Below are 125,033 nucleotides of genomic sequence, written 5' to 3' on the forward strand. Positions count from 1 at the left end.
TGGAAATAAAAACCCCAACAAATAGCTCAGGGGATGCTTACTATTTTAGGGATAAAAGCTAGCCTGTTACATGCTATTTTTAAAAGTCACTTAAAACCTGACTTCTTTTATTCTGAGGTCTTCTCTTGATCACTTGCATGAATCATCTTTTGTATGAGAGACTTATATCTTGTTTTAGCACAGGCTTTCAACTAAGATTCCATTTACTGTGGTTCAACATTCAGCACAAGGATGAGTTCCTAAGAATCACCAGCTATGGTGGTGGTCTTGAGCTAGGACAGTCTGCTGCTTCACACCTTCTCTCTGTCTCTAACAGGGCAAAGCGTGGTTTGGTGGCAGGAAGGGGGAAGAGAGGAAATACAAGTTTGCAAAAGCCACATCCTCTTTGCAGACACCTCAACGAGGGCTGGCAGCTGTGAGGGGCAGAGAGTGCTGGCAGCTGCATCAGACAAGGCCAGGTGTTCCTGCATGTGGCAGGCTCTAGCACATTTGTTGTTTCTTATTTCTGCTGGCTGAGCTAAATCCCTGTAGGAAATGCTCTGGTGGGTCTGCACAAATGATCTCCTATTGTATTCTCTGGAAGGTTGATCATATTCCCTCTTCCTTCATGTTTTTTCTTCCTGTCTCACACCACATCTCTCTTCTTGGTCAGGCGTGCCCCTAGGTTAAGTGGAAAAACAACTTGCCTTTCTACTGTGCTCTCAAATGCTGAAGGTACTGAGCAGGAAAATCAGCTCTGTGGGGAGATTCCTTCTGCCTGAAATTGAGTGTCCCCTCGCTCAGGATGTGTAAAACTAAAGCTCTCCATATACTCCCTCAGGAAAAGCCACGTTTCTCCTTCAACATTTCCTTACCTGTCCCCTGGCTGTTCTAGCGGGATGTGTTTTCTGTGGGGATATGCCAAGTTACGAAGGATGTTTTTAAACTTCTTTAGCATACTTGTTTTCTCTTTTCCTCTGCTTTCAGAAATGTCACCAGCTCTGCAGTGCTGTCAGCAAAATTATTTAGTTTGAATCCTACTGAGTCTCAACACCTCCAGGCAAAGGTGGCACAAAGTTATCTTCTTTCCATCACAGGTCGAAAGGGCTTGGCTTGTCTTCATTCTGACACTTCATTACCTAAATCTGTAGTTCAGATTATTTCCTGACTCATGCTGAAGTTATACAGGGTGTAAATTATAGCAGAAAGTACTCAGAAGACTTCAGGCTAGAACCAGTGATATTCTCTTTATGCTTTGCAATTACTTACTCTGCTTAACAGAGGCTGCTTTCAGCTTTTATGGCTAGTGTAGCATCGTTGTAGCTGGCCAAGAGGACTGGGACATCTAGAGAGCCCTCTCCTCTGTAACTGGGGTGCCTACAGCAGAACTGGTGTCTTTTCTGTAGTCTAACAGAGCGAGCTTGTCATCTTTAGAGTAAGCTTTGGCTAAGAAGCCTGGCTCCCTAATGCTGCCCTGCTATATTTAGACCCTCTTCTGGTGTGCCCACCCAGTGCTGTTCCCCTTGTTTGTTTCCTACCAAACAATGAGACCTGAAAGAATTGCTTGGAAAGGGGCCAATGCTCTTGCAAACAAAACTGTCAGGCAGCCAAGTTTTCCAATGGGCCCCTTGTAACATACTGTACTGGGAAATGGGAAGCAATTGTGACTCTTCACTTCAACCTCCACCATGGACTTTTTCCCCTTGCTAAGAGCTCTGTGGTGTGACCCTGCCCCAGGGACTGCTTTTGAGGAGGTGTCAGAAGACACGGGGGGAATGCCAAGAGACAACAAATCGGAATGGCAAGGAGCAAGCAGTGTAAGATCTGCTCTGCGTTCTCCCTCACCCCTAATCCTGTATCCCTGCCAGAGCGCATTTTAGCAGCAGGTTGTTCCTGGAAAGCTTTTGCTATCTCTGCCCTGACTGTAGTAGAAGCTGCTCATGTACATATAGGGTTACAGGTGTGGTCAGATGCCCTTCTCCCTCACCCCTCAAATTGTTCTTTTCTGTGCTCTTGTGGTGTTTGGCCACCATTCTCTGCCACAGCAGCACTGTTAGGGGAGAAAAGAAGCAGCCCCAGCCCTACTGGTGTGCAGTGCAAGAACAAGATTACTTCTGCTTGTTTTAAACAAATAGAGCCAAAGTAAAAAAAGAGAGGGGAGAAAACAAACAAACAAGCCATACAGGGAGAAGAGAGAATGAAAGTTTCTTTTAAGACTGAAAGGTCTGCCTGATCCACAGCAGCCTAAATGATGAGAGCCTGGAAATCACAGATTTGCATCCAAAATGGATTTGTTCCCTTACCTTAAGTTCCAACTTTGCTGCTTCTTTTGGCCCTCTGAGCCAAAATATTTCTAGCCAGAAAAGGACATGTGTATCCCTGAGGGAGATTCCAGGAACAGCCTTCAGCTGGATCAGGTTTGGGTTTTCCTTTAGACCCATAAGCAGTAGAGAGGTTTTCTCAATTAGAAGAAAAAAAAAAAAATGCCAACATTTCCAGCTGGGTAAGAAAGGTGCTGAGTACCAGAATGATAGCAAAATTTAGGGAAAGAGAAAGACTAGCTAGAAAAGAATCTGCCTAAACCACACAGCCATCTGGTAGTCCAGCCTGAGAAGAGGGGTATAAATCTCTTGTGAGGAGGAGGGCAGGCATGCATGCGACCCCAGTGCCAGTGACATACTCTGACTCCACTGATCCCCCCATACACACAGTTCTCTGGCAAATTTAAGAGATGCTGGGACAAATCCAATGATTTGAGTTATGGTTATATAGCATCTTTTTGTAACAATACCAAGTGTTTCCAACTTGAAAATGGAACCAACTTTTAAGAACAGCTTAGGAGAATGCATGCTGTCAGGAAAAATGGAGCTGGGGCAAAAACAAGTAAATAATAATATTTTGACACCATGGGGACACAACACTGATTCATGGGCTTTGTAGGACAGCAGTCTCAGGGACAAACTGTAGATGAATGGAGGGTACAGGGAACTGCTCAAGCACTGCAATTCATATTGTACAGGTAAATCAGGAAAAGGGAGAAATTAATGCAGCAAGGAGAGGCTGTATTTCAGACTGACCCCTATCAGACAGGGTCTATGGGACACGGCATGCAAGACTCTACAGTGTTGCACTTCAACATATCACAGAAGACAATTTGAGTAATTCAAAGCCCCCTAGTAAAACTGAGTCAATTGGGAATTGCCTTTGTCATAGGAGATAAGGGAGGTATTAGAAAACCCAGTATGTGTTGAGCTTTCTGGGCTGTAATATTGTCACACAGCAGTTGCCTTAAAGTCCCAGTTCCTGGTATCAAGGGGTTTCTTGGAGGACTCTCAGATTTCAGGATAAAGCCCTACCAAAAAGCTACAGCAATCATTAGTGTATAGAGAAATTTTAAAGATGCAAACCCTAAAAACTTGGAAAATTTTGGATGTCAAGCTGACAACCAAAGGCATGTCTCTGTAGTAGCTCCTGATTTAGTGCACACAGGCTGGACAAGAAATCTGTGGTCTTGGTTTGTGTTGCAATAGAGAAGGAGGTTATTTCATACTTGCTGTTTATTGCAGAACACAGATCCACTGTGCTCAGTGACTAAAGATCATTTATGGAGCCCTAACAGTCAACAGGAAATTATATTCGCATTTTGCCAAATCACTTCATCCTGATGCCATTTTGAAAAGACTGTTCATCTGTTTCAGTGGTTGCTTAGGAGATGTGAGAGGGATTGGTCTGCAGCCACATGCTTTACTGACTCTCCAAGATAGTGCTGCAGCCCCTTACCTAAAAGAAAGCTACTGGGCAACTGCTTGAATGGCCAGGGGGATTTTGTGCTTGGGGTCCTTTTGTGACCTATTGTGGCAGCACAGTCAGCTGGAGGAAGTCCTGGGCTCCAGCTGAATGTGAAACCGAAAAAGTTGCCAGCAGGGAGAATCGGGAGGAGAAGGTGGATTAATGACATCCTGAGAAGCTGAGGGATGGCAATGAAATGGCTGCTGAGGTGGTGCTAGTTGTTTGAGGAACATGCAACAAAAACTTGCGTTTGGTGATCACAGAATGGGTCCTGTTCTGGGAGGAGCCTCTTGCGGAAACTTCTGTTTAGATGTGAAATTTGTAGGAGCAATGGGAGGACTGCTAGGGGTGCAATCATATCTGGTTTGGGGTTTTTAAATTATGTTTTTAGCTTTTAAATTAAATGGACCTTCCTTTTAGAAAATGAAGCTGTTAGAGAAATCAATGGGAAATTCTGTGTACTAAAAGCTTAATCTCACACCAGCAATGTGAGGTAAGTCACCTGTAAAAAAAGTAGAAAAATCTGCTGAAGTCCAAGAGCTCCTTTCTCTACAATTTGCAGCCTTTTCTGGAAGTTCTGGGAGGTTTTCTTAAATTTATTCAGTATTCATTATTATTTTGATTCAACAACTACTGCTTTTATCAGCACTATAAAGTTCATAGCAAGTTAGAAAACCAAGGAAAACTAGATTTTCTTCTTTGGTCTCACTGTGAGTGAGGCTGGAAAGGCTGAGATCTATTAGCTTTAAAACCTTGTCAGACATATGAACCAAAAAGAAACAATTAAATTTACAGCTACAAATACTATTTCCTTTCCTTGCTAAATCAGTTTGATCAGCTTCTCTGTCCTGCACAACTACAGGATAGCTCCATTATCAAATAAAAAGTAGAATTTAAATGCTGTCTTTCTGCATCTTAATTGAATTTCAATTCTTATCTAAAAATAGCTTGACGCAAATCAAAGTAAAAAAAATAATTATCACATAAATAAGCAAAGCCATTCGCTATTTTCTAACATAAGTAAATGCAAATTATGGATTTGAATAAAAGTGAGCAATTAGATTGTTCTATTTACATGTGCAGAGAGCCCAGTCTAGCAAAAAATTACCAAATTTAGAGGAAGGACTATATTTAGTTTCAAATCAGGATGTTTTAATTACCAGCTAACAGGAAGCAACCTTTTTAGTTCAGTTTAGTTTTGTTTTCTGGTAATTTTTATGAAGTTTTAGAAAGAACTACAAATATGAAGCATAATTAAAATAGATTACACCAATCATGTTTTTTTTTTTTTTTTTTTTTTTTTTGCTATCTGATATTTTTAAAGCACACCATCTCAAACAGAAATAATCATATATCAGTCATGTGGAAACTACAAATTCTTTTCTAAGATACCCCAATTTGTGCCAACCCACAGTTGTCTCCCTTTTAAACTATCTAGGCTACCCACAAATGAGTCTGAGCAAGATCATCTCTTTTCAGGTTAACCTTCGCAATAAGTAACACAATTTATCATGTGTTTTCTGGCTTTGCTCAGCCTAAAAAAGCCAGAGAAGGAGTATAAAGCAGTGGAGATCCCCACCACTCAGTATGTGCTTAGTAGCCTCCAAACGAAAGAAAAATATTACAAAACATCGCTTTTTCTGTTCACTCTAGGCTAACACTAGCTCCTGCTTATTACAGGCATGTGAAACCACAGCCACTCAATACCTGAGGGTTATAAACACGTTTTGAACTCACAGTGAAATGCCACAGCACCTGAGCACAGCTCTTGCATCAGGGACAGTCAGGCGCCGCATTTCCAGAAGACCTTGGAGTCTCTGTCACCCCTATTAGTCCTGCTCTGCCCTTTCCGGGTACAGTGTTTCCCATACTTCAGCTTTTCGTGCTGTCCTTGGGTTCCCAGAGCCCGTTTGGAGACTGCAGAACAATAGCAATCGCTGAACATATGAAATGAGAGAAAAGAAAACATCTTGGTAAAACACTCACACACTAGGAGTAGGATATAAAAATAAGATGTGACAGCTCAGCTCTGGGGCCCCAGGATCTATAGGTTGTGGATAAAAATGGCTTCTATTTTCCTTCTAGAGTCATACCTCTTGTTGTGCTTCTGAAAAATGCCAATAAGGAGACAGATCCTCTTTGTCATCTCTCCTAGGAAGTACATTCCTCCTGTGCCAATACCATCAATACCTTCTATTACCATAAAACATTCTGGATCCTTCTCCCTCCTTTTATTTGCCTTCTAAACTCAGTGAATAATTTTGCCATGAATCGTTTATTCAGCAAATCTCACTGCTTTTTCTACTTTTGGAGTATCCCAGAGCAGAGTGAAATTTCCTCATGTTCTTTATCATCTTAGGCTATCTGGCAAGTTTTCTGCAGTTTCTTCCTCTCCTCCATGGATTATCTGCGAACTTTGACTAGTTGTGGTTTCAGGCATTTGGGCCAGCTATGACGAATGCGACCACATGGCCTGAGAAAAATCAAGAGCACAGTCTCATGCCAATGTTTAATCGTAAAAAGATCATCATTATTACTTTCAGGTGCTGTTAACTTTCATACCTGTATCTTTCACTTAAGGAGGATGCTGAAGGGAGAAAAATTCAAGTGTAAACCTGCATGCCATCAAAGGAGAATAACTTTCTCATTATATTCAGAACAGGATAGAGCCTCAGATATAAAATTCAGAGAGAGCAATGATGACTGAGAAATTATAAAATTGTCAAGCTGCCAAAAGCCACTTCATTTCATTGCTATCCTGGGGCACTCTTGTGTTCTCCATGTCCCCATCCCTGCCCCTGATAATTTGTTGTTTGGTTGCTGGAGGCAACTCTTAAGGCAAGCGGAGCAGGTAGTGACACAGGGATAACCCCAAACTGATCCTTCTTTTAAATACTGTGTGGGTGTGGGTTGCCACTGTAAGGAAATCCCATGAAAGGTGTCCCAGTGTTGGTGTAGTAGGAAGGAGGGCCCTTTGAAGGGAAGTGCTTGTCTTGGCTGGCCTCTGCTGTGGTGTGCTGGCCACACCTTGCTCTAATGAGAGCTTTGGTGCAAAGCTCAGGCTTGCTGCTCTCTCCTGTCATCCCTGAGCTCCTTCGTTCACCTTCCGAGTGAGGGAAGGAGAGGCAGGGGGTGGAGAGGAAAAGTGACATGGTTTCTTTGAACAGTCACTGTCCAAGAGCCAGAGCACTTTGTGGAAAAAGAAGAAAACAAGGAAGCTCCACCCTTTTACCACAGAAACGTCTCAACCACATCCCAAACCTCGGCTAGCTAGAGACTCCTTCCTCGCATTGAGAAACAGAAAGGGAGCCAGGAGAAGTGGGATGTACAGGGACCCAGAGATATTTTTAAACATGCTGGAGGTCTGATTGCATAGTTTTGGCCTGGTTTTGTTGGCACAAGGCCCTTTCTTTACTGGTTTGGATAGAGCACACTTGCTGAGGAGGCCCTCCCCATGTGTCAAGATGAAATTTTCTGGCTACAGAGACAGCTTTGGGGACCAGAAACCAGACCCAGCAGCTTTCTTAACTGTGCTTGTTCTGCAGCCTGTTTTGTCCAGGAGACCCTGCTCTCAGACCTGCTGCTCCATGTACTAAAGTAAGGCTGCCAAAGAGGACCTGCTGTGGGCCTTGACACAATGTCTTCAGATGGGGACTTGAGGCCCAGGCAGCCGTTCCTTCCCACACTTTGGCTGTCCCACAGCCAGAGCTTCCATTCCCTGTGCGGGAGGCAGACAGCCACCATGCCATGTTGGACCAGACCCTCTGTCCTTACAGAGCTGTGCCTCAGGGCCTCTTACCAACTTGCCAGCCACAAAAGAGGACCACAGGAGGAGGGAATTCAGGAGGAGCCAATTAGGGACATGAGCCATGACTAAACTTTGCATGCTGAGTTTATGTGGGAAATGGACAGGGAAAGAACGGAGGTTCTGCTCAGGGGGGGAGCTTGGGTGCTTCACACCTTTCAGAGGTGTAAGACACCGCTGCTAAATGAGAAGGTCAAAGCCAGATGATAAAATCTGTGGAGGGAGGCTCTGCACCCAGTGTACTTGATCACTCGTGATCCACTGGGAGATGATGACAAGGAACTGGTAGCAGGAGAGGCCCAGACACTTCCCCACACACGGCTGATCTCAGCCCATGTCACACTGTGGTGATGCGGTGTGTTGTGGTGATGTGGGACATCCTATGACATAACTTCTGACAAAGCCAAGTAAGTTTAAAAGTGGTAAAGAAGAAAAGCTTCACTGTGTTTATTTTTGGTAGAAACAGGAAGGATGCTGGTGAGGCTAAAACGAGCCCAAGCCATGTCCTTTCAGAAGCCTACACCTAACAAACTCTATTTTCCAACGCATGCTAAAAGCAAGATCCCATCCTTTACATAGCAGCTTCACGGAGAAAGCATTCCATTAGATGGAAATTTCTTCACCTCCTGCTGAGAAACAACCCTATCTGGGTGGTAAAAGAGCTGTCGTTTAAACCTGAAGGTAACAAAAAGAAGCACACATCTGAGAAATCAAACTCATGGTAGGTAGTAGTTCAACCCTGTCCAGAGTAACAGTGCCATAGGCCTCTCCTGAGGAGGAAACACAGGACTTGTAGTTAACACCCTTCATTAGCGTGCAGCTCATCTGCAAGGGAGCACCTCCATCGCTTCCAGATTAAGATACTTGAAGGAATAAGCTGCTCTTGTGGGTTTTGTTGCATGCAGGGGAATGCTTGATCCCAATGCTGATCATGATGTTTGTGCTTTGTGCACGCATGCTGCTAGAGCTGCAGTCCTAAGCTAAGGACTCCTCAGTTCTTCTTACTGATTTTGGTTTTAAAGCAACTAGAACTTGCCAAGAGGGTGCAAAGGAATTATATAGCCTCACTTGCTGGTAGGTTGACTTCTTCCCCTATCGACCTATATTATTTTTTTCTTTCATTATCAGTAGATTTAATTTTTGGACAAAAACATAGTAGCTATTAGTAACACCTGATCCTGCCTCTCTGGGCAAAGTACTCCTTTAGAAATCCCTGTGTCTGCCCCTTAATTCAATCATTTGTCCACCATTTTCCTCTGAAATTAAATTAAAATCTGTTCTGACGCGGTTGCTGCAGCAGGAGCAGCCCGTAGGGCCTTCCATCATTTGACACTGGAGGCATTTGTGGGATTTGGGACACAGTTTGACATCTAGTGGTAACGCGTGGTATGATCCCAGAGCTCATACAGGGAGTGCAAGGGTCACAATCCTGCATCAGGAAAGCTGAGGTATATGTTTGTGCTGCATGTACAGCCAAACATCAGTGTTATGTGTGTTCTTATCCTGCACTCACCTTTGACTAAGGCAGAAAAACAGCTAAGAGTAGACTCAGGTCACATTTCATGCAGAAAAAAACCATCTTTTAAAATTTGTGTTTTGATCACTTTGCTTCTGATCCCTTAGTTCATTCTGCAATAGCAGGAAGGTCTTAACACCAGTAAAACAACAGATGTGCAAATAGTTAATTCTGAAGTCTGTCAGGAGACTGAGTTTAAATAAATTTGGGGTATTTCAGCTTCAGATTTGATTGGTACCATTAATGATTGCAACCAGATGAGTCTTCTTAGCTGCCAGGAACTGAATAATGATGCACTGATAGAAGCATCTTTATTAAAAGAAAATGCAGGGAAGAGCAAAATTATTCAGGTGATTTGAGCAGCAGCCCAAAGTAACACTCCTAGAGGGTTACAAAAAATTGAAATGTGCTTTATTTTTTTTACTTCTCCACATTTCCTACAATCAGAATGAGAAAGTATCTTAATTCCTTCAGAAACATGATTTTAGCCCAACCTATACTCAAAATCTCATAGGGAAATTGCATGCTGTCAAAAGTTTTGCCAGTTTCTCAGCTTGGACTGCAAAGGTGAGCAGCTCCTTTGCAAGATCTGCATCTTCCCACTGAAAGAAACCTGTGCAGATAGAGAGTGGCCAGGCAGTCTCTCTGTCTGCCTGGAAACATTAGATTAATATGTGTACTGGGATTAGTAACAATTCACCAGGGATTAATTTGACCCGCTGTGTATAGCTGCTGAAACAAAAAGAATAAATGTTAATTAGAAAATACATATGTGTATGTATATATATATATATATATATATATATATATATATATATACACACACACATAAGACTTCTGAAACATTTTCTTTTCTCTTCTTGTAACTGCTGTCAAGAGCTCTTCAGGGCTGGAATTCTCTCTGTCTGCCAGGAGGGTGCCACAAACATTTGTGGCACAAGACAAACAAGATAGTGTTTATTCTAGAAACCAGGTACAACCACAGAAAGAGGAGAAAATCTAGCAGTAACAGGAGCTTGGCCAGTGGCATCTCTAGTGTTTTCTAGTTGGTGGTGATGGTGAAAGAAAATTTCATGGTTGATAAGCTTATGCATGTGTAAAGTGATAGAGGTTTAAAGGAGGACTATCAAACAAGAACAGTGAAAGATTATTCATAATCAAGATACTAGTGTCAACGTGAAAGTATATAGAGTTGTTTTGAAGGGAGGGAGTGAAAAACAGAAGAAATACGTCCGTTACTTCATAAAAGACCTTGTAGCCTTTTCCTGCATATCCCATCTTTGACGTCAGCCTGTGTAGCTGCATGTCCATCTCCAAGCCTGGGAACAGCCGGTGAAATCCTCATTGAGAACTACTGCACAGGAATACAAACACAGAAAAAATCTAATATTTTAAATATTCTTTAGAAAATGGATAAATCTATGTTAACCCATTATGAGTACTCTTAACAAGTTTCCATTAATTTTTTTTTTTTAAATAACACATGAATATTTTGGAAAGTGTGACTCAGATGGAAACAGAAAAGCCTATATAGGAGAAAGTTGAAAAGATAATGGCCATGTCTTTGGTCTCCCAATACATAACAACTGAATCTTCCTATCTTGTTAGGATAACCTTGATAATGATAATGATAACCAGTGCTGCTCTTGCTTTGTATGGTATTGTTCTCTTAAAAATTTGTTGCATTTTGCTGTGACTTTACATTATGTTAAAACAAAATGACAGAGAAAGTCTTTAGTGAAATTTATAAAATACTGGTGGGGATGTATGCTGCTGTCCCCAAGGTAAGAACTGTTCTGGTCTTGGTCTTCAAAAAAGGAGGAAGAAATAGGATTTTTGTCCCTGTGTATGGGAGTTCTTCCTTCCCTTTTCTCCTCCCATTGTGTTTCCTTTAGCAGTTCTGCAGTCCTGTCAACTGGGAAGGTGAAATTCCGAATACTCAGGTGAGTGCTGGTTTCTGCTGTGCAGAGGGGGGATCCTGGTGCTGGTATTTTACACCACAAATCTCTCAGCCCTAAGGGCATGTTTCCCCTGCACAATAGCAGCTTTCTGTTCTCTTGTTCCTCAGCACCTTGCTCTCTATGCCCCCCGTTCCTGCACATTTAAACAAACACCAGTTCCTTTGCTGTGGAGAAATGGCTGAAAGAAGTCACAGATCTCAATGTATCAGCAGCTCTGATGCCCTTCTGCAGACACAACAGAGAAAGGATTTCTGCAATCTGTTTCTGGGTACTGTTCCTATTTATCAGGAATGACCCTTCAGCTTAAACCTTCCTGTTACTGCCTCAGTCCCTCTGAGCCCACAGAAGCCATGCAAGGCACACAGCCAGGGTGGCAGGGTACACAGCAGCCAGTGACCACGACCCACGGTGCTTACAGCCACCAGCAGGAGCCCCAGCATCGCCACAACTTAAACACAAACCAAACAGCCAGGATAGACATGCCCACGTATTCCCAGGCAACAGTTTCCTTCACACCCCGGCTCTCAGACACTTATTCTTTGCAGTAGTGCAGCTCAGAGGCAGAGCCCACGCAGCGGCACTGGAGGAGCAGAGCTTTCCCTGCCCTCTGGCAGGTGCCCTCCTTACGCAGTGCCTTTGCAGAGCAAGTGCCATTCTTGTGCCAGCTGGGACCTGTGCCTACCACGTGCCTGGCCATCCTTCCCCTGAGGTACCATCCTGCATCCTCTTTAAAGAACTAAACTGCAGCAGCTCCAGGGCTGGAGCTCAAAATATTTTTCCTGACAGATTCTCAAAGGAGATGTCAGGGGAGGATTCTTCTCTCCCAGCTGTGTAGTGCCTACGTCAGACCTTGACATCTACAATATCTCTTTTTATGATCAGCCACAACTAAGGGGCACTTGAAGGGCATGGTTCATTTCTTTTTGCTGACTATAAAGGAGGTCCACAGCAATGAGCCTAGATGCAAACATCTGCATTCAATCAAGGGAGGGAGATGAATTCCATCCCAGTGCCCAAAATTTTTGGAAGCTCTAAACATTTAACCCCATTGCTTAACATTCAGAAATTATTTCACATTTTTTAGGTTGGAAGCATTTCTCTCTTTTTTCTGGCAAGCTCAGTCTTTCTCTTCTTGCACGCTTTTAAAAAAAGGAAAATCTTGGCATCATCTCAGACTAAAATGGTGGATGCTAGTTAATTGTCTAACAAAATTGATTGATTAATTTTTTATCTATCTATTTATAAAACTCTCTTAACGCTATGAAGTGCTATAGAAATGCCATGTTCTTGTCAATAATTAATGAAGTAACATCTGGTGGGCACAAAGATGGATCACTGTCCCACAAATAAGGGTACACTGTGTTAACTTGAACACTATTTTTAGGTAAGTGCAGCTTATTACAAGCCTTCACAGAACAGTTTTGCCTAAAGAACGATCCTTACCTCAGAGCTTTTATTGTTGTTCTTGCTGCAGCTCAAATAAAATAGTATCCCAACACTTTGCTTTCATCAGGATTATTATAAATATTCTTCCCTCTTTCTCCATTCTGCTCAATTTCTGGAGCCACCCCAGCAACTGGGATACCTGGTCTCCTGCCAATGCTCCATCGAGCAGCTGTCCTGTGAGCCTCTCCAGTACCGTACCCTCCCCAAGAGGTAACTTCTGTGAGTGTGTGTTTGTGTGATGCTAATGAGATGCATGTGGCTTCATTTGATAAGTTCAGAGAAATGTGTTGTGCATTTGGGTTCCAACCGATCCCTCCTTTTCAAGGCTGCAGGAAGTAAATCAGTCATGTTTTAAATGATCCCACGCTCCAGCTGCTGCAGATTTGGAAATTGTTAATGAATGCTGCTCACAGCGTTATCTGCTTGTGGCCATATGGCTCTGTGGGGAGGAACTTCCATCCCAAAGTATTCTGTGCACCTTTCTGCCATTCTGGCAGCGCCGCTGGAAGGCGACCGTCACCAGGCTGGAGGGTGACAAACAAATCTTCTCCGGTAGCCAGTGCATTGCAACTGGGCATGAGGGAGAATTAAATTTTTATGGCTTTTGCACAGGCCACTGGGGCAAATTTTGTTTTCTGTGCCAGTGTAGAGCAGATCTTATAAGCCTTAACTCCTAATGATGTGAGGACAGCATCCTGCTTGGCATTCTAATGCATGAAATTAATCCTTTTTCATGCTGTTTTCTGACTTGGAAACTCTCTGATTCTCTTCTCAAGGCTCAGCAACCTTTGGAACAAATGTCCATTCCTTATCCTTGCATTCCAGTGCCAGAATTCTATCCCCCCGTGTGTGACTAGTGGGAGGCTTTATCATAGTGAATGTAGACTAGTAAAAAAATATGGGTTAACAGGAACCTCAAACATTCATTTTATCCATCTTCTGCCCAAGAGAGAATTACCTATATCTGGGCCATTCCTGCCAGATATTTATCTAATGTTACCATGATGGAAACTCACCCATCCAAGACAATCTTCTTCAGTGCATCTGTAGCCTTAAATTCCTCTTGCTGCAGTTCATTACATTTCCTTTCCCCAGCAAAAATATGAAGAAAAAAATAATCCTATACTTTTTGCAGTGGCCTTTTATGTGTTGAAGACTGCACCACATCCTCCTCCTCAAACAATGTCATTTTCTCTAGCTTAGGCAGTACTCTCTGTCTTTTCTCGCACATCTTGTTTTCTCTACCACTGACCTTTGTTGGCACCCTCCTCCCAGACTGTCCAGTTGATGCACAAACATTTTGAAGTGTGATGTCAGTTGTCTAAATGAGATCATCCCAATCCCCGGTGCTGAAGGATTACTACCCGGGCTCTTCACAGGAGTCTAGCCATACATCTTAGTATGGTCTTACACATTTTCACAACAGTGTGACATTGATGATTCACAGTCTTATTTTGATCTGGTGGAAACCCTTCCCACCCACCCTTTTCTCAAACCCCTCTGTACAGGACTGTTACATAGATAGCAACAAACAGTTGCTGTTCAGTATCTAAGGGACTTCCTTCTCTTTGAATGTTGCTGATTTTCCCCTGGGAGAGATAAAAAAATCCGCTGTAGCTCCCAGATATACCTTAGAGGACCAATCTCCAAGTCATTAAAATGATTACACCGATTTGCAAAGCTAATTAAAAATAGACTTCTCTCCATGTGAGGTCCTTTTAACCCCTACATGAAGCTTTCAGCCTATTTTGCTTGGCACCGGCTGAGCCTTGGCCCTCCCTGGCAGCAGGATGGAGCACGCTCCAGCAATGGGAAGGTCGGGAAGGGCTTGGCTTGAACTGCAGCACCCCATGAGTAGGAGAGTTTTGTCACCTCTCCTGTGTAAAGGAATACTCTTATAGTTTAGAGGGAGGACACTTAGAAGAGCCCCTTGTTAGAAAACCAAGGGCAGGGTTAGCATATTATCTTTTGTTGCTTCCTCATGCAGTGGTGAGCTGCAACAGTCCTTTTGACATTTCATTGCAAGGAAATTGCAAGGAAAGGCCCCCTTAACTGTTGTTCCAAAGGCTTCAGAGGAGGTCAACAATAACAGATGGGTGATTAAACTACAGACCAGCAGAGGTGAGTTTGACATAACTGCTGATGTTTGGGTCAGTCAGTGCCTGTTTTCTGTCCAGAGGATTTTCCTTTTGAACAGAGGAGGGTCCAGTCACACAGCTTGCTAGGCTGAAACAGGGAGACTGAGGTCAGAGAGGAACTCCTCACTGGACCAGGGGGAGGCAGATAACTTCCTAAGGGGCTGCCTCACCATTTTCATGCTGTTAGCATGCATATGTGGCTGAAGGTGAATGCTGAGGGGAAGGTCCATAGCAAAAGCTGGCTTGTTCCTATGTGAGGATGACAGGACAACGCTTTGCACGAAGCAACAGGTGGGTTATTCCTCACAGTACCGTGACCCCACCAAAAGCTTCCTACCTGCTTGTGGCCCCTTTCCTCTCCTCCTGCTGCCTAGTCAAGTTCTCTGACCTCCATATTCCCTGCCCAGTGGAGAAGGGAACAGCCCTGCAGCAAAGACGAGGACAAGGCACAATTGTCAGCCTCTGCCGCGTCAGGGTCAGGCCAGCTGACAGACAAGGAGCCATTTGAGCTCAAGGCTTTGGCAAGAGAAATGAGCAGTGCTGGGATTGATCACACACACAGGCCTGTGGATATTCATCATGGGTTAGAGGTGCTGTCCCCAGGGGATGTTGCTTCACACAGGAGGCATCCCTATCTCAGCCTCTGTAAGAGCTGGAGCTGGGGAGAAGATATGAGCTATATGGATATGCCCTACTATGTTAACAAAAAAAAAAAAACCCAACCTTTTTTCTCAGCAGAAAAATCTCTAACTCTTTTAAAATGAAGCTAGTTGCCGATCTAATTCCAAATGCTCTCTGCTTGACTTGAAAGTGATTTCAGCAATGCTTTGATCTACACCCAAAAGCCACTGGGAATAGTACCAACTGCTCAAATAGGCCAAAGCTAAGAAAGGAAAGGATCCCTACACTTAAAAAAAAAAAAAAAAAAAAAAAAAAAAAAAAAAAGAAGAGCATCCTGTTCTTAGGCCTCCACCAGATCCACCCTGTACCCAGGCAAGCTCACAGGCTCTTAGGAATGCTTCTGTTCAAAAACAGTAATACCCTCTGGAAGGTCATGTGCTGTTGGGAATGATTTCCTTCTCTTTATAGATCACTCTATCCAGCCTTCTAATTACAGCTGGCTACATTATTTTTACAAATAAATTATCGCACTAATTCAAGCCTTTATCCAGCTCATGAATCATTAGCAAACAGACCTTGCTTTTTGTTGCTCTTGGTAATTATTTCATGAGTGGTTCATGCAAATAGACTTCATTCAGTGGGGGGTGTCTGCAGTTTGCTCCCTTCTCCCATTCAGGCCGTGTAAGTGGCTCCCTCACTGATGTGCTGCTCTTTACAGCTCTTGAACTACATGTCAGAATGCTTTTAATTACAAGATTTCTGCTTCCTAGTGCAGAAACCCCCCCCCCCCCCATCACAGCTGTGTCCCAAACGTACATGTCAGACAGAACCCCACTCAGACCCGTCCTCATGAATAAGAAACAAAAGACAGTGGGGGAGGAGTGGAGATGAGCAGCTGTGCAGAATCTGAATAAATATTCACTGATTCCCTTTTCTGCAGCATCTGCTGTCTAAGTCTCCTCCTCGTGTGCAAATAACACATGAAGTGTTGCAGGGAGAGCTCAGAGACAGTGGAATGCCACATTTTTCTACGGACTGGCCCAAAGAAGTTAACAAGTTCTAACCATGTCTCCAGATAGAAATAAAGATCCTTCTGATCATTATAATCCCCATTGCTGCCTCATCTTCACACTTTGTGCTTCAGGCTTCCACAGCCCATCTCCCGGGGACATGCAGCTTGGCATATCCAAAGGGGCCAGAGAAATAGCAGAAGTTTTCATGCTAGAGCAGCTCTGTTCATCATAGAACACTCTCCTGAAAAATGATCCGACAGATGTGTCCAAAGATGTAGTAAAATAGCTGATGACACATCTCATGTTTTCATGTGTATTTTGGAAGGAAACGCCTTCCTGATTGTGATCCATTTAGATCTTGACACACAACAATTGGCAGTGGTGGTTGTTTTCACCTACTGGGTTGTTGTGCAAATTCTGTTGTTTTGCCCAGGCTAAACTATTCCTTTCCCCTGCCCTTGATTTCTCCCTAATATCCCTTGCTGTACTGTACTGAATCCACAGCTGTTCTGCTGAGTGATGTGTATCCTTTGTGTCTGTGTATTACTGCCTGTATCCGAATGCAAAAAGAAAATACTTTCCACCCTTTACCCAAAAAAAAACCAACCCCACAAAAAAAACCCAAAAAACAAAACAAAACAAAACAAAACAAAACAAAAAAAAAAAAAAAAAAAAAAAAAAAAAAAAAAACCCTTGGAATAATCAGTTCACACACAGCCCTAAGGCAATTGTTCACAAGATGCTATGAGCCAGCTCCCCGTGGTTCAGTGTTCACATTTTCTGTTTAATGGTGCTCCCCTTTATTTACAACCTTTTATCTGCCATGCCTTAAGGGCACTAACAGACCTGAACTGCCCTGGCTGGCTTAGCTCTGCCCATTAGACCAGATCGGAGCTTCAATAAATCTCCTGTGTTATGCAGCCTGTGTACCTGTGCTCAGTGCTGTCCTGATTTAATTTATTCTTTTTCTGGAGATATACTGGGTCCACCTTGCAGATGGCCTGGTCTTGTTCCCTGGTGGGACCCTGGACTTTACTCATCACCTTGCCTTGCCTGGGGCTGTCAGTGGACTCTGCCTCAATCAGCACCCTGCCTGGTGCTGTGGGACTGTGCCTGGCAATGAGGGCACCACCTGGGCTGTGATCACCTCTGTGACAGTGATCCCTCCTGGTTGCTTTATCCCGTGAACATCATACTCCAGGGAGTTGTCGTTTATTCATGGTATTACACCAGGAGCTCACAGAGTGGCAAAGATGCATATACATCAAAATGCATACACATAAAAATGTGTGAAGCTTCTAACTTTGAAATAATATGACTACCTCAAATGTCCTCCTCTCTAAAGTAACCATAAGTGGCTACCAGTGGCCACCAGTGGCTGCCTCTTGTGGACAATCCTCTCCTGCTTCTCTTGAGGAATCGTCAAAGTTAAAGCTACCGCCACAGTTGTCCCCCTTATACCCAAACTCATCAGAAGGGATGAAAAGTTGCTGGAGCCTGTCATACATCTGGAGTACTTCCCATTCTCCTCTAAAATCTGGAGGATTTCAGCCTGAGCAGTTGTCAGGGTGACACCTTTCAGCAACGATAAACTTGATAAAGAGAGTGAAGGGCACTATTATAGACAATTAACCTGATTTCAGACTATATATAGCCCCTATATGCACTGCAGACATTCACAGAGAGATTCCTGCCATGGTGTAGGGATTTCTATAGCACAGTAGCCTTAAGCTAGAGGTGGAAAAGTGTCTTGAGGAAGCAAGGTAGGAGCATGCTGTGCCAAGTTCATCAGTCCATAAAAAGCTATCACAGGCAGTTATGTGTTTTAAGAGGCTATTGGGCTGTTTCTGCTTTGAGAGCATTTCATTTATTATCCTAGTTAGAATGAACTGTTAATACATTCATCAAAGGCTTGCTTTTCTTTTTCTTTTTTTTTTCTGAACAAAAAATGAGTTTTCAAAGGAACAAATGCTCATGAGAAATGCTTGTTCCCTTAGAGATTTTAATTCTTCAGAATAAAAGAATCACTTGATTCTTCTCTAATTTTTTGTTTGTTTAGGCTGAGGAAGGGGTATTAAAACAAACAAATATTTTTGTATTAGAAATTAAATAAGATGAAATTGCTTAATATGACTGATGAGAGATGGCCCACGTGAAATGAAACAGAAATTATGATTCAGTGATCATATCTAAATGAAACAAAGTTGGGGGTGGGGGAAACTTTGAAAAAAATTGAAAGCTATATATTTGCAAGGAGATATCATGAGTGGAAAACAGGCAGAATATTTTGCTATTCCTAATGAAATGTAAATGTTTGGGGAAAGTTGATGGTAGTTTATAGTTACTGTTCATCAATTTTAGCCAGAGCTCTGCCTGTGAATTTCACAGCCACAGATTCCCTGTTGATATTCTTTTTCCAGACCTTTGGCTTCATTGAATGCAGAATGTTTTCAAAGTGTTCATTGCAAGAAGTGTAACTAATAGCAAGATTGGAGTCAGCTAAGAAAGCATGACAGACTGAAGAAGCTTTGGCATCAGAGCACTGATTTGGGACCCTGGCAACAGGGTCACAGAGTAATTTAATTCAGAGTGAAAGGGAGGACTTCAGGATATCATCTAGTCTGATCCCCCACTCTAAGCAGGGCCAGCTATGAGATGAGATTGAGTTGCTCAGGGCTTTGTCTATTCTGGTCTTGGAAACATACAAGGATGGGGACTGCACTTGACCCATCAAACTAATGGTTAGTGACCTGAACCTTCTCATCCTGAACGATTTAATCTATTTTATGCATCTGTTTATCTCCTCATGTTCCCACCGCAGCAGTATCTCTGGTCGTGGCAGTAGAGTGTGATGCTAAAAGAGCTGTTTAGATTAGAGGTGTCTCTAGCCCTGCTGCCTTACTCTGGGATTTGGGTGCATTCACTGTTAAATATTCTGATTCTTTGGTGATAAACTTGAGCAAGATCAAATAACGGACTGAGAAGTTCTCCACTTTGCTTTGAAATGTGTCATGTCTAGCAAACTCTTAAACCAGAGGTATTTGAATGGAGCCCTAACTTCCTTAGACATTATTTTTCACATCCCTGTCTGTTAAGCACCTGTGCTGCCTGCTGATAGGTAGGCTGACGTCAAACACTTGTTGGCTAAAATTCAGAGGCACAACTGTTCTTAATCCCCGAGATACACTCAGAGTTAAAGATTCATACTTGGTACTTGCAAGTCCATACTACTACTTCAGTGTTTGTTATAAGCACCCAGAAAAGATCTTTATGTATAGGAGACCTGTTAACAAAAGTAATGTCATGACCAAATAATAAAGTTCTGCAAATTTCTCATGTTCATTCCTGTAGTCATGGCTATAATGGAAACTGAGGTTGGTCTCCAGGACTGAATTAGTTCTACACCAATAATGATAACTTCAGCTGACTTTCAATGCCAAAAATAGAGTAAATTACTTGTCATTACTCACACAGCTGCCTGTTTTTATTAGGACTAACTCCTGAACCAGTTAGTGGACCATGCAGTGTGGCTGTGCATTGATGAACTTCACTATTGGACTCGGGAGAAGACAATAGACAGAAAGGTGGATGCAAAGTCATCTTACTGCCTGTTTCATTACTCATTCTGTGAGACAGGTCCCCTGGTCAGTGAGGGTGTCTAGAAGACACTTGATGATAATGACAGCTGTTATACTTTTCATTTATTTCTTGTCAATTGGCTCAGCACGTAGCCATTCCCTCTTTTATCTGCACTGGCATATGCCAAGATAGATAGAGTCGAAGTGCCTGTATGTCTGCAATCTTCATCCTTAAGTCCTTACAGGAGCAAAAAAACCTTGGAGTCAGCAAGAAGGCTGTCAGCATTCAGTCCACAGCTGCCTGTGAGTGTATCCACACTGCTGCTTTAGGGACACAAGGAAAATGCTCCTTCTACTCTTAAAGTCCAACTGCACCTCTTAGGGCTCCATGGGATGGCTGAGAAGAGCATGCCAGAGGTGGCCAGAAAGAGTCAGTGACTGTTGACTTCCTAAAAGTTCTTGATATTTATTTTCCACAGGATATAGTGTAAAAGAGGGTCTCCTTTTAAAATTATTTTTTTAGGCATGACAAACTTTGCTAATGTGTTGCATTCCAGGGGATGGTATGTCCATAGGGGAAATTTCAGAACAAAGGCCCTAAAGAAAAAGAGGTATTTGTTACCTAGTCTGAGGGCATGTGTACATATGCTGAATTTCAGGAATTCAGCTTAGCCATATTTTTTTATGCTATCATATTTAAAACTGTTATGGATGACCCATATATTTTATATGAAAAAAGAATACTTTGTTAAAACAGTTACAGATGCCTACAGCTAAAATTCACTCACAGAAATGGTTACTGGCAAAGAAAAATCTTTTAGCATTCCCTTCTTTAACATATTTCAGCCCAACAAAAGCTATTCACATTTTCAGCTAACTGAATCCCAGTTCTCAGGTACTCTGCAAATGGGCAGTAACACAATAAATACCAACTTTCTTATAAGTCACACTAAAAGTCAAAAGTTCACCTCTCTGAAAATCCAAGATGGATATGCACTTTCTGCAACAAAGAGGGTGTCAGATGTGTTACTTTTCCAGGGAGAGGAAGAGATTATCCTTGAGATTTTCCATTTTAGTGCGTTTGAGAGACATTTTTTTATCCATTTTCTCCTCTAGCATCAGTAACAAGAAAGTGTGCATGAAAGAGATTACTGAAAATATAAAGCTGTTCAATAAATCAATAGTGTGCTTTCACGTGGAATATTATGTTCATTCCTAGTCACCAGCCATCAAATGGTAGCAGTAGAAATGCAAGTAGCTCTGAGATGGGTGACATTAATAATTGTCTGCTTAGGACACTCCTGTTTAGGAAAGACTAAGAAGGATGTGATCTCTTAGTTTAAAGAAGATACACATGAGAAGAATAAGGTTAGGGAAATATTTAACAGCCCATGGAAGACCAAAAGTAGGGTTAGCATTTCTTGGGGCTCTTCCTAATAACGCAAACACTGTGAAAATTCCTGGCCTGTAGCATTTTTGCATGTGTATTTTATTATATTAACTAGTGTTTAATACAGCATCTTTTAAAACTGTGAGCTTTATAGACAGACTTAAAGACACAAAGCACCCACATAGCATTCAGCCTCACCATCCTGTGGAACAGCTGTAACCACTCTCAGTCAGCACAAGCCACCACAGAATGAAAATTCTACATTTACAAACATAAGTTTCAATAAATATTTCTACCAACATGTATAGGAGTGCTGTACTGTTCTTCCTTTTCCTCTGTCTGTTTGGTTTGGATTAACATTGGAATGAAGCACAAGTTTTCAATAACCTGATTGTTAGAGACAGCTAATTTGGTTTCTGTAACATTTAGGGCTCAGTGAGATGATTCCCTCGAATGTAACAATGTTCTGCAGCTGAACATTCTCTGCCACTATGGCAAGTATCTTCTCTTTGCTTATATGCTTCAAAGTCTTTCATAGCCCTTGGTCTTATGTGGGGTCCAAGGGAGAGGGGTCAAGCCACATGGGGCTACTGGGAACTTGATCAGTTTATAAGAAGCCTTGTGGCACAGTTGCTTTTGTTGGCTGGGACTGGACTGTATCACCTTGGAAAACTCTTGCATTCAGATGTTCCCAAATCACTGCACATTGTAGCAGCAGGATAGTAGTGTGTCCATTATGAAAGCCTGCAGGAGTTTTGTCCATTGCAAGCTAAACTTCTGGTCATACTCCTGGTTCTTCCCACTGCAGGCAGAATATATGACCCATAGGACAGCATGCACACATAAGTGTTATCTGCTATTTCTTTTATTTACCATTAATATCTTGTTCCTGCTCTGCTATTTCTTTTATTTACCATGAATATCTTGTTCCTGCTGGAAGAAAGAGAGCCGTTAGAGATGGAACGAAGTAGAGCTACATGCTGGGAGAATTGGTGGAATTTGTGAGATCTAGTTGAAGATGCAAATTTGTCATATTATCTCAGACTCTGGTAGAATAAATCCTGACACTTCATGACTTGAAGGCATGGAGCACATTTGCACAAGAAGGCTTGGGGTGTAAATCATGCTTTGCTCAGAGCTTAGGCAGTAGGAATTGTGGTGCCCATGTCTTAAGCTGGCTTCCTCCAAGAGCACTCTTTAAGCACCATCAAGGCATGTTGCAATGCAGTGCTGCAATAATTTTGTCTGAAGTCTTCACTGGGATGTCAGAGTGCCAGGAAAGGTAAGAGCCACCTGACACCCCTCATCGTCCCAGGGTTTCAATCCAGAACCCCCTGCCAGCACAGAGGAGCCCTAAGCTGTTGTGATAAATATGCTTCTCTTCACCCACACTACTGCTAAACCTTTTCGCCTGTAGCACTGCTGACAATCCAGCCACGATTAATACTGTTCAGATGGAGCTGAGCTCCTCTCCCATTTTGTCACTCAGACACAGATGAAAGGCTGAGGAAACAGCTGATTTTCCCTCTTCCTGTGATGTATTCTCTTTTAAATGCTTGACTCAGCAAAGAGGGGACCAAGCATCTCCTGAATGATTTGCATTGCAGCAGGCACCTGGGCTTTTCCTTAGCCCAGAGTGACACAAGTGCCGGCACTTGGTGACTTGACACTTAAAATGTATTGAATGTGGCAGGGGAAGAGATGAAGGCAGGCAGAGAAAATGTTTGCTGTCTGGAGCAAAGGAATGATACCCATCCTAACCCATGTCCAATGACAATGGAAACTATGCCTTGCAGAAAGCTGGACAACAATATCCCACGTGTTTTTGCACAGAAACTGTGTTGTGAACATACAGCGGAAGCAGATTTCAGAGTAATTGCCATTTTGCATACTGCTTTTCCCAGATAAACCTCCCATTACCCTCATGGGTGTTTACTGTTTTGTTTATGCTGAACAAGAACAAGCTGAGGCATATGAGCAAATAACATCTCTGTCTGGTGTTGCACTTAGTGATAAAACATTGTGGCTGAGAGTCTAATGATAAGCATGGACCACAAGCAAATCTCTGATAAAGGTATGTGTTTTGCTAGGGAGAGTTGCTTTTCCTTGCTTGGGTTGGTTCCCTGTTAGTCATTATTGGAGTGTAACCAAAGAGTTTTTCCCCTGGAGAAGAGGTGAGGATGCTGGCTGGGTACATGCTTATCTTGCTCCAGGGAGAACCAGTGCTGACTCCCTCCCTCTGGCCTGCTTCTGGAGACCCCAACAAGCCTGCTATATGGACTGGGACACCATTTGTCAATTGGTCAACTTTTCTGTCCTGGTGATCCCAAGGATTTGAAACTGATGAATGAGATCACAACACCTGTGGGATTTGCCATTTATTTAAAAAAGGAATTTTTTCAAGGGATTATAATGAAATTTTAATCTTTATGTGTATGACTATCAGTACTTCCAGATCTCCAGTCTCACACTTATTATTGATGTTTGATATCCTCTGCTGCAAAGACATTCTCTCATCTGTCTGTCCCCTGCTCAGTGAACAGTCCCTGTAACCCAGGCCCCAGGGAGGCTGCAGATGAGGCATCCTGTTTTGATGGACAGTGGCTCATCTGCCTCAGAAGCTCCTGCCTGCACGACTTAAAAGACTGCCCTCTGAAAACCCTTGGGAAGACGGAGAGATGCCACTGATTCCCAGTCTATTGCCAAACAACTGAGCATGTGACATGGCCAGCACCACTGGCCCCATTTCAACATATCCTGTGATAATTAGCTAGAGGGAAAGCAATTAGACAAGAAAAACATTTAGCTGAAAAGCAGTTAGGGAAATATTCTGTCTGGCCTTATGGCTACTATCTAAGGGACTTCCTCCCTCCAGAAGTGTTGCACAGAGATCCAGCTGTGAACTGGACTCTATCTCATCATCTTTGGACCAAAGCACAAGAAGTACCTTTTCCACAAACTCCCACAAAACTCTGCTGCTGTAAATGTGACAAACACAGACATCTTTGCCTTCCTTTATTTAGTATGTCTTGGCATTAAATATCTTATCGTGAGCTTACTGAAGACAGACAGACTTGACAGGTGCCAAGTTCCAATGCAGTAATTTTTATGGTTCTTATAGGCAAAAGAGCAAGCCATCTTAAAAGTTAGCCTCTAGCACAGTTAAGAAACATGGATGTTGATACAATTCTGACACCAGATCACACACTCCACACCCTGTGAGACAAGCCACGAGTGCAGGAGTGAAAGACTGACATTGAACTCAGCTCATCACAGACAAACTGCACTGAGATGGCAGCATATAGGGAAAGAAATTTTTCAGCTGCTCATGTTGCAGTGCAAAGAGACTCTGTAACGAGCAAAAGAATTAGAAATTCTCATTGATATAATTGGCATTGCTGAAACCTGGTGGGACAATTCACACAGCTGGAATGTTAAAATCCATGGGTTTAATCGGTTTAGGAATAAGTGAGCAGAAAAAAGAAGTGGAGGTGGCAGTCTACATTAAAGATGTCATTACTTGATTTAGAGTTATTGATAATCCAGAACCAAAGAATGTTGAATGTATATGTTACCTAATAAAACTCAGGAGGCAAGCAAGTACAGGGATGTTCCAGAGTGCCAAATCAAAGCAGAAAATAAGGTGAGTTATTCTCTAAGCACCTGTCTCTTCTTCATACCTAATGCAGAAGGGGGGGAAAAAAATGAAAGCACTGTTTTAATGAGCTTTGATTATAAGGCTATAAGCTGGGGCTGACAGAGTTTAAAGGTTTCTAAAATTACAGATGATAATGACTGTGAGATGATTGCATTAAATGTGGGCAAACAGAGGGCAGTTGCAAAGAGCTAATTTCTCAACAGCAGAAGAAAAATACAAGTGAAATTGATGGGGAAAAATTAGGCATGAAAGATGAATTAAAATTGGCAGGTCTTACAGAAAAGTTTGCTAGAAAAAAAGTACATCTTTTCAATCAACCAAAGGGATGCTTTGCCTTGAGAGCTCATCATCCTTATTCAGCTGCAAAGTCAAAGCAGCAATCAGAAACTGGGAAGACATGTACGATAAATGAGTTATACTGTATCAGAAAACAGATGACAGTCAATATAAATTAGAAGTAATGAATATAGAAAACTGATAAAGGAAACTAAACATAAGTTGAAAACAAGTACGTGGTAAGATTAAGGACAATAAAAAGTTTAAGTGTCTAAGGAACAAAATAAATTCTATCAAGGTTCATGACTATGGAGATAATATTTTATTATATATTGGAAAAAAGAAGATTGATTATTATATATTGGAAAAAAGAAGAAGAAGAAGAAATACATCTTCTGGTCTGTATTTAAAAAACACAGCAATATTTTAGGAGGATGAAGAAGTGCTTTCCAGTCCATTAGTGTCTTCAGTTATTAAACATCACCTGCTAAGGTTAGATATTTTAATGTTTCCAGATCTGAATGATTTTTACCCAAGAGTCCAAAGGAATTCACAGTGACACCTATTGATTTGAGTCAGTAATCTACAGTAAACAAATCTTGGCACGGAGGCAAAATCTCAGAAGACCGAGAGAACTCTAATGCTATGTTAATGTAGCAAAAAAATGCAAGCAGCTTGTTCAGTGGTGGTCAGATGTCCAGGTAGCCATTGCTGACAAAGTAATGAGCAGAAATATCATTAATGACAATCAACATGTCAAACCTGTTGTGATTTTCTTGGACTTGCAAGTTTTGCTGAAGAAGTTAACCACACAGATTTCTCTTCACTTAGTAGTGCATGATATTCTGATAAAAACCAGACCTGTGATGATTTTACAACATCCATAAAGCACATCATAAGTGGGTTAAGAATAAACAGCTGTAAGGCCTTTAAAAAGAGTTGTTGGGAAAACAACTCTTCAAATTGGGATGGTGTCTCACACAGCTCAACAATCAGAAATGGGCCTGATGCCTAATGATCTGGAAGTAAATAAAAAATCACAGTCGGTAAAGTTTATAGAGAGATAAAGTTTGGCAGAGTAGTAAATATAAGAAAAAAAGCCGTCATAGACCCTGAAGTGCATTCAACAGCAAGTGGATGCTTACAGACAAAACATATTTTGACATGGTTCAATGAAAAACTAAGAAGAAAGAGCACAAGATATTCCTACCACAAGTGTCTTGCAACACGTCAGTTCTGAAGAGGATCTAGTGGCAAAGCCAGAGAAGCAATAATCATCCTGTACCACCATTTGACAAAGAGAGATAATAAGATCTTTCAATGCAGAAGAAAAAACATTTCTTACTTCTCTGTTGTAGAAGGGTTATTTTATGTTTCATGGCAGTATTACACAATCACGGGATGTGCTGAGATGGAAGGGTCCCACAAGGATCATGGAGTCCAACTCCTGGCCTTGTGCAGGACCATCCCCAAGGGTCACACCTTGTGCCTGACAGCATTGTCCAAATGCTTCTTGAACTCTGTCAGGCTGAGTGCTGTGACCACTACCCTGAGGAGCCTGTTCCAGTGCCCAACCATCCTCTGGGTGAAGAACTTTTTTCTAGTATCCAAACTAAACCTCCCCTTACACAACTTCAGGCCGCTGCCTCAGGTCCTGATTGCCAGTGAGAAGAGTTTAGTGTCTGCCCCTCCACTTCCCCTCACTCAGAAGCTGTATACTGCAATGGGGTCTTTCCTCATTAATCAGACTAAGTCAAGAATACTGCATTCAGCTCTGGTGGCCATCCTCTAAAGGATGCTGAAAAATAAAAGAGAAAAGCAAATAGCAACTAAAATCTTTAGAGATCTGGAGAAAGTGCCTTTCTATGAGAATTTCAGGGTTGAGTTTGTTTAGTTTATCGAAACCAGGACAGAGAAGTGATTTGATTGCAACTCACAAGTACCTTCATGGGGAGAAAATGCCAGCTACTAAAGGGTTCTCTCTAATCTAGCAGAAAAGAAATAGTGCAGGAGTCACTGACTGAAAGCTGGACAAATTTTGGCTGGAGGCAAAGCATGAATTTCAACAAAGAGGATGGTCAGCCAGGAAACAGCACTGACATAAAATGTGGACGTCACATCCCCTGCTCTTCTTGAATCAAGACTAAATGCTCATCTGAAAAAAAGATGCTTTCATGAAACACAAGTTTTTCCTGCCATTATAGTGGCAATGGAATAAGAATATGAAAGACCCACAGTGCACAGAAGGTCAGACCGTTTGATCAAACTGTGATTCCTTTTAGCCTGAAACGTGGCAGGCCCAGGAATTGCATTTGCATTCAATTGGTCAAATAAGCCACACTTTAAAAATCTAATCTCCAGAAAAATAAAAAGAGGGTCTTTTTCTGCCACCTGCAAATGTGTTATTCCCCTCTACTGACCATCCACTAATGGAAGCAGATGGGAACTTTAAAGAATGAAACCTAACACTGTGCTACTCCTTCATCTGTCTTCTTTATTGTTGCCTTTACAGGTTTGGGTAGCAATCCCTAAAAATCAGCAAAACATAAGCATGAGATCACTTGTGGCGTAGCGTTGTGGAGAGAACTGAACTCGCTTCTCTCATTTGAAAGTCTGTCTTTTGCTAAAACCCTCTGGCATTATTTGCTAGTATTGCATTGTGCTGTAGTGTAGCAGGGAAAGAATTTGTACAGAGCAGGACCAACTAAAGGCTGCAGAGCCAGGAAAGATCTTTAATCCACAGGACAAAACAGCACTGATAATACTTCTAGAGCAGTTGGGGGCTGGTTTAGTCGTCAAGCCAGACCATAGAAGGGTAGGAATTGCCCAGATTTATGAGGTAACCCCACCAGTGATACACCACGTGCTAGTGCCCGCTTGCCAGAGGCCACCACAGCACCTCACCTCCTGTTTGAGGTATGAATGCCTGGGTATCATTTCTCTGCTGCCAGCCCAGGGGCTGGCTCCTGAAGATCGATCTGGTGAAGTTCTCCTTGCAGTCTGAGTAAAGGCAAAAGAATGGAAAAAGCCAAAAGGAAAAAAATTCAATTCCATCTTGCAGCCAATTATTAATCATATGCGGTTTCCCAGAATTTCCGGAGTAGTTCCTTGATCCCCTCAGGACCATGCGTTAGCCTTGTGAATCAGAAACAAGCTTTTCTCTTTCTTCTGCAACATAACTGACACTTTTTTTTTTTCCATTCTTTTGCCACTTTTCTCCTCCCCATCATCAGTACACCTTAATTCCTTTCTTTGATCCTTCTTTCCCCAGCTGCTACTTTCCAGTTTCTGCTCCCTGTATCTCTTCTTCCATCATCTCTTTTGTTCCATACTGTTTTCTCTCATATTCCCTCTCTCATAGCTCTGCCACAGCAGTACCCTGACACAGGAAAAGTGATCTGTTCCTATAAGAACAATACAGCTGCAGCCTCAGCCTATTTAATGAAAGCCTTGAGTTTATGGCACGAACAGCTTCTGAGTCCCTGAGGTAGAGGCAATATTTTGTATTAATATTTGATATCTTATTTAGGATGTTAAATCAGATGCATGAAATCTCCCAGGAAGAATTGAAGGCAGCGTTCTGTTTAAATGATATAGTGCTAAGCCAAGCTGATGGACCACCCCTTCTTGTCATCCTGCCAGACCTCTCTGAGCTGCCCTGGTTTTAGATGAAGCACAACCTGCTGTCAGTGGGAGAACCATAGGAACAGTATTTATGAAACCCCTATACAGCTTACGTTAAGATTCCCTGCAACTGTGCCATCTTCCAACTTTTGTCTTGAGTCACTTCTCTCTCTGGTGGAGTGCCTAGCCCCACATGCTGAGTCAGACGCCTTCCCACATACCTTAGACCAGGCAAAGAAGGTGACTGTGCAGTTTTTTACTCCCTCTTTCTCAGAGACACACACACATATGCAGAGGGAAATTTCCCCCACTGTCCGCATCCACATATGTGGCTGGGGGAATTAAAAAAGACCTTACACTCATTGTTTCAAGATGCAAAAAGCCAAAGTGATTTTGGACCCTGTTGAAGATTATTTCCCAGCTTTCCCCTTTAAGCTTCATTCAGCTGATGCTTGTACTTTCTTTCATGTTACCCCCAGAACATGTGTATCCACCCTTGTCTTTTCTGCAGGTATTTTGGAGACCCTCATCTTCTGAGCAACCTCGTTCTAGATCTGCTCCTGCAGCTCCTGGCTGAGCTCTTCTCTCTCCTTTCTGAAACTCTGCATCTCAAGGTGGCATTAGCAGCAGCCTATTTCCCTTCCCAAGCCTAAAGGGGCTTGGTAAAGATAACTCAGGGCACGATTTGCTCTCATTGCATTTTCTGTGCTTGAAGGTGGTGGTGGGAGGGTAGGAGGTGGGAGGAAAGGTAGATGCATTCTCTATTTGTCTCTCATCATCCTCCTGAGCGAAGATGATGTGATACAAGGAAGTAAGAAAAGAGGGGCAGAGGAAGAATATGCCTCTTTTAAGCCTTCACTGCCTTTTCTGCTCCAGGAGGCAGGTGAGACTGGGAAAGATCAGTCCTTCATGCCACAGGCATGGCTTGTGTTCAGACAGGCATCAATGCTGCAGGACCTGTAGTCAGACACAAATCATAAGCCTCGGAAAAAACGATTTCTCTGGCCTGTAGTTTTGGTCTGAAGAGGTCAGAGCTATAAAAAGCTGTGATCTTTGTGGACCACTTCTTGAAGATAACATTTCCATCTACTCTGCCCCAGGGAAGCCCTGGCACAATGGCTCCTCACTGCATGTCTGCTACCCTTCACAGAGGCCCTTTTCAAAGAGCTATACCTGACCGGCTTCCTTTTTCCAGAATGCAGTGTCTCAGCATGAGAGACACCTCAGCGAATGGGTCAGTGGGAGAAGGCAGGTTACCTGCCCCACAAGCACCCAGAATGGGCAGGCACAGGACTAGGGAGGAGAAAAAGCAAAGCAGCTTTTTTCCTCCCTTCTGGGCTTGGGCAGACTGACAGGCACAATAAAATGTGTGGGTGTCACTTGGCAGGTGTGAATCGTTCAGACAAGCTACAGTACACATCTCTAGTTGTTTTAAACTGTCTTCATGCATCAGACCTCACCACTCCTTACACAGATTTATTGCCACAATCTTTCATTGGAAGGATTAATGTCACCAAGACCTGGCCGCTTTGGACATTTGCATCAAGGCTGCCAGCCTGGTAGTCAACATTTCCTCAATGGCTGTTTCTTTCCCAAGTCATTTAGGAGAAGATCAATGCAGGGAAAGGGAAATTCTGGCATCCTTCAGGTGAAGCAGTGTCCTGTCAGCAAAATGACTAACCCTGTGCAGCTCCTCTCTGCTAATGCACAGTGCATTGCCCCACTGAGCAGAGAAATCCCACCCAGGGCCTGGTGGCAGGTTTGGGGAGGAAGTACAGCCAGAGGTCTGGGCAAGCATCTGGAAAGTCACACTTTCTCTGGTTGAACTCTGAGGCTGGCTCACTGCCTGACCCCCCGGCAAACCACTCCCTTTGCTGAGCCTGTTTTCCTGTGTGAGTTAGGGCTGATGGCAGGGACATAGCCCAGGGAAAGATGGGGGGGTCTAAACTTGCTACTGTGAGAAAAAAAAATCATTGTTGGTGTTGAGCAATTAAGTGTGTGTTTGTGTGTAGTGTTTGGCAGATTCTGGCGTTAAATCTGGTTTCACGCAATCAGAGGATTATTTTTTCCTGACGAACGGTGATCAGCTTCATCTCAATAATAAATCAGAATAGCTTTTCAGTTTTTTTAATTTCATCATGAAAGCAACACAGACAATTTCCCACCCCAGAGCTAGCACTTGCTCCTCTCCCTTGCTCACTGCTGGCTACACAGGAGCCTGTGAGCAATTAGATTTCTTTTATCAGGCTGCCTGCCAGCACAATTAACCCACCAGCTCCTCGGCAGAACCATCACACTTTGGGGGAAGCAAAAGCCCATTGCCACTAAGGACAGACAGTCCTGCCTCCCTTGCCCTACACAGAGCACACCCACAGTTGCTCCCATATGTATGGATTACATCCTCCCGAGGATTAACCATTTTTTAATGGCTTTTTAGGGCTTTCTCCACCTCAGAACAGTGAAAGTGAATGGCACCTTGCCCTGTGTGTATCTGTGTCTCTCTGTGTACTTAAGCAAGCCTGAGGATGCTGGCCTCTCACTGCAACAAGCACAAACCTGAAAGCTCTGCAGAACTGCCTTGGTGCCAGGCAGCCTCTCTACAGTGCTGTACCATGGCTCTCAAGGGCAAATTTTCTTCCTTATATAAAATACACAGTTCTTCATGTCCTTCTTTTGGCTACCGCGACCAGTCCTATTTTGGTCGTATACATTTGTGCTATAAATGGTATCCTGAAGTCAGAGCTTATCAACATTGGCTCTGGTCTCAGGGCTTCTTTTATTGCATCAAAGGTGCATTGACATTCGTCCATCTAATTTATTTCTCTTCTTTTTGGCTTCTTTTTTTTTTTTTTTCAGCAAATTGGTCAGGGAACATGGTAATAAGCAAAAATTCAAAAATAGACATCTGATAATGATCTTCTACCCCTAAAATTGTCTTGCTTTTTGAAGCTAGTAATTCAGCACTTCCCCTACAACTCCATCTTTAGAAACTACTTCGTTTTGATTTTCCCGGTGTCCTTAAGATACTTTAAGTATCGACTCTCTGAACCAGTCAGTGTATGTTTAGCAGGGAAGGTAGAAAAGAAAGCTGCTGATAGTTATCCCCACTTCAACTGTTTAGTTTTCAGACTAATTTCACTGAGGTTGAACATTGCTGCAGTCAGTTCTGTAAGAGATCATGTCCTTTAGGCTGCTGTATCCTCCACTCGGAGCTGAAGAAATAAATCCATGAGATGCTGGAAGGCCACCTGTGGCCCCAGGAGTCCATCAGTGTAATCTTGCAGAGGTGGAAAAGCAGATTTCCATTTGCATCCCAACTCCAGGGCAATCAGCCATACACACTGGCAAGGTCTCATATGGCCATGTACCTGCTTCTGTTTGGCACATCAAGCAGACCACCACAGTGAAGCAGAGAGAAGCTGGTGCTTCAAAGGGAAGCACCAGGGAAGCACTGAGTGCTCTGAAGAGACAGCTAAGGCAGTGATTCTGTTCACTGCAGACACCAAGAGTTGTGATGCTTCCTTCCTTTACCCCACACTTGGAGGACTGTTTTGTGGGAAGAAGAATGTCTTTTTGATAGCATGCATTGCCCTGCATTGCTGCCTTTGCCTATGTACAAATGTGTTGACAAACTTCCTGCTAGCTGCCCCTTTGGCTATATATCCCCTGTTCCCTCCACACTGTGTGTTTCTACCTAGAAAAAAAATGTAAAAAGAAGGGTCTCTTTTTTTCCACATCTGAAGTGCAGTTCAGAGCTTCCTGGGATTTCATTCAGGCCAGAGACATAGTAAATCAACTTCAAAGATTCTCCTCAGACTGCTCCATCCCATAATCTTTACCACCTCCTTCCCTGCTTAGCCCAAACATTTTGCCTGTAGTTTATCTTCACTTGCAGGTAGTAACAATAAAGCTCTTCCTCATTGCCAGCCTGATTAGTTTTATCAGCCAGCCTGCCTTGCTTTTTTTTTTTTTTTGGTCTAGGATTTTTCCTTACGCTTCTCTCTCTTATCTCTAAACTGTGATGGAAGTGTTTGGGGTTTAGCTTTGGACTGAAGTCCAAAAGGCTTTAGGCTGTCTGCCATTCAATACATCAAACAGAGAAGGTCCTGCTGAATCATGTGCAACCTCCCACTGGGTGCACAAAATGTAGGACAAAAATCACCTGAGCTCCATTCACCTGCTTACATTTCTTCTTAGAGCCTCCTAACCTTCTGGTTCCTCCTCTTGACTAATTTTTCCATCCAGTGATGATCAAAAGACCTTCAAATGGCTTTACTTGCGGGGAGGAAAGACTAGAAGTAGTCCTCTACTCCATCAGAGTTTCTCAGCCTACACCGAAATGTTTAACCAAGCCTTGCACAGCTCTTTCCTTGCACAGCTGTAGTGCTGTGTAGTGGAGCTCCCTCTGGCCATCAGGTCATATTATCAGAGATAATCAGAGCATATCAGTTTCACACAAAGCTCAGCCAGACAAGCAAGACAAGACAGTCTCCAATGTGCCATGAATGTCTCATTCCCATCACATATCATTTTGCTTTTAACGAGACCTCCCTGTCACAGCATATGATGTACAGCCCCCATCTCCTTGAAGGGCAGCAGTGAAAAACAGGTTATAGCTGTAAAATATTTTATTCTTAAGGCCTATTTATTATTTCTATCCTCATTCAGAATCTGAACATCTCAGTATCTATCTTTCTGTGTTTGTTTTAGGTTTGTTTCGCTGTCAAGCCTCAGAAAACACTTCGTTCTGCTCAGTAACATCAGGCAACAGAGTTTTCCAGACTGCAGCAGGGGAGGAACCAGTTTGCCACAGTACTGATGACCACAAGGTAAGGGAACAGGGCTGAGAACCAACATGGTGAAAGAGGTTTATTACCCAAAGAGAAGCCATATAAAGGGACCGCATGTGCCTTCATCCAGCTTCCTCTCCATCTTCCAGGTTGCAGTGAGCAAAGAAGGATCCTGTGGGATCACAGAGACAGGATGTTACTCATAACTGGAGGTCATGGATGTTCTTTAGGAAGGACAGGCAGGGGCAAAGAAAGAAACATGAAGAGGTTGCACTGAGGTTCCATCCCAAACCCCTTGACCAAGAGGAGGAAGCAAATGAGACTTTTTAAAGACAGTTAACCGAAATCTGCTTAGTGCAGGTCCTGATCCTCACAGGGAATATCAACCACCCAGACATCAGCTGGGAGGGCAACAAGTAAGGGATTTCCTAGGAACCTCAAAACACTGCAGGGATAAAGCAATGCTCTTCCTGCAGAAAAGCAGGGGTAATAGTGGTGAATGATGTCACAGAAAGTAGTTTGGACCACAGCGACCATACAATCACTGAGTTTAAGATCTAGAGAATGTTTGGGAAAGTAAACAGCCATTAATACTCTGGATTTTCCCAGAGTAAAGTTTGATTTTTTTTTTAGAGACTTTCTAGGCAGAATCATATGAAAAAGAAGCTGCTGTGAGGGGCTAAGATACCGAGGGGGGGATGACTGATTCTTAAAACAAAATTATCGAGAGCTTAGGAATAAACAATCTTGTTCATCAGGAAGACTGGGTATTTCAGCATAGGGGCCATTTGGATAAGCAAGGAATTTCTCAACGAATTAAAATGCAAAAGGAAAGTATACAGGCAGTGAGACAAGGATAGACATCAAAGGAGGACTATAGAAACCTTTTGTGGTTCCTTGGGGATGAAATAATGAAGACCAAAGCAAACCAGGAACAGAGCAAGAGAGATTGGAAACCTCAGCAAGAAACATCCAGATGGAATTCATTTTAAAAAGTCAAGGCTAAAATATTGCTAGCACATACTCAGCAAATAGAAGATACGGGAAATGTTTCTGGTAACAGCATAGGTCCTAGGGAGAGGAAACACCAACTAAACAGAAAGCTTTAATATAAAAATGTGCTGGAAATGGTCCTTGTTGCTTTGGGCACCTAAGAAAGAGGGGGGGAAATCTGACTGGCAAGAGTTTACATCAGCTGTGTGCTTGTGGCACTTCTGGCAATTTCTGGAACTGGAGATCAGAGAAAAATGATGAGACCAGTCAGAGAGCTAGAAGGTCAAATTTACAGCAAGTATTACAGAAGTTAAATCTATATTTGTGGGATAATAGATGACCAAAAGCAAACACAGCTATTCATCAAGAGCTAAAGGGCAAGGTTGCTAGGGAGGCAAGAGAGAAGCTAGGAGCAAAAGAGGATATTTCCAACTCAGTATCAGGTAAGTTTTATGGCCAAAGTTGCACTGGGTTGTGGAAAAGTTTCCTGATGGCAGAGATGGAAGCTCTCTACTTCATTTCACTTGTATAGAGGCCTCTGTGCTGGGTAGCACAGAGTGATCTGTGCCAGCAGTGAGTGGGAGGTTCTGGAGTCAGAATGTGAGAGGGACAAAGAGAAAATGGTGTCAAGTCCTAAGAAGGGAATGGCATTACTATGTTTGATTGCCCTGGGTGTCTGCCTGCCATATGCTCTTCCACCTTCACCAGAACCAAAACACCCACGAGGGATTGCTGCAGAAAATCTGGATTGGGCTCAGAATACAAAACTGATTTCTTGTAACCCTTATTTTTTGGTCCCACTGCAACAGACTTATCCCCACCTAGAATGACATAGCAAGAGCTTCAAGCATCTCCCATAGACCCATTCCCTCTCTCTACACAAAACTGATGGCGAAGTCTCCCAGTTCCTTTGCAGTAAAGTCCAATTCAGTCAGACAAAAGGGACACAAACAGGATTTGGATTAAGAAGGTGTTGGAAAGGAGTGGGTAAGAGTGCTGGATATATAGGAGAAATTAGTTCTTCCTTACTGCGGCCATTTGGGGAGGACAAATCAGAGACCTTATAGACATAGACCCCAGAGGCTGAGACCTGCTCCCAGCTGAACTGAGGGCTGTGTAGGGTAGGGAGAGGCTGCATCATGATTTCCCTGTCCTGCCTGCTCTCCGCACCACATACACACTGACCACGAACTTTTTGCATCCTGTTTCTTGGCTTTTCCACACTGGGCATGCAACTCCGGATTTAACTCTCAACACACACTTCAGAGAGAAATGGCAGTTTTGGGCAATTGCAGTCTGTTTAACTGGAAAGCTGTTCTGTCCATGCAGATGGCAAAAGAGAGGCGATTCCCCCTCTTCCCCGGACCAGCTCACACCTTGCAGTGCCTCGATCAAGTGCTGAGCTGCCAAGAGAGGAATCCCTCACTCTCCCCTGACAGCTGCTGAGCCGCTGGAGGGAAGAGCACTCGGTAATGATATGTATGCTTTGCTCTGTCAACACGAAGATTTGTCCCCCCGCCACCCTCCCCAGCCTCACCCTGCAGCTGGATTCCAGCCAGTGGAAGCCCTTTAGAAAATGGAAATGGATGCGTCTTTCACAGTCATTAGTGTGGATTGTGCTAATGGGATGTCATGATAAATACTGACAGTTAGCTGAGGGCAGCAGCGTTCACTGAGACTCCAAATGAGAGGGCAGCAGATGCTACAACAAGCTCCAAGTGCACCCGTGGAGGGGAGGATGCGCTGGGAAGGCAAAGGCAAGCTGGTGGGCAGGCAGGCTGGTGAGGAGGTAACAGAGCTTGCTGCTTCAAGGTCACCAGCCCGAGAGCACTCCTGGGTGCTGGCAGTGCTGCAAAGGCAGAGCATGGGGGTAAGGAATGCTGTGGCTGAGGATTTTGCTTGTTTGGAAGGTGAGGAAGCCACAGGGGAATCCCAGCTGTTAACATATGTGTAGGGAGCCCGGGAAGGGCAGCCCAGGGGGCTGCATGGCAGGATCAGGTAAGTGCTGCTGGGCACCACTAGCAAGGGTAGTTTCAGGGAAGAAATGAGATGCCTGTGTTCAAGGGAGAGGATTACTCGACTTGCATTATCATTTGAGCTTGCACGCACACGAAGAAATGAGCTTAGAGCTTCAGTACCTCAGGGAACTGACCAGCATAACTATAGTTAGATAATTATACCATTAAATCTATGCTAATACTACTAAGGCTGGTCATGAATTTTTTAACAAACCAGTGTTTCCTTGGAAAATACCAGCTGATTTTATCAAAGGTGAAATTTTCTCAAGGACAAGGACACTTCAAATTAAAATTTTCAAAAATGAAGAAGACAATAAGAGTCAGAACACGCACTTATTAAAGTGATGTGTTTTCAGGACATTTCTTTCTAAGCAGGATTTCCAAGTAGATGTCCATCCATGAATCAGAGAGTCAAGGGACCTCAAACTGTGGATCGTCCACCCACAGCAGATACTGATCAGTAGGCTGCTCAGGAGCTGTTCCTGATCTCACTGATTTATTTTCACTGATAAAAATCTCAAAATAATCTTATTCTGCTGCATATCAGAAAACAATTTTTGCATCCTAAAGTCTGGTAAGGCAGGAAAAACTAGTTCACACTCTGCTCTCAGTACAATTCACCCTCAGGGAAATGCTGTTCCAGAATAAAAGCATTTTCTTACTTTGGAGTAATTACTCTTATTCCAGAACAGATTATGCACATGAGGGAGCTAAAATAACATAGCTGGAGCAATAACTGCTATTCTATTGCCATGCGACTCAATTTCCCAGAATATTCAAGCCTGAAAGGATACAAAAGTACACATGTAGTCTTTTTCTCATTGAGAGTATTAGCTCTTCTTAGGGCAATGTTTCATATAGATGTCCTGTTGACAAAATAAGTCTTGTCTGACAAAATTAGACCTTCAAGACAGGTGACAGACTCGAGGAGACATCATTGACTTTATTCCTTGTGCAGCGCAGGTACAAACAGACATGCATGCACACATACATGGAGCATGTGCACATTTGTATTCATTTCATATCCCTGACCTGATCCTTTGCTGCTTCTGAGATGGAAAGCAAAGAAATAGCAAGGAGGCCTTTCATCACAAATGAAACTGAAATAAAGAGTGGGGTACAAGGTGCATGTGGTATCAGCACATTACATTACATCCACCCATCACTTTTCTCCCAATATTTCTCACTGGAAGTAGCTCTGAAGACATCACAATAATGACTATTGGCAGGGTTTGTGTGGGCGAGGTGCTGAGAGCCGAGCAAGCCCAAAGTCTGAATTAACGTTTGAATCTCCCACGCAGAGTGTCCTCTGCAGTGCTGAGATGAGGTCAACAGATGGAGGAGGATGGAGAGGAAGGCTCTTCCATATCAGTGCTCATGAGCTCATCCCATTTCTTTGCTCACAGAGTCTTTACACCTGTTTCAGGTTAGGTAGCACTGCCTCCTGTTCTTAAAGACAGTCCATCAGCAGGAGTATAATCCACTGTCCAGAGGTCTGAAAGCTTCCTGAGCCCTCTTATGTCATTGTCATGTCACACTGGTGTAGCACATTTTGCAGTACTCTATTTCAGGACTGAAATAGAGTTTCATGTTACAAAAATGATTAACTGGCCAAGCATTGCAAGCACTCAAAACTGACAGCTCTTAGAGGTTGAGATGCCTTTAACAAAGAGCCCAGCACAGTGGCCTTTCTATTTGCTGGTGTAGCACAATGCAGCAATCACCAAGAGTCCTTAGTTCTTCTACAGACATATTTGCAGCCTCTTGTCCTGTTCACGTCCTGGTTTTGCCCAAGGACACAGACTTCTTCATTGCTGATTGACACAGAAACAGCCTGTCTTGGCATTTGGCTCAGGCTTGGGCTGTTTTTGCTGTTCCACTCAGCACAGCTGTAATCACCTTGGCCTGAACAGTGCTCAAGAGATTTCCAGAAAGCAAAGAATGTTAAATGCACTGAATCTGTAATGTCCAAACTATCTCCCAAGCAGAAACCTAAGCAGGATTACACTGGAGTAGTGGATACTGTTCTTGTTGAGGCAGAGCTTGCAGGCTTAGGGAAAAGACATTGCAAAGAAAACTGGACACCATGTCTTTCTCTGCCTCGACAAATTCTGCTTTCTCATCAACACATTCAGCCCTCCTAAGAAGGAAGGCTCTGCCCAGACTTGGCTACCCAGCCTCAGAAGGCTGGCGTCCGTAGCTGACGTAGTCAAAGGGCGTCATACGCACTAGAAGGCCGGATGAACAAACATCTAAGTGTTCACCAGCAAAGACCAGCATGCATCTTTCTGTGATGCATAACCTACAGTAGGAGGCAGATTCTGTTCTAGCACACAGTGATCAAAAGCTTCTGTCGTATTTATGAGATGACTTTGCGTGCTTGTGTTGGAGGAGGCATGTGGCTGACTCGGAGAATCCATAGGGATTTGTGGCTGCCTCTCATTTAAAGACCAAAAATCACAACTAGAGCTGTTACCCAGACCAGAACACCACCACATCATGAGAAATTTCCTATCTGACCTCCACATGTAGGTATTTCATACAGGACTTCACAGCTGTGACTACATGGAACTGCTGGCATGCTCAGACTTGCATTCAAGAACTAACCCAGCAAGTGCAGGACACCAAGTGCAGAAAAGCCCTCCCCAGCCACTAGATGTTGCATGGATGCAGCACTGGATGTTGCAGAGGGCAATACTGCCCTGACATTCGCCTCCTTCTGTGGCTGGATGGATGCATGGACTCTGCCCCCCTGTGTCCAGTGCCAGGAGGGAAGGCCAGCCTTGAGGGCACTTACAACTGACAGCAATTGTGTGTCGCCAGGACAAGCCCATACTGTGTGAGGCAGCTCCCAGCCTGGGCAGGCGGTGCTATTTGACCCTTGCACGGACCATTCATTCCCCTTGTACAAAAGAAAGTCTTGTTCAATTCGATGTCGATGAAAGATGTGGAGCAGAGAGAGGCTGGGAAACAGAAGCCACTTTCTCATATAGCCGAGGAGCTGGGTGACAACTGCCCTCTGTTCTCCACCCCCAGCCTCTCTCTGCCTCCCAGAAGAAACAGACAAAGGACATGTCACGATCGGCTTTTGGGAAAAGGATTTGACATCACTGTCAGTAGAGCGGCTATGGAAAGCGGGGCCATTCACATCCTTCTGGATGCAGGTTTATTACTGGCTGTTAGGGATGGCAGTCCAGAGAGATCTGCTGCGGTCAGGGTGTGTTGAGTGGCAACATCTCCTTGTCGAGGCTGGGGTCTCTATGACAGTGCTTTCAAAACTACTCGTGCATCGATTCACTGTAATGGGATGGTGGATCCATCCATGCTTTCAGCAGATAGCTCACTTAAGATTTAGTTTCTTACAAAAGCAGTTACTTACCTTTAAGGAAAAGCCTTATGGAATTTAATGGAGACAAGACTGACAGAATGGCATAGAAATAATTCTTAAAGCTGACAGTTTAACAGAGAGCATCTCCCTTTTTTAAACCATTCTATAGAGATCAACCCTCAAGATAAAGCTCTCTGCTTGACACTAAAGGATGGGTCATAAATCAATCAAAAGATAAATCATATTCTCCCTTTGCAAAACTTTTCCAGAGGGGCAGAATGCTGAAGTGCCATCTTTGGGGTACACACGGAGCCCCTGTCCAAACAGCTCAATGGTTCAGGGATTCTTTAAACTTGTCCATCAGTACAACACTCCTTCTCATCTCCCTGCTCCTGTACTGTTCTCTCCCTATCACATAGGAGCATTCTCTCCTGCAGGGATGAGACCAAAGCCTGAGACTTTCTTTAGTTATGCATTTCTTTAGCTGGTGGGCAGGAAGATCTGAGGAAAGGCAGTCAGTCAGCCTTTCATGGACAGACTCCATTCCTAGGGTGCAAGGTACATGCAGAAACAGGCCATTTCTCTCCCCACACAGAAAGTATGTGAGGGCTCTGGCCTGCATGCAGCTACCTTTACACATGCTCTGTGACTGGAAGCTGATTCCTGGGGGGTTGCAAGCTCTAAGCCTCTCTGCAGTAACACTCCCTTGCAGGTGGCCAAGGAAGGAGAAGAGAGCACTGGAAGCACCAATCCAAAGCACTGTTGGAGGCTGTGAGCCCTCACAGCGGCTCCTGCCTGCACCTTAGAGTGGTGCTGCCGAAAGAGCTGCCTCCCAGTTGCAGAATAGCAGATGTGTTTACCACACATCAATCTGTCTCTGTCTGGGTCCTTACCCGGCCCCCATCATCATCCTATTCAAGAGTCTGCAAAGTATTTAAAAATAGCATTAACACTAACAATCTCTCTTTCTTTCCTCCCAAGCTTGTAGCAGAAATAACTTGATTAGTGTACAGCTCTGGTGCTTCAAGGGGGAGAGAAATGAAACTGCAGAGCTTTGCAGAGTGGCTTTTCAGCCTTCTTCAGGCAGCAACTGCTGGCTGCTTCGCTGAAGCACAGGTTCTTCAAAGGATGGCAGATTTTAGATCAAGGACTGCTTGTTCTGCCACCCATATTCTCAGGCAGATTTACAGTGAGGAGAGAGAGAGGCTGCAGCTTTGGACCTTGGAAGGGATGCACCTGACACCCCTCCTCATCCCTTGCCATTACTCTTTAACCACATCCAGAAGGTTGGGAAGGAAAGGAGTTGGATAAGGGGTCTGTCCTGGGGCAGAGGTGTGGGCTAGGCAGAAGATAGCTCAGTGAGCTCTCTGAAAATACCCTCGGGCTGTATGTAGCCTGACCAGGGAGGAGGTCAGCAGGCAAGACATCTGGTGTCTCATTGCAACCCTCAGACAGGGATTTCAGGGGTGACTTTGAGGGAATAACTTATGTTCTAAAGGGCTTATCCTCCCTCTCAGCAGAAAGGGTGCCACTTCCCAATTCACAGGGAAGGCTTTACTCACTTTAGTATGCATGTGCAGTGTTTTGAGATTTGTCTTTACAGAGACTGTGACGCCACTACCTAGCAATGCTTCACAGGCCATGCCAGGTGCGGGCATGACTCTTGACTGACCTTTTCAGGAGGTTTCCTTCCCAGTCCACATCCCTGTGTGCCTTTCTCCAGGGCTGCTGCCAGCTCTTCCTCACCTTTTATTTGTGAAATACACCATGCTAGCCGGGAATCAGCAAGGAGTCTCTTTGCTTCTCGCTTGCCTTGAGGGCACTGAAGAGGCAAGTTCTCTGCAGAGCTGTGAACAGGCGGTCCCAACAGCACAGCAGAGCACACCAGCAAGGTCCCTGCTGTCCTGTAGCCAAATCCCCTATCAAAAGGAAGGGTGGGAGGTGTGAACAACTCGCTCCCCCAATCCTATAAGGTGCCTCAGACACACACTGTACCATGCATTGCTTCTAAGAGCTGCAACAGGAGGGGTGAGTCAGGAGAGTGGGGAGCAGCTGCAGCCACTCAGCCCAGATGGAGTAAGACCTCGGGAGGCTCACAACGCTGCGGCACAGCTTCTTTCCTTTGCAGCACGAGTCAGTGAACATTTTCCACAGCGTTTCCTCTCCTGTGACTTACTGCTATAAGATTCAAGGGATGTGGTCTGTGGGTCTGCCTCAAGGCTGACACAGCATCAGGACCCTTAGGGCATGGCAGTGAAAAAGCAAGAAAAGCAAATTGCAGGAATAAATTGCACACAGATTGCAACTGTAAGCTACCCTCTCCAACAGCATCTCTCCCAGGATCTCGAAGAACTTATCGCTTGGGAAAGAGCTTAGCTTAGTGGCAGCCTCAGGATGGAGGTTTCATGGAGTTTCACATCATGTTGTACTTTTAGTGGAGGAAGCGTGGGCAGAGAGAGGGGAAGATGGCCTAGGAAAGTATAGCATGCCAGGAGCTGCCACCCAGAGCACTGCAGTGTGAATTGCTGCATATCTCTGTGCTGGACAGAGCTGTGGCGGCAGTGGAAAGAGCAAGGTCTTACCAGGGCAATAGCTTCACTGCCATGTGGCTAGGACATACACTGCCCCAGCCACTGCCTTCAGGAGGGATACAGAAAACTGCAGCACACTGGATACTCCACTGTGTCCTCCAATAAATCTACTGTGGATGCTCTATCCAAGAAAAGTATCTCTGCACAGATCCACTTTCCCCAGAACTGAGTCTCATTGCAGAATTGTGCAGCTTTTGCCAGGAGCCAGATCTGATTGTGGCATGAGGGGAAGCATCTTCCTGCACTGCAAACTCTCAGCACCTCCAGTCCAACCACAGGACAGACTGACTAAACTGTGGTTCTGTGTGTAGCAGTGAAACAGCCATGTCAAATGTTGTAGATATAAAAAAGGAGAGCTTGGAGCATGAGTAAGAAAAGCCTCAGTGGTTTGGACTTCCAGAGTTTCCAGCAGCCTTGGAACTGATCTCTTCCTCATGCTTTTCCACTCCAGAGAGAACCCCCAGAAGTCAAAGTCCTTAACCAACCTCTCCTAGAGAGGTCCCAGGGTTGGGTGTTTGCCCAAAAATTGCCTGCAGCTCACTAACCACCCAAGATGCCCATGGTTAATAATCAGTCAATTAACTCCTCCCCAAGTTCTTTCTCCAGCCACAGGAGGAGAAAGTCTCTGCCTTATCCCAGGGAATTCTGAAAGATCCAATGCCTTGCAGGCACAGGCAGTCAATTTCTTAGGTGTGGATTTTCCTAAAATCAAGGTGCCACAGAGCTGGAACAACCCATCTAACTCGTTCTTGGAGCAGGGTAATGCATCTGCCAGTAGTGCAAGAGGAATCCAGGCTTCTGCTGAGCCATCTGTAGGGAAGCATCTCACCATTTCCTGACACCCACACGCTGGCTTTCATCCACAAGCACACAGAACCCTTCTGGGCTGACCATGCAACCTGGGGACTTCATGCCTCCAAGACTGAGGATGGATGGATGGATGGATGGATGGATGGATGGATGGATGGATGGATGGATGGATGGATAGCTTCCTACCATTAAGGGCAGCCTAGGATGCCAGGGCAGAATAAGAGCAGCCCTCAACACTTGGTGAAGAGCAGCGCTTCGTGCCCTGCTCAAGCTGCGGGAGAGGTGCAGAAGGACACAGCCAGTGGGTCTGTACAACCATAAGCACAGTAGGGGTTAGCCTGGCCATAGTCCTTCTGGGCACTGACCACAACAGCTTGGAATGTCCCCTTGGCAAAGGGAGAAGCAGGTGAGAAAAGGCACTGGCACCGGCCTGCTGCTTTGCCTGTGTTGGGTTCGCCTCTATGTTCCACTTTGTAAATGTCATTTGGGCTGTAAAATGTCACTTGATGTCTTTCTTTCCAAGGTGTTTTCAGCAATGCCTGCTCCAGAAAGAAACATGGCCAAGACCTGCCAGCTATCCTGAGAAGACAGAATTCTCTTGTTCTCCAAGAGCACTTGACAGCCAAGGATCTCAAAATATTTTGCCCTGTTTACTGCATCCTGTGGCAGGGGCGTTGTTACCTGAAGCCAAATGCAATCAACAAATCCCCACCTGAGCCTGGGACTGTGCTGCCTTCTGTGCCTCATGGTTTGCTGAGAGCTGTTACACTGAAACCTCTTCAGGAAAAACTCCTGGAATATGGCTGTCACAACCCTCAGAAGGGTAAGGGAGGGATAGATGTGAGCCTCCTACAGCAGGGCTGAGGTGTGACAGCCCTCACGTCTGCCCTCTGTGCATCCAGCCCCAGCTGGGAGGCTGAAGTAAGAGCTGCTTGTCACACCCCCTTTCAAGCAGCATGGTGACTTTATTATGGCCGAGAGACAGCTCCTAAGAGAGGCGGGAAGGGGAAAACTGAAGCAGGCCGGTCTTCTGCTCCCACTTAACCCGCTCCGAGGCAGAGGCCGCCAAAGCATGGGCTGTGGCTTTTCATGTGGCCAGGGCAAGGAATGGCCCAGCGGCTGCTGCAGTGGGAAGTGGTTGCACCAACATCCCCATCATCCCACCTCAGGGAAACTGAGGCACACAGTGGCGATGCGCGCATCAAGCAGCAACTGGGGGGACCAAATCCCAGAAGCACTGTGGCCGCTGGCTTCGGGCTGTGACTCCCGGGTTGCCTTATAGACAGCCAACCCGCACGGGCTGTAGCTATGGCAGGTTGCTCTTTCTTGAAGCAGCGGGAGCGGTAAACCACCTCGACACCGGTGAGCGGCAAAGAGAGACCCTCGGCGCTGGCAAAAAAAAATCCCGCCCCTCGCCTTCGGCGGGAAGAGCAGCGGCCGGCTCGGGGCAGGGAACCCACCCCCTTCGAGGGTGCCCGGCCCCGCTGCGGGCGGAGGGGGCAGCGCTGCGGCCGTGCCTGGCTCCGCTCGCCTTTCCCCCTTTTCCCGGCTCGGGTCGCCTCCTCGCCGCTCCTTCCCCCCCTCGCTGGCTCCGCGCTCGCCCCTTCCCCGCTTAAGGTGGCCCCGCGGGATGCGCGGCGCGCAGGAGCCGCTGCGGGCGGCCCTCGGCGCTCCCCCCACCCCCGGCACGGGGTGGCCTTAAATCGGCTCCGCGCCGCGCGTAGCCGCATCCCCGGCGCCGTCTGAAGGCGGGCGCCGCCATCCGCCGGCAGCGCCGACGGGCCGGTCCCGGTGCCGGTCCCGGTGCCGTTCCCGAGGCGCAGGGAGGACACGCCTCCGCCCGGCGGCGGGCGATGCTCCCCCGGCAGCCCCCGGCGCGGTGCCGCCCCGCGCCCGGAGCCCCGGCGTCTCTGCCGTGACCGGCCCATCTCGCCAGGTAAGCGGGAGACCCCGCGCTCGGGCACCGGGGCTTTGGGGGTGGGAGCGGCGCCGGGAATACAGCGGTGACCTTGCGGTCCCCCGGCGCTTGGCGCTGGAGGGGTGCCCTGCCCCGCGACCGGCAGCTGCATCCCCGAACTTCATCCCTGCTCAGCGCCCGAACCGATTCCGCGCTTGACGGGGAGTCCCTGTCCTTGCATCCCCCCACAGCTTGGTCCGGACACCTTCCAGGGGAGCGACATCCCACCTCCAGGCTGGAATTTTCCAGCTGTGGGGAGATGCCCCCATTGCTGGTGTGCGTCCGCCCGGGAATCTTGCCGCCGGGATCTCCGAGCGAGGGTACCCAAACACGGGTCCCGGGCGCGCCGCTGCTCCCGGTGAGGTTTTATTGCGCCTCTTGGTGACAAATACCGGAGAAGCCAAACTACACAAAGGCGACAAGGGGGGTTGTGTGCAGACACAGGTAGCGTCGCTAGGAACCGACCCCGAGCGGGCGTCCCAGTGAGGGGCTCTGGAGAGGTGGATTGGGAAAGGGCAAGAGTAGGAGGTGTGGGGAAGGGTTCTGCCCGCTTCTACCCCTGCATCGCACACGGGCGTCTACCGAGCGATGCACTTGCTAGTTTTCTGGAGCAGTTTGGGGTGGAAGTTGCTAGGTGAGTTGGAAAGTACTTCTTTTCGGCCTCCCGCTCCAGCCACTCACCCATCCAGCCTCGGGCCAGGGGAGAAGAGGGGGAGGCTCAGTAGCTAATGCGTGACAGAGAGAAACCCCTCAAGGTGCTACAAATCTGGAGAGAAGTAGCCAGTTCCTCCTTTCCTTAGAGAAACCTGCCAAGGGGCAATTTCAGTGCAGCTGGAGAGAAGGGGTGGTGGAATCAGCAGGGCAGCACCAAGCATCGCCATAGCAGAGCAATAATGACACACTATAAATACCTGTCCGATAACTTGAAGTCCAGCAAGTGAGCGGGGGAGAGTGAGCAATGCAGCCCCTGCAGGTGCTGTCAGCTCGTATTTTGGACCCAGAGGAGACTTCCTTGTCCAAAGCACATATGCAGAGAGTCTAGCAAGGTACAGCAGTTTACACATGAGTCCGATCACCCACTTCTGCTGGGGCTTAAATCTCATCAGGTGCAAAAAGGGAAAAATGGATGGGGAGGTTCACGCCTTGTACCAATGGACAGCCAGCAGAATTGCGAGGCACTGGCCTCACTAGCCTCAGACAGGACTAGGAACAGGGGCCATATAGCACTTCCACAAGCTGGGAGACAGGTGCACAGAGACAGCAGGATAGGAACCTCACAGAAGGGAGGCCATCATTATTCCAATATGTGATTCCTCAGTAGGCGATTACAGGGACCTCAGTCTCAGGCAATAGAGAGGGTTACAGGGCAGGAGGAGAGGCCACTAGCAGAGCTGTGTGTGACAGCCTGTGTCACATCTGTTTGCAGCCGTGCATGTTGCCAATCTCCTTTTCTCCATGCCCCGGAGCAGGATGTGGGGGCTCCATCGGCTTTGGTTGGTGCGTGCTCCATGGTTTCCTGGAATCTATCTGTTGGCAGGCACACCTGGGATACAGACCAAGTGTGAGTGCCAGCAGCTGAGCACACGCTGTGCCTGCCCAGTGTGAGACCAGGAGCTCTGTCACCGTGATTCCTGCCCTCCTTCCCCCTGTCCTTCCCAGGAGTGACTTTGGTGTTGCTTTCAGGGCACTTCAGCCTGCATCGAATTAAGGCTCCGCAGAGCAGCTAATATACAGAGGTAGATGTGCAGCTAACACATCGTATCGGGTGTTTCAGGAATCTGGTGAGACCAAGTTAAAGCTCTTCTTTGGCATTTTCAGTGAAGTAACAATAATAGTAGTAATAATTATAATACTAATAATACTATAATGATAATAATAATAATAATAGCAAAGTCATCTAGGCAACCTTGCAATCTCAAAGCAATTCAACTAGCTGACATAGAGCACAGCTGAGATTCAGCCAGTTTTACAACAAAGGGCTTCAGCCTGGCTTGCAAGACACTTTACCAGCCACGAGATAGAGAGAGAAGCAGTTGGGCTGAGGAGACTTGCTCCCACGACAAGGGTTTTAATGAGGGAAGCTCCCGCACCTTTGGGCTTTGTTACAGTGTCATCGGGGAAGACTGTTGCCTAGGGAGCTGTACAGAGCTATACAGCAGCTAAGTGTACGCAAGAGAGAAAACACTTCCACAATGTACAGCCCTTAAATTCATATTCTCTCCACGGTTTGGGAATATTTTGGTGCCTAGTGCCTGTATTCTCTAATGACATCCTCCCTGCAGAGTGTCCGAGGTGGTACTGGACAGCTCAAGGCTGTGTCTCCTGTGTACCCAGCATCCTTTCTTCTTGCCTATGAAGCACTGGTAAAGGTGCTTTTTGGCAGGGAACTTTCCTCTGCTTCAGCAGCAGGCCAGGAGATGTCCTTAGTGTCCGAGATCAAAGTCGTACCTAGCAGGCAGCTTGCTGGCAGGAGCCTGAATTGGATTGACTCCAGCTGTACCCCTGGATGGCTTTCCTCCCCTCTTCACCGAGGTAATCACCTGCCAGTGACAGTGCTCTACACATCCCTGTGTTTCTCAGTGCCTTCATAACTCCAGCCTCGGCTGCCCCTTTCTCCCAGGGTGCTGATGCTGCAGGCACAGTCACCTCCTGCTTTCCTCTAATCCCTCAAGAGGCAATGTTCCTGTTCCAATCATAAGAAGCCACCCTGCAACTCCATCCACCTTCTGGAACTTCTTCCAAGGCCTCTTCTTCCCCTCCTTGAGCACTTTCGATGGTCTTTCCTGTTCACAATACTTGGGAGCAATAAGGACGTGTGCTGCAAGCCTTCATATGTATGCCTACAAGGGATGAGATATTTGATAGGCTTCAAAGATGCCCTTTACTGAGCATGCAAAATTGCTCTGAGAAAGCTCTGCAATTATTCTGCAGGATGTACACAGGAAAGACGATATCTGTCCCCTTCCTCCTTGTATCTAATTGTTCCTAATAAAAGAAGAAGCCTAAAAAGGAGGTAATAAGCCAGACTAGAATCTGGGTCCCACACACCTCCAGGGCCCTGGAGGAGTATAAAATCACTCTGCCCTTTTTGCTCCTGGCCTTTCTGCCTAATAATAAGCATTATGCTTTTCTGCACCACTTCCCATCCCGAGATCTCCAAGTACTCGGCATGTGTGATTAAGAGCACTCCCTGCCCACATACAGAACTGTTTGTCAGGATGACTACCCCCTCTTTACAAGGGAGACACGGCAGCTCATCGCGTCACAGCTGAGACAGCCTCAGATCATCTGTCTCACAGGCAAGAGGCCCCTGCCTCTCTGGGAAGCACTTGCTGGGAAGCAGCTCAGCCTAACAGGACTGCGATTTAAAACCTATCCGCACCACAAAGGACTAATGAATACAGGACATGGATGAGACCTGTGGCTGTCAGCACCCTCATCTTGGGTGCACACATGACTGCCCAAGGCCAGTTCTTCAGAACAGACACTGGTCAGACCCCACTGATTCCCCCAGGCTGGGGTACTTCTCCAAATGGCACTTCAACCCGTGGTCAGCACACTTAAGAAAATTTGGTCCTTTAATCTTTCATGCTGTTTTAGGCTGTGCAGGCTCATAATTAAGAGCTTGAAGCCTCTTCTAGCTCCCTCTCATGTGACATTAGTGCTCCCGAAGGCCTTTCCTTAAAACTCAAATTTATCTACTTTGCCAGTGTTCCCAAGTGTTCAATCAACTGCCTCGTTGGCTTCTTCCACCACACAGTGTGGGGGGCTGTCTGACATCTTTCTGCCTGGGATGAAAACATTGCACTATGCAAATTCCTGAGATTTATAAAACATGATCTAAGTCTCCTCATGAGACCCAGCTTCCCAGGTCTGAGACACAGAACTGGGATCCACAGCTCCAGCACAGGGACCTTCAGATTTTGTTTGCTGTTCATCCCTACTCTGATCAGGTAATCCCGGTAATGCCTGGTGCACATAGAGAGATTCCTTAAGATGGGGTTAGCTAGCTCAGGAAGACACATGAGGAGGGACATTGGGGTGAAAAACAAAGCAATTAACACAGAAGAGGGAGAATGAATGCTTCTCTACAGGTCTTTTCTCAGTAGAGGAACTGGACTGCATTCAGGAAAACATGAAAGGTAGCAATTTGATGATAAAACTATTTTCCCATGCTGTGCATTGTGACATAGGAGTTCTGTTCTACAAGATGCTGAATGCTGAATGTAGGATTCAGGAAGAGGAGAAATTGTGATGGATGGTAGGTTGTTCATCACTGGACAGGGCAGTCCACTTGAAATATATCTAAATCTTCAGGGTTGAACCTCTCACATCCTCTAGCACAGGACTTTTTATACCTTCCAAAACCCACAACACAGATCAATGTAAGACAAAGGACAAAAGGACACAAACATGTCCAAGTGAAGATCACTCAGGCATATTTTAATTTCCAGGCAGAAGCAAAAAAACCTTATTTTCCAGCCTGTGTGCTGACACTTAGCTCTTGTAGGTTTGGGTTTTGTCAGCTGGAGCGGGTTCAGGTTAACTTCTGCTGAGATTTGAACTGGTCCAGTGGTGCTTACGCTGCCACTTCCCCTGCCCATGTTGTGGATTTTAGCAGACTGCCAGCGTCCTGGCAACTTTATGTGGTGCTGGTCTGTGAATAATGCTGCATTGCAAAAGGAAATGGTTTTCTTTGGATGCTACCCCTTGTCAATGAGAGCAAGGGCATTTATTCCCAGTACAGCCAACCTCTAGCCAAGCAAAGTGCTGGGATTACTTGGAGCTGAACAGGGTTAGCAGTCGGGCAATCTCAGCTCTGGATAAAAGATTTTAGAGCAGCAGTGTTGCCTCATTCTATAAGTTCACAGTGGGTCTGTGTGTGGGAGTACAGGGCACATGGGAACTGTAATTTGCTAAGCAAAGCAGGATTGCTCCTCGGCAATCCTTGTGTGGGAGAACTTGGAGGAAAAGCCAAGGGCCAGGCAGGCAGCAGTAACTTGCAGACCCTGCCTCCCCTGAGGTGATGCTCCCCTGGGGCGTTGCAGGGCAGCCTGGCTTCTAAAGACACTGTCCTTAAGGGCAGAGTTTTAGCAAGGTCCTCTGCTCCCAACAAAAGTCTCCCAGCACCTCTTGATAGAAACAGCACAGTTGATCCTTGCCTGGCAGGAGTAGAGGTTGCTGGCTCCTTTCCCCCTTCATGCCCCTGTTGTTAAAGTAGGATAGTTAACATTCATCTTGCCCTGACCCTCCCTCATTCTGAAAGCTAAAAACAGCTGTAAAGAGATGTTTTTCCTATGATTGGCAGATTTAATTTATTTTTATGGTTATGTCCATAGCTATGGGTTAGGCAACAGCGCTAGGCCTCATGAAAGCCCTGACTGTGACCACAGCAACGGGACTGACATTAATTTGGGGTAATACTGCACAAAGTGCCAAAGTGCTGGGTGAGGCTGGGTGGCAGCAAAGGATCTTGTCCTCTCTGCCATGATGGGGTGTCTTCCTCACTGGTCTAACCATTGTGTTCATTGTGTCTCCCCTCCACTTTATCCAGCACAAATGCCAGGGTGATCTTAACTTTCTCTGTGCTGATACCTCATCCCCTGGATCCTTCTCTCCCAAGGCCCTTCCCCCAGCCCAGATCCATACAAAGGTGAAAAGGAAGGAGGAGATGATGACTTTCCTGTATCTGCCAGCTTCTCTCTCCACCTCTGACGTGAATGAGGCCCTTCATGGTTTTCTCTTGAGCAAACACAGATGCTTTTGTTTTATGGGCTTGTGGGACGGGATGGAATTAATAAATCAGAGCGCCAGTGCTGTGCCGCCACATTCCTGCAATTTTAAGGCAAGATCACACACAAAAAAAAAGGCAGAAAAAATAGGCAATCTCTTCAGAGAGCACTCAGATGATTTGACTGTGCCTCCTGCCTGCTGTCCCACTTGGTCTCCTGCTCCCTCACCCTTGTTCATTCCTCCTCCTCCTTTCTCTGACTTCCACATTCCCATTAACCTCATTTCTTCTGTTCCCTTTCCCTTCCTCAGGAATCACTTTCAGTCACACCTTAGTTTCTCACCTACACCTATTTTTCTTCCCTTGTCTTGATTTCATTTATGTTTCCCTTACCCTTACCCCACACTAAGGTGTGACCAAGGCTTGTGCATCCAGGTATGAAGTTCAATGTCCTGCATGTAAGCTGAAGAATCAGGAATGCTTCAGCTTTTTCACCGTAGACTGAAATGTCTGCTCTTACACCTGCTTCCCCCACCTCTCTTCTGTTTTTCCTCCTAAGAATGTAGCTGCCTGAGAGATTCAGTGAATGACTCTGGGAATAAAACAGAAAGTATTACTGTTCTCCTCTCAGATGTGGTATTTAACACTGTTCCTTCGACCAAAATTAGATCCTGCCCCAGAACCGGCAGACCCTTTCCTTTCTTGAAGGATAACCAGAAATGTTTAGCCTAAAATTAATTCTTTTGAGTCAAATGACAAGTTTTAATATCTGTGCTTGGCTACCACCAGGTGGTAAGGAGCCAGGAGATCTTTTTTCTCCCCTGTAATTAGCTAACTGTATGAGGGGCTTCAGGAGGACAAAGTGAACTGTGTGGTTAGTACAAGCTACCAGCGAGAGGCTGAGACAGTTTTATTCACTACACTGGTTGTTTTTTTCTCTAATGAGCTTAGGCACTTGAAAGTCATTTCCCCAGAGTGCTTATACATTGTTGTGCTTATCTTACCTGTGGGGGAACTGAGGCACTGAAGCAGGTGAAATGATTTGCCCAGATCCACATACTGACGCATAGCTGAAGCCAGAAAAAGAACCAAGAAATCTTGTTTCACAGTTGACTGCTTTATCCTCTGGCCTCAGAGGAGGCCAGCAAAGACCTTTATCTTGTTTAGATGAGTGGATAGTCATTCCGAGAGGGCGCTGGGGCAAGGATATCTTTCTGTACTAATATGTGACTTGATGAGTCCTGTTGCTAAGCGGCTTCAATGATAGATCATGCATCTTCTTCACTAAGCATTGAAATAATTTTTTAATCATTAAAGCTAATACAGAATCCTCAGAAACATCCAAATCTCACAGCAGGGGCTGAAATTAGCTAGCAAACAGAAACCAAATCCTGATTATCCCTGTGCACCTCTACAAAGCCTGCAAGCAGTGTCTGCTGAAGTCAAACACGAGCCCAGCTGAGCTGTATCTCAGGGCTGGGCTGGGCAGTCAGAGGCAAGCTGGCAAATCCTGCTGCTCCACAGTCCACAGCAAGTTTTCTTCTTCCCTCAGACACGCGTGCCAGCTCCTCATCTCTGTGGAGCAATAGGAAAGGAGGTAGGAGTGTTAATCACTGACCCCAGTTAGCTGAGGCGTCCCCCGGCATATCTTTAGGAAGGAGAAATTATTTGCATTTTGTCAAGTGTTATTAAGTGGCAGATCTCAGCCTAGCCAACATTGTTCCCCCAGCCTATTTTTGTTTTCTTTTTGCCCTTGGAACCACCTCCTCCATCCTACTCCTACCAACCTCTTACATTTTCTGTTTTGTGAACAATTAGTTATTTCAGGTGTTCTCTCCGGTGCAGTCCCCTGGTCTGCCTTAACTTATATGTCTGCCCTCCAGCATGGGATCCCAGCACCTCTTGAAATGTAGCAGCCCACAGGCTTCTCCATAACTCCTCCAGTAATCCCAGTGTGTTTCCCATTCTGGTTAGCAACTCTCATACTGTTCCCTATTTTTTCTCAAATCTACAGGGCTCAGCAGCATGTCATCCAATTATAACAGGAGGTTTTTTTACAGCCAAAGTGAGGGTTTCTAACTTCTGTGTTAGAATAGGACTCTTGGAGCATTAAGGAAAGCACAGTAAATCTCTTATTACTCGATATGCATCAGCAGCTCCATTACAAGGGAAGTCACAGGACACCGATAAGTATTTTGCTAAGATCATCACTGCTGACCTCTGTGCTGATTTTAGGGGTGAATATAGTCTACCCCAAAGGATTCTTTGAGAAAGGATAATTTAAAATTGCTCTTACCACCTCAAAGACCCTCTGTTTTCACCCTCTTGAGAATAAATCCAAGACTGTTCCTCTACCATGACCAGTTTCCCCACTTGTGCTCCTAGTCATGTCAGCCTGCTAGACAAACTCTGCATACTTCTTCCCACCTAGCAGCCTCTTCTGGAGGTGCTGCAGAGGATGCTTGTGGCTCTTTTGTCAACACCAGCTCCTGTTTAGTGGTGGATAAGCTGCCATCTCAGCAAGTTTTATTCATAGTCCATCAAGCCATGCCAAGCCAAGCCACACTTGGACCGTAGCTCTCTTGAAGTCAAACCAAGTCCTGGAACTGTTAAACACTGGTGCAAAACAGTCACTAGGCAAGATTTCTGCTCTTGTATACTCCCTTCTGCATTGCACTTACCAGACTGATAAAATCTGATACCAAGTATTTCTTTCCTAACCCAAACATGGGTCCTAACTTGAGCACCAGAACAAACACAAATGGCCTAGAAATTAGTCACAGTGGCAGAAGCAAAAATCCAGTTTCTTCCTTCTTCCTTCCCAAGCAGTTTTTGGATGTTTCCTCTGCCCAGAAGCTGTTGCTGGCCTTTCAGGGTTATTTTTTGTGGAGCTGGTAATGGATGGAGGTAGTTCACGCGTGCATGGGTGAAGCTCGAAATACCAAACCTGGCTTGTTGACCTCCACAAACGTCCTCGTAACCAGAGAGAACTTCCCTTCCCTGAGCACAAGGAGAGAGCCAGATTCATCCCCAAAATCAGAAGAGATTCAAATCCACCTCTCAGATTTATGGCAGCAGCCCATTTCTGGCTTAAACAAGAAACCACTCTTTGTCTGCCCTGACCTTCCAGGCCAACTTGGTCTCCCATTGAAGCTCCAAGGGCTCTCAAACTGCAGAGAAGGGTTCAAAAAAAAGCCTAGTTCATCTTCCCTCTCCAGCCAGAAGTATCTGTTTATCAGTTATTCTGTCCAAGGCCAACTGGCAGCCCATGAATGTGGAAGTAAGGTAGGAAGGAGGGCACTGCCCAGCACACCCTGAGTGCAGAGGTGTAAGAGCTGGGGAGACACATCTCCCAGGGTTATCGTGGTTGTATTTGTGCAAAGAGGATACTCCAGTCTCAGGAAACTGCTCAAGCAGGCAACTCACCAGCCTGGGGGTGATGGTGTCAGCCCCCTTTGGCATCCAGGCCTAGGGCAGCCTGAAGCACATCATTTCACAGATAAGCCCATGAGTACAATACAGCACAGGCTGACCTCCCTCCCAAGGGAAGGTTTATAAACACTACATCCCTGCCTTCCCACCAGACTCTTCCATTTTAACTGTGCAAGACACAGAAAAACAGAAACCAAAACCCACATCTTTCTTTCCTGGTAGGCTTGAATTGTTGTTAGAAAGGGGCATTTGACTTTTGCTACTCCTCAGCTCCATCTGTTCACCCAAATGCATCCACTGCTTACTTTTTCTACAAAATAAAACTTATTCTGGTCATGATGCAGGGATATATACTAGCTGCTGCTGCCAGTGCCCAAGTTGCTCCCCTGACATTCCCAGGAGGGGGGAATTGCATATGAGTCTCTTGATTTCAAACACCTTGGCAGGTAATTTGAATGTGACCTGCCTGTAGTCCAGAGTCAACAGCTTCCCTGTTAGGACATGGAAGGACAGCAGGACAGTCCTAGCAGGACACTGACCATCAACTTCCTGCCCCTTCTTTCTTTTGCTCTCTTCTTTCCTTTCTATTTCACATGCAGAAGGCAGAAAAATAAACACTGTCTGCTGACTCTAATTTTCATTTTAGTGTTTCTTTTAATCAAGCCCAAGCTACACAGATCAGCAGTGGCATTTAAGGTATAAATCAAGCAGTGGACCATAACGTATATCTAATGCAAAAGACAATTCTCTAGGTGCCAATTTATCCATTCTACATTTGTTTCTAAAAGTGTCTGCATGACACTTGAATGCTGCACAGCAAGTGGCAAATATAATGAGTGCTGATGATTTATTTGGGGGAAGAAATCAGAATTAGCATTTAGGACCATCTCAGCCAGTTACAAAGCAAGCGTATTTCACACAGCTCAGGGAGCTGCAACAGCAAAAATGTCCATCAAAGACACCAAAGTGGTGTTTTTCCTCTCTCTAATCTCACACAACTAACACCTGCATGATGTGGCATCAGTGCTGTCCAGTGTCCTCTCTGTCTTAATCTATATGGAGCAGCCACCCACAAGAACATTCCGCACAAAGTTGCTGTTTGCACAATACTTTTATTGATCACATAATTCAGCCAGCATCCCCAAATGAAAACTCAGGGGGATTCTTGCCTTTACACTGCACTCATTCTCTGCCCACATTTCTTTCCATACAATAACAGATCAGGGCTCTGGTTCTTCAGGGGACCAGCACACACATGTAACCATTAAAATGCCAGTATTTCCACAGATTTTGGGAAGACAGTAGACATATTTGGCTACACTGGTGTTTAAAATGGCATAACTGTTGCCCCACTCATTTGCACTGTGATTTCAGCCAGAGCAGTTTCTCCTTTGCTTTCTTTTGCCCTCCCTAGGAGTAATGGGGAAGTCCAGCAGGGACGAGCATTTCAACATTGCCTTTGAAAGCAGGAGGAAAACAAGCTGTCTAAATCAATCAAGAGTGTGCATTAGTGATAGCATGTTCCTCTGGAGGTCTGCATTTGATGTCATATTGACACATAGCTGAGATCAAAGCCGGCCTCTGTATCCTGGCTGCTACCAGAGGTATAGCATTGGCCTTTGGGCCCCATATCTTTACAAGGAGCTCGTGATCAAATGTGATTTCTTCCCCCCATAACAAGCACCTGTGAAATGTAATTATCCATCAAATAATGCCTAATGCCTTTTTCTCTGAAAAATAAATTCCTCTCCATCTTTGAAAATGTTCTGGGAGGAAATACTATGGGTTTTTCCTTTCTGCTTTTGTAAAAAAGCTGTAAAATGACAGCTCCCACTCTTGCTGAACAGGCATCAGCTGTTAACTCAGTAGGGAAAGCTCTGAATGAGACATACAGAAACTTTGGAACAAGCCACTATTGTTTTTTGCTTCCTTAGAATTATTTTGCCTCCTTGGAAAAAAAAATAGCTTTTTTTTTGTTGTTGTTGTTGTTGTTTTGTTGGCTAATGCAGATATTGGGCTGATTCATGCTGATACGTTTGGAATTATTATTCTGTAATAGTCATCAGCATCAAAAAAGGACCTCAGTTCTGCCAGAGCTATGCAGCAGGGAAGAGAAGCTGACGTCTGAATAGGCCCCTGAGTTCCTTTTCAAGAGAGGATAACTCCAGGCTTAGAGGTCTTTCAGGAGAGAGCTAGCTTTCTCAGGAGACATCTGGTACCCCCTGCTTCTCTTCGGGCCTGAGCTGTTAATCTTTCTCTGGGTATTTCTGGCACCCCTGGATTATGGTTCTGCAGTGCAGGGAAACTGTGATGGGGCAGAGGGCTGTGTCCCTCTGACTCACAGCCCACCCCCACCTATGTTCAGGGGGCAGGAATGAGGTGACAGGTTATATGGATCAATTGTGAAGGACATTTGGGTCTGGGCTGATTAAAAATAGCCTGGCTTAGACCTCCTTTTTCATGCTCCGGACGGCTCTCTGCAATGACGGGCTTTGCAGCCAAGTTCAAGGTCTAGTCTGTATTCAAACTGGGTTATCTCCATTCCTGCTGATAGCCCAGATAGTGCCTGGATACCCTTGATCTACCTGGGGATAGCAGGCTGAGCCACATGCTGTCTCTAAAGTATTGGCTCCCTTGGGACCTAGCCAGCAGATTTAATTAGCTCTGTCAACGTTTCTTTTTTTTTTTTTTTTCCTGTTCATTTGGAGTTGTTTTGTTTTTATTTGGAAGAAACCCCTGTATAAAGCATCACCCTCTGCCAGGCCATGCTCCCACACACAAGCCACATGTCTAGGACAAGGATGCTCTTCAGAAAGGTTCTGTGTCAAGCTGTTTACGGACCAAGCTTTGAGGAACGCTCAACTTGGCATCATGTGGGCAGTCGAGGCATGGAGGTTGTGCATGGTGTATTCCCACGGGACAAGCCTGGTTTCTGGGCTGAAGTAACTGTGCTCCCATATGGTGAAGGGATCAGGGCCGGCAGGAGAGGATGAAGCCTTACTTTGCATCTGACAGGCGCAGGGGCTTGGGAAGGGCAGCTGTTTCATTGGGAGTGACTCACTTCCCGGGGAAGTTGTCCCCACAGGAGCCTGTGCACCAAGGGACAGAGTATTGATGGGGCTGAGCCTTGAAACTACACAGCTGCTGGTAGTTCTGCTCTTCCTGCTGTGGGGAAGGACCTGGCCATCCTTCCCTGTATTGTTTTATTATTTGTAGTTCCCTGGGTTTTGTCTCTTCAGGGGACTCGGTTAATTTTCCTTTGCCCTCTCTCCCCATGAGCAGATGGGGAGTGTTCACCTCATTCAGATTTCAGGGGTCACTTGCCTGCAGCTCTTCACCAGGTCTGCAGCAGAGGGACGATTAAAACCCCCAGCAGAAGAGCACTCTTACACCCTGGGACAGAACCGCAGTCTCCTACTGTTGCCTGGGCTACTGGGAGGTCAAGATCCCGCTTGTGGGATCTGAGCCTTTCTCTTCTCTGTTCTACCCACCTCTCCTATGAAGACAGGCTGAAAGAGTTGGGCCTGTTCAGCCTGGAGAAGAGAAGGCTCTGAGGAGGCCTCAGAGCACCTTCAAATACCTAAAAGGGGCTACAAGAGAGTTGGAGAGGGACTCTTTACAAAGGCATGTAGTGAAAGGATAAGGGGGAATGGATTCAAACTGAAAGAGCGTAGGCTTAGGTTAAATATGAGGAAGACATTCTTCACTTCAAGGGTGGAGAGGCACTGGCCCAGGTTGCCCAGAGTTATTGTGAATAGCCCATCCCTGGAAGTGCTCAAGGCCAGGTTGGGGCTTTGAAACCTGGTCAAGTGGAAGGTGTCCCTGCCCACAGCAGAGGGGCTGGAACTAGATGATCATTAAGGTCCCTTCCAATCCAAAACAGTCCATGATTGTATGATTAACATTTCCCTTCCTAGAAAAACTGCTTCTTTTTTTATTTCCCCTTTGCTTTTAAGTTACCCAGTTCCAGCAGAGTTTAGGGGAGAAATTGCTACTTTCTGAGCAGAAAACCAAATCTGCCTTTTCCCTTCTTTTTCCCACCCCCACAAGAAATCCAGCTGGATGTGAACCCTCAGGCACTGTCCTTTAGATCTAGCCTATCCTTTCTGTCCTACAACGATGCCATTCCTGAAGACCCATCTGGGGGTCTTGCTACTGAGAAATGCCCTGTTTTGGCTGTGTGTGTTTGCACAGTAACTACCCTTGCTTATCCCAGAACAATAACCCATTCCACCCACTTCTCTGGTTCCTTGAATCCATCCTCCCACTTTATCGTGCACATCTCAAACAGGCAGGCAGCTGCCTGGTGAGGGGAAGCGCTGCAGCATCTTGGCCTGTCTCAATTTTTAGCACTATTGTAGTTTCAGCTGAAGGCTCTGATGGGCCCAAGGGAATGGGGAGAGAGGGGACAGCGGCTTCCTGTGCATTTCAGCAAGGCAGAGGCTGAACCGGTGCTGCTCACCACAAATACCGGCGCTGCCATGAATTATGCATTCCTTGTTTAAAGAGAGGTCGCTCTCATCAATAATTGAAAGCTCCCTGCTCTGCCTTCAGCATCACATCTCCCACACCGGGAGTTAGGGAACTCATGAAATCTGCATGGATTTCCTCAAGGTGGCTAGGGTCTGGTGGAGAGAGGCATCAAAATGCAGGCAAAACAAACCAAAAACTCTGCTGACAGCTTTGGTGTGTGAAATAAGTCATCTGCAGCTACCTGCAGGTCTGCTCCAGCCCTGTTCCTCACACCCCTGTCTCCTCCCCTCTCCACACCTGTCTCCTCCCAGGGTACACACAGAACAGTAGGCTTGCAAACGTGCCTCAAACCAAGATTAAGGAGCGTTTCTTGAAACTTTTGGCTCCATTACCTGAGAGCAGTGTGCTTCAGGTGTTTGCCTAGAAAACCGTTACACTGGATGGCGGGATGTTCCCAAGGGACAGTTTGAACTGTGAAATGTGTCCCTCTGGGAAGGTAAGGATCTTTAAAGCCTGTGTATCCAACTAGAGCTGTACAGTCCTGCGGCTGGGATTGGTCCAGCATTCAAAGTCTTGTAAGCCTGGCTCAGACAGGCCAGCTGCCCTGAACCACAGGCTGGAAAATCACCTTTCTTGCAGAGCAAACTTTTTGAAAGGTGTGGTTCTCATTCTGGATCAGGCAGGCAGAGGGCAGAACCAAAACCTCAGAGGAGAACTACCAAAGCCCATCTGATCCTAAGCCTTCCTGAGTTATCCTAAAGGATGTAAATTGAGCAGCTTCTCAACGGGGCTGTAGGAAAATCAGAGACACTGGAATGTGTCAGCCTTCTAATCCCCAGTCAGCTGCATCCCTCCCTAACTTTCACCTTTCTCCCATACACTCAGCATGTCCTTTCAAACACCCCGCAGCTCAGGGAGAAAGTCACTGCCTGGGTCATTTTGCAGCCTGGAATCCTTATCCCTCACTCAACATCTGAGTTCTCTTGCCTGTAACAAATTGTACCCAGTTGGTAAATAGTCAACAACAGATGAAGGGATTGGTCACATGTGATGGTCTGAGCCTCAGCCAGATCTTTCTTCTGCTCAGCATCATTCTGGGGAATCCAGCTCTTCCCCCTGTGTGCATCTCTCATTGTCTTCTCCTGAATCCTGTCAGAATAATGCCTCCTGCACCAGCACAGAAGCTTTAATGGAGACTGAATGGTGTTGCATTCCAGGAGCTGAGAAGTCTGACAAAGCAGCGTGAAGCCAGAGTAGTACAAGAAACTTTTTGTCCCCATCATGCTCAGCTTTGTACTCTGTGTGTTTGTTTATTTTTTAATGGAGAACAGAAGATTGATGGATGAAATTAAGAAGAGGGATATGTAATTGGAAAACAGCTCAAGAAGGCTACATTCAGCATATTGAAGGCATCCATCAAACATTCAGCTAATGTTGTTAAGGGTGTGTAACAAAACAAGGGCTGCAGGAGACACTAGGGAAAAAAAAAAAAGAAAAGGAAAGAGAATGGGGAATAGGCTGGACAGGAGAAATAGCAAGAGAGGAGAAGAGCCAGCAAGAGAATACAATCAATAATATTTGTATTGCAATCACATCCAAAGGCTCCCGTTGGGATCAGTGCTGGACTGTACAAGCACATTAAGAGATGGTCCCTGCCCTCTACAGCTTAAACCCAGGAATTACCAGATGAAGGCAGGAGATGGTTTTAGATGATCACAAAATTTTCTTCTGATCTTGAATCTCATTTAATAGGATCTACTCTGAGAGGGCAGAAGAAAGGTAGCTGTTTGTGCCAAGAATATACACTGTAATGTTTGCCAGCAGGCACGCAATTAATCCGAGCCACTTAGGAGACTTTGGTTTTAATTATAAAAAGTAGGTAAAAATTTGTGCAGTAAACCTCTGCAAGCCCCAGTGGGGCCATCAGCAAGCTACCCAAAGGCATCGATATGTGACTGGATTTTGATGCTGTGTTTTCAAAAGGATGGACTGATGCTTTAATGGACCTCTTTGTGGGAAATAGTCCACGAGGGGTGGACATTAGGAGAATGCAAAGGGCCTTTGTGTGGGTAAGGACAGAAGACAAAGGCTAAAATTATTAGTAAGCCAGAGGATTCCTGTAGTCCTGGAAACAGGAAAGAAAAGATACTCTGAAGGACTGAGAAAAAGCAGGTGAAAGACATAAAGCAACAGAGAAGAGCACGCATGATGGATGCAGGGGGAGACAGTGGGGAAGACAAGGTAACATTTTAAAGAGAAAATAATGTATTCCAATAGAGATTTTTTGCAATGGGGTTGCAGTCAGCTCCTCTGTGTGGTTCACAAGTTACCTGGGGCTTTATGCAGGTTTTAACTTCTTCAGCCTTGCTTGCTTGCTTTGGAAAAGCAATACAGAGAAGGTACATGCAGAAATAAATGAGCTCGGAGCACCAGGGGAGTTACACACACAGACAGCATCTCCACTTGTTTGCAGTGTTTGGGAAGATGAACAGGGCTGCCTGGAAGAGGGAGGAGGAGAAAGAACTAGAAAGGGAATTTGTTAAAAATCCTTCTAACTCTGATCCACTCTCCTCTGTGCTCTATTGGTAACACAGCTGCCAGAGCTGCCTCCTCCTCTCTTTCCCTCCAGAAACCTGAGTTTGCAGCAGTAGCAAGTCTGCTGCATAGAAACTGTGTCTGTATAATTAAGGCTTTTTATTAAAGGGAAGAAGCACTGGCTACCTGACTCTGGTGCAGGAACATTTGTAATTGCAAGCATACTAGGAGAAGCAAGGAGCTATGATGACCCTGAGCCAGGGCCTGGGTGGGCCTAGGTATCTGCAGCTGTTAATAGCAATCCTTGGATTTCTTTTGTGGCTCTGACTGTCGTCACAGTGAGTCATGTGATGATGGGAAGCTTTACTCTGCGCTGCTACACTGGTAAGAGAAAATATTTCCTGTAGGGAAAGCAGTCCCTGGTGTGGGTAACATCATCCTGCCCTGTGTCTGGCCTGGATCTGTAGCTTACCAAATACCTATGCCTTTGGCACTAAAGCTTGAAGGACACTCTTGTACCTGCCCCAGACACAGTCACCAGAAACCAGTGAAGTTAAGCAGAGCCAGCATGTTTGCTGCGCAAGGCCCCTGCTCACATCATCAAAACACTCCTGTTGTGCCCCTGGCCACACAGCTTCCTTGGTCCACTTCTTCATCAGTTTTTTGTAGCTTGAAAGTAGTGAAATGGGCACCATGGTGTTTCCTGAGTGAGGGGGTAAGAAACATTAGATATTAACACCATTAATGGCTGGCTTGGGGAGCAGTCAGTGGGAATATGCTTATTCCCCTAAGGGAACTGCTCCAGCATTGGTACCACTGGTGTCTAACAAGGAATGAGCTTGTGTTGCAGTAATTTCCTTAACAGGGCTTATGAACACCCACTTGCCCACCAGAGAGCTTGCTGAGACTTGCTAGTGTTCTGTCAGATGTGGCTGAAATAGGATTGACAGCTATTGGTGGTAGGGCACTGATGAGCCCTGCAGTTGCATAATCCTTGTTTTTTTTCAGGACACCGAGGTAAAATGTCAGAGAAACAATTAAAGACAGATTCTAAGAGGTCCCAGAGGATGAATTTAGAATAGCATCTCCTAATATCTTTCAGGAGTACCTTGTGGCTGCTATCACTGCAGAGCCCTTTTAGACCAGTTGTCATACTTCTTCTCACACAACTCTCTAAGGATGAAGCAAGCCAATCCTTCCCCTCTGGACAGATGACGTGCTGCTGGACCCTAATCCTGGGCAAGGAGTTGCTTTTGAACAAAATGTGCCTGTGTCTTTTTGAGGACCTTGGTTTTAGCTGACTGGCCTTCAGTACACTTAAAAATCCCTGGCAGAGCAGGAATTTAGAGCCAACCAATTTGAACCTCCTTTCAATCTTTTGCATTAGCATGATGCCATCACACTCTTCCCTCAGAATGCCTTCAGCCTAGGAGTGCAGGAGGACCTGGTAGGGCCTGGTGGGTACTCCAAAGTGTGTGATTTTAACTAAATGTTGCAATGGCCAAACACTGCAAAAGGGAAGTAGAAAGGGATGTGGGATAATTAAATATGCAGCAGGCATCACCAGCACTGTGGAATGACCAAGGCAGGGATTTCATGGAACACTTAGTAGGTGATAGCATGCATGCCTGATTGCCTCAATGCATCTGCCTAAGGAGGATGAATTAACACTGCAAAACTGTTAAGAGGTACTGGCTATCTAGAGGATGCCTGACATCTGACTCTTTTGTCCAGTTGCATATTCAGGCACAGAAATCTTGCACACAGTTCTAAAAAGTTGTACAAAGGAAGCAAATTAAATGGTCATGACAAAGCTCAGGAATGAACACAAGTCTCAAAGAGGGGGCAAGTAGCAGTCCTCTCCAGCTTCAGAATCAGCAACATGAACAACCCTAACTCAAGGACAATCGTTTCATCATGGGATAGTGGGAGGTTCTTTAAAGCAACAGAAATAGCTAAAAGCTTATATTCAATAGCACCAGAGTTGGCCAAGTTGGATAATGGTTTGGACCTGAAACGTTAATGGAGTTTCTTGTAAACTTAGACAACACTTTGCTGGATTAGGGCCAAACATTTGTCATGCCTCCCTGCATTTTTGGTGACTGGTTTTTGGAAGCCTTACTCTTTTCTCTTTTCTGAAAGGTAGAGAGATGCCTGGGCATTGGAAGCTCCCTGCAGCATGCTGAGAAGACGTAACCTTCTTACCACGCTCCTGATTGCCTTGCCATGGGCTCTTCTCCTAACCTTGTGGCACCAGTACCCAACCACCCACTACCTCAGCCTGCTGAGAAGTAAGTGCAAAAGTTCTGCTGTCAGTGTGCTGGTGGCTGTGACGACTTCTGTTGCAAACCCTCAGCAGGGAGTGATGCTCTCTCACAGGAAGGGTTATACGAAGGCAGACTTGCCTGAAGGCCCCCTCAGGGTTTGCTGACAGCAGGAACATAAACTGTTCTTAAGAGCGTGTTAAACATGCACCTTAGGCTGGCTTTGGAGAAAGGATGCAGAACTAACTCCAGATAGATGTGTGCCACCCTGGACAGGAGGCCACCCATTAGTATTAGTCCTCTGATATCTTCCTTTTTTTCCTTTTTCTTCCTTTGTTTTGTCCCAGAAGAGACAGACGAGAACGTGACCTCTAAAGCTCTCCTTAATGGCACATCTGCACTGAGAGAAGAAGGCTTCCCATCATGCACTCGGCAGCAGCAAAGCATAGGGGCAACGCCTAAAATCATCCAGAATTACGTGTACTCCAGGCCTCCCCCTTGGTCAGACACCCTGCCAACCATCTTTGTTATCACCCCTACCTACACCCGGCCGGTGCAAAAAGCTGAGCTGACCCGTCTGGCCAACACCTTCCTCCACGTACAGAACCTGCACTGGGTGGTGGTGGAGGACTCTCCAAGGAGGACCAACCTTGTATCCAACCTGCTGGAGAAGGCTGGGCTCAACTTCACCCACCTCAACGTGGAGACACCCAAGAGCCTGAAGCTGGGTCTGTCCTGGATCCCATCCCACACCCCAAGAGGGACATTACAGAGGAACCTGGGGCTGCACTGGCTGAGGGACAGCTTCAGCAACACTGCACCACCAGAAGGTGTAGTCTATTTTGCTGATGATGATAACACCTACAGCCTGGAGCTCTTTGAGGAGGTAAGAGACATAAAATTACACAGGACAGAAAAGCAGGATAAAGCTGCACAGCCTCGTAAGCCGAATTGCACTTGCAAAGGCCTCACCCTCTCTGCATGCAGTGGCAGCTGAGTATAGGGCAGATGCAAGCTGAAAGCGCAAAGAACACATTTGCCATGCTATAGGCTGGAGATGTGAACAGCCACTCACACACCATTGCACCAGCTAGAGTTCCTCTTGCCAGGTACCACAGGGTATGTACCTCAGAATTTATGCCTCTCCTCAGGGAGACCTGACCTAATTTAAGTAAGCACCAAAGACAAACTTCTGGCAAGGCATAAATCTGCACACCTAGGGGAGTGATGGGTAGGGGATGATAGAAAAGTTGTCTGACTTTCTATCCACCTTTATTCCTTGGCTGCCCTTCAGTTCTCCAAGTTCCAGCCACCACAATGGGCTGTGCCTCTGGGATCACCAAAGCTTGCCCAGACTTCTGCTGGAGACCTGGCTTTTGTGAGATGCCAAGCCTATTGTAAACTTCCAAGAATCCAGTAAACTCTCTTGTCACCAATTTAAGCCAAACTGCACTTGAAGTGCAGAATTATGCATCAGAACATATTTCCCGTTTTCAGAGTTGTTAGGTCTCTGTTAAGCTCATCCTTTCTTACTTTCTTCCAGGTCCTTTCTGACCATTTCAATAAACTCCCACACTTCTAGGCAGTAGCCATGGACAGAAAAACAAGGCAGGAGGTAGGGGGAGAAATTGGAATAGATGAGGACAAAGATGAATCAGTCAGGGAGATTGCTCGCATGAGTGTAAACCTGGAGTGAGTGGAGTTGATAATACAGAGCTAGAGGCCTGGTAAAAGTAGTATTTGGCATTTACAAAAATGATAAAATTCTACCATAGCAAGAAGGTAAAAGTACATATGGGATGAGAAAACCAGAGTTTTTCATTCTTCTGAGGGACTGAATGTGGGCACAGAAAAGCAGTGTGTTTGCTGTTCAGAGAATAACGTGCTGAGAATTTGCCTTGTGGCTGCGGAAGCTGTAGCTCTTCAAGCAGCAGTGCAGGTGAAGTAGAGCTTGTGCTGCCGAGAGCAATGTGATTGTGTAGGAAGTCTCTGGGGGAGGACAGGTGCCAATGAAAGCAGAGGATGGTGCACTAATGGCTTGAGACAAACGTGGCGGGGTTGAATTCTCACAGCACTGTCTCCTTCTGGCACACAGATGCGCTACACAAAGCGGGTCTCAGTCTGGCCGGTGGCTTTCGTCGGGGGGCTGCGATACGAATCCCCAAAAGTGAGCCCAGCAGGGAAGGTGGTGGGCTGGAAAACCGTCTTTGACCCAAATCGTCCCTTTGCTATTGACATGGCCGGATTTGCTATCAGCATCAAGTTGATTTTGGAGAGGCCTCACGCCAGTTTCAAGCTGGAGGGGGTTAAAGGAGGCTACCAGGAAACCAGTCTGCTGAAGGATTTAGTGACTATGGACGGGCTGGAGCCCAAAGCAGCTAACTGCACAAAGGTGAGTAGTACAAGAAATCTCAAAGATACAGTCTCCTTGCTGGGTCCTGGCTGCTTTTACAGCCTCCTGCAGCACTTTTCCACTTTCTAGTGTGCCTGCCCTGTGCTGGCACATGTCATTGCCAAATGATGCTGGGGCAGACAGATGGACAAAGCCTGCTAAATTCTTCACAGATGTGATGCTCAGAGAGAGCTGAGGAGCAGTGCTAGGCATTCTGTGTTAATAAAGAATCTCAGATGTACAATTTGTGCCCATAGTGCTTCTCCAAAATCCAGGAGGATTGGCAGAGGGTTGAGTCTGGAATTTTGCTCTAGAATGGTCCCTCCTCCTTTTGTCACTGTTTCATGTGCCTGTGAAGCGTCTCCCAGGATCAAGCCCTTTGAATCACATGCTTCAAACAGCTGTGACCCTCACTTTTCTGAGGATCCCACCCAATGGGTACAGTACTCTTGTAGTTTCCGTGCTATTCAGAATGTCTGAACTCTTTGTGCTTCCCTCTAGGTGTTGGTCTGGCACACAAGAACTGAGAGGCCCACTCTGGTTAATGAAGGCAAGCGTGGGTTTACAGACCCCAGAGTAGAGGTGTAAGCAGAGAGCCAGCTCCAGGGTGTGAGTATCTTTGTCTTTATTATTTGTAGCAAGGCAAATAATCTGTACCTGCTTCCTTATTTCTGCTGTTATTTCCTCAAAAACTGCATATGTGACTGCTCTGGTAATTCATCATGCCACCCTTTGGACAAGAAGTAGATTCTCATCTTTATCCACGTATGCTCTATATTTCTTACTCACTCAAGCCTCCTTGCAGACCATATGGGAGTTTTGCCTGACAGAGAGAAAAGTGACAGCAGAATCCCCCAGTTTCACTCAGTATTAATGACAAGCCAGATTCCTTCCCCCTGGACTCTTTAATCCAGCTCCAAACTCCCTTTGGTGTGGGAGTTGTCCTACAGCATGGAACGAGATCACACTCCTGCAGGCAACCTTTTGTCCTGGCAGCCATGCCACCTGTGCAGTGCTGCATGCATCCCCCTTCAGCTTTTATCCTGCAGGAACAGCTGTGGTGTGGGTGCAGCAGGGAAAGGCTGATGGAATGCATAGAGCACCTCAGAACAGGAACCAGCAAAGCACAACCTACACAGACTCTCTCAGTTTGAGGTGCTTGGTACCAGTGCTACCAGAGCTAGGAGTACATCTGCCGCTGAGGAGAAATAGTGAAGGCACTTGGAAGTGTCTTTGCAGTTCACAGAACCAAGTTCAGCAGCAGGACAGGGGGTTATGGCAACCACCACGGGTGACGGCAGGAGTGTATCATAGATCATTGATATGTTCTTAGAAAAAGAACGATGATGAAGAAACATCCATATGCCATGCCCTCTGATCTCAATGGCAGATTCCTGCCCCAAAGGTCCCAAAAAAATAAAAGTATCCCAATTTTGGAGTACCCATCTCTTTCTGAAATGACTCATATGTGTGTCAGGACACAGGATGCTGAATGATTTAGTCCTACTTTGGAAGATATTCCAGGAGTGCTTTTAGTTTTGACCCCAATATACACCTCAGCTCAGCTCTACCAGTGGAAATAAAACTGACAGCTTTTATACAGACAGTCATGAGTATTTCAACTTCTGCACTGCTCTCCTGTGTGCATCACTAGTAGCTGCACCTCAGCACCTCATCATCTCCGAGTGACAGCCACACAAATAGTGCAAAGCAGTCCCAGTGCCTGCACGCCCAGCAGCAGATGGAAGGCACTGGAGTCAGTTAGCTAAACACAGACACCTGGTGCCACCACAGGGACCCTGGGGTAGCCTACCTGTCCCTCCTACAGGGCACAAACCCTGTACCATTTCTGACAGCTTTTTATTAATGTTACAGATATCCTAGAAACCCATAAACGATGCAAGATACCTGTCCTTGCAGCTCCTCTTTTCACCAGTGCTTTTGTGAGATCCACTAACAGCAACAGGCTCATTTTGCAGACTCACTCACTCACTCAGACCATGCTGAGTCTGCAATTGCCTAAAGCTATGACTGCCCAAACTCAGCTCATAACGACTCACAGTCCAGTTAACTGCTCTGGAGGAATCACTTACTTCTACAGGATGAGCAAGCCTATAAAAACTCAGACAGATTAGATCCTACTTGGCAGAGGAGGGGCTGACTGCTTCACTGGAGAAGCGTAGTGCAGACATGATGTTTCCACAAATGTGCCGTTTATGGATGGGCACTTTCATCCTCACCTCTCTCCCTGGCCAAACACTCAGCCATCCTCCATAAGGAATGCAATGCACCAGCTATGGAGTCTCATGAGAATGGCTCCCTGTGAGCCATTTGCTGTGAGAAAGGAAAGTAACCAGTCTAAAAGATTAGGACACTGCCACTGATTCACCAGCAGGACTTGTACCTTTTTCCAAGCCATATTGTTTCTCCGCATGAATCCAATGGTTTCAAGCAGATTGTTGGCTGGATCAGCCCTGCAGAATTTTAAGGATCTTTCCACTTGCATTAGCAGTCAGTTTGACCACAATCCCTTCTGCACCACTGTCTGTCATGTGGGGCAGCTGCTCTGACACGTCAAGTTGGCAGGTGGCACCTACTCCAGGAGACACTAGCAAGGTAAATTGCTTGACAGTCAAGGGTAATCATGCAAAATGGTTAGATTGCATCTCTTAAAAATTTCAATTGAGATCTCTGCTGAAGGCTACAGTGTATTGGAGGTTCTTACTATCAAGGCTGCTGAGCTTCAAAACCTTGATAGACATGATCTAGATAAGCCAGTGCTGAGGGGAAAAAAGAGGCAAAATTGCTCCCCCGAGGATCTTCTGTTCTTAGACACAATAGGAAGAATGTTTCCATCTTTCCCTCCTGCCAATTAGTCCTCCTTGAGGATCAGATCAAGCCAGTTAAGTCCAAGACCGCCCAGAGCCCTCCTTCCCTTTAAATCCTGCAGATGTGAGTCAGGCAGACACTGCCTGGTGCGGGATTTGGTACCCTCCTAATCTCTAATTGAACCACTTGCGTGGCTGCTTGCCACAGAGCAGCCAAAAGCTAGCACAGCACACATCCCTGCCAGCTGTATTGAAACACCCTTGACACACAGGCTTTGCCTCCTGAGAACAGGAGATGGAGATTAGTTTTACCTTATATTTTCTTTGTTAAAGTCCTGAAAACTATCACGGAAGACTGGTGTTACAAAAACTACCAATTCTTATTGCTAATTTTTATTTACAGCCATCCAAAAGAGAAGAGTGTACTTAGGTTAGCACAGGACTCCTGCTATTGTGAAATTTGGAAACAAAAGAGGTTCATCAGCATTTCACAGCTTCCAGACAGACTGAATAGAGATCCTCAGATCTCATCCTCCTACTCTTTCTTTAAAAAAAGTATCAAAGAAGTTAAAATAATGACTTTAAGTGCAGACAAAAAAAAATCTGTCAGAAACTTTCTCTAATTTGTAAATAAAGTCTCCCAGCTAAGACTCTAGTGCAGATAGAACAAGCAGCTCTTCAGCCATATCCCAGCCCAAAGCCACACACAGTGTGTTGAGGAACCTGTTCACTGATGCCTGCAAGGTGTTTGCCTGAGCCAGGGGGATAGCCCTGTTACACTGGATATTATATTTACACCTTCTTACCTCACCTTGTGTTTGTTTTGACAGAGGCAGAGGGCTGTGATTGTTCCTGAAGTTCATCAGCAACCATAGCAACTGTGCACCCTGCCTGTCCTGCCCAGTGTTCTGCTCCACTGCTGAAGGATGATAAACACCTCCAAATGTCACCACTCCAAACAGCTCCCTTTGCCCAAAGAGGTGGTAATGAGGAGGGACAGAGCTGAGCTGATGCCCTGAGATCCTCCCTTCCTAGGAGAGGAGCGCTTCCCTTCCCCACTGGGCCCTGTACTTTTAACCATTTGTTAAAACTTCCTAGATGTGATCTTCATTCTCAGCTGTGCCAGCACAGAGGCTGAAATCTGGGACGGATGCAAGTGCCTCCAAAGGTCTCTCCTGGCATATTGCAAAACCTGAGCTTCAGTAGAGCAACCGCGAACTGCAGTAATTCAAGGACAGGAGTTGTCACTAAAGCACAAACATGGACTTGTTGGCCTGAGGCTGGTGTGCTCTCAAAACAGCTTTAAAGAAAACTGGCATGAGAGTCTCTCCCTCTGAGGGATGCAGTCCGATCTGTACACAGATCAGCCTTCAGTGTTGGAGAGGAAGCTGTGCTGATGAACCTCATTTGGGCTTTGGGAGATCAGAAGGGATCTGGTTCCTATCCCTCAGCTCAAATCTTGAGCACGCCCGCTTAATGGTGTTTTGGAAAACACCATCTGAGATCCCCAGGCACAGACCCCCTCTGGATGAAGTTCCTCTCCTGCTCTGGGAGACGTGGCAGGTACTATACCTCAGAGACCATGCCTCCAAGTGTTGCTGCAGAGAGCAGAAAGCAGGGGCAAAGATGGGTGCACTTGAATGCGTTCAAGGCTTGGAAGCCTTCTGCAGCACCATCAGGTGCTTCAGGAGCATCAAATCATGTGCATGGACTTGCTTCTTAGACCTCCAGAGAGGAAGACAGTTCTCTGAGAGGGAGGTGAGTGAGAAGTGCTCAGAGAAGAGGAAGCCTCAGCCTGCACCCATCTGCTGTGAGAACACCAAGGAATGTGGAGGCATCATCGGGAAACCTATCTTGAACACATACATGACAACTGAAATAACAAATGTGGCAAGGTTTTCCAGCTGAACTTTGAGAAGAGTGTGTGGTGCTGCGAAGAGAGAGGAGTCAGTGTCTTGTGGAAGGGTTTCCCTTTCCCTCAATAAAACAGGAAGACAGCCAGGTGGGAGGCAGCCTACAAAACAGGAGGTGCAAATGAGGACCGAAGGAAGGATGCACTGGATTAAAAGCACAAGTGTTGGTACCATATGTGTGCGTGGGGAGTGGTGTCACTGTGACTTTTCCAGGAAGATTCCTTGAATGACCCAGAAACCCCTCTGAGCAGATCTTTTAAATCTCTTCACTCAGGCCATGAGAAACAAGGCTTAAGGCATTCAAAACACATCAAGGATTTCACAGCTGGGAGAAAGTTATAAGCAACTGAGTCATCCCTTGCCCAAGAAATTCAGGGCTAGCAGGAAACTTATTTATTTGTTGATTTATTTATACTAGAATTCTTCTCTGTCTATTCCTTGTTTAGTTTTGGTTTTTAGCTTAGGTCACATGATACATTCATGAAGAAAGAGTATTTTCCCCCTTGCCTCAGAACAGCAGAGCTTGGTGTTCACCGATGAATGTCATATGTTCTGTGCTCCCTAGGGTTTCTTTACAATGGTATCTTAAACTGGCAAAATAATCAGAAACACAGCAAGGGGGGCAGTACAGCGAAGGAAATTACAGTTCTTTTATGCAACAAACGTGGGTGGCACTAAGTTTCTGGCTCCCAAGCAATCACAGTGAGGTAAAAACATGAGCAAAGGACTGCTTCACTCAGCAGACAGTCCCTGTGAGATCTCAGGAATCCTCCTTGAAAGGCACTCTTTGAAGGGTATCTGAGAGAGGGAGTTGGTCCATATTCCCTCAATGGAGGAGGAGCAGCCACGCATCCTGCTATAGGATGGGGCCAAAGTATGGAAGGGGCAAAGGGGATGAGATACCTCCCCTCCTTTCAGAGAGAGATGGGAGAAATCAAAGAATAGGCGACAACTAGAGAAATGGAGACTGCATTTAGTGAGACTCAGGGCAGGGTCTGTCTGGATGAACACACCAACCATACAAGGCCACCCTGCCAGCTGTCTCAGCATGAAGAAAATACTGAATGGGCTGAGAAAGCAATGTATTCTCCAGACTGTAGAAAAGTCGTTACAGAGCCTACTGGCACTGGGTAGCATGACGAAGTCCAGCATCCATAGAATCCTTTTCACTCTGCATTTGTCAGAGCTTTCTGTCCTGCCCTTTGCAGAAGGCAGGTGGGCTCAGTGCTTCTACCCCCAGATTAAGAATTAACCTCCAGATTAACAACCCTTCTTCGTGGTTTCAATGAATGAGCAAGAGCGAGGGAATAAAGGAGTTGATTTATGATCCTCCATTTTCTCCTCTGAGATGGGCAAGGTTTCTGCCCGTATGAACAGGAGAGATGTGGTGATTAATTCTCTGGCCTTTAATCTCACACAGGTCCTACATAGGGTTTAGGCACTGACAGTGAGTGTTTGTAGCAAGGATCTATTCCCATTGCAACAGATCCCACCCCACATATTTTTAGAGAGTTGTTCTCTCTACATCCTTTCAAGAAAGCAAAATTACTTTCTGTATGTACTACACTGTCAGTTCAGTCTCGGTCAGAGTCCACTCTCAAGACCAGCCCTATTGCTCCATCTCCATTCTTGCCCCAGCCTGGCCCTGTGGAGCACACCTTGTGAACCAAGGAGTTCTGTCAGTCCCTACATTGTGCAGAACCGAGACCTTGTGTGGACAGCATGAATGTATACAGCTGACATTCCAGGCTAGTAGACAGATGGACCTGTTCAGCACAAATACCCTTTTCCCTGTAGAGCAGCCTGAGGAGAGCAAGGACTGCTGCTGGCCAAGGTGTATCAGCTAAGGGTGGGTGAGTAACAGGCACCACAAGTAAAGATGGTTGTTCACCAGCAGAGCAGGGTGGGAGAGCCCAGGACAGAAGCAGCTGTCAGGGTTACTGGATTCAGGGAAAGTGAGTGCAATAAGGAAGGAAGCTGCAGATCAAGCTTGAAGTATTTAAACAAGGCATCCCAGCACCTGGTTTTTACTAGCATATTAGTACCTGATATTCATGTTCTCTGAGATTCATCCAGCTCACCAACCAATGAATATTACTAACCCTTCCTGTTGCAGAAAATACTATTGATGAACAAAAGAGAATGTCGAGAAAGTACTTTTTAATGGTTATTTATTTATATTGAATGGTACTAGAGAATTATTAAATATGATGTGAAATAGTATGATATTGCATTGTCTTGTCTGCAGTCTAAGTGCTTACTCCTTTTCTAGGAAAACCCAGTGGAATCTATAATGGGAAAAGTATCTATTTCAGGTATTCTCATTTCAAGGCTACTCATTTCACTCTTCCTCTGACCTAAATGTTACAAGAGAAAGTCACGCAAAAACATTTCATGTCCCTGAGACCGGTGCCTACATTATGGAGATAAAGGAAATAGGAGACAGGAGAATACAGCCTAAACTCCATAATCTCATGACATCTCTAGCAGTCATTCCGGGCATGGTGCCCATCCCTATTGAGATTGCTCTGTAAAGGCGCTGACCATGACTCAGAAGTGAATGGTGGTCAAAACATGGGGCAGGCAGGCAGTTCTCAGTTCCAAGGGAAAGGGTGCCACACGCTGTATTAGACACTGAAATGTCTGTTTGACGGGAGCCCAGGCTATTCCACAAGCCTGGGAGAGGCTTGGATATCCAGGTCCTGGTTCTAAAGTGCTAACTAATTTACTCTATCACTGGTCCAAAGTACATGACATCAGCTATCTGGGTGTTTTAACAGCAGGGCATCCACCTCTCAGAAACAAGAAAGCAGTTTTAAAACTCTTCTGAGGAAGCCTTGATGAAAATTTAGCATACTAGAGAACAAGCCAAATTCATACCTGTGTAATAAAAAAATCATATTTACAAAAGCGTTGCTAAAAGAACTATGTGAAGTGTACAAACCGAGATCCTGCAGAAGGCTGAGAAAGAACCACTGTGGCCAAAGTACTTTGAAACATCCACCTCACTAGAAAACAGTGTCATGGTTTCAAACCACCTCACTCCCCAAAAATGAGGGACAGCTCTGCTTAGCGGCAAGCATCCACCTGTAGAAGGACTAATGCCACCTTCCTCTTGCCTTAATGGAAACCCTGGGGACTGAGAGGGCACTGAATAATGCATATTGACCAGCACTCTATGAGCACCCAGCCTGGTATCAACCATTCTGCTACACCAGCTGTTCCTCCCCTCCTCGGGCCCTGCATTTTCAAGGCAAAGCTTCCCAAAGTCACTTTGCTGCACTTTCAGTAGGGATCTAGTGCAGCCCCCAGGAGACAGGGCATGGAGGAGAAAGGGAGAGGAAAAGAGCAAGCAAGAATGAATCTTACTAAACAGAGCAAGACACTTCTCTCAGTCTCTCATCCTGTTCAGGCCTGATTGGAGGTGAAACTGCACTTGGAGGGAGGGAAACCCCCTCCCTTGGGACAATCCAGCGGCTCTCGCACAAACTTAATTTCAAGCTCTGTTGAAGATGGTGTTTGGTTTGGGTTTGTTGTTTTTGGGTTTTTTTTTGTATGCATTCAATTTAATTTCCCAGGGAGCTGTGTGAAAATGAGAAAGGCAGACCTTTGACTGTGAAGCCAGCCCGGTGCCTGGTTCTCACAGATCCAGTCTCACATTGTTTTCCTCCATCACTGCCCTCAATAAATTTCTGCGCAAAGGTTGCTAAAATGCCACCACCTCCCTTCCACGCTTCAGTGGAGACAGTTACATTATTTCTTTTGCATTTAAGCAATCCAATTCATTTTTAATTCAAAACACACCCTAGTTTCCACAGCTCTGTTTAAAACAGGAGCACCGTGACCTTGAAAAGGCTCAGACCTGCTGGCACCATGAAGAAGTTCTGACCTGCACTTTGCTCTCTGGTCCCAGCTTGCTTGCTTTCTGGTGAGGAAAAGGCTCGTGGTTGGGTTTATGATCCATTTATCTCAGTGCTGATGGTTGAAGGGGAAGGAAACTGCCGTTCGTTTGGAAGGTTCCTGAGGGAGACACTCCAGGAGATTCAGCTCTCCAAGCCTGCACAGAAACACGTGCTGGCTGGCTCCTCTGCAGGCAGCTGATCTGCCTAGCTGTATTTAGTTTTCCAGTCTGGAGAACAAATATACACACAGGTGAAAATACACAGATCTGAGGTAGGTTGTTTCCATCTGACCTGCTTCTTCTGCCCAAGAACTGCCAGAGGGTGGAAAGTTTTACAACCAAGCAAGGAAGATAGAAGAGCCACTGGTGTGGGGCAGCTCTAATGGGTGCAGCTGCTCCCTTCTGCAAGACAGAGGGAGGCAGACATGCTTTGTCCAAATTCTTCCTACATTTCAGTTTCCTACTTCGACCCAAGGAGGGATTGCAAGGGAAACATCAAGCACTACTGGCCCTGAAACAATTGCCCAATTGCCGTCTGCAGCCCCAGGTCATACCATGAAAATCTTGATTCCTTTCTTTGTTTCACAACTGATGCAGAGATTAATTCTTTCCTGTCTTTGGCATTGTACTTGCTGGAGCTATCAGCAGAACAGTAGTGCTGCTTTGTTTTATGGAGGGGAAGGCCAGCAGGGTGGGTTTGCCGTGATTGTACAGGGAATGGCACAAGGAGAATGTAAACAGTAGAGGCTCACTGCGGTGTACAAAAAAAAAAAGCAACCTTTGTGGCAGCAGCATTTCGTGGATTTCAGTAAAGCAAGACTTTGCCCAGGGAAAAAATATGAGCTCTACTTTTCTTATTTAAAAACCCAATTAAGATAAAATTAAATGTGAAATTATGACAATTTGCATCCAGGCCTTAAGCAATCCACTTTAATTGAATAATGGGTTGTTCTGCACAGGAAAATGACTGAGATCAAATTTCCCATAGATGTGTCCCATACATCTCAGTGTAGTTATGAAACAAGAGTACTCCCAACTCCTCTTAAAAGTGAGGAAAGGTTAAAAAACTCTCTCCTCCCATCTTCTTTCAATGCCTTCCCATTTGGAAGGCAAACAGCAGCACATGCTTAACGAATCACAGAACACATAAGATGGGAAGGGACCACTGGTGATCATCTGGTCCACCCCTCCCACTCAAGCAGGGTCCCCTAGAGCACATTCGTCAGGACTGTGTCCAGACAGCTTATGAATATCTCCAGGGAAAGAGACTCACAGTCTGTCTGGGCAGTCTGTCCAGTGCTCAGTGCCGTGCCTGCTCTGGGCCAGCACACATGTGCTGGCAGCCTGGCCAGTGGGTATCCCTTGGAGCAGGATGCTGAGCTCAGGCAGCCTGCTCCCCCTCATGGGTACGGATTTCCTTTTAACTCTCTCTCCAGTGCAAACGCGACCGATACCAACTCTTCTTTGAAGCTGTGTAGGAATTTAGTATCTGTAAAATGTCTTTTCCTCTCCCGCATTTAAGCAAAAGCGGGCACATGAGAGCAGCAGACAGCACAATCTAAGCCACATCTCTTTAAAAAATCAGCCAAAGAAGAGAGAGGCATAAAAGCTGAAATTTTTTGGGGCAGCATGGCTGTGGCAGGAGGCCTCTCACAGTGTCCAAGCTGCTGTGGTCCCTTTAGGCACTGGCTGAGATGTATCCATGCCACAGAATCACATAATCAGTCAGTTTGGAAAAGACCTCTGAGGTTATCGAGTCCGACCTATGACCAGACACCACCATGGCAACCAGACCATGGCACTGAGTGCCACGTCCAGTCTTTCCTTATACACCTCCAGGGACAGAGACTCCACCACCTCTCTGAGCAGTCCATTGCAATGTCTAAATTTCCATTCATCTCTCCCTGACCAGTTTAATAACCACTTTAAAGTGGAGACAGCAGTCGGGTGTAGACTGAGGAGACGAGACGGGGCGCAGCCCAGCAGCCACCCCATCCTCCTCCCTCCTCGCCCGCAGTGGCAGCCGCTGAGGGAGGGGAAGCGAGGACTACATCTCCCAGCATGCCGCACGGCAGCACGGCTCCGCCTGGGCCCGCCCGGCCCCGCCCTGCATTCTGGGAGCTGTAGTCTCGCCAGAAGGCGGGCGGGGGAGGGCGGGTGCTGCGCCTGTGCCAGAGCGAGCCCGTGTCGCTGCCCCGGGGCTCTGAGCGGCGTGGCCGCGGACTGCTCGTTCCCTCCTGCCGCCCTCCTGGTACAGCTCCCACCGGGAAAGGGAGGTCTGGCTCTCGGCGTCCTGATGAAGCCCAGCTAGGGGAGCACGCTGCCGCCTCAGAAAGTTGGAGGAGAAGGAGAAGGAGGGGGAGGAGAAGAAGAAGGTCTGCACAGCGATGTAGCCCAGAACGTGGAACGGCAGCCCGTGGAAGGCAGTGCAGCTCCTCGCCGCCCTGATCCTGGAGCATGGGCTAAAAACTATGTTCCTCTCCCGTGTGGAAAAACATTGTTTCCTGCTGTTTGTGTTTGTCTTCCAAGCAATATTTATCCTGATCCTCTACCGAGGTGGACCTTCGAGTGTGTTTCGCGGGTTTTTGGAGTCGCCTCAGGTGGTGGACTACTCGAAGCCGCATGATGTGTACACAAACCTCAGCTTGTTCACCCGGGCTCCCAGTGAGGACACGATGCCGTACTGCTCAGCGCAGTCCCCAGTCCTGGGTAGGTATGAACCTTCAAACACCATGGAAAGGTGGTCTGAAAGAACCTCTCTGGTATGTCATAACCCTGAACGTGTCATGAATGTGAGTTGTATCTTCTTCAAACTTTGAAACAGGTGTGCTGATGTACTTACACTGACAAGATTTACTCGTGTTAGCAACTCCTGCTGTTGTTATTGCTTATGTGAGGAAGAGTATTTTACTGACTTAAAATTTTCCAGTATTAAGAGTTTGGTTACATAGATGTCAAGATTGTAGAGGAAGAGTGAAAACAGTGCGTGGTGATAATATCAAGTTGGTGATGCTGGTTTTTTTCCTTGGCAGTCCTGTGAAAAATGACCCAAGGATTCGGAAACTGCATAATACTGACCTCGGACCATAACTCCTGGGTTCCTTGTCTTAGCCTTATATCAAGCCCCTGTAGTTCAATGTAAATTGATTAAGTTGACTTGAAATCAGCTTAAGGAGGACGTATGACAATGTAGCTTGGCACCTTGCTCTTCGTGGTGATCTTTTAGTCTATGATTGTTACACATCCTTTAGGCTTAGAAACTTCTCTGTTAGACTTTAAAGTCTGGTCACAGATTAATTTGTATTCACAATAGGAGCAAACAAGAGCTGATCCTAGAAGCAGCATTCATCCAGCTGTTGCACTACTAAAACAGCTGAGAAATTTTAAGTCACTACGAAGTCAAACCGATAAAGCAGGTGTCTTGCTAGTAAAGTGGTGGTGCTGCTCAGGCAACAGTGAATCCCTTTGAGCCAGCCAGCCATGAATGGATTAAGTTCCATCAGCATGCACTTACAGCTGGTTAGGGGCCATCACCTTTTTAGAGGACTATGTAGTAAGTTACTCTCATCAGATTTTTCCATACTGCACAGGGTTCTGCGTGTCTAAAAGTTTTAAACCCCTAGTCTTGGACTGCTGTCAGTAGTGGCCCTGCTGTTCTAGGAAGGCTGATCACTGCACATGGAGCCCATTAGGAGCTGATGGTTGGCCTTGGTTCACCTGGAAGTTCTGTGGGAAGCCAGTGCTCTTCTGTCAAGTTGCTTACTTACGTTGGAGAACTCTGATGGGACCCTTTGGATGAGCCTGCTCAGACTGCAGTCTTTGTAATTATGCTTGTTCTTTTGAGATGTTTTCTTCTTCCCCTCTTGCTTGAAATTAAATTAAATTACAGTATGCATGGTGAAATTGTAGGGTAGATTTGGGTGTGTGTTTCAGCATTTCCCTCAGAAATGCCTCTACCGAATCCTGAAATCCTGATAGCACAGAGCCTTTTTGCACAGGTGCCAGGTGTCATGGCCTCAGTGCACTGCAGCCCATTCAGTTCTGGGGAGCCTCAATTCCTTGTTTCAGGCTGAACTGTTTTATTTGAAAAAGCACAGCAGAAAAACGCGGCTGCACCTAATTTGTCTCCACTACTGCTGAAAATCCTCTGTCCCAAAGAGTCAAATGAGGCAGTGTTAGCATCAAAAAGGAAGAACCAAACAATTCTGCAGCTTGCCTGCAATCCATCAGATAAGTAAAAGTAGTGACGTATATGGAGGAGGCAGATGCAGAGTAAAATTACACTGACCTGGGCTCTTAGAGCTGGGAAATCTTTTTAAGAACTCCTCTTCTGCCCATCACTGAGAGTTCTGAGAACAGGGGATCGTCCTGCAGGCCCTACTTTGGAGCTAAAATGGAAACATAATGTTAGTCACAGACAGAAACAAACAGTAAGCTGGCTGGGAGAAAATAAAAAAGCCAACCATGAGGCAGAAGTATTTGTGTAAGCTTTGCTGTATGAAAATACTGAGTTGAGCACATGAGCCATTGTTGAGGTGAAACACAAGTAATTTGGAGCACTGATACAAATTCAGCTTAAGAAAAATGAGATACCTGCTACAACTTAACTTCTACTCTCTGATATTTCCCTGTAAATAGAGGATGAAAATTATTACTTCTATCACTGCATGCCAGCCTCTTCTGGGTGTTTTGCTTTCTTCTTAACTGAGAAGTGTGCTATTTTGTGAGGGAGTTGTCCTTTGATTTGTATGTGATGGGCACATATGAATTCAGATATAAATACTTTATAAATGTCTTGAATAGTTGTTGCCATCATCTCTCATGAGACTGATGTTTCTTGGAAGCATTATATTGGAGAGAGCAATGCCTTTTAATATTAATTTCATAAACTGTATTAAATGAGATTTCAAATCAATTCTTGAGGACTAAGCCTCCAGTTCAGAGCTGGTAATAAGTCACTGTGCCCACTCTAAAGCGTGTTAAAGTGCCTGGAAGGATGCCAAATGGCTTAAATGGTTTCTGCATCAGGGCCTTTATGAAGTGCAGCACTTTTTTTCCATTTATATATGTAGTAGATCATTTTGATAACTGTTTGAATGTAAATCAGCTTGTGGCTCATCTATTTCCTGTCTCCTGAATCTGCAGCAACTTGCTTCTTCCAGGGCTGTGAAGTAAGAATTCAAGTATAACTGCTAATCATCTCTGCTTAGAGGAGCTAGACTCCTGCTGACTAGTGGTACTTTTTAAACACCTAGTGTTGTCCACTGAACATTTCGTGACTAACAACTTGAAAAGCACTGCAGGTATTCAGTGTCTTCTTTAATACTGTGAATAAATTACTCGAGTTTCCTCAAAGGTTAAAGTTCCTACACAGACAACCTGTTGCCTTTTTCTTTCTCCTCTGTTTTCAGAAAAAGTACAGTGCTTATATGCCAGGGTTATACTTTGTTAACCACAACTAAGTAGCATTTAAATTCAAAATATTACTTTCTTACTTTGCATGACGTCTTGTTTCAGTTCATCTTTTCCTCTCACGAGGAAGAATTTGGTGCTAGAAGACTTTATTATTTCTGGTTTGGTTTAAAGGGGTACCTTCCTTCCTGCATGGTATGTGCTGAACAAGTTCATTTGGCCCTCAAGGACTTTAATAGTTGAAAGTTCTGTCTGTAACTCTGCTTTTTATAATTTGTTCATGCTATGGAAGGATTTTTTTCCAAGCCCTTCTTATAGTAGTTACTGCCTGTCACTCCCATCTGTCATAACCTTTTCATGAGCAGGACCATCTGTTGTATTAAGTAGCTCCTGCTACATTTTCTAATGCTGCCAGAGTTTCTTCTCTTGGCTTAAAAGAGAAATAAAAAGATGGCAGTGCTACATGCTGAGATTTATTTTCAGGTGCTGTCGAGGCAGCCTTGTCATTAGAAACTGATGAAGTGAAAGCTCTTGGTCTGATTTTTAAATTTTTTTTTTCCTAAGCCCTGGTAGAATTACACAAATATGACTCTGTTAATGTTGTGTGGTGCTGCAGGATCTGAGTGCAGCATTAACCCATGCTACTGCTCCTATTTGTTTATCTTGTGTAAGTCCTGATTATTCTGATTGGACTTAGTAATTACAGCTGCAAGCTCTAAATGTACAGCAAGGAGTTCAGAAGTCCAGGAGTTACTTTCATAAGGTGGGATAGGTAGGGTCAAAGTCAACAGATCCCCTGAAGGGCAAATATGTTGCCTAGAAAGTGGAGCAAGCAGGGAGTGGGGCTGTCACTGGCACCAGCTGACAACACAGACAGGGAATTCTGAGACCTAAGTCTATGCACTGAAGTTTCATAGTTAATTAAACACCCTCTGTGTGATGGTACAGGCACAGAAACACCTGAGGAGCCAGGCCATGGAAAAATTGCTTGGACACTTTGGGATGTTGATTCTGTACTCTGCCTCAATAGGGATCCTGTGCTTCCTAGTATGTGTAAGATGGGCTTTTTCCTCCTTTTCCAAGGCTGTGCTTTTGCAGTTTTATTTATCCCTCTTTGGTCCAGCCTGCAACTGCTCTGTTCACATTTGGGATTTAATTGGATTAGATTGCATTAGCCTTTTGTTAGTTGGATGGCAGGGAGACATGAGAGCCAGAATGTAGCTTGTAGCCAAGGAGGGTAGGGCAGCCAGAGGTTTTGGGGATGTAAGTCACACTGATTTTTTTTTTTTCTTCCCTTGGCATATTCTAGATTGAGTTTCTGAGCTGATTTGTTTGAGGTATGGAGCCAGGCAGCATGGGAAAACACAGTATCTTGAAAAACCTGGAAAATGCAAATGTTATGCTCCTGAATGGTATGCTTGGGTTTAGAAGGAGAGAACAGGAGTGAAGCTATGCACATTATCTTACTCAAACCCTTAGGTTCAAATTAAGATCTTAATTTTTCTGGAATTTAGGGATTACTGCTGCAGAATCTTACTCTGCAATACAGAGTCCCAATTGCTTTCTAGAAAAGAAACCCCTGCCTTTGTAGGAGAATAAAAGGGATTAATTCCCTTTCTTATATTTTCCTCAGAGCAATGATCTATAGTTGAAATCCATGAATATAATAATCCTTTAGCAAGCTCCAGTTGTCATCAAAGCAGTGGTTAATGGTGCTTTAGGTTGAAAGATCTGATAATCAGCGAGTTCATGATTCTAAACAGCAACATAAACTACAAGCTGATAACATCGTTGGACTGAAATGTGGGGGGTCTTAAAGGTGGGAAGGGAAACTGCAGGCACAGAAGTGGGAAATAACATCATGAAAATTTCACTGTAAGTGTGACGTAGGTTCACAGCCCACAGAATGATTCTCTGAAAATTCTGTTTCGGGTATAAATATATGGCAATGTACTCTGCTTTCCTGCTGTGGGTAATGCAGTGAAAATCAAATTCTCCTGGATTTTAAATAGTTTTGAAGAAGGACTGAAAAGAGTCAGCTATTGCAAAATCTTGCTGACGAGCAAAAGTCAGGCTTTCTTTTTAAAAACAAGCAAACAGAAAACAAGGAGCAAAACCCATGCTGTGGGATTCAGACCAGACATTTTTGGCAGCATGAGAAATGGAATCAGTGGCTCTTCAAAGTGGCCTTCAGGAAATGCCATTTGTGTGTTCCTTGAGGAAGGAAAGGAGACACTTTATGAATATAGGTTTGCCCATCAGAAATGTGAGGTGTACCAACTTCCTCATAGTAGCAAAATGTTCCCCAGTTCTGAATGGACACTTCAAATTTTATGGCAAATTTAATACTTAAGCCTTGTTACTGGTCTAAAAAACATGCAACCACCCCAAAACCAACCAACCCAACCCCAAGAAGCCTGAACACCCAAAACCAGTGGAGGGATGTTGCTTCCTTCTGTGTCAGTTGAACAGGATGTGGATGTGGGCAGGCTCAGGTTTGTTTGTTTGTTTGTTTTTGTTAGAATTGTAGCAGAGACTTGAATATAGGATGGATTGGAAGGAGCATATTCTGGACTCACTTGCTCATTGAGTCTTAAAACACACCTGTACCTTCTGCTCAAATGAAAGCTTCTAAACACCAGGCCTAAATATTTGCTCTCTCTCAGGCTTCATTACCAAAAGGCTTTTGAGAGAATAATTTATTTCAGTGGTTTAAGAGGGAGGCTGACTTACAAGATACTGAAAACCTGATTTAGGACAGCCATAGTGTTAATTCAGCTTGGAAAGAAAAGAAAATCTTGTTTATAACTACTTTAAAAAAACCCACGACCACCAACAGACTTGCCTTACAGACTTCTGGTGCAAAAAACCATTTTGCCTTTGGTAGCATGGCCTGCAAAGAATTTTTGTAGAACTGTTGTTTGAAATTGCCAGCTTCTAATTATGATTTGAGTGAAAGTTTTTTCTCTATTTCATGTAAGCATTGGATGTTAATCTTGTTCTGCACCTGTGTTTTATTTCCTTAAAAGTTCACAGTTGTAGGAAACCATTAAGACACACCGATTTTTGTATAAACACGAGTCTTCTGCTACTTCTGGAAACTTTTCTTACTACCCAGGCAAACAGGCATTTAGCTAATTGTAGAATTCATTTATTCATATTGTAACAATGAGATTTGTGTTAAAATGGGTATTGACACTTTATATGGATTCTTTTTCACTTATGACTTGTCAGTATTTTTCCATCTGAAGAATGAAAGAATTCATATAAAAATTCAGGGGTTTTTTTTAATTAGGCAAGAACTCTTGAATGTATCCAGTATATTTTGTATTTTAAAATGAAGTGCTGAGTAGAGGAACAATCACATATAGTTTCTTTTGCTATCCTGTGCCTGTTCCTGAAAATATAACATCTTTTTCTTTCTCACTTCTGTCAACTGCTTCTCCCAACATTTTGAAGTACTGCCTGCTTATCACAGTGTATAAAATGAAATAATATAGCAAATTCAGCCATTGTGGCATGTGATTATAACATCAAATTGAACTTGAAATGCTTTTAAAGGTAGAGCTGACATTTCCTAAAGCACTTGTATTCGTCCAGGTTTTAAACTCTTTCTCTCCTGACCTGCTGAATATCCACTTGCACATCTTTGTCCTTGAATCTCTTCTGAAAGAGGCTTAGAGAAATTTTCCAAGTGGGTCGCAAACGCAATGTGTCTGTTCTTGAATAAATTGCAACGCTGTTTCTTTCAGCGAATACTTTTATTGCAGGATCTCACCTGAGGACCACAAGGCTGTAGCAGGCAGCCAGTCCCAGGGAGAAGCAGCAGAGCAGCAGCCCAGTGAGACTTGCTGGCTGTGCCAGGTCTGGGGGTGCCTGGCAGGCTGTGTGTCCTCCTGGTGCTGAGCCACTCTGTGTGGAGCAGGGAGAGGCAGGCAGCAGTGAAATTGATCACCAAGCCACATCTGCATGGGTGTTGTTAACTCTTCTCTGGCAGGCCTGCTGTCTGAAGAAGCAAACAGGGGTAGCTGGTAGGTCTGAGAAAAGGTGGAGAAACATCACTGATCTTACTGGTTCCTTTTTTCTGTCTCTCCTCACAGTTGGTCCATTAACCATCTCCTTCAGGGTGCTCCCTAGTGAAAGGATGATCATGAAAAGGAATCCTTTTGTTCAGCTTGGTGGCCACTACAGGCCACCTCACTGCTTTGCCCGCTACAAATCCGCCATCCTCGTGGCCTACAGGAACCAGGAGAAGCACCTTCGCCATCTTCTATACTACATCCATCCTTTCCTGCAGCGCCAGCAGCTCACTTACACCATCTACCTGATTCAGCAGGTAAAGCTAAGCCACGTGTGCCTGCTGGGAAGCTCAGCTGCACCACTGAAGGGTTGGTTCTGAACAAGAAGTGTGACTCTTCTGATGTGGAAATACTTGTTTGTGCATGGGCTGAGAGGAGGTCAGATGTGCTGTCCCATCTCCATGACTGCTAATGATTGAAATTCCATACCACTTGTCAAGATCATCATTCTGCTTTTAATTGGTTCTGTTGTGCTTTTTTCCCCCCTGGGGGTACAAATTTGTCACTAAGTGGTTGTGCTGGTTTGAAAGTAAACCAACAGGAGAAGTGAACCCTCACACAATCACCTTGAGAAAGATTTCAGCTTGGAAGTACAACTCAATAGAAAGATTACAATAAATGCATTAATACAGAAACACTGGCTTAAAGTGACAGAGGACAGCCTGTCCCCCTGTTTGTCAGGATGGTGGTCACAGTCTGATGAAGTGATGGTTGCAGTGTCAAAAACCATGGTCCTGTAGAAGGTCTGGTCCTCCTCTGAGGTGATGGTGTCCCAGTTCCCCAGGTTGAGATTATATGTGGTCAGGTTCAGATGATACCTCCCCCAGGGCAGGGAGTTTCACAGTGGGGTGCTGTAGTCCTACAAAGGACAGAATATTTTTGGAGTCCTTGGTGGTTGTTGCTGCTGGCTGTTCTGCTGGTGCCCCTGAGTTCATGATGGCCCCTCAGCAGAGACTCTTCAGGATGGGTGGGACTGCTGCTTCACCGGCGGGAGTTACCACAGCTGAGTCACTGGTGTGCAGAAAAGGAAACACCATCTTGCCTCGCAGGGCTGCCTCTTCTTTCCTTATCTCATTTAACACCCAGCTGTAGCCTGAGGGGTGGCTGTGCACTGGGCAGCTGCTGCAAACGAGCCATGATTTAGAGTTTGTCCAAAACTGATGTAGAGGAGAGTAGAATACAGAGTTTAGTTACACCCCACAGTAGCACTTTTCCTTTTGTAACCCAGGACAGAGGTAACTTGCGTTTTTCTCTTTTTGAGATTTGCATGTGGTTTATCTGTAGCTTGTCAGTGTGGCTGCTGAGCTAAACCTGGAGACTAAATGCTGAAGTGAGGCTGGGTGTTTTTAGTCTGTATCAAATATAAACATGTGGCTTGGCCCTGCAGGTTGAACTGCCTTTTGTAACGGACATGTGTTGCAAAAGATCAGTGGCAAGGGAGCAAGTTTTGGATTCATCAGTTAAAACCAATAGTTTATTGGGAGGGCAAAGAAGCTTTTTTGTTTGACTAAGATCTTTTTCTCATTTGTAAGTTTTATTAAGCAGTAGTTGAGGCAAAAGTGTTGCTGTGCAAATGTGCACCTGAGGATTGGTTTATGGGTCTCTTGGAATTCAGCCTTCTTCAGGTGCCAGCAGTGCACAGCCCCTGACCCAGCAAAGGTGACAATTGCTGAGAGTGTTGTGAAGAGGATGGGTGACATTTTCAAAGCTGGGAGCGTGGAATTTGCAGCCAGTATTGATTCATTCAATTGAATAAGGCTTTTTGACTAAAACAAATATTAACTGAGTTATCATCTCCATTGTTTTGGTGAAGAAATGTAGTTTTCTTTTCCAGGTAGGGACTGGTTCCTTTAACCGAGCAAAGCTGCTTAACGTTGGTGTCCGGGAAGCCATGAAGGATGAGGAGTGGGACTGCCTTGTCCTGCATGATATTGACCTGGTGCCTGAGAATGATTATAACCTGTACATTTGTGATGAATATTATCCCAAGCACATGGCCAGTGCCATGGATAAGTTTCAGTACACGTAAGTGCCTCGATTTGCTTTCTGTGGTTATATTCCAGTTGTTTCACTATGTGTTAGAAAGAATGGGTGGGAACAGTGTAAGACACGACCTTTATGGGGTTTTCTGTGTGTTAGTTTTGCAGTAGTGACTTCCTAGAAAAAGATGTTTTTGACCCAGGCATGCAATCTTGAATGTTTCCTTCCCTGTAGTTCCCTGTTCCACAGTTAGCTCAGCTTGGCAAATGACTGGCAGGTTTCTTTTTGACTTCTCTTCAAGAAAAAAGGTATAGGGTGGGAATATGGGATCATGGGAAATATGATGTGGTAGGATACAGGTACTTTAAACTGATCCAAGACATCAATTTTGCAGCCAGCTCTGCCTTGGTCAGTTCTGGGAGAAGGTGGTGGGAAACAATGAGAGGAATGGAACATAATGGGAATTACACTGGGTTTACTGGTTTGGGGTTTGGCATTGTCATGACAGTGCCTGCAAGTATGCAATTAATGTACATGTGCCTTGCATCACACTGTTAATTGTAGAGGACAGGCATTAGCCTTCAACAGTGAACTTTGGTTTTTGTTGGTTGGGTTTTTTTGGAGGGTGGTGTTTGTTTGCCTGTTTGTTTTCTCTTTTAGTCTGCCATACAAGTCCTTTTTTGGGGGCGTGTCTGCTCTGACTCCAGAACATTACATGAAGATAAATGGGTTTCCCAACACATACTGGGGCGATGGTGGTGAAAATGATGACATTGCTACAAGGTACCAGTGCACAGGACAGGCTTGAAATGCATCTAAGCTGGCAAGTGAAGCACAGCAGCACCCTAGGAAAGGAACCAAAGACATTGTTCTTTAATGTGCTTGCGGTATCATCATAATCCCAAATGCTGTTGGTATTAGGAATGCTTAATGTCAGAGGATGCTCAGAACCTATGAATCCAATCACTGTGTGCTGGGAAAACAAAGCTTTCCCATTTCTGGGAAGCAGAATGTTATTTCACATCCTTGTGCCTTCAGTGCAAGTGCAAGGGGTTATAACCACTTGTAGTTGACAAGTGCCTCCACTGATGCTGACAGCCCCAAGGGAGGGAAGGAATCTGCAAGCCTGACAAATAAGAAGGTACTTAACTAATTCTCAGACAGTTGGGAATTTAAGTTAAGTGCATTAGGTTGCTCCAAGTGTTACCTAATCACTGCTACTTGACATTAAGGAACACAAGGAATTCTATCTTTTGTCTGCAGTGCTGGGTGATGGAGGACCCTGTGTACCCGTGTGAGTCAGTGACAGCAAGAGTTGATGGTTTCTCTTGTACTTTGGTTGCCATGGCAGCAGCATTCTATAGATGAGTTTAGTTCCAGGTGCTCTGCCTGATGTGAATTCTTCAAGTACAGAATCATGGCTGCAGCTTCTCTATTCAGCCTTGGAATTGCACTGTGCACCTTTATGATCCAGCACTGAGGCAGGCTCGTGGGGAGTTTATAAAACTAAACTGACCATGGAAGCCTTTGTTATTTTTGTCTTGCATAATGTGACAAGTTGCACGGGTTTTTTTTCTAAGCAGTGTTCATCTGGGAATTGAAAGCCAGATTTTCTAACATAGAACTCCTCCTTTGCCTTTCAGAGAAAGCCAGCCTAAAAGGTTGTATGGCTGTTTAGAGAGTCAGCATTTATGAAAGGAATAGAATGCCAGGAAAATAGATCTTTACATCAAGTACTACAATGCTGGGTCTATTCAGCTGTTCTTAGTATAGCTTAGGCATCTAATTTGGTTTTTGGTATCTGGGGTAGAGTCATGCCAGTTTTGCATAGGAGTGCATTTCTTTGAAGAGAATCCTGGAAGGCAAGTGAATTATATAGCTCCCAAAATAGCCCTTTCTGGAAGGGAATTAGAGTTTATGTTTTCAGAGAAAACTTACACTAATGAATAGCAATGTTTTGGCCCAGAGAAACATGGAGGCCATGGACAATGCCTGTTAATGATTCATTCACATTCCGAAGTCTCAGCCTGCAGAAGTTAGAAATGAACTGGCTGTTCTTCAATGACTAGTTGGGATCTGGATTTTAGGAGGTGCTCAAGCACTTCTTACCATGTAGCAAAAAAATTAATGAATCTCTTTTTTGACATTTCAGTGTCCAGTTTTAAAAAATTCTGTGCAAAGATGATTTTTTTTTTCTGGGACACTGCTTATTAAAAGCAGAATTAGTGAAAAAAAACCTGCCAGCTGCTAGTTACAGTTGGCAGACTGCAGTATTCTATAATACAAGTTGTAGCAAATACCAGGATCTACCTTTTATTAGAAGAAAATACTATTCTAATTGGAGCCACTAATGTGTTAACATTTTAAACTACAGGAAAGTCTGTTGGACTCTTTTTAACAGTAAATGAATGTATTAATGGTTCTGGTTTATTCTTATTTGCGATGCAAAAAACCGTAACACCAAAGCTAGTTTAGTGTTCTTGCTTTTTTGTCTCTGTATGATTGAGTGTGCCATAAGCTTATGTTCAGAAAACAAGAAACTTAGTCTAAATCTCCATCTGAAATAACAGAACTATAACACTGTCAGTGAAGTGTTGTAGTTATCTGATAGCTCTGGCCTAACAAATATTTTCAGTTCTGTAGCCTTTCAGCTTTATAACATTCCTGCTGTATCAGATCCTGACAGAACACAGTCAGATGCTGCAAACATGCCAGTTAGATAACTTCAATTGAGCAAACATTCATTCTTAGGTTCACAGGAATTTTCTCTGCCTAAGGGCTGTCCTGTGATAACAGAGGTTTGGTAGCCCTGGCACTATTAAAAGCACTTTTTATTGGCAAAGTAACAGAAATGCTGTCAGCAGTGGGCTGTGGGTTGCTTGAAAGTCATCCAACATGCTGGGTTTAGAGGCTCTGTTCTGGAATTCTGAGCCTTCAGTTCTTTTTTTTCTTATCTAACTGTCCTGGAGCTGAGTTTACGTATGTTTGTCTGGTGCCTGTATTTATCCCTAATCTGTTATGAACCAGTCTAATCAGGCCATCTGAATGAATGGCACTTCTCAAAGAACAGAGAGTCTTAATCTGGTTTTGAAACTCGGGACTGGCTTCCTTTCAGAAACTGCAAGTTTGAGGTTTTGTTGTTTGGGTTTTTTTTTTTCCCCCTTAAAGTTTAGGTGATGGATCTCTAGGCAGTAAAAGCTCTGCTCTTAAGAGGAAGTGGAATAATGCTCATTTGTCAGATTCAGGGTACTGCTCTTGAATGCTCTGTATGTTATAGGTCATTCCCTGCTTGCTGTAATCCCCTTGTGCCCTGTCAAAGTGCGCTGCAGCTGGGAGCTTTCTAGCCCAAGTCTGGCCTAGAGCCTGCTAGAGAAGATCACGTGGCCCTATGCTGCTTCTGCACTTAGTTTTTATTGCATTAGCACTGAAAATCATCTGTCAAAAACCTACCTACAGCAGCCCATGTACACCGTGGCTGCAAACTTCTGCCTTGCACTCCCAGGTCTCTCTAAGCTGCTGACAGCCTCTTGGCATTTGGAGACTGAAGCTGCCACCTCGCTGGTCTCCCTCTCTGATCAGGGTCCAGTTCGAATTGTCCTCCTTGTTGGAATACTCAGCGTGAACGAACTCTAATCTGTTCAGTCTGTGTTGTGGGAAGAATTGTCTCAGGGCTTTTCTGCCCTCTGGAAGACTCTTCTTTCTGCAGCTTGAGCTGCAAATGTTACCTTCTTTCTTCTAACTGCAGGTATTCTTCCTCCCTCAGGCCTCCTTCCCGACACAACACCAGAAAAACATGGAAGGCTGATGGAATGAATACATTACAGTTCAGGCTCCTTTCCAGGACTAAGCATCCTCTTTATACCAAGATCACTGTGGACATTGGATATGTTCCCCCATTTTCTTAAGAGACTGAAAACAAAAGCAGAGGGTTGGGTGCCACACAGGCATTCAGCCAATACCTCTCATTTTCCTGTGGAGTCTGCCCCACCTGAATTAACCCTTTTGCCTTTTGCTTTTCTTCAAACTTTCAGATTTAGAAGAGGCTCCAGGAATAGGGCATGACAGCCACTAAACAGTCTGTGGCTTACTGTAAAAATGACTCCTGAGCCATGGCTCTGGGACTGTAAGCTGATCCAGGCTTTCTGGAACCTTTGTGCAGTAGCTGGATCACTCTGCCCTGCTTTGTACTTAAGTGTTAATTGGGATGCAAGCCATTCTGTCGTGCTGGCCTCTGATGTGTTGTATTTTGAGAAGGTGTTGAAGCCAGTTATAGTTCTATAAATATCTTCTGTGAATTTGAGTAAAATAAATGGAGTTATGTGTTTGGCTTAAGAGTTTTATAGAATACTGAATATGGGTGTAATAAAAGAGAAAGTTACCCTGAAACCAGACAAGCCAGAGTTTAAATTCCTGATTGATTTTTTTATTTTTTTCCCCCTGACCCAAACCACCACTGTTTAAATGATTTTATTTTAGATGCAAGTAGTGCAGACTGAATGGGACCTGAGGCTGTCACCCAACCTAACCCCCTGCTCAGGGCAGGGAAATTAATCTACTACTACAGCTGTTGTTCAGACATTAAGTATCATTCAAAGCTGAGCTGTCTTCAATATAAAATACTTCTGAGAAATTAAATACGTTTTTCCTTTAAGTCAAACATGTCAGCAGTGGAGCTGTGACCCTGGCAGGAATGCATTTGTGCTTACCTGACTGTGAGACTGAACCAGTCTGCCTAAACCTTTGCCCTTGCTGTAAACTTTCTTTCTCTGCCAACTCAAGCTGTAGCACTGCCTGCCAGGTCCAGTTATTTTAAGAGTGTGACACAGGGTATTTTGGCTTGTTACTTGAAGATACAAAAATTCCTTCATCACTGAGAAGCTGCATCTATGCCACTGTACTTAAAAACATTTCGTTTCAGTCTTCTCCACAACTGGAATAATGTTTAAGAGAAACTCTCCCAAGCCTGGCTTCACATGAACATGTAAAGACAGTTACATACAATGCAGTAAGTCAAGTGCTCTAATCAAGACTTCTGCACAAATGCAGCAGCACAGTGGAACAGCTGGTTATCCACAGCCTTTCACCTGTTCCTTAAGCAAGACTCACAGATGATAATGGCTTGGGTATGTATACACACTCTGCTAACAGGGTGGCCCAAAGCATCAAAATATGTGGAGAGGAATTTCTCCTGCTCCAACACAGCTGGCTACTGCCTTTCCTTCCTGATCCCTGGAGAGTAACAGGCATCCTGCTGCAGAATGAGACTGATTACTGCCACGGGACATGGCAGCAGGGGACACTGTGGTGAGAAGGACAAGACACACTGGAGTTCAATGGACTGCATTTATTGAGAAATCTGTAACATCTCCCTCCCCCTTACCATTACTGCCCTTCCCTCACACATAAGCAGTTTTCCTTAGACTAGAAAAAAATCAACTTTTCTTACAAAGGTTGTAGTTATTGAAGAATTATTGTGCTTTTAACAAGATCACAAATAACTTCAGAAACAGTTGCAAAACCAAATTTCTTTTCAGGGATTTGGTTCAAGTCCTTCCACTGGACCAGCCCAAACAAAGACACTTTTTTCCAAGGTCCCAGCAAAAAGTGCATAGAAGAACATGAGGACCTGTCCCTCGGGTCAGTCCATAACTCCAGTCCTCACAAAAGGGAACTCTCAACCACTCAGTGAGATGCTGTGAAGGAACACTTTTCTCCTGTGCTACTGAAGGACCCTTCCAAGCAGGTGGTGGAAGTCATCTGCTCTAATAGCAGCCACAAAGGAGATCTGATGCCATTTCCTATAACCTGAGAGGTGCTGGCCCCTATGAGACCTTGGGCTGCACACTGAAGTCCACCGTGATGTTGATGTACAGTGGGTTGTGTTCCATGGAGAGCAGTTTATAGGAACAGGAATTCAGCCCGTCCTTCTTCCATCTTCTAGAGACCTGACGGAGAAGCTTCATCCTGAAGACAAAGAGGAGAAAAATCTTCACTGACATGCACAGGAGAGGAGTTCTGAGCTTGTTCCCAACAGCAGAAAATCTGGAAGCAAAGCTACTGCTATTTTCTATCTACTGGGTATGCAAAGTCCTGTTTTTCCTGTTTTCAGCACAATCACCTATGGGGAGAAAAATCCTTTGGCTCAATCGCTGAAATCATGCATAAATCATACCGATGGAAGTGTAATCTTGGAAGTTTCTAGGGAACACCACCCAGTCAGTTCTAGAAAGATCTCATGTAGAGAAACAGCTGGCAGCTGGAACAGTGTTGTCACAGGGATGTCCCCCACAGCCTCTGGGTACCACAAAAAGCCTTTTTGGCCTAGAGCAAAGAACTTGTCCCCCAGGTGCCCCCAGACCAAGACAATGCAAGGCAGAAACCTGTTCTTGACCCACCTCCCCCGATTCTCCTCGTTCCCGTGGTCACGGCTGTGGAAGATCATCGTGTACCTGCCCACAGCAGCAGGCGGCCTCACCACTTTCATCTTCTGCATCTCAACCCTGCAAGAAGTAGTAAGAAGTGTTGTGAGGAAGACACCACCAATAAACCAGCTGTTAATGAAAAAACCCAACAACTGGAGACTTCACTTCTTGTAGATGCTGTGGAAGCAAATACAGAGAGTTCTGAAAGCTCATCTGCACCTCTTCCACAACCCATTTTGCCAGAGAAATGAGGTTCAGACTTGCATTCCCGGAGAACAGGTCTGGCCGGGGGTGGGTGACAGATACACACTTCTTTTGAACAGAAGCAGGTAGCTACTATAGTAGAGATGTAGAGCTTTAAGCTCTACACATTATACAACAGAGTACATTTATATCAGTATTGACTGGACTACTCTGTACTGCCCTGTAGCAAGTCTCCATATGTTCTGCAACAAGTTCATCTCAACCTCTGCAATAAAGCCTTCATGGTTCTCCACTTACAAAAATTTTTTTTAAAAAAAATTTAACTTGTTTTCTTTTTTAATAGCTAGCAGACAGCTGCAAAACTTATTTGTTCACATGAAGAAAATTTCTCAGAGAACAATGCCAGAAGCACTGAGCCCTATGCACGGATTTAAATGTCTGACATCAGGCACTTAGTTGGAGCTTTTGACCTTACACATATCTGTGAAGCACAGCTTTGCCCTGACAGCAGAAAGAAATTTTATCACAAGGGAATTAAGGAATCTTAAGGACTCTTAATTAAGGAATCTTAAGGACTCTTTGCTTGTCACTCGTCAGCTGAAAGAAAAATAGGAAACCATGATTTGAAAAAACTGAGCCCCTTACAGATTTCCATGACTTTGTGGCAGTAAATTATCGAACTACAACAAATGATCTGAAGAATCTCTCTGTGATAAGTGCCTTAGGAGGGAGCGCAAGAGACCACCACGTTCGTTCGTTCCAGAGGCGGAACAGCAGAACGTGAGAATCCCGGCCCTGAATTCTGAGGGCACCGAAGGGATGCTGCCATCTGCTGACTTCCCTCGGGAAGGCTCCAAGGATCTCTGACAACAACCCACCAGAGGGCAATTACCTACCTTGCCATTACCTCCCCCTGCAAACTTGGTCACCAGCCAAGAGAAAAGGCACAAGCCAAGTCCAGTTGCAGAGCACACGCTGCGTCATTACTTGGTTTCCCCACCAAGACCTCAAGAGCTGCAAAGTTACAAAGTGCCACACAAAAGCATCACTGTTTCCAACCCCTTGCAAACATCCCTCAGTAAATCCTGCTGTCCTGCTGCTTCTCTGCTGCCCACAGGAACATCTGAAAGAACTATCAGCCATGGGAAGCCAGGGAATACAGAAGTACCAAACTCTCCCCTAAACTTATTATAAAAGTCAGCTCCCAGGAGGTCACATAGAAGTTGGTGTGTCTAGGCAGGACTAAGAAGGAAAAAATAGTTGTGATTAAGGGAGAGAAACACATGCCTCCAGCAGATTTTTCAGATTTCTTGAGATAGAGCTGACCAATCTGCTGAACTGACACCACGAAACACTTTCATTTGGAAGTTCCTAACTTAATCCCCTGTATATTTACACAACATTACCAGGGATATAAATTTTATGTCCCCAAAATGTTTGTTTGTATATTTAAGCAACTGAAAAGGATTAACAACTTAAAAATGATGGAGTGCAAACCAAGTTACAAACTTAATGGCTCTGCCAGCAGAGCTTGTGGAGTTGTGGGTTCTTATCTGCTGTTTGCTTGTGGCTTTTTCTCCATTTACTAATAGCAATGTAGGATTAGAGGTTTATTACTAGGCAAAGGGCAAAAGATCAACATAAAAGCTTGGTTGACTTCTTTGTCCCACTAAACCTCTCCAGCCAACAGGTTCCACCTACTTTGACAGGCACATCTGCAAAATGAGTTTTCACAAGAGCAAAGGGCATATGCACATATACGTAGCCTTTCCATAATTCAAGTTATTTGCTATCTTCACTATAATCAACACCACACAAATACAAACTAAGCCCTACTTGAAGCAAATCCAGTGGTCAATGAATGCAAAACACCCAATTCCACCAAAACACTTCCACATTCTAGCAAAGCACTGGAACTCAATATATTTGTGTATCTCTGGCAAACCACACTCCAGACTTCAATTATGACCACTTTCCAAGCAAGAATAAAAATGCTGTGTGTCTGAACCAAACCAACCAACCAATTTAACCCACATCCAGCCAATAGTGCTGTGAGGAAGAGGATTAGGCATCAGACACACCTAACCCTTGCAAAGAGGAAACTGCTCACAGAACTGCATCTTGCACTTCACATCTCCAGTGCAACACTGTTCAATGCTGTTTTGAATGCAGGCCCCTGGGGTGTTGTGCTCTTGGAGGCTAAGTGTGAAGCTGGGCCAATTTTAAAAAATTTTTCCTAAAACTAATTCCTCATTGTTTACCTGATTCGAAGGTCATCATCTTCTCCACCCCAGCCCCAGTAGCTGTTAGAGAATCCATTCACTCTGGAAAACTGATCTCTTGTAAGAGCAGTTACACCTCCAAAATATCCCCGGTACCGTAACCTAGACATACAAGAGAGAACGAAAAATTAAAAGTCAAATTCTATCAGCAATGAAAACATCACCCTGATACTCCAGATCTAGACTTGTCTTGCACAGAGTTAATGGTGCACAAATCCTTAAAAGCTGGTCCCGTTCTCTTCCTCTTTTCAGAAAAAGAAGGTGATTTGCTTTAGGCCAGAAAAAATTACCTCTCCAACTGAGAACAGAGTCTTATTCAGAAGCTTCTCTCTCTTTACACAATTCCCCTTGCCAGCCCAACAGGGACTTCATTTCAGGGACTGTGATATATAGAAAAGCAAAAAAGCTATGCACTAATGTAGTGGAAGCTCTGCAATAACAGCAAGCCATTAATTACCTCAGAGCTGAATCTGAAAAATTTGGACAGAAATCAGCTCACAGCAAGGGCACATGTGCTACTGGATATTGCAATAACAATTCCAAGGTAAGGTACAGTGCAAGTTACTTAGTAACCCAATGTAATGGAGCTCAGCTCTAAAGGAGATTAATTTCTAACTTTTACCTTCCCATCCTGAAATATGCATCTACTTTAAAAAGATGTTTACATACCATGTTTATTTATCTTCTTAGGCCATTCTGCTAATTGTTTTTTATGATGCTCTCCTCTGTCTTGGCCCTTAAGGTAATATTGCTTCTACTGCCTTGCCCCAGCCCATTCAGAGGTGATGGGCACATGGCTGCAGATAGCATTCATACATGTATGTGAATCTAAACAGATGAACAAATTGCCAGGGCTAGAAAGTACTCATTATGGTGTTTGACATGCCAGACAATGCTTATTACTAATTCTGGTTTACCAAGAATATAATTTAAAAAACACCAAAAGAGAAGATAAACCAGCACAAGATCCCCAACACAACCTCCCTCAAGACTATTTTTCCTGGCTGATTTTTGCTCACAGCATCACAGAGGAATTGTCAATGTGAAAGGGACCCCTGAAGATCACTAACCAACCCCTTGGCTCAGAGAAGGATCTGCTAGAACAACTTGCTGAGGAACATGTTCAGTCAGATTCTGAGCATCTCCAAGGATGGAGATTCCACAATCTCTCTGGGAAGCCTGTTCCAGTATTTGACCACCCTCACAGTAAAAAAAAAAGCTTTTTTCATATGTTTAAGTGGAATTTCCTGTATTTCAGTTTGTGTCCACTATCTCTTGTCTTTCACTGAGAAGGGTCTGGCTCCACAGTCTCTACTCCTGCCCATCAGGTATGTATACACATTTCCAAGATCCCCCTTTGCCTTCTCTCTGCTAAACACTCTCAGCCTCCCTCACACATCAGATGCTGCAATCCCTTAATCATCTTCTCAGGCTCTCCTCTGGACTTGCTCCAGCATGTCCCAGAACTGGACACAGTACTCCAGGTATCACCTCCATGGTGCTGAGCAGAAGGGAACAATCACCTGCCTCAACCTGCTGATAACTCCCCCCCAGGATGCCACTGGCCTTTGTCACAAGGGTACACTGCTGGCCCAAGTAAATTTCCCTGGGTAAATTCTCTCCAGTAAAGCTGCTTTCCAGACAGTTGGCCTCCAGCAGCTACTGGAGCACAGAGTTACTCCTCTCCAGGTGCAGGACACTGCATTTCCCTTGGTTCAACTTCTCTGTTCAGATTCCTGCTGGGCACATTCTCCAGCCTGACAAAGGCCCTGCTACATAAGCCAACCCTGTGAGATTTCTGTACTCTGAAAACCTGCTGAGGGTTGCAATCTGCCCCATCTTCTAGGTTACTGGAAAACTTAGTAGCCTCAGTATCAAACTCTGGTGTAAATCACTAGTGACTGGCCTCCAGCTGGACTTTGCTCTACTGAGCAGAACCCTTTGAGCCCAGCATTTCTGGCAGTTTCAGCCCATCTCACTGTCCACTTACCAGTCCATACTTCAACACTTTGTCAGTGGGGCCGTTATGGGAGACAGTGTTGAAAGCCTTCCTAAGATAAACATTATTCACTACTACACCCTCATCCAAGCTAGTCAAACCAGAGAAGGCTATCAGGTTGGTCAGGCCTGACTTGTGAACAGATTTGGTCTCTCTCCTTTATCTCCTCCCCTGAAGAAGACAAGCCACAAGGTAGAGGAAGTTCCATCAAGTTTTAGTTACACATTACTCCCTTGAGACTTCTGCTATGGATACTCCAGAGGAATGCAGTAAACAAATGGAATGGACAGCAAGGAGGTCCAATGAACAGGAACAGCAGGCCAGAGCCTTCCCCAGCTGTGCTTTCAGGACAGTCACCAACAGCACCACAGCCCGTTCCAGCAGCCTGACGGTCTGGGAACTGACTTCCCATGTACACACCCATATATACACCCCACTGCTTTGCTTATTCACCCCAAAATTCCCCTACACCACACTGGGAAGAGTGGGGTCAGCAAGACGAGGGGGGATGCTCCTCCCCTACTCAGCCCTAGAGAGGCCACATCTGCGGTGCTGTGTTCAGTTCTGATCTCCACAGCTCAAGAAAGACAAGGAACTGCTGGAGAGGGTCCAGCAGAGGCCACAAAGATGATGAGGGGTCTGGAACATCTATCTCCCTTTATGAGAAGAAGCTGCAGGAGCTGGGCCTGTTTAGTCCGGAGAATATTGAGAGGGGATTTCATCAATGCAAATAAATACCTGCAAGGTGGGTGCCAAGGGGATGGTACCAGACCCCTGAATGGTTTCCACTGACAGGATAAAGAGCAATGGCCATAAACGAAAACACAAAAAGTTCCACCTCAACATGAGGAAGAACTTCTTTCCATGGAGGGTAGCAGAGCATTGGAAAAGGCTGCCTAGGGAGGCTGTGGACTCTCCCTCTCTGGAGACATTCCAAAGCCACCTGGATGAGCTCCTGTGTCACCTGCTCTAGGTGATCCTGCCTTGGCAGAGGGGTTGGACCGGATGATTCCCAGAGGTCCCTCCCAACCCCATCCATTGTGTGATCCTGTAACCAGGACATAGCTGCCCACTCAACCCTCCTCAGGCAGCACAGAACTGGCAGGGCCTAGGCATAACTTGGTCCCAGCTGACATCACCTGCAAAAATGCATCTCTGTAACAACCCCTTTAAGCACCCCTTCCCTGAGGACAAGAGAACATCAGCTCCTTTGGAAATTTTAAAACTGGACTGAAAAATACATACAATAGGAATGGTCAGAAGGAAAAGATGTTGTGCTAGTCTCAAGGAAAAACTTTAATTAAAATAATAGAGCTTTCCCAACCTTATCTTCAAAGCTTTAACATATAAGTCTTCTGTCTAAAAGCATCCAAAACTGAGCAGTAGTTTATGTAGCTAAAGATAAGGCACTGGATCTCCAAAGGCACGTGGCTGCTGAGATTACTGCATACTGCATCACAGTAGAATATAGCCCCCTGGAAGAAAAATAATTCTCCCCACCCCACACCAAGTAACTAATAAAATCCCAAAACCAAAAAACAGACAACAAACAAAAGACCACCTCCCCCCAAAACACCCCAAAACCAAAACAAACAAAACAAAACAAAACAAAAAAATCCCACAAAACACAAACCAACCCACATTTCTGCTCAGGACATTTTGTGTTAATACAGAACATGGATGGGTTCAGTCTTCTCTACCTCATCTGAGCAATAAGTCCCAGTATGCTCACCTCAGCCGCAGCAAAACACTGAGGACACCCAACAGGGATTTCAGCCCGTGGTATCAGCTCAGTTCAAGAATCATTCTTGAGCTCAGAATCTGAATTCCTTCAGATATGCCTTGGAAGCAGAGCATTATTAACTCCACTTCATGGATGCATGAACACAGGCAGTGACACAGAAAATGTATGAATTATCAATTCAAGTTGAATTATCAAATTCAAGCCACCAGCATTCCAGTGGAATACTCTGCAAGGCTCTGCAAGTGTTCCGAAAGCCTGTCACAAGCCTAGTACGTATGTACTTGTTCCAGTTTTCACTAAATGACTGGAAAGTGAATATTATTCTGTGTCAGTATAGGCACATCCCACCTCTTTCTCATATATTTAACAAAGGAAATGCAGATGCAAAGCAGAGCTTTGCTTCAAAGTACTTTGAGATCAGCTTTGGAAAAGCCCGCTTCTAATCAATATTTAGAGTGATATGACAAACTGAATCTTGGAAGAAACAAGTTCAATGAAAACACTTTTAGTCATTAAATTCAACCAACTCAGGAGCCTTTTCTCTCTGAGGTGGACTGAACCTGACTTTTCACTTTAAACTATTTTATCACATAAGCACTTAGGGGACTCATTTAAAATCAGAATGATCCTGTGTTATATACTGTTCAATGAAATAATGAAAGGACTGCCCCGCCCTATCCCTTGGCAAATTTCCACACTTGAGCTCTCAATATCAGACATTACCTCTTCAACAGCAGAAGTAAGTGGCAAGTTCTGTTACAGTAAGATCACACCCTCAAATCACAGGATCAGGAGACTGCAAACGTGTATCTAGCTTTGCCAGAAGGTCTCTGCACAATCTCTGGCACATTGCTTTCCTCTTGAAACACCTCTTAGTTCAACTCCAGAAACCAGAACAGTGACAATGACCATTTCTGCAGGTGACCACAGGGCTGACTGCAGAGGTGTCTGTCCGGTTCTGTACTCCAGAGAGGTGAAGTGTTACCATCAGAGACCTGGCGTCAGGAGGAAGGGTAGATACCAGCACACAGCTCCCTCAGAAGAGGAACATCATCAGTAATAAGGCATTTCCCTGTTGGTATTCTTTCCATATTCCTGGTTTCCTACCTGTATCCAGTATTGTTCCTGCCAACTACAAAGTGCTTTGGTTGTGTGTCACACATGTAAGTGTTAAAGTCATTTTCTGGCACCAGATCCACATCATGGAAAATGAAACAGTCCCAGTTTGCTTCTTTTAGGGCCTCTAGGTATCCTACATTCAGCAGTTTGGCTCGATTAAATTTGGCGTTGCCAGCCTGTGGAAAAGAATGGAAAGAAACAACTCTGAAGAAGGTGCCACAGCTTTCGAACCAGAGCTGCTCCTGGGCATTTGTTCCCATTGCCTGGTTTGCAACCACACCCGTGTGGCTTTTCCAGCACCTCCAGAGCAGAACTGCACAGAGTGCCCCGCAACACCGGGCACAGCATCAGAGTGGCCAACGGTGCACAGTGTTTCTCCAGCCTCTGTTCACCACAAACACACCCAGCCAGGCCCAGGAAAGCCTGTGCTTAGCTGGGCACAAGTGTGAGTGCTCCATGGCTTAATCGCCCTTCTGCCCCCACTCCTGGCGTTACCCTCAGGCTCCACAACAGAAGAGGGATCACTACAGTCTAGAAACTGGTGTTCCATACAGTGAGCCTCATGGAAGTTCTTTTTAAAAAAAAAGAAAAAACACCCCCCCACATTAATCCCATGCTAACTAGTCTCTAGATGTCAGAGCCCTTGCCATGAACGATTTATGCCTGTCCCCTCAGCTTGGAGGACAGCAATGCTAAAAGAGTTCCCTGTATTTCCTCAGCTCACACACAGATGGCAGAGTGGGAGTGAAAAGCAGGTCTCTTCGTTTTTGCCTCCTACCTATAACCTGATTATGCTGTTGCAGGAGTCATGCTCCTAGCACAGAGCTTCACCTTTTTACCAGTCTTCATCATTTGCTTTTGCGGTAAGTAACTTAGTATTTGCTTTTCAAAACTCGAATTTTTCACCTCTGAGGTACAAGTATATCCACACACACCTGGCAGTTTTGTAAGCTCATCATGTCAGCATTTACTTTGGAGCAAGATGTGTGCATACCTTGCTATTTTCATTTTTTACCTGGCGGCACACTGTACCAGCCTGCAAAGACTTTCTGCTCTTGAGGACAAAGTGAGGATTTGCCTCAAGTTCGCACTAGGGAACCAGAGGGCCAACCCCTGTCCTCCCAGAAAAAAGACAGGACAGTCATTTTCCAGAGCAAGGAACCTGTGGACTTGAAAGAATAATTTAAAAAAAAAAAAAAGTTTTCAAGAGAAACTGCTTGGAATTCTAGCAAATTTTCTATAAGGTGCCTGGACAGAAAAAGGGTCCGTGGAAAATGAGAAAGAAGCTGGCCCCCTCAGGCTGAGAGAAGGTAAGCTGTGGGGAAAAGCTGTTGTATACAAAGCATGTTTTATTGTTTTAAGAAGTAACGCTTGCTCTAGAGCAGGATCTGTTCACTAAAACAACCATCTGCTCTGAAATTAAGAAGATTTGTGGGATTTATGACTCCATACCTGCAGTCTGAAAAATACAATACAGTGCCCATTCTGAGAAATTACAAGATGGATAATCAATTGCATCCATCCTCTGGAGAGAAATTTTCCAGTAAAAAATTTAGATACAATTCACCCGAAATCAGGATGTCAAATTTCTGAATGGAGTTTTTTTTTCTTAAAACGTCCTGTATATAAAAATACCCATAAAACAGTCTCCTCCTGAGGATGAAAACATAGGTTAGGGAGTGAACAGAACAAATCAGATGTCTGGTAAGGTACACTCGGAGAACATCACTTGTATTGAGTATCAAACCCAGCTTAGTTCAGGACAGCCTCTTCCATCTGCTGAAGTTCTGTTTTCCTCATCAGTGCAATCCACCACAGCAGCCAAATGCTGTCCAGGAAGGGCAGTTTACTATGTCAGACCACATACTGAACCAATAGCAACATTTCCTCATCTTTCATCAAGGACAGAATTGTCTCCCTTTTTTTCTATGGAAGAATAACACTCACCACAAGACAAACTTATGCTGAGAAAGAAATTATTCACCCTTTAGAGATTACACACTCACACTCTTTTGAGCACAGCATTCATATATGCACACATTTAGAGAAGCACAACTTTAGAGATGTTAAAAGCAGCCCATAAAGAAGAAATCTGAAGCAAGCCCTTCAGTGGCTCACAGAAAGAAATACAAAAGGCCCATTTAATCTACCTCCAAAGCAGACTGTGTATTTTAACAGTTAAAGCCTGTTTGTCTTTCCTCAAAAGAGAATTAGAACAACTAATGACATCACAAACTGAGAGTGAAAATGGATTTGCCCCAGGAGTTTTGTTAGACCCACTTTCCAGTCTTTGGGCATACCAATGTACATAGAAAAGCTTTGTGAAAGCTTCCAACCTTCCAAACACAATCTCTGATAGAACAAGTTCAGACTTGGCACTGCTGAGCTCATCAGACAAAACTTCCATACTTCTGTATTACTTTTTGCTAACATGACAACAGCAGTTCTCCACTTCACATATTTCAACAAATTAAAAAGATATGCTCATTCTCCCAGTAATTTATTCCCAGCCACTGCTTCCTGCTAGAAGGAACCAGTAAATGTATGACTATAGTACATATTAATGCAGGAAAAAAAGCACTTGCTTTTCCACTCCAGAGGCCACGTGATGACTCTAAACAATCAAAGAACAGTTCATCCCAAGTAAAAATATCATGCCATGACTTTTATTGCTGTTCTGCTGAGACACTCAGCTGAGCAGAAGTGTAAGAGTGGAAGCTTTCACCTAGAAAGCACTGCCTCATACTGATTAATTGACTCTAGGCTCTTTAATCAGGAGGGAAGAGAAACTATTAATTTATCACTTTTTCTCCTACTGTCTCAAATGATTTTTTGGAGCCAAAGCAGAACATATAAGTAAACAGGAGTAAAAGAAAGCAAACATAACGGAAGATCAAGAAAAAGACAACATATTACAAAAGAGAAATATGCATTGCTTTTGGCACATGCAATTAGAACATAAGCACCTCAATGAAAGACAATGTGGCACAAGTCTACTTAAGTTTGAGCCACTGAAACAGCATTGCTAAAAAGAAGACAAAGAAATAAATTAATAAATCTTTCAGGAACCAAATGCTCTCCCATGACAACTACTTCCCTCAGCACTTGCTGGGTAAATAAAGCAGCAGCTGTTGTGTTAAGTTTGAGGAAGCAAAAGTAAAACCACACAATATACACAACTTACTAAGCACAAGAGCCTGATGGGAGAGAAGGGCTAGAGACAAACTGGCCTTCTATCCAAATGGGAAGACAGAACAGGCCAGCCTAGTTACATATGTGGATACTGCAAGAGAAGTGAGTGGCATTAGCAGTGCTAAAGATGCTTACCTTGCATGGTAACTCAAGAAACACCAGGTTATTCAGACTGAGAAATGGACACCAGTTAAAGACACTGCCAGTACACCCCAGCCCTGAGATGCAGGAGCGCCACCAGCAGTGGCTGCAGGCACTGTTGCATCCCTCAGCCAGCAGAATTGCTGCAAGCAGGCTTGGAGGACTGATGTCAGGCAGCAGCGGCAGTGAAGGCTCTCCTCAGGCTGCCGGGCACAGCCATCCCTCTCACCCCAAGAGCTCAGCACAGGTGCCTCACCTGGTGAATGACATAGATGCCATAATCCAGCTGCTGCCTCTGCAGGAAGGGGTGGAGGTGCTGCAGCAGGTAGAGCAGATGCCGCTCCCGGTTGCGGTATGGGATAAGGATGGCCACGTGCTGCAGGGCTGAGCACTCCACGGGGTGGTACCGGCCCTGGGCTACCTCAGGGTTCTCCTTCTGCACTTCTTCCAGTGTAAGAGATGGTTTGAAGGACAGTTTGCTGGCACCTCCTGTAAGAGAAGGACAAGAACCTTTCCGGAGTCCTTTTCAGGTTGTGACTGGTCCAGTCGCTTAACGAGGCACTATGTAACCAGTGTAAGAAACTCAGGTTCAAGCCCCAACTGGCTTCCCTGCCCTTCCAAGTAGTACTACAAGGATTTTATGCAGGCAGTAGAAGGAGAGGGTGTCAAGCATGTAGTTGCTTAAACTGACTATGAAGTAGTGGCAATAAAATAAATGTGCTGCATTTACTTAATCAAATGTGTCTTGGGGTCAGGGTGAGGGTGTGCAGGGAGACAGAAGCTTTTTGGATTACATCAGGGAAGAAGGAAGAATCCAGCTTCCCAAACAAATCCCTAATCAGGTTCACAATAAGGAAGAGCAAGAAGATAATGCCATGGTAACTGCAAAGCAGGAGCCTGGTGCTGCTAGCAGTACCAAGCCACAGAAAAAGTAGAATAATAAAAATGCCCAAAGCAAGGAAACGGCCACCCATTTGAATCTTCATCATAATTAGTGCTAACTCCAGAGTTGTGAAGTCCTTCAATTGACAAAACACAGACACAGAAGTATATTTAGTAATGAAAAGGCAAAAAACTCTGGAAAGATGAAAACACTTGTGATTAAGACAAAAATAATTTAATTTTTAAAAAAGCAAAAGATGCACATGTAATCAAGGGAAAAAGAAAAATTCCTTCATCAGCAGGCAGGTGTCTGGCCATGTCTAGGGAAGCAGGGCTTCAGCACATACAGCAGTTGTTGGGAAGACAAATGCTGCCACCATGAACATCCCTCCTTCCTCCTTTCCCTGAGCTTTTATTGCTGACCATGATGAATGGCACAGTCACAGAGTATGGAATACCACTGCAGTCAGCTGGGGTCGGCAGTCCAAGCTGTGTCCACTCCCAGCCTCCTGCCCACCCCACTGGATTTTAGGGGGCCAGGACAGACAGAGACAAAGCCTCATCAGAGAGCAAACACTGTACAGAGTAGCCAGGTTACTGGTGTGTTACCAAAGCTGTTTTATCAACAAATGCAGAGCGCAGCACCAGCTCCTCTCCCAGCCAGACTCAACACAGGCACTGGGTGCCACAAGACACTCCCTCACCCAGGAGTGGTTGCTGCAACTGGTTGTATTGGTTTCACAGGAAAGGTATCCAACTGGAATATGGCTAGGAAGAAACCCAAGTCAGCAGCACTCCATCGGATTAACTTGTCAGAGAGGAGCGGGAAACACTATCACTTACGCAGGTATGGAGACACAGCTGGGCAGGGAACCTTCACCATGGGAACCTCTGCAGTGGATTCAATCTTCTCCTCCTTTTGACTGTGATCCAGGCTAGTTAAGTTCCTGAAAAACTCCACCATGCTCTTGGCTTTAGGAAATTCTTGTCTAGTGTCCATTAAGTAACTGCATGTGGTCCATAGCACGATTACAAATAAAGCAACGAGCACCAACACTTTGAACTTATAGAAGAGGTTAAAAGTATTCAAGCCCATGGCCATGGCTCTCCCTGATCCGCAAACAGCTTCCTCTGCTCTGATGCCAAGGCAGGTCACTGCATATCCAGTGGGGATGAAACCACAGTTCCCAGTAAGAACGTCACAGTAGGGAAGTAAAGCTGGAGGGTAGGGAGGGCTGCTGCACTTCCTGCAGTTTTGAAATTCATGGAGCCATAGTATTGTTTGCTCTCCAAATGTCACAAAATACAATTTTAACCTGGGCCACAAAAGAAGAAAGAAGGAGAGAATTAGTTTCTACCACCTCCACAGCTACACCTTCACACATTTCATAAAAACAGGTTGCGACAATACATGAATGGAACAGCAAGTACGAACAACAACTGGTCAGAAACAAAGACACAGAGCTTTGGTCTTAGTTCAGCCACAAACCAGCTGCATTATTTTATGCAAATTACTTTCCTGTTTTGTTGTTCTCTTTAAATCCTTCTTTTATTTTTTTTCAGATCAGAAAATGCAACCACTATCCCGTGTTACGTCTGTGTACAGTGACTGGCAATACAAAGGTTTTACTACTTCTGTTCCTACCAAAATTAACAACAGCTGCAAAGCAAGAGATTCTTCTGGCTATGAGTAAAGCCCATCCAAAATGAAAAACACATGAATCTCTGCAGAAATAAACTGGTTTCTTCTGAAAGACAGTATTATTGATGCTATGTTGCTCTGCACAATGCAGTGTGAAACCCACAACACCTGACTGGTATCAGAAACCATCCTTCTTTATCTGCTGCCTGCCAGTACCACCTTTTGGGTCTTGGCCCAGTATTCCCCCTCTCACATGCAGTTGAAGGAGGGAAATCTTCCTGCTTTTTAAGAGAAAGGTTCTGTCTCTCAAAGGTGTTGGTCTGTCAGGAGCCAATCCTTTATTACACTTCCTGCCCTGTTTCAAGGGCTCCATTTTCATACAGCCTTTCACTGCCATCCTACTGTAGTTACCACTCTACTTCTTTTGGTTGTTATTATCATCTCATAGCAGAGAAAGAATGAAATTTTAATAACAGAGAGCTCTAATATAGAAAACACACAAGAAAACTGCAGCCTCTGAGAACAACAAAGACTGAGGCTAAGAGAAGCAAAGGCAGTGATTAAAGACAATGTACATGAAACAGGTTAGATCAAAGAGAAGAAACACAAAGACATCAAAAGGTTATTTTATACCAGCCTCTATAGTACATGAGACCCTGGAGAGATATCACAGGCACAAGGAGTACAGTAATTCCACATTTCCACTAGCTTAGGCCTGGTGCCTTCTGGAGAATTTTGCTGATCCGTGGGAATGTGTATGGGAGCCTGACCCACGACTAACAAGATGAACTCCCAAGCTTTTAAGGTTCACTGGGAATTACCAGCTGCTGTCCCTCCGGGCAGGCACTTCATGGAAGAGCCAACCTGCTCTCCCCATTCACATGCAACACACAGCAATGCTCGAAACAAGTAAAGAGACTCAAATAAACCCTGCAATAGTTGCACACAGGAAATCAGTGATAAGCTCTGTGAATCATCTTAGAGCAGTGTGGACCCTATGGGTAATATTACCCTGTAATAGTTAATCAAATACCTTAATATTAGCTTATCTAAACTCTATCTGCAAGTTTCTATGGAACAATCTGAATTGCTGCCCTTCATGGCCTTCATGGCCTCTCAGGTACTATGCAGCATTCATCAGGTGAAGCACTTCCCTGAAAGTCCACACTCACCCTTCCCTGAAAGGGTGTACTTTTCTCCTACACAAACCAAAGGGCTCACTGCACAAGGCACATGCATGAGGAAGGAATTTCGTTCTCCATCACCCAATCCAAGTGCACCCCAGATTAACCTGGGTTGTAAAGGGCAACATAAAAGTTAAGATACTGAACTTAGATTGCAGCAAATTACTATCAAAAGGTGTTTATTATATTCACAGCTTCCCACTTTCCAAAAAATGGACTACAATCTTTAAAGAGTTACAACAGTTGCTCACCACTGGTTTTCAGAGTAGTGCAAATGGGCTCTCCCCCCAAAGAAATTCTTTTGTCCACAAATAAAGTCAAAAATTAACTCTCCATGGGAAAAGACATAAAGTAACACCAGGAGGCAGTCAGCAGTATTAGTCAGAAGCAGCAGCTTCTGAAATATTTTGTTTTTGTTAAAATATCAGGAAGAGCAGGCAGGTATAAAATTGCTAAGGTACTCAGATGCCAAAATTATGGACATAAACTATGAACTTACTGCACGAACCTGACTTCTACTCTCCTCCACTCCTATTCCAAATCTCACATGTATCAATTTCCTTTGTCAGCTTTGCATGATTCTATATGCAGTTGCTACCAAAAATTCAAGTGACAAATATTCACACTACACCACTATCAGTGTGAATAACTTCCCAAAATAACTAAACTCACATCTCCACTGGCTTCTTTGGCAGCGACAGAAGGCTGCTCCTGCTTAAAATACACCTGAGCCCTTCAACAGGGCAGCATAAATGTGCACACATGATCACAACCATTAGTCACCTTCAGCTCATCACAACACTCATGCAGAAGGGCAATAATTCATGTTTCAGAAACCTGCAGTTTGATTTCTTGGTGTTACCTACAGAGAATACAGCAAATATTTCAAAACACAGACACACAAAGGTATTTTGGTATTTTAAATGGAAAAACACAGATTGATCAATTTACCCACCAATTTACCTTACATTATTACCTCAGAGCTTAAAAGGTTGTTTGCCTGGCTTTTTTCCCCCTGAAACATGAGAATGGCATATGCACAGAAAGCCAAACCTGATTTTACCAAAGAGGAGGAAGAACTGTGGAAGAACTGTACCCTTGTGAATGAAGATGACAGTGAAGAGCTGTCACTTTTATGACTCCTGCCAAAGACTGAGAACTTCGGAACCTAAGAGGACAATAATTGAGAATAAAAGGACAAGCAAGAAGTTAAGCCTCAATAAGAGCCTACCTGTCAGAGAAACAAACAAACAAACAAAACCAAAAAACAAACAAACAAACAAAAAAAAAAACCCTGGCCATTGCCCCTCTGGAGGGTGTTGTGTTACCATTTCACACTAAGGACTCTTCAGTCAAAAAAGTAATCTTTCACCAGCAAGCCTCAAGTACCTTGGTTGCTAAGTCAGGCAGCTAACCTCAAGTCCTAAAGTCAAGAAGATCAGAGCTTGGATCTTGTTAAAGAAAAAAAAAGGTTAGGCTCAGGGCCTGCTTCTATACTTGAAGAAACAGTACAAACACCAGAGTTATAATACGTGACATAAAATTATTATTAAGGAATAGTCTTAATCAAATACAGACTGGAGCAGTCATGCAAAATCTACTCCAGCCTTAATAGTCTTGACAATAACAACTGAGGCAAAAGAGACATTCAGTAGCTGAGCCTTTCCACATCCTGACCAACCAAGTCTCCTGTTCCACTGATCAATTTCCCTCCTTCCTTTCGCTCCCTATGAAGTTAACGAAACACATCTTTTCATCTTTGATATCCCTGGATTATGGCTGATATATTGGCTGGGAGTGGTGGTGAAAAAGGCCACCTAGTCATACATTATACCATGTGCAAACAACAATTCAATACTGAACAAATCTTGCTATAAACAATAGTATCTCAGAAACTGGAAACATGGTTCTTTTTTCTCCTCTACCTTGCAACTGAGGGTGACCAACCCTCAAACATGGGTGGGAGAACAATTGTGGTGCAACTAAATGCTTCTCATAGCTCTGAAACCTGACTCTAGTTGTATGGGACCTTCATAAAGTAGACCAAAGAAACTTTCATAGTTTCACGTGGGAAACAAAGTGCAACTTTCTTGTGACAAAAATTCTCAGTGAAGCATAACCAAACATAGCTTAGAAAGTTACAGCTGCCTAGAAGGGTAGGGCCCTTCAGACCACAAGGTCAAAACCACCACAGTACCCATTTCAAAATGTGTAATTAAAAAAAATTAAACAGAACAAAGCCACAGTTACGCAAATACGGCATCAATCAGAATTCTAAAATTGATGGGAAAGGTGGAAGGTCTCCATCTACATGTAGAAATACTCGTACCTAGACAGATGCTGTAACACAATTCTAAACAGCTCCCTGATCATGTTGAGGCACAAAAATAACGCATGCTCTGCCTTCCCCAGTATCACATCTGTACCAAAAACTGTCCCTGTGCTCTGCAGCCTGTATGACAACTCAAGGTCTGTAGCCTATGTGTTTTGAATCCCATGCCAAACCCTGCTTCCTTCTTGGAAAATTCCTGGCTCATAAGAGACTTATCTGCAGGAATGCCATCCAGGACACAGAGCTGTATGACTTCCCCAGGAACAGGGGCATTCAGTTCTCATACTTGAGAAACAGTATAAACACAAACATGAAGCCCTAACTTGTCCTTTTCCATCCAGGTAGTCCGAAACAGTAAGCAAGGTTTCAGCGTGGACAAGAGTTCATCTGAAGCAAACAAGGAAGATCAGAACCCCGTCCACACTCATCCAGGGTTTTCCCAGCAGAAACACCCATGCACTGGAGTTTGACACACGGTGCAAGCACAGAATGAGCAAGCAACACATGTACAAGCTGGTTCCCCATGTAAAGGCTGCAGGGTCAACCTGTGCATCTGCCTCCTGATTGAAGCCAGTAGCACTACCAAGCTCAGAAATGCCCTGGAATACTGGACTAAAGGCTGTTCTTTTTTATCAATGTAGAATTCCTAGACAAAGTCATTATCAGCCAGAAGACTGACAACTGGTAGCCCTGGTCTAAGTATTAGTGAAGGAAAGTAACCTTATGAACAAAATCTGGTAAGTAACTGGAGTTGATAAAAACTCATAATGTTCCAAACAGTGATTTTTCCCTGATACATTTTTAGATAAAAACTGTCATTATGATAATTATGCTAAAGCCTAGATTCACTTGATTACTTATCAAAAAGAAGTTAAGCTTAACAGTATAAATAATCAGTGAAAACATGGTGCCTAAATTTTACTTTTCATATGTTCACATTTAAAACAATTCACCCTGTAGGGAACACCTGCAGGACAGCTCCAGAAAGATATTTTCATGCGATGAAAAGAAAATTAATTTTTTATTTAGACAAACCAAATTTCTAACTACCTGTTTCACATGGTCGAGTAAGGCCAGATTTCCCACGCAGGATTTTCTAGAAACCCCTACAAGCTCCTCAAGCTCACACACAAATTCCAAAGGCAGCAGAACAGGTTCAGTGGCAACACGCATGCACTTCAACCTAACTCTAAAAAGTGTAGTAAGTTCAAGCAGGAAATGAAGCATGGAAGAGTTCCGTGGAACTGCATTTAATCAGCTCTGTACTAAACAGACAATTATTTATTACTTTATCTAGGCCAGAAGCAAAAGCAGCAACAGGTTAGCTCTGGGTACATCAGGAAGTGTAGCAGTCTTCATGAAATCCACCAAGAAGGAATTAAAATTTCTGACAACTGGCAAGGTAGAAAGATCACTGTACAGCATCAGCTTTTCTGTGCAGGACAGTTCAAGTCTTCAAGTTTTACAAGAGTCTATACCTGCTCCTTTCACAGGCACTTCCTTCTTTTCAACAGATTAGTTTCTCAGTGGAGCGTTAAGCCAATAGCTTTTAACATCTCTTTTACGCAACTCTTTCATAATCCTATTATCCCTTCCTATTTAAAATCCACCAACCGCACTGAGAAATGGTGCTATTTCAAAAGAAAAAGAAACAACAAGAAAAATAAATCCAATCCTCAAACAAATTCCCTTTCCAGTTCTCAGAACTTCAAGCCAAATGAAGAAAGCACATTAAACCAACCACTCACTGCTGCTGCCACATCCCTCCTTCCTGTCGAACACTCATTCCAAGAACTATGGAGAACACTTCACAAGCAGCAAACACTTTTCATCCAGGAAACCCCACACCATAAAGAGACCTCTGTTACCTCTCACAGGCTGCAGGAAAGAATCAGCTCAATATCACAGGAGGGGAAAAAATATATTACTGAGGGGGAAAAAAAAAAAAAAAAGGGCCAACACATCCCACTTTTCCTCAGACCAAAGAGGCTTCATGGTGCTGTCCCACATGCCCCTCCCTCAGCTCATGAACCAGCCCAGGAGGGCAGACAGCCTCCCTCCTTTCCTCCTAGCACAGCAGCACCAGCCCACAGGCACTCAGGTATATCGGGACAGAAGCAATAGTGCTCAGAAATCATGACCACAACAAACCCTTCCATTAGAAACAAAGGCTCAAGCCTTTGCTCCTCAAAGCAAACCACAGTCTATCAGTGCCCTTTTGGCATCTTCTCCATTTCGAGATTTTAAACATTAGAGATGTCATTCTTCTTACACACATCGAGCTGCCCACCCTCTTGTCCATTTCTGTGGAGAAGTCCCAGTGCTCCCACCACACTCCTCTCTTTTAGCACCCGGACATACCCACTGATCACAGTCCCACCACGGACCAAAGCATCTACTTCATGCAAACAGCCTGGCTCACTGACCCTGTTCATAAAAAGCAACTTCCTATTACCAGGTTGTCCCTCTGATGCTTTTTCTACCACTCTGACCTGTAAAACCCCTCCAGCAAGCCCACAGCATCAGCTAGATGGAAAGAGAGGCGTCACTTTGCCATCTCACCTGTCTGGGGCTCCCTCAAACTACCAGGAATGTGGCACTGCCACGACCTGAGCAGACACAGGGTTCTGGATTGCAGTAAGGATGGGAGATGTTATAAATGATCAGCCAAATTCATAAAATAAATTTATTAAAAATTGGTGATAGAAAAAAAACCCTGATAAAGCCACAAGCAAAGTACAGCTGCGATCCCGGAATCGGGGCCAGGTGAACCAAAGATCCAGCCCCTATGGCACCGAATCCCTCCAGTTCACAATTCTGGTCTGTGCAGGGTCTGCTTTTATACAGGTTTTGGTTTGTACAGTAGATTGCCTCATCCGTCTTTGTCTCTCCAGTTTTTGTTGTACATTCATTTGGTTTCTTTTTTTGCTGCTGGTCTGATGAACATTTTTTTTCCGGGGAGGAATGGACCTTTGTTCACGTTTACGGGAACCATGTATTCAGGTGCATAGCCTTGACGAGGTCGATAAGATTAATATCAGGTGTTGATCGCTGAGTTGTTGCTGCTGATCACCAGGCTTACCTGGTGAAGTCTTATCTCTTTTCGAGAATGGGCGACTCCCTTATTCCTGGCAAAGGTAGTCCCCTTCCAGGAATGCTTTTATTTCTGGATTGAGGAACTTAAACGGAATTTAAAACTTAGAAATGGTTTTATGCAGTATATCATAATAAACACGAATTAATTCCAAGATATATATCACAGGAGAGAAAGTATAGGTACAGCCTCATGACAAATGTTAAATCTCTTGTAACTCAAACCTGTTTGAACTCTTTGTGCAACACATGTACCTCCTCTGTGCCACACAAGTCTCATCTGTTTTCAGGACTGCACAAGAATTTCGGGCGAAAGCTTCCTCGTTTCAGACACTCAGCAGTGCGGAAAGAACCTTTAGCAGTACTGCATGTTTCAACTGGTCAGTCACAAAGCCACACCAGTCTGGCTGTCAGTTGTCACCATCTCATTTTTGTCTCTGGTCCAGTCCCCAAACTATAATTTCTCTGCACCAGCACAAGCTCTCATGAAAACATGGAGCTAGCTGGATTAGGAAGCAAGAAGAATTTCTAGCAACCTTCTGTTATCCCGTCTACTCTTCCCACTGAAAAATGTCAGAAAACCTGATATGACAATCAGCAGAAAAACAGTAGTTCAGCTTTCAGTTGGCTTGGAATGGTTATTTTAGGAGAATGATAACAGATATTTCCAGGCAACGACTGGTAACATTCCACAAATTGCCTGGAAGCAGGCAATTTTAAAGGGGAAACATATACATGAGTTAAAAAGAAGCAGACCAAGGTGCACCTGTGGGGCCTGATTACAGTAACAGCCACTGCCACCTAAAATATTCCAGTTATGTCAAGAATACAAAGAGATACACGGATGTGCTGGCTCCACACTCTTTTATTACTTGATAACAGTTGATACTCAATACAAAAGAACAAACGTACTGGCAGTTCCAACTCCCTGAATTACAAACTAAAAAAAAGATATAAGAATATGTAACACAGCAGGAAATAACTGCTGTGGTTTAAACTCAGCTGGCAACTCAACACCACACAGACACTCCCTCAATTCCCCACAACAGTGGGATGGGGGAGAGAATCAGTAAAGCGAGGAAACTCACAGGCTGAGATAAAAACAGCCTAATAGGGCAGATAAGGAAGAAAATGATAATTAGAATAACAGTGACAATAATGAAGATTACAATATACAATGGGCATGATGCAATTGCTCACCAATGCCCAGCCAGACCCCGAGCAGCTGCCCCTGGCAGCCTACCCCTCAGCTAATACACTGAGCACGATGCCCTCTGATATGGAATATTCCTTTGGCCATTTCAGGTCAGCTCTTCTGGCTGTGGCCCCTCACAAATCCTTGTGCCACTCCAGCATTTTCACTGGCAGAACATGGGAAACTGAGAAGTCTGTGACTTGGGGTAAACATTACTCAGCAACAACAAAGCATAGGTGTGTTATCAACCTTATTCTCATACTAAATAAAAAAAACCCACACCACTATATCAGCTACTAGGAAAAAAATTAACCCTATCCCTGCTGAAACCAGGGCAACAGCCTGGATGTTAGCTTACACAACTTACTGTCTCCAGGAGTGTGGGCATCACAGAAGAAGCAATTGAAACTATGTAAAAGAGGAAAGGCTTGACAGCTAAATACAATAAATTCATTTCAAAAAAAGAGAACATCACAGCAGAAAAGCACTGAGAAAGAGCTTTCCACACATTTTAAACTCTGACCTGTAGGACAGAGAAGAAAATAGGAGTGTCTCATTATCCTAAAAGGGACACATCCCTAACAGGGACACCACTGTTCTTCCACTCAACATTACCCTGAACAAGGAGTGCTATTCCCGTGTTCCAGCCTGCTCTGGTTTATGATCAATAAACTGAACAACTGTCTCCACAGGGAATGCATCAGACAAATGCAGCAGTCCCTGAGCACTGGTATGTGTGAAGTCCATCATCCTTTGAACGCGTGTTCCCGATTTTCTGCCTGCTACACTCTCACTTTACCACTCCTGAACAAAAGAGGGGTGTAAAGACTCAGAGGTCACTCATCGACTGACAAGGCAGACTCAACTTGGGGAAAATTAATTTGCTGTCAATTAAAAATTGAGTAGGATGGTGAGAGACCAAAAGTACACTTCCCCTCCACTTCCTTATTCCCAGGCTCAACTTCACTCATTCATCTCCACCTTATCCACAATAGTGCAGGGGAACAAGGAATGCAAGTCACAGAATTGTATCTAGGTTAGAAAAAACCTCTATGATCATCAAGTCCAACTGTTAACCCAGCACTGCCAAGCCCACCACTAAACCATGTCCCTAAGGCACCACACCTACAAGTCTTGGGAATATTCCCAGGAACAGTGACTCATCCACTTCAAAGGGCTGCCTGCTCCAGGGCTTGACAATCCTTTCCATAAAGAAATGTTTTCCTAGATCCAATCTAACCTCCCCTGGTGCAACTTGAGGCTATTTCCTCTTGTCCTGCTGCTTGTTACTTGGGAGAAGAGGCCAATCCTTTCAGGTAGTTGTAAAGAGAGGTGAGGTCTCCTGAGTCTCCTTTTCTCCAGGCTAAACAATCCCAGCTCCCTCAAACAGCTTCTTTCAGGACTTTTCCTCCAGACCCTTCAACAGCTCTGCTGCCCTTGCCTGGACTTGTTTCAGCACCTCAATGTCCTTCTTGTAGTGAGGGGCCCAGAAGTGGACATAGGATTCAAGGTGTGGCCTCACCAGTGCCGAATACAGAGGGCACAGTGTTTAATCACTACCCTAATCCTGCTGGGCACACTATTACTGATCCAGGCCAGGATGCCACAGGCTGCAGCTTCTTTCAAGGCATCTCTTCCTGCTACAACATAAGCCTGACCAGGGTACACTCAGGTGAGAGTTCTCCCCAGGCACAGCAAATGAGCTATTGCAATCCTGCAGTACAGTTTTCGCTTTCCTGAGGCCAAGTGAACTCTGATGCCACATTAGGAAATGCAATCCAGCATCTCTGGGCCAAGAAACACATTTATGAATGGCCCCTCTTGTTACACAACTACAGCTGAGCCACTGACCTCACCGTGAGACACGACACTGACAGCCTGGGCCCGGCCACAGCGGCCGAGTGAGGGACACAGCACGCAGCCCCGGCACAGCCTCAGCACAGCCCAGCACTCCCCACTGAAATATTTTTTAAGGAATACAGCATTTTTTAAAAACACCTTCCCATCCAAGGTGAGTGGAATCCTGGAAAAACACATGATCAAACAGATTCCTGTGAACACAGGAACCTCAGGTGTAGTGGAATGCTCAGGTCACGACTCAGCTCAGCAATACTCTGTCGTTTTCTGGCAGCTGCTGCCTTACTGGAGCGGCATCAGTCAGTACAGATGACAGATGTCAGAGGCCTTGACACTTCACCAAAATACTTCAACACTCTCCTGGTCAAATTCCTCACTCAACTCTCTCCTGAACAATAAAATAATATCTGAGAATACTGCTATATTACAATATTGCATTTTCTTATTTTGGCTTCACAATACTTTTTTTTAATTGAAAGTGTATAGCTAAAACAGCACAGAAATAGTATAGATCTGTGGCTACTTAATACATTTATAATTTTCAGTTTACAAGTATCTACAAGCAAAGTTCTAAAAAAAAAAAAAAAAAAGAGAAAATTAATAGAGTTGATCATGTATTATGAAAGCATAACTGAGAACAGAATCCCATTGTTTGTTTCTCATGAAGGTGCTTCAGCATGAGAACTGCACCAAAGACATTCCAGCTAAAGCCTCCTTAGGCATGAATAGATTTACCTTTTTATTAGTTTTGCGGTCTTATCCCAGTAAGGATTACCAACTCTCAGGGCCTACTGCAAAGACAGCCATCAAAAAGCTTTACAGATGGCATGACTTTGTTAAGCTATTAAATGTACATGACTTTTTCCATGTTAAAACACAATTTACACCTACGTTAGTTTTCAACCAACCTGCAGGTGGATTTTTATGCAGTAGGAAAGTTTCAAACATACAATTTAAGAGCTCTAACTCAAATACATTGCCATTACTTGTAACTGCACACATTTACAATCATCACTCTGTCCATTTAAAAGGATTATCTGAATTATAATGCATGACAACTTCATCCCACAATTCACTGCCTAACAAATATTTACCCAGCTGTTGCTCTCAGGATACCAAGATGATCCAATTGTAGCTGTAAGGCATGTTACTTGTAGGCACGCCAAAGCACTTCAAACAAAAGACAAAATACTTATAAAACACCCTACATATGTTGATAATAAAGAAAAAAAAAAAGTGAAGGAAGCTCTCTCCCATCATTTTACAATATTTTCAAGGTCCCATTTATATGCTGGGCAAAACCTCCAGTCTCTGAAGCAAAAAAAACCAGCTATCCCAGCTGCAGATCGGCTGGGTGACTTTTGAACAATGTATTTGCCAAAAAAAAAAAAAAAAAAAAAAAAAAAAAAAAAAAAAACAGGTTTTTAACCAAATTCTTGTGGCATTCAACCAGGCTACAGAATCTCCAGGCACACCTCCTTCAAATTGACAAAAGTCAAGTTCACCAAACTCCTACAGGTAACTTAGACTTAAGACCATATAATAGAAAACCAACAATCAAGAACCCCTCAATTTCTATTTTTCTTCTACACATTATTTAAAAGAGAAAGACATGCAAACTCAAACCAAAGAGAAAAACAAAACCCCAAGCTTTCCAAAGTTGAAGCAGCAAATGTCTTCCTTCTAACTTCAAACATATTTGTGAAAATGAAACACAGCTTCTACAAAAATGACAAGGAAATACCAACGTGAATCAAAAACAAGATCAATCATACCTAAAGGAAGTGCTTATCAGGAAAACTCACAGTAACATTATCCTGGATGAAAGGTGATACTTCACACTGTTAAAGAAAGGTGCATGAAACATTATCCAAGTTGAACAGTGAGAGAGAATAATACAAAAACCCCAAGTTGTGCTTTTAAGTACTCTAAATTTAATCAGTGTTTGTAATTAACAACAGAAGACCTACACAATCATCACCGAGTTGGCAAAGAAAAAAAAACTTAGAGAAGGAGCATCTCACATAGCTACCAACTTTACTGACAAAAAGCGTAGATATTTAAATTGAAGACTGTGAACTGATCCCAAAGTTTATTTCTTTGGGTTCTTTTAATAGTAGCTATCTCAAGGACATCAAACTTTCACCTTCCTTTATTCTAAATTAAACCTCTCTGTTAAAAACTGTCTTGTAAACTGCTTCAGCTTCCCTTGGGAACTTTCATAGCTGTCAAATGAAGGGATAGAAAAAATGTTAAATCCACAAGAGATATTCATTGTTAACTCTTTGAGACAAGCAAGCATTAGTAAGAAACTGTATAGACATATTCTCCTTTTTGACTATTACTACCAAAATGCTGTGAAAATCTTAAAGCCTACAAGGTTTCAAATCTTACCAGAGCCTCTACTTTTGAGACCATTTAGATTATGCAGAAATAAAACCTTCTTGAATGCTCGTGCTAGTAGCCCCACTTCTGCTTCTCCTTAACACCTGCAAACACGTTTCACAGAATCACAGAATTGGCTGGGCTGGAAAAGACTTTTGACATCATCAAGTCCAACCTATGACCGAACACCACCTTACCAACTAAAACATGGCACTAAGTGCCACATCCAGTCTATTTTTAAACACCTCCGGGAAGAGCGACTTCACCACCTTCCCGGCAGCCCATTCCAACGCCCAATCACTCTTTCTATGAAGGATTTTTTCGTAATGTCTAGCCTAAACTTCTCCCGGCACAGCTTAAGACTGTGTCCTCTTGTGCTGTCACTGGTTTCCTGGGAGAAGAGACCGACTCCCACCTGGCTACAAACTCCTCCCAGGCAGTTATTTCCATCATCACCAGCAGTATTTTTGTCAAATGACAGTCTCCGTAAACCTGTGCAAGTCTCCTTTCAAGCCTACTGATCACCATTCTGGCTCTTCCAAACTAACATCTGGGGTAATAAATCAAATAATTTATGTCCTGTCTGTAAGAAAATGTTTAGTGAATAGCATCACTTGCCTGTGCTAAGGTTTCCACGTGTGAAACGGAGAAAATAACACCCGGTACTGCATTTACTTTAACACAACACCATCCAAAGCCGTACTTAAAATGCAAAACCCAGTGCATTGCAGACGTCCTCCTTTCAATCCCTGAGCCCAAGTACAGTAAGTACTTCCACCGGGTACGTAACTTTTAAATATGTAACTACTGCCAATTATTTCAGTAAAGCTATACTAGGATGAACATTATGTGCCGGCAGACTTACTCAGACGACCACGGCCTCAAGTCCTGCCTGTGATGTCCATGAGGGGTTCCCCGCACGCACAGGGACTCACTCCCTGGAAATCCGGAGCTCCACGAGACGACCCAGATTCCGTCACGCACCAGACGTTCCAAGTCCGAGGAGGTGCAATTTAAACCCCCTCCGCCCTTTCGCTAACGATCCCAAACCGAAACACCGGCCGGCATTCGCTACCCCCAGCGCTCACTTCCCCGCCCGCCCCCGCAATCCCACCGCTCGCCCTCGCCACGGGCAGCTCCTCACCGCGCTGCCCCGCTCGGCACACGGAGCTGCTACTCCCGGGGCCGCAGGCGCACGGCCGCGCTCCCGGCGCGGTTCCCGGCGCCGCAGGGACACGGCAGCGCTCCCGCCGCAGCCCCCGGCCCGCCGCCCACCCGCCCGCTGGCGCAGGCGCCCTGGCGCCGCGCCGCCCCTCCCCGCGCTCCCCTCAGCGCCCCTCCCGCCGCGGCCGCGGCCGGGCCATCCCGGGAATAGCGGGCCCCGGGCCTCCGCCGCCTGTTTGCTTTGGGCTTCCCGAGCAAACGCCGCAGGCGCGGCTCTGTCAGCGCGGCTCGGACGCTTGCCAGCGGCTCGGCACGCTCCTGGTGCTGGTGGCGGTGACAAAACTCTGCCAGCTCTTGCCATTTAAGGGGATGCTGAACCGCCTGGGTTTGGTTTTGGGTTTTTTTGGTTGTTTGTTTTTTGGGTTTTTTTTTGGTTTGGGGTTTGTTTTGGGTTTTTTTTGGAGCTGCAGGGATGCTCCGAGAGTTTGGGCATCACAGCATTTGCATGGCTGGTGCTCCTCAGAAGCTGAGTCCCACTTCCTTCTCCAAACGTGTCTATTGGAAGATGTGCCTGCCTGTGGCAGGGGGTGGAGCCAGGGAATCTTTAAGGTCTTCTCTAGCCCGAGCCATTCATTCTGTGATTCTGCGGCTTTGTGATATTTAGCACTTCTTTACAGTGAAAAAAAAAAAAAGTGCGGCTCCGCACGAGTTCTTAGTGATAAGAACTTAAAATGTCGGCTTTCAAAACCTAACTGTTCAGGAACGAGAATGATGTTCCCCTTCCTTAAGTGAAATCACAACAGGACTTTTGGTGTCGAACTCTGAGAGTGCAAAAAAGCCCTTCAAGTTCGTGTGCTCACGTGCAGATGACTAAAGGTGTTTGTTACTAAGGAGTTAATATTTGAAAAAAGCTTCAAAATCAAAGGTGTTATTACCCACGGTACACATTAGGTCACCATACCTATTAACCAAAGTTCATATTGCTGTAACTTAGCATTGATCGTTTAATCATGCAAACCTTTTCAACCTAACCACCCTTACCTGCCAAAAAGGCCAATTATTTTAAATTATGTGATCAAATAACAAAGCAGTTTCACTGACCGTAGCAAGGAAAGCAAAATAGGAGTAGTGGGGATGACCATGGTGCTATCCTGCTCTAGAGTGAGCCTGCATATGTGCCTGTCAGGAGCTGGAATATACCACCCAGACCTCATCCAGCTGCACCCACGGGGAATCTGCTGTGAAGCACTACAAAAGTCCTTCAAGAAAAGGGCAAATTTCATTTCTTTTGTGGAGAGAAATTACTTCCGTTGAAAGAACCAGAGAGGAGATAGTTTCTGTTTAAAAGTGTAGGAAATCCAATAAAGGCAAACCAATAAAATTGTCAAAAATTAGATCTGAGGGAGAATGAAGGATAGTATTACATTCCTTCTGTTTGTAAATAGTAAAGAATCCTGACAATCCAAAACTAAAAGAGACTTGAGTAGTTGTCCTGTAATAGCTATATGAGCGACATCCTTTACCAGTGGCATCAGTCTCACCTATTGATAGTTTTAGTCAAGTTTAATGATGTTATGTAATTGTCAGATCCAGATGCTACTTCCTGATTGTAAACAAATTTGCCAGAGTGCATCTGTCTCAAATACAGTATGTTTCTGTTAGTGCTGTGAATCAGAACTGTAGATACAGAAGACACTCTGCTGAGAGAGTGACCCACAGTGTTAGCCATTGTAATAGATGTACTGTATAAAATTCGTGTGTTAAATTTGTGTGTGTAAAATTATACATTGGAATTGAAAAACCCCGGATTCCTGGAAACGGTCTGAAGGGGTCTCCAAAAACTCCAAAGTCTTTTTTTAGCTTGGACGTGCCACATTTGCAGAAGAGATAACGTGGAAACGGCTCATTAATCACGGGTGGACCACATCTTCGCAGCCACTCAAGGATCTGATATCGATCTTGGTGGAGATTAACAGATGATTGCATCAAACCTCCCAACAGAAAATTCAGAGACTCTCTTTTGGACTTTCATACAACTCTTCAGGAAATTCTTTCAAAAACATCCCTCAGGGGGTGTAGAACATTTCGGCGATTGTATTGTTTGCATGATGTCATGTTTTTTTGGCGAATCCGCATTCTTTGCGGCAGTCGTGCTTTCGCCTCAGGGCAGAAAAACGGTATAAAACACCTACCCTGAGACCCCGAATTTGTGGACAGTACCCCGGAGAAGCACCTTTTGCTGCTCCCGGATTGTCCACCCAGCATTCGATCGATGTTGTCCTGATTTATCATGGTGTCTCGAAATTAATTTTCGAAATTGCTAAATAAATCTTTGGATTTTTGAATTTGCTCATGATTATTTATAACAGCCATTATATTTGACCCATCGAGAGTGCATTGGCATTTTCAGTTTGTCAGTCCACCCGCATACCAGATTTAACCAGTATGTATCTTAAATCCCAGTGCACACAGCAAATCACTTATCCTACAAACCAACAAAGAGAAGGAAGCAAACAATGAGATCTGATATTACTGTGGTGGTGGTCTCACAGGATAGGGAAGGGAGAGATGAAATGGCCAAAGGTATGTGTGAAGATGCTAGAAACGAACTGCGTTCAGACAATCTGAAAGCGTTGTGTGGCCTTGCAGTCATCAGGAATACTGTGCTGCAGTGGTCTAAAGGATGTATGGGAAACTTGGGCTATGGCAGTGATCACAGGGAAATGTAGGAAACATCTGAGAATAGCAATTAACTCTGTTTATGGCCCATAGAACACTGCATTTCTATAAAGGTCTCTATGTGTTTTCCGCCACAAACATTCTTATCTTGCAAATTTCACATTTGTCTAACTTTGTTTGAGCAGGTTTCTTTTCTCTGGACTAAATGTTACACTTGTTCCAAAAAAATAAAACCTTGTGGATCTCATGGGCACAATCTTGAGAAAGGCCCTGAGTCTGGGATCTCCTTCAATGATCTATCTTTATTCTCTTATTAAGCAAACCTTACATTTTCCCCTACCTCAAATACTCATGTTGTCCTAGGTGTGCTCTTTAGCTGCTGATTTTAATCTCACTTGTAAGATATGACAAGGACTGAACTTAACCTACCCAGAATATCAACCATTGTTGAGCTCCACACCACATGCAAATGTAGTACAAGATGGGTTTTCCCTCAAATGTCCCAGTGACTCAAGGTTTTCAAGGTGTAAAATGAAATTTCTTAAATTCTTGGAAAGGAGCAAAGATCATTAGTTGTGGAAATAATACCAGACAATAAATAATTATCTGTAAATTTAGCAGTAGGTATTTCAGTGGAATGCTACATCTCCCCTTTGGAGGACACACAGTCCATGCCATGCTGAGAAACATTATTACATTGGGGTGATGAGAAGAATCTTTTTTCCAGTCCTGAAGCAGCAATGATATTAACAGCAAACCTGATACCTCATCAACTTGCCTAGCACAACATAAAAGGTTTCCCTAAGAAATCAAATCCTTCTCAGCAGGTTGTTAATGCTACAAGTTTATCTCAATTCAGTGCCATAGAAATGGCAGAATTTCTGAGCAAGCAGAATCAGATCATGGGTCATTTGGGTCTGATTGTGTTAATGCTGCATTTTATTGAGCTGCATTAGATTTTGAAGCCCTGCAGGTTTGTCCTACTCACATAGACATCAATGACTTGAAAAATATTTGTTTATAACACATACTTTTAGAAGATACTTGGAAGCCCTGTTTTCTTGGACACAGATACAAAGTCCACACTGGGTGCTTTTCCCATTGAAGCATTTGAAATGCAGCATTTGAAAGCAGCTTTTCTTTTCATCTCTGTTCTTCAGTCTCATAGTTTAAACACAGGGATTTTTACCTGATAAATTGTTTGGAAGAAGGCTGGTGCCATGTGGCCTTGAAAAGTGAGTAACAAAGGTTACAAACAAAACAAACCCTTTCTTGCATGCAGATACAGTACAGAGAGATCTTCAAAAGTCATCCCAGCAATTGTTGGACATTACGGCAATTAGTTCATGCTGAAATTCATGTCACTACAATTACATTGTTAGTGGTACCCAACCTCTTCTGAATACGTGTACACAAAACTCTAGTTATCTTTGCTTTTTCTACATAAGGCTTTGAGATAAGCATAGCTGTATCCCAGAGTAAATTTGAAGGAGTGTTCCTGTTCAGGATCACACCTGTTTATGTCCCAGTTTGTGGAGTAATAGCCCTAGAGTGAAAGGATAGAGGAGGTGTTTGATAAAATGAAAAATTGAGGAGCCAGTAAGACAGGAAAAGGATTTGAAACAGGAGGGAGAGTGAGTGGCAAAAAGGCTCTATGTTTTCTCAGGGACAACAGAAAAGAGACATGAAGCATAGTAGAACCGAGAAGATGAAAAGGGCATTATTGTAAATAACATAAAGGAAATGAGAGTTGGAAGGAACAGATAGGAAAATCAAATATGCTTAGAGCATATAAAGTTTTATACTGTTAGTGTTTGCTGGGGACAAACTGGTGTTACATGATTCAGTAGGTGTGGTGGTGCGGTGCGTCCCACGGGAACGCACATCCCGTTTCTGCCTAGCTTGGGCACCAATGCCGCAGTAAATGTAAGGTTTTGTATCCTGGGATACGCCCTGATCCTATGGGCTCTTGCCTTCAGCAGGAGTGCGAACAGTGGCGAGGAATAAGGGAGGACTCTCGTGAGAAATTCAGCTGGGGTTTCTTAAGCCCACGCGGGAGGACTTGCACCCAGAGACAGCCCACAAAAGCGAGTTTTCTCTCTGTACAGGACCTTAAGTATGGGGGTGGAGAAATGGAAAGGGGGCAGCTTGGAACCAATCCAGAAGGAGAAGGGAGTGACCCAGAACATAAATGACAGGCAATAGAACAAATTGATCAATCAAGGGAGGGGAGAACCAGGGACCCTGCCAATCACTCGACATCCTCACTAGAACCTTCTAGACATCAGGGCGAGGCTGTAAAGTGATGGACAGGGACTATAATTAAGATTGACACCTGACAATCACTCAGGAGAAACCAAGGAGGGTTTAACGTGGGGTTACATGGGATAAACCATTGTAACTTATAAAAAACAGTATAAAACAAAGAACACCTGCATACAGAAAACTGGTAAACCTAAAAACACACCACTACAAGTAGAAGTGTTTTATCTAGGACCCTGCAGCAGTTACACATTTAATCAAAGAAAGGTCTTTTGAGCCTGGTTCTCTGTACTTTGATGGTCTTCTCACATACATAATCCAATGATTTATGATAAAGTCCCAAGCAAGGATAAGTTAGAAGACTGAAAACTAAGGAGGATTTCACAAAACCTAGCAAGGAGGATCTCATCTTTCCCATTCTGCCTGACTGATCCTTGTTCTTTAGTACTAGATTCCTTGGCTCAATCTGGATTACAGTTTCCTTGCAAATGTGAAAAAAGCAAGGACACAAACGTTCATGCAGCTCTCTGATGAATTCAGTGATAAAAATACAACATGTCATGGATTGCACACAAGGACCCTGGCAGACAAATGCAAGTTATTTCTGAAATATCGTTATCTAGGGTAGACGGGTATAAATTGTCACTCCGTCATTGCTCTGGCCACATTAACATTTCCCTGTGAAAATGAGAAAGGAAAAGATGATTACACCTCAGTCTCCATACCATTTTATTGAATTCTGTAGGCATAACAATTAGTACATAATATGCCAGGAAGGAGAGTGTTTAAATCTTTAAAGCATCCAGCCAAAGTTGCACTCAAGTCATTAGCCTAACTTTTATAAATAGCACAAAGTTACTTCTTTGAATCAAAATGCACAGCAGCTTTAAGGTTCATCTGCATGTATACAGACTTGAACTGCTGCTCAGTTTGTGGCTAAGAAGGAATTTCACCCCTGTTGAATTAGCACAGATCCGTCTCCTACCTTACTGTAGTTTGTTGAACAGTTTCATCAGCTAAGATCTCCTGGGAAT

At 44.6% G+C, this 125,033-nt stretch overlaps 3 protein-coding genes across 9 annotated transcripts; 2 read left to right on the top strand and 1 right to left on the bottom strand.

Annotated features, from left to right (window-relative positions):
- Window positions 1–45,072: 45,072 nt before the first annotated feature.
- Window positions 45,073–73,903, top strand: LOC136284841 (galactosylgalactosylxylosylprotein 3-beta-glucuronosyltransferase 1-like). Of its 3 annotated transcripts, none has more exons than XM_066175275.1 (6): window positions 45,073–45,260; window positions 63,595–63,743; window positions 64,067–64,602; window positions 65,812–66,108; window positions 66,610–66,717; window positions 69,767–73,903. In XM_066175275.1, the coding sequence occupies exons 2-5, from the start codon at window positions 63,632–63,634 to the stop codon at window positions 66,694–66,696; spliced, it is 1,032 nt and encodes a 343-aa protein (XP_066031372.1). In that variant the 5' UTR covers window positions 45,073–45,260; window positions 63,595–63,631; the 3' UTR covers window positions 66,697–66,717; window positions 69,767–73,903. The 3 variants fall into 3 exon arrangements, with proteins under 3 accessions (XP_066031372.1, XP_066031370.1, XP_066031371.1); XM_066175273.1 differs by having other exon boundaries at window positions 64,064–64,602; window positions 69,767–73,902; XM_066175274.1 differs by having other exon boundaries at window positions 63,599–63,743; window positions 64,064–64,602; window positions 69,767–73,902.
- A 2,994-nt stretch (window positions 73,904–76,897) lies between these two features.
- Window positions 76,898–90,607, top strand: LOC136284842 (beta-1,4-galactosyltransferase 3-like). Of its 2 annotated transcripts, XM_066175276.1 has the most exons (5): window positions 76,901–77,459; window positions 84,263–84,498; window positions 86,076–86,266; window positions 86,882–87,004; window positions 89,985–90,607. In XM_066175276.1, the coding sequence occupies exons 1-5, from the start codon at window positions 77,222–77,224 to the stop codon at window positions 90,124–90,126; spliced, it is 930 nt and encodes a 309-aa protein (XP_066031373.1). In that variant the 5' UTR covers window positions 76,901–77,221; the 3' UTR covers window positions 90,127–90,607. The 2 variants fall into 2 exon arrangements, with proteins under 2 accessions (XP_066031374.1, XP_066031373.1); XM_066175277.1 differs by lacking the exon at window positions 86,882–87,004 and having other exon boundaries at window positions 76,898–77,459.
- A 949-nt stretch (window positions 90,608–91,556) lies between these two features.
- Window positions 91,557–119,130, bottom strand: B4GALT4 (beta-1,4-galactosyltransferase 4). 4 transcript variants are annotated; one of them, XM_066175281.1, is made up of 7 exons: window positions 119,039–119,130; window positions 105,050–105,522; window positions 103,581–103,813; window positions 99,980–100,167; window positions 95,109–95,231; window positions 92,617–92,721; window positions 91,557–92,185 (listed from the first exon to the last, which is right to left on the bottom strand). In XM_066175281.1, the coding sequence occupies exons 2-7, from the start codon at window positions 105,306–105,308 to the stop codon at window positions 92,044–92,046; spliced, it is 1,050 nt and encodes a 349-aa protein (XP_066031378.1). In that variant the 5' UTR covers window positions 105,309–105,522; window positions 119,039–119,130; the 3' UTR covers window positions 91,557–92,043. The 4 variants fall into 4 exon arrangements, with proteins under 4 accessions (XP_066031378.1, XP_066031375.1, XP_066031379.1 ...); XM_066175278.1 differs by lacking the exon at window positions 119,039–119,130 and adding an exon at window positions 118,760–118,963; XM_066175282.1 differs by lacking the exon at window positions 119,039–119,130 and adding an exon at window positions 117,285–117,303.
- Between the last annotated feature and the right edge of the window lie 5,903 nt (window positions 119,131–125,033).

Source organism: Chamaea fasciata, unplaced genomic scaffold (assembly GCF_029207755.1).
Source record: "Chamaea fasciata isolate MVZ Bird 193981 ecotype frontalis unplaced genomic scaffold, bChaFas1.0.hap1 SCAF_2, whole genome shotgun sequence".
Classification (NCBI taxonomy): Eukaryota; Metazoa; Chordata; class Aves; order Passeriformes; family Sylviidae; genus Chamaea; species Chamaea fasciata.

Excerpts from the sequence above, each read along its gene's own strand:
- LOC136284841 (XM_066175273.1), top strand. The coding sequence starts at position 63,632 with ATGCTGAGAAGACGTAACCTTCTTACCACGCTCCTGATTGCCTTGCCA. Across the intron at positions 64,603-65,811 it reads GCCTGGAGCTCTTTGAGGAG|ATGCGCTACACAAAGCGGGT; the intron begins GTAAGAGACATA and ends TCTGGCACACAG. Across the intron at positions 66,109-66,609 it reads AAGCAGCTAACTGCACAAAG|GTGTTGGTCTGGCACACAAG; the intron begins GTGAGTAGTACA and ends GCTTCCCTCTAG.
- LOC136284842 (XM_066175276.1), top strand. The coding sequence starts at position 77,222 with ATGTTCCTCTCCCGTGTGGAAAAACATTGTTTCCTGCTGTTTGTGTTT. Across the intron at positions 86,267-86,881 it reads ATGGATAAGTTTCAGTACAC|TCTGCCATACAAGTCCTTTT; the intron begins GTAAGTGCCTCG and ends TTTCTCTTTTAG. Across the intron at positions 87,005-89,984 it reads AATGATGACATTGCTACAAG|GCCTCCTTCCCGACACAACA; the intron begins GTACCAGTGCAC and ends TTCCTCCCTCAG.
- B4GALT4 (XM_066175281.1), bottom strand. The coding sequence starts at position 105,308 with ATGGCCATGGGCTTGAATACTTTTAACCTCTTCTATAAGTTCAAAGTG. Across the intron at positions 92,722-95,108 it reads GATGATGACCTTCGAATCAG|GGTTGAGATGCAGAAGATGA; the intron begins GTAAACAATGAG and ends TACTTCTTGCAG. Across the intron at positions 92,186-92,616 it reads AACGAGGAGAATCGGGGGAG|GATGAAGCTTCTCCGTCAGG; the intron begins GTGGGTCAAGAA and ends CTTTGTCTTCAG.